The sequence below is a fragment of the Lepisma saccharinum genome, chromosome 18, assembly GCF_977018435.1.
Source record: "Lepisma saccharinum chromosome 18, izLepSacc3.1, whole genome shotgun sequence".
Lineage (NCBI taxonomy): Eukaryota > Metazoa > Arthropoda > Insecta > Zygentoma > Lepismatidae > Lepisma > Lepisma saccharinum.
The window spans coordinates 11,472,932-11,617,110 of NC_139246.1; the positions used below are offsets into that span (position 1 = coordinate 11,472,932).

The 144,179-nt window shown below is 37.2% G+C and overlaps 2 protein-coding genes across 2 annotated transcripts; both read right to left on the reverse strand.

The window, feature by feature from the left end:
• Positions 1-15,480: 15,480 nt before the first annotated feature.
• Positions 15,481-111,584, reverse strand: LOC146002655 (uncharacterized). The gene is made up of 7 exons (XM_083140618.1): positions 111,503-111,584; positions 98,868-99,026; positions 96,205-96,364; positions 94,404-94,562; positions 92,562-92,627; positions 86,271-86,552; positions 15,481-15,712 (listed from the first exon to the last, which is right to left on the reverse strand). Exons 2-7 carry the CDS (start codon positions 99,022-99,024, stop codon positions 15,481-15,483), a joined length of 1,056 nt encoding a protein of 351 aa, XP_082996744.1. The 5' UTR covers positions 99,025-99,026; positions 111,503-111,584.
• A 22,019-nt stretch (positions 111,585-133,603) lies between these two features.
• LOC146002656 (uncharacterized) lies at positions 133,604-134,299 on the reverse strand. The gene has a single exon (XM_083140619.1). The coding sequence runs from the start codon at positions 134,297-134,299 to the stop codon at positions 133,604-133,606; it is 696 nt and encodes a 231-aa protein (XP_082996745.1).
• Positions 134,300-144,179: the final 9,880 nt, after the last annotated feature.

Sequence of the window (144,179 nt, forward strand, 5' to 3'; positions counted from 1 at the left end):
AGCTTATGACGTACATACTTGTTTGTTTTCCCTTTAGCCTCTAAGCCCTGTACCACCACCGCTTGATCAAATTTATCCTTCGGCAGGCACGCATCTAGAAATATACTATGTCGTGGGAGCAAACAAAAAACGACAACAATTATGCAAATGTTTAGAGTAATACATTAATATAATTCAAAGGTCTATTCACTTCAATATGTAAATTAATTAATTCTATTATTATTATTACATGAAATGTTACAAAACTGTACAAGAATAGTAATATAACAGCACGAATATTAGCTAATATCTAGCTTACTTGTAGTAAAGATCGCCAAATTTTGCATAAAAACAGCTGTCTTGGCAAGGAAAATAATGTCAAAAAAAGTGATGAATTAAATATTTGCTGAATAACAAAAAAGGATGTTAAATCCAGTTGACTAAAAGTAAAGTTCCTGATTCATGCTCATTATCATAATTAGTAGTGTACATAAATCTTCATTGATACTCTCATTCAAAGCCGTATGATCCCAATAGAATCCTTGTTTTCTAGTATGTTCGGCAGGAATAAGTGACCCTGGATTATGCTAAACAAATATATTTTATGTTTAGCTAGAGCAAGGCCCCAGGCGGATGCAAGAACCAGGCGGATGCAAGACGTCGTTTCTGCAAAAGTGTATGTTTCACGAATCGAATAAGCGTGACAAAGCCACCACGTATGGAAGGCAAATCTGCATTTATTTTATATCGCACATTTACAGAGCCGTACCTCCTGAAGTTATAAAAATCCCAATTTCAATCATTCTTTTAGACATGCTATAGTTGAAAAAATATGTTTAGATGCACCAAAAGTGCATCATTATCAGATTATGCATATAACGTGTTATTGGAATCAACATATTTGTGTAAATTGGATGCCTCCTCGATGGCGTAGTAATAACGTCGAGGTCTTGTAATCAAGTGTCTCCGCGTTCGATACCCAATGGAGTCACAAAGTGGATCGGATCGCATTTGAAACTATAGGTCGGTTCGCGATTTAGCCTATTTGTGAATCAAGTGGACTTAAAAAAACAAAACAATATCAACCTTAAGAATATTAAAATCCACTAATTCACCCGCAGGGAAGTCAAATTTCACATATCCCTCTTCATCCTCGTTCATAGACTTCCTGCAATACTCTTGTGCATGTGGCCTGCCCGATGGCGCAGTGGTAGCGTCGTTGCCTTGTAATCAAGGGGTCACGGATTCGATACATGGTGGAGGCACATAGTGGTTCGGATCCCACTTTAAACTGTAGGTAAAGTCCCGATTAGCCTTACTGTGCATAAAGTGGACTTAAAACACCAAACCAAACTTTTTCATGTGTGTTGCATCTCACCAGGTGCGAGAAATGTGAAGAGTTATTCTTTCCCTGTACTGCGTTATTTCTTTTCATAACAGTAAGGCTAAATTCTCGATTTATCTGAACTTTTAAAAAAATGTGCAAAATACGTCTCTATCTTTAAACAACCACCCTTTCTCGTGTATGTGTAAAATAATCCCAGTCTGTCTCAGAAAACCTCTTCCTACGATCAAATGACGGAAACAACTCTCAAGTCTCAACAATTAAAAATTTATGCTTAAATTTCCTATAATTTATACAAACAGTAGCACATATCACATCCTTTGGTGTAACACTGTCAACGCTGATGTTACTTTCCTCGTCCTAATAAACTTACTTCCAACCAGTGACGGAGCCAGGAAAATGTGACGGGGGGGGGGGGGGGGGGAGGGGCGGAAGGGGAGCAACAAAATATTGTTGGACGGGGGCAGTCACATTAAAACACCCGAAAACACTACACAAATACATATATAATAATACTTGAAATAGTAATAATAATTATTATTATTATAATTAAATTAAGTTTAAATTGGAATCCAAATCACTATGTGCCTTCATCGGGTATCGATCCCGGAACCCCTTGATTACAAGGCGACGACGCTACCACCGTACCATCGGGGAGTCCTATCATAGGACAAAGTTTCCTCCTACGACGATTATACATAAGTTAGTGCCCTTTCTTCATTTGAAATATATTCTATATCAGCCTTAGTATTTCGTTATTACAATCCAAGGTATCGTATTCTCCTTAAAAAACTAATAAATAAAATAAAAGCATTGGAAATAATCTTCAAACGGATTTTAAAAAAATCGAATCGAACCACCTGTGGAATGCCTGAGGGAAACAACAAGAATTTTTTCAACAAAGACATTTCCGAAATTTCCATAACATTCTAATAATTTCGCAACCCGTGCAAATAATCAAGTGGTAAAATCTTGTCATGGTTCCATGTAAACACTAAAATCACCAAATTAGTATTTTCTCCTTCTCTTTAGCTCGGAGTGGGATAATACAAGATTATTTGTCCCTAATTATCTCCTTCTCTTAGTCTTGCTAATATATTGGACTCCCTAACAACTTTCCCAACAACTCCTTATCAATTTGTACTGCCATGTTTCCTACAATGTTTTTCCTACTTCCTAATAACATTCAATTCTGTACACCCTTTGATGTAAATATTAAATAATAATAATGATATTGAAAATAAGTTTAGGTATTCATTACTCTCTATAGAATAGTTTTCTTTTGACTTAATACACGCTTATCAACGTTTCTAATTGAAATACTTTTTTCCAAGCGAACAAGTATTTGCAAGATTAAATATTTTGCTTTTATTTTTTTCGAGACATTCGAGACGGGACGAGACTTTTCAAAAGCCTTCTCGTCCCGTCCCGTCCCGCCCCGTGGACAAAACTAATAGCAACCGCCCCCTTCTCACACACTGGTTTAAGACCTGGTCGAATATAAATTTTCACTCAAATTTTAACGTAAAAAATAATCTATGCCTTTGGAATTACAAAGTAATACTATTGTAAGGTAAGGTACTAAATTAAGAGTCACTTTTTGTTAACTGCCTATAAATAAGTTTGGAAATGGATATTCTTTTAAAAATCTGAATGGGTGGAATGTATATCTATTTTTAGAATTGGCAACAACATTTTTAGTCAATTATTATTATTGTTAATTAATTTTTTTAAAAGAAAAGTTTGGGAAAGAACGGTGTTTTGGAAAGGAGTTGTAAATAAGAGATACTAGCTTTTTTGCATTTATTTGTAAACACAATTAATTATCATTACAGGGCTGAAATTGTACATTACACTGTTAAATCATTTGCACTTTAATAAACTTAGGGAGATTTTAAAATTGAAGGGGTCAGTTGAATAGTAGTGTAACAACAGCAAATGTATTTTGTTTAATTGACATTTTCCAGGTGAAATTAAAGTGTTTTTCTAATAATTTTAATGTTAAGCTGATTAACTTATATAATTATATTGATGGCCTCTTCATTTGACGTTTGCGCTGTTCGGAGCAAGTTCTGCAAATGATGGGTTTTTGTCAGAGCCTCACTGTTTGTTCACCCAACGACCACTGTAACGCACAACGGGGAGAGTCTAAAGGAATGGCATGAGACTCTTATGAAAGTCTTAAGTCTTAACCCTTTCCAACCTCGCCGCCGTGAGCACTATAATTTGTTCATTAAAAGAAACCGGTACAATACTATGTATACAAATATTGAATTTATTATTTCTGTGTTGTAAAAAAAAAAGAAGATTAAATTATTACGAACATTATTGGTTATATACCTTTTGCTTCTTGTTGTATTTACAGTTCCGTCTTATTTACGTTATTGGACATCTCTATTATTATTTGTTTTACTTATTCCATTCACTCTAATTAAGTCCAGGCGCCTTCCGTTGGGGCCCTTATTCACTGCACTCTCACCTGCATATTCCTTCTAACTTAGTTCAGTCCTCTTCTTTTACTTATACACTTTCCTTCAGCGGCTTCTTTCTTTCGCACTTATATACTCCACTCCTTTTCTGGTCTTTAGTTCAATTTCACACACGAAGAAAAATTCTTATCCGCACTGTTTGCACAATGAACACTCGCACACACTCTACAGGCTGCTTTTCTGTCCTTCTACTCCGCCGTACTATTTCTTTGTTGTGTCATTTTTGTAGCCTCTCTCCTCGGAGAGAAAAAAGAACATAAAAAAACCTCGCCCTTCTCCCTCCTGGGGTGGTTCTTGAACTGGCCGGCAGAGGGGGTGTCCACAAGAGCCCCTTTTGGTCATTCACACGAGGTGCTGCCCTCTTGCGTATTTTGTTACACTACATGTTGAAATTCCATACGTAGCTGCCAGTAATCTGTCATGGACCGTATATGAGTGTACAGTGGTAGTACTTAATCCCTAACTATAAACCAAATACCCCAGGAGAATAGGAATATATTAATATAAACATATATATATATATATATAACTATAAAATACACAATTCCTATCTTCACCTTCTCACCAGAGTCCTCCTTACTTGGATCACTTATACTCCAGAAAAGAGTACAAACTACACACGAAAAACATACAAAAAAATAATATGTATACTATTATTGAAAAAAAATACTAAACATGTGGTTGCCTCACAACCACATTTTGAAAGCTGAGCCCATTTCTTCCTCCTGGTGTAATCTGAAGGAGTCCATATTCCGACTCACTAGAATCAATTAATTCAATTTCAATATCGGATTGTTCATAGCTGGAATAGTTGCTTAAATTACATTTAATATCAGAGGAAATTAACAAATAAGGGGGTTTTCATGAAAGAGAACAATAATCGAAAAAAATCATCGAATTTTATATTTTCAACAATTACTACCTAAGCTTTTTGCCTGAAATATGTACAAGAAATAATGGTTCTAATTAAGATATACTATCTCTTAGTAGGATCCCTTGTTATGGCTTACTGGGGGAACGAAATGAATAAAAATGAAATGGCCGCTGCAGGTAAAATTTGTAATCTTTTGTATTAGTAATCTATACTATTATATGCAATATTTTGAAATAGTAACTTACCTTCTTTGTTGTTCGTTTCGGTTATAAACTACTACAGAAGTTCAAAGTGTGACAAATAACCAGGCGTGCTCTCAGCGTTGCTCACTTTCAACTGCCATCAAACAAAGGCCATGACGCCTTCGAAGCACAAGCATTGAGTCCCCTTAGTTGCTGAAAAACTGCAGACTGCACTGGAGACGATAGCCAAGTGTTTGTTATTAGAGATCTGTCTCTTATTTGAGCACTGTACCTTACCTGCCGTCAGTGGCGCAGGAACGGGGGGGTACAGGGGTACATTGTACACCCGCAAATTTTTGAAGGGGGGTACTGTACCCCCCTAAATCCGTAAATCGAGTTGTACCCCCTGTACCCCCCTTTGGTAATTTGACAGCAGACGGAAGGTGCTACTGTTAAAATTACCAATTATCAATTCGCCCAATAAAAAAAAATGTATTATTGTTTATAAATTTTAAGCATTATAGTCCTTACCACAGAAATTCAAAACATTTAATTGTAAACTTATTATACTACATTGTGCTTGCTAGTAGTTAGTTCATTGACCTACGTATGTTCTTGGAAACCTCTTTAAGGAGATGAAAATTGTTTAAAATGTGTGTGGAACGATGGAATCAGATTCACTCTCAGGCAATTACGCTGCAGACGATTGCTGCTTTGCGTAAGGGGGGGTACACATTTCTAAAGCAGTGGTCGCGTCGATTCGAAGATAAGATACAAATCTTCATCAGAAGAGTATGACTAACCCCATTTTCTTTTGAATATTTATAATGGAATTTTCCGAAACGGAACACTTACACGAACGAGACGAGACGAGACACGACAGACCAACTGGGGGGGGGGTTACAATGCACTCCTGTACCTCACCCATATTTTTCATAAATTTGTAAGAGGGTGTTGGGAAAACTATACTTAAACCTATATATTAAGATATATATATATATATTTAAAAATAGAGTGCCGATTAGCCTATCTGAGAATGAGGTGAATTTGGAATAAGTTTTCATAACTTCAGAGTGGAAACCGAAAGCAAAAAAAAGCACAAACAAGAAAGAGAAGGACCTCACCACACAGGAGACGAGATAAGGCTGTGACAATTCTCAACTCATCGCATCGCGATATCATTCCTAGGTGAAATGAAATCTTTCCTAGACATTTAAACAGGGTGCAATTTGCGATTTTATCAGACGGGGGACTATTTTTTACCTATGTATTAGGTATACTTATAATTGGACATTAATTGCTTAAAATCTAATTGTGATATCGAATGCAACACAAACACAGCGCCATTTTATGTTAAACTCTAAAGTCAAATTGTAAGAAAATTACATTGGTCAGATAAATGCACGAGATAAATGAGACTCACTGCAGGTTCTATTGGTAGATTTTGGATTGGATTTACAAGGTATCTGGGAGTACGATGGGAATATTTGATTGATTGATTTGGTTTATTTTACTTCGCATTTCTGCCACTTTTGGCTAATCGCGAAGATGAGGATGAGTGATGATGATATGATGAAATTGATGGACACTCAAAAATAACACCCATGGGCAGGCCAGGATTCGAACCTGGGACCTCAGGCGTCATAGGGCGCTATGCTAACCCCTCCGCCACGGAGTCCGGCGAGGTGGGAATGTGTTTTGGATTTTCTTTGTAGATGCGAAAATCTTTAACTGTGACGCGCACATGCTTCTGCTTACATTAAAGTTTACCCTTTCACATAAACGAGAAATTGACATGTCATCCTAAAACACACGCATGTATCTGCATTTAATACCACTACATACGAAAATAAACCTTGGCCGGCTCTTCACATTGTCCACCAAAAATTGAAAAGAAAGAATAAACTTTTGAGCGTATGGCTTTCCTTGCTACTTCTGAGAGCTGAAAGATTTCGGTTTTGTAAATGTACCGAATGATATTACTTTCAGTACTTGAAGAGCGGCATTAGGTACAGCTAATTAAGACTTCTTACGAGTTGATTGGGAACCATCTGAACTCATTTTTTTCTTTTTTAATACAACGCCCTATAGAAGTCTGAGAAAATACCAAATACATGGCTTCTAAAAGGCATTGGATGTGGTACACATCTGCCATAAATTGTTTAAAGATATTTTTATGCGTAGCTATGGACTTTTAAAATTAGAATGAACGGAACGGAAGTGGAACTCTATATAATGTAGTTTCTATATCCAGTGGGTGGGAGATGATTATTCCTGGTTGGGGTGGCTCAAGATCCCCCTCGCTCCTGATTTTCCATTCCGTGAAATCCAAATAAGCCCAGAATGAGGTCCAGAGCTTAGCCTTATATGTTTCAGAATTGTTATCTGAATTTAAAATCTGTTTTTTTTTTGTTGTTTTTTTGAAAACTTAAATTCTAACAAAAACAATGTAATATATTTATGCATATTTTGCATTAAATAACAGGACATTCGTGTGTGCCGTTCTAAAAGAGGATATATCTCATGGCTTCACATTATACCTAGGTATCAAGGACGTTTTGTGGGGGTCGAGGGGGTCCGGACCCCTTCCCCCCGAAAGATTTACCAAGAGTAAAAGTAATTTATCAAAATATAATTGTTTAGCATTTGTTATACTCAATTTCCATCAATGCCAATACCATGCTTGAACAGCGTAACAATTACAAGTTAGGGTGCTGCAGAAATATCTCCCGGATTTCATTTGTGAATAACAAAGCAACGATAGATGTTATGCTAAACTTTATTGCACAGTTGGAAAGAACAAGGTTTACCATTTTATTGCACATTTGCAAAGAACAAAATGTTCCAATTATTTTTTGTCAAAATTGCCACAAGTCACCATTTTGTGTGACATAGTTGACTTTGTTTTAAAATGATATCGTCCAAATGCCGATCTGCACAGTGTACGCATTTCTGAAGTCTCGCCCTGAAGTTCTTCATTACCCTCCTAGTCATGTCTGGTCGGTATTGCCGCTCTTTCCTGTCTGGTACCATCTTTCAGATCATTGGCTGTCCTCGGCCTTCCTTGGTAAACTTCAGGTACTCCCACAGAAAGAAGTCGCAGGGTGCGAGCTCGGGGGAACGAGTTGGCCATGGAAGGTCACTTCGAAGTGAGATCAGACGCCCTGGAAACATTTCACGTAGCACGTTCACCGATACGCGTGCTGAGGCACCATCCTGTTGGAACCACACAGCCAATTTGTTCGATTTCGGCTGCAGGAAGTTGCGTAACATCCATACATAACGGTCAGATGTTACATTAACTGTGTGCCGTCTTCCTAAAAAAAGTAGGGGCGTTCGTGGAGTTGTGTCGGTACATATGGGAAACAAAATGGTAATCCTTGTTCTTTCCAACTGTGAAATACAATGTTGCATAACATCTATCGTTGCTTTGTTATTCACGAATTAAATCCGGGAGTTATTTCTGCTGCACCCTCTATACTCGATGGTTTTCTCCGCTGAACTTATTGGAAGGCAAGGAATTTGGCTCATACGGCTTTCAAGGATTCCAAAGATTTATGCACACTACTAATGATAATATCCATAAAATATTAATCAGCAACTTTACTTTTCGTTAATTGGATCTAACTCCTTTTTTTGTTATTCAATAAATATTCAATTCTTTTTCTATCTGACATTAAATTCCTTGCCAGGGCAGTTGTTTTTGTGCAAATCTTGGCGATCTTAACTACACGTACGCTAGATAATGAATACTTGCTGTTATATTTCTATTCTTTTACTATATTTTACCTATTAATGTAATAATAACAATACAATATTAATTAATGTACATATTTAATTAATTAATATATTAATTTAATTAAATATAATTATCCTAATTATTATTATTGCGACACTTGATTGGACATATATATATATATATATATATATGGGAGGCTGAATTTTGTACCCCCCCAAATGAAAAACGTTCCTGCGCCACTGCCTGCCGTTTCGGAAGATAAGAACGAGATGGAATATCTCAGCTTTTAAGTTTCATTGAAAATCTGCTGTGGGAAGGTTCTAAAAGAGAGCTAACAACAACTACTGATGCAAGAAGCTACATGTAGGGTATGTAATATATACAGTATATGTACACACACACACACACACGCACAAGATGACGTAGTCTTGAGTTATTTGCAATGACCTCGTGCAATGTGAAACATTAAGTTGCAGAAGAAAAAAAAATCTAAAAGTGTTGGGCTTTATCTGTAACTAATACAAAACATTATGGACTGATAAACTAATGAAGATATCTGAGGAGACAATGATAAATATGATGCGCGTGACGATAATACATCACATCCACTCTGTATTAAATAAGCAATATAAATAAAATGCAGCTGTTGAATTGCTGTTAGGAGCCTGCTCGATGTGGTCGGTCGACTATCGATCTCGCCACGGAAATCCCCGAAGTTCTGAGAGGGTCGAGGTCGCGGCGGAAAATTGATTGAGTAATTTGGTTTATTTTATTTCGCTTTTCTGCCACTTTTGGCTATTCCCGAAGATGGGAATGAATGAAAAATCGACGCAATGAAGGAAGAAACACAAACAAATATGGGTAGTTCAAGCCCCATAGACGATTATACTGACTATGGAACCAGACGCCAGCGTCTCGTTACCCTACAAGAATGCAATCCAGAGTGTAGTACGTGAAAGAGAGGTTGACATTTTGGTGCCTTGTGGAAAGATCACCCCCTTCCTCCGCAGAAAAATTAACTCCGTGAACAGTGGCGCAGGAACGTTTTTCATTTGGGGGGGTACAAAATTCAGCCTCCCATATATATATATATATATATATATATATATATATATATATATATATATATATATATATATATATGTCCAATCAAGTGTCGCAATAATAATAATTAGGATAATTATATTTAATTAAATTAATATATTAATTAATTAAATATGTACATTAATTAATATTGTATTGTTATTATTACATTAATAGGTAAAATATAGTAAAAGAATAGAAATATAACAGCAAGTATTCATTATCTAGCGTACGTGTAGTTAAGATCGCCAAGATTTGCACAAAAACAACTGCCCTGGCAAGGAATTTAATGTCAGATAGAAAAAGAATTGAATATTTATTGAATAACAAAAAAAGGAGTTAGATCCAATTAACGAAAAGTAAAGTTCCTGATTAATATTTTATGGATATTATCATTAGTAGTGTGCATAAATCTTTGGAATCCTTGAAAGCCGTATGAGCCAAATTCCTTGCCTTCCAATAAGTTCAGCGGAGAAAACCATCGAGTATAGAGGGTGCAGCAGAAATAACTCCCGGATTTAATTCGTGAATAACAAAGCAACGATAGATGTTATGCAACATTGTATTTCACAGTTGGAAAGAACAAGGATTACCATTTTGTTTCCCATATGTACCGACACAACTCCACGAACGCCCCTACTTTTTTTAGGAAGACGGCACACAGTTAATGTAACATCTGACCGTTATGTATGGATGTTACGCAACTTCCTGCAGCCGAAATCGAACAAATTGGCTGTGTGGTTCCAACAGGATGGTGCCTCAGCACGCGTATCGGTGAACGTGCTACGTGAAATGTTTCCAGGGCGTCTGATCTCACTTCGAAGTGACCTTCCATGGCCAACTCGTTCCCCCGAGCTCGCACCCTGCGACTTCTTTCTGTGGGAGTACCTGAAGTTTACCAAGGAAGGCCGAGGACAGCCAATGATCTGAAAGATGGTACCAGACAGGAAAGAGCGGCAATACCGACCAGACATGACTAGGAGGGTAATGCAGAACTTCAGGGCGAGACTTCAGAAATGCGTACACTGTGCAGATCGGCATTTGGACGATATCATTTTAAAACAAAGTCAACTATGTCACACAAAATGGTGACTTGTGGCAATTTTGACAAAAAATAATTGGAACATTTTGTTCTTTGCAAATGTGCAATAAAATGGTAAACCTTGTTCTTTCCAACTGTGCAATAAAGTTTAGCATAACATCTATCGTTGCTTTGTTATTCACAAATGAAATCCGGGAGATATTTCTGCAGCACCCTAACTTGTAATTGTTACGCTGTTCAAGCATGGTATTGGCATTGATGGAAATTGAGTATAACAAATGCTAAACAATTATATTTTGATAAATTACTTTTACTCTTGGTAAATCTTTCGGGGGGAAGGGGTCCGGACCCCCTCGACCCCCACAAAACGTCCTTGATACCTAGGTATAATGTGAAGCCATGAGATATATCCTCTTTTAGAACGGCACACACGAATGTCCTGTTATTTAATGCAAAATATGCATAAATATATTACATTGTTTTTGTTAGAATTTAAGTTTTCAAAAAAACAACAAAAAAAAAACAGATTTTAAATTCAGATAACAATTCTGAAACATATAAGGCTAAGCTCTGGACCTCATTCTGGGCTTATTTGGATTTCACGGAATGGAAAATCAGGAGCGAGGGGGATCTTGAGCCACCCCAACCAGGAATAATCATCTCCCACCCACTGGATATAGAAACTACATTATATAGAGTTCCACTTCCGTTCCGTTCATTCTAATTTTAAAAGTCCATAGCTACGCATAAAAATATCTTTAAACAATTTATGGCAGATGTGTACCACATCCAATGCCTTTTAGAAGCCATGTATTTGGTATTTTCTCAGACTTCTATAGGGCGTTGTATTAAAAAAGAAAAAAATGAGTTCAGATGGTTCCCAATCAACTCGTAAGAAGTCTTAATTAGCTGTACCTAATGCCGCTCTTCAAGTACTGAAAGTAATATCATTCGGTACATTTACAAAACCGAAATCTTTCAGCTCTCAGAAGTAGCAAGGAAAGCCATACGCTCAAAAGTTTATTCTTTCTTTTCAATTTTTGGTGGACAATGTGAAGAGCCGGCCAAGGTTTATTTTCGTATGTAGTGGTATTAAATGCAGATACATGCGTGTGTTTTAGGATGACATGTCAATTTCTCGTTTATGTGAAAGGGTAAACTTTAATGTAAGCAGAAGCATGTGCGCGTCACAGTTAAAGATTTTCGCATCTACAAAGAAAATCCAAAACACATTCCCACCTCGCCGGACTCCGTGGCGGAGGGGTTAGCATAGCGCCCTATGACGCCTGAGGTCCCAGGTTCGAATCCTGGCCTGCCCATGGGTGTTATTTTTGAGTGTCCATCAATTTCATCATATCATCATCACTCATCCTCATCTTCGCGATTAGCCAAAAGTGGCAGAAATGCGAAGTAAAATAAACCAAATCAATCAATCAAATATTCCCATCGTACTCCCAGATACCTTGTAAATCCAATCCAAAATCTACCAATAGAACCTGCAGTGAGTCTCATTTATCTCGTGCATTTATCTGACCAATGTAATTTTCTTACAATTTGACTTTAGAGTTTAACATAAAATGGCGCTGTGTTTGTGTTGCATTCGATATCACAATTAGATTTTAAGCAATTAATGTCCAATTATAAGTATACCTAATACATAGGTAAAAAATAGTCCCCCGTCTGATAAAATCGCAAATTGCACCCTGTTTAAATGTCTAGGAAAGATTTCATTTCACCTAGGAATGATATCGCGATGCGATGAGTTGAGAATTGTCACAGCCTTATCTCGTCTCCTGTGTGGTGAGGTCCTTCTCTTTCTTGTTTGTGCTTTTTTTTGCTTTCGGTTTCCACTCTGAAGTTATGAAAACTTATTCCAAATTCACCTCATTCTCAGATAGGCTAATCGGCACTCTATTTTTAAATATATATATATATATCTTAATATATAGGTTTAAGTATAGTTTTCCCAACACCCTCTTACAAATTTATGAAAAATATGGGTGAGGTACAGGAGTGCATTGTAACCCCCCCCCCCCCCCCCCAGTTGGTCTGTCGTGTCTCGTCTCGTCTCGTTCGTGTAAGTGTTCCGTTTCGGAAAATTCCATTATAAATATTCAAAAGAAAATGGGGTTAGTCATACTCTTCTGATGAAGATTTGTATCTTATCTTCGAATCGACGCGACCACTGCTTTAGAAATGTGTACCCCCCCTTACGCAAAGCAGCAATCGTCTGCAGCGTAATTGCCTGAGAGTGAATCTGATTCCATCGTTCCACACACATTTTAAACAATTTTCATCTCCTTAAAGAGGTTTCCAAGAACATACGTAGGTCAATGAACTAACTACTAGCAAGCACAATGTAGTATAATAAGTTTACAATTAAATGTTTTGAATTTCTGTGGTAAGGACTATAATGCTTAAAATTTATAAACAATAATACATTTTTTTTTATTGGGCGAATTGATAATTGGTAATTTTAACAGTAGCACCTTCCGTCTGCTGTCAAATTACCAAAGGGGGGTACAGGGGGTACAACTCGATTTACGGATTTAGGGGGGTACAGTACCCCCCTTCAAAAATTTGCGGGTGTACAATGTACCCCTGTACCCCCCCGTTCCTGCGCCACTGTCCGTGAATGTCAGTCAAACTTGCCTTCAGGAAACAACGTGCGAGCGAGGCGTGAGAGCGGTGTTTCGTGTAGTCGACTCCACAATAAGGCCAATAAAGCTGTGTGTGGCCTAAATCACTGTTTCACCTGTGAAAACTTTACTACCGTCATTGGAGGTATTCAATGGACATCCGAGAGGTCAGCAAACATGCTACGAAACCAGAGGTCCCAGGTTCGAACGCTAATCGGGCATTGTGTTTGTCCCAAAACTATATCCTTATCATGATTAGTATGAGAGGTAGAACGTGGCATATAATAACCTCAATAAGCTGACCTTTCATAGTATTCAAAGTGTAAGTTGGTCTCAGGTTTAATTTACGGTAGTAGTAACTTATAATTTCGAAACATTATGAAGTCAAATTTTGATAAATACTGACGTATAATATAAGTGTATATATATATATATATATATATATATATATATATATATATATATATATATATATATAATTGGCATGTAAAGGGTTAGAATTGTGTTTAAAATTGTTTCATTTTTGCCACATAAGCAATTTTAGTTAAAATATCTTGGAAAAAAATTAAGCCAGCCTAACCCGCTTGATACTTTAGTGCACACTTGCACATTAAGGTGGAGTGAGAATATAGGGCAATTTTTTTTTTTTCAAAAAATTAAGATGCCTGTAGTGGGAAAAGCTGTGTTATTATACAGTTAATTAACCCTAACTACTTAAGAAAAAGGAATTGATTTTTAGTGGTGCGCCAGGGTCACTGAAGATTTCATATTGAAAATCAGCATTTACTCACCGAAAATTATAACTTTTTATTTATTTTCCTGAACTGAAACACAGAATACCCTGTTTCCTAAGTAAACAAGTGCAAAAAATATATATTTGAATACAACCATAAAGTTGTGCTACCGAAATACATAAAATAAACTACCCAAGTACCCATTAGTACCCAAAATATGTAACAATGTTAAACTTTTACATTTACATATAGCCGAATATCTTAATACTAATTACTTTTACTACTTATATTCTTTCTTAGTGTGAAATGTTTTGATCAATGCTCTTGACTTGATAGTTGAAAAGATAAATCCATATGTTTGCACTGGAGTATATACCATCACCACAAAGGTCACAAGTTGTCAAATTATTTGAGGGTTTATCAGTCGATACATACAACCTTAGCAGTCTTGCAGCTGTTGTTAGCCAGCTAGAATGGTTTAATGGGCCTGGTTTGCGATTCGCTAATTCATCACTGCAGTGTCCATTTGTTACACTAATACATCAATTATAGAAATACCTCTGATCTGTACTTAAATCTTCAAAGTCAACATTCCCAACAAGCTGACAAGAAGAAGGAGCATTTATTGGATCGAATTGCACAAGAGGTTGTTTTTCGCAAGTTTTTAGAGATTTTCCTATTTCCCCAGAAAAATCTTATGAACCAGTTGTGAATCCATCAATTTTCTGAAAGGAATGGCGCAGTGGGAGTTCAATTATATGCAGCAAACAAATAAGCCACTGGAGAGGTCTACCAAGTTCTTTCTTGAGTAAAACAATAACTCCTCCTTTGTTTCCTGTATTCACATTTGTACCATCACATCCAACTGCTAAAAGATCGTCCATACTCATTTCCTTCCTAGCACAGAAGCTTAAGATCTCATTTTTATAGTGATACAGTGACGTGTCCTATATACTTGGAATTTGGCTCCTGAACTAAAGTCACGTGCTCTTTTGTTACGACGCGACCATAATTCTTCACTCCTCTCTTCTCATTAAATCTTCTCTGGTCCTTCCTGCCATCAAAATACAATCCAGTCAGAGAATCCAAACTATCAGCAGCTGTTTTCCTGACTTTACTTCTTTCCCTTCTAACCTTGCTCCCATCTATCACTTTAGAAACATCTGAATCACTAATAACACCTACATCTTGAAGAACTGCACTAGGAATTTTAGCTGCACTTCTGTCAGATATGCGATGTCTGTCACACTCTCTAGCAAAATTCTTAAGAGGCAACCGCATTTGAGTTTCGTTTGAGGTTAATGAGGAATTCGCTGAAGTGGAGGGCATTTATGATTTGGTTTCAAGTACTTTACTCGTGTCGCTGTCAGTATCTCAACCTTCTTCCTCCAGTTCACTTGATGGACTTGATTGAGGACTACTAGTAGCAGCATTGACACTACAGCTTGACAAATGTTTCTGAAATCTTGCTTCTTCCATAGCTTTTCTTGCTTTCTTCTTCTGCAATTCTTTGGATTTTTTGAAATCAGTTTTTCCAATGAAAATTTTTCTCGTTGTTCTTTGATCCAAAAGAAATTCTTTTTCTTGAATAGGTACTTTCTTCTCTCTAGAACAAACACAGGTTGAAAAGTCTCTACACTTGCACCATGATATATCAAATAATGTAGAGTTAGCATGTGAGCAATACAATGCATTTTTTTTGTAGTTTTCTTCATTTTGTCTACGCTTAAAGGCCTTCAAGAGATTTCGATAGTGTTCGTGAAGTTTTTTCACTTTTGCAACGACTTGCTGATGTGACACTGATGGCAATGAAGCTTTCATCAAAATTCCTACCACTTGGTGAGAATCACTTTCACTAATTTCTGAAACATGAGTTTCTTGAGTTTTTCTCATTTTGCTTTTAAAGACGGATATGAAGATATAATTTCATCACATCCAGAATTCTCCATGTATCTTTCAATGTGCTAAAATAAGTGGAAATATGAAAACTCCGGAGGCCTTGGGGCACCAGAAGAAATTGAATTAGAGAGCTGATTTTTTTTTATTTGAATACCTGATACCAAAATTCAACTTTCTTGACTACAGGCATTTCGAAATTTAAAAAAAATTCTCCATGTATCTTTCAATACGCTAGAATAAGTGGAAATATGAAAACTTCAGTGACCTTGGGGCACCAGAAGAAATTGACCTAGAGAGCTGATTTTTTTATTTGACTATCTGATACCAAAATTCAACTATCTTGACTACAGGCATTTCCAAATTAAAAAAAAATCCATATATCTTTCAATACGCGAAAATAAGTGGAAATATGAAAACTTAGGAGGGCTTGGGGCACCAGAAGAAATTGACTTAGAGAGCTGATTTCTTTTATTTGACTATCTGATACCAAAATGCAACTTTTCTGACTACAGGCAATTCGAAATTCAAGAAATTTTTTTTTCACTCCACCCTAATGCACATATCAACCAATGCAAATCAATACAGAAAAGGTATGCACCTATAGAACATAACCCATATATGGAAACACGAAACACAAAATAAACATTACAACTTATCCATGAAGGACAGCATAGAACATGCCGAGAGTGTGGTAAGGACCATTAAGATAGTGAACAATGCTATATTCGACAGATAACAACGTCCGTGTAAACAGAATCAAGAGAGAAATTGTAGTGACGCAGTAGTAGAAAAGGGGGATGCTTCGACCATGATAACTGAGTTCGAACCAGAAAATAATCATGACAACAAGCCAACGTGCATAAGAGTTTAAAAACGAACGAAACAAGACATGTCGAAGTAGACTGCCCAGAGGAAATATTACCACCGGGATAGACATTCATGTCAAAGCAGAGAGAATGACCAGGGCATTCCTAACCGAAGGAGAAGAGGACATTGGAAGAGAACCAGCGGAAGGACAAAGTGAACTCACATGGACTTGCTCCAATACCCACAGGAAATGACAACACAACACGCAAGGTATACTATATGCATGTTAAATGCACAACTGTTGTTCCTGACATCTTGCATAAGGTTACAAAACTTGATTTGCTTTGACTACAAACTCTCCAACATCAACAACAAGAATAGCAAGAGTGCTAATAGATATAATATATACTGAATATTGATGAAGGAATTGGGAGCATAAAAGTCGAAACATTAATTTGCCTCAAACATCGCTCAGAAGCTCGCAAGTTGAACGCTCATTCACCCCACATTCCACCGGATGCAGAGCCGAGCAACAAGAATTTTCCACTCGGCTCTGCACAGTCAGCAAGGCAACGGCCCTCGCCAGCGGTGAGTGCACCTCCACTGTAAATTTCCATCTGCATCCAGGGATACCCCAGGTGCACAGTGGAGGTGCAAAGTCCACCAACCTATGACTCAAATCCAATGTATAAAACCGCTGGAGACAGTAAATCGATCTCTCACTTCGCTCCAATATCACCACCAAACTGATCGACGAGAAGAGGACGACGGCCTGCTGAGAGATCGCGACAGTACGAGGCGGCAACAAGCGAGAAGTCCACAAGCAGTCCGGATTAAGCCAACCGAAGAATCTGCAAGGATAAAACAAGTCGCCGAATTGCCTGCCGTCTCTTATCGTCATCTTCGATCTCTCCAGCGGACACCTGTCACCGTCGCCGACGCCAGAAGCCGAGGGCCAGACCAACAGCAAGGGGTGAGTAGCGTTCAACAACACAGGCTCCCAACAATCCTTCATCAGCCTCCTTAAGGGTAGAGGTGGTTAGCCAAGTCAAACTTAAGACCTATTGTATTTATCTGAGCTACGTCCCGGCGTGACTCGATCCCGTACCTTACCCGACGTCACGCTACATGGTGGAGATAGCCGGCTCCACTCCGTGGAATTGCATAAAATTCTAATTTTTTTTACGTCACTCAAAACCCCATAATCTAAAATCCCCGCCGCACACAGCAGCAACCCTAGAAGTTCTTCTTTTTCGATAATGCACTTCGTATTATAAACTCCCCACTCGTAAATTTTCTCTTCCGCTCACTATCCTTCATTTCTTGTGAATAAGTGCATAAAAATTCCCCCTCCCCATCCAAATTTTATTAGAGACAAAGCAGGAAATTAACCAGCCCATTCATGATTATGTAATTCGCAAGAAAAATCTCGTCCTTCAATTCTTCCCGCAAGCGACGAATCCCCAAATCCTTTCCTATGTTGTGTCGGGACTTCGATCTAAACACATCGCTGCGATAGGAGACAAAGAGTTCACCGACACAAGTTCTCTTATTGCACATCTGCAGAATCAAGAAAGGCAAGACATGCTGATTCAAACTAGACGCAATGAGGAACAAAGTGAAGCAATGAAACTGATAGATGCCGCTAAGTACATGCACTCCATTTACGCAACAGCCTCCCCTCAGTTTCCCAGCTGTACGCAACCTCAGGTCTGCAACACCCATCCTTTCCCCACACCTCAGCCTGCTTCGTCATTTGTGACGTATTCCCCCCTACCCCCTCCCGCAGATCTCTCAAGCTCCATACAACTTTCTTTCGCAGCAACCTTATCAAGCAACAGCAGCTCTCCCGACCAACTCATGGCAGGTACAAACCACGCCCACAGCCCCTCCTTCCCTCCCTCAAGTCAAACTCCAAACACGCAGTCTGCTAGTTCTCCCAGCGCGGCCGTTTCCCAGTCTTGCAACGCAATTTTGCCATCTGGCGGTTCAACAGCGAACCAACTAGATTCAGTCACAAATCAATTGCAAACCTTAACATTAGAAAATAAAGCTGAAGCGTTGTGTCACACTGTCCAGAACCTGGCAGATCAAATACAATCAAATAACAGTAATCAATTTCAGACCCGGCCTACTTTTTACGGCCAGGGGAATGGCAATCGCAGAGGTTCTACTCGCGGCATGCGACGTAATTTCAGATCTCGAGGTGGAAATAATAATTCAGCCGGGGAGCGACAAAATTCACAGTTTTCGCAATGCCAGATTTGTTTCCGTTCAAATCACTCTACCAGGGACTGTTTTTATAATCCAAACAATGAAAACAAGGGCGATTTAAACTGAAAAACCGTGTGAATCGATGGGACGGATCCACACGCAAGACAAAATTTGACACAGTTCCTATCCTTGAAAAAAAAAACAACCTATTCTTCATTAAAGCTCATGTAAATAATCACCCCCTAGAAATTATGATTGACAATGCAAGCCAGATTAGTATTTGTCCTCAGCATTTAATTCCACCCAATGCAAAGAAAATTCAAATGCACAGCATTATTAAAGGCGTCACAGGTAACAGACTTCCTATCTCAGAAATTGTAATACTCCCCCTTCACACCCTTTTAGAGTTGTGCAATCCAAAGAATTACCTCCTCTCCTTGGCAATGACTTCTTGAAGACACAAAATTGTGACATTTCACTTAGTACTAACCTGTTAACTCTTAGACGCTTAGGCCATATTCCGAACTATAACCTTCCCACAAAATCACACACCTACACCATCCCTGATGTAATTTTTTCTAAACTACACCCTACTAGCAACCAACACAGTTTAGTAACAATCCCAGAAAATGTAACCCTAAAACCTAGAACCCGAACATATGTTCCAGTTTCCATCACTCCCCCCCTCCCCCACAATATCCTACTCACACCCTCTCAGGAAACACTCCTTACATACAATATCATCATACCCCCATGCTCTCCTTAACACTTCTTCCCCCCTGTTACTAATTCATAACCCCTTAGAGAAACCAGTCACTCTCAAATCCAACACCCCACTTGGCCAAGCAACCCCCTGTGACATAATAGTAGACATGACAGACGCATCCAACACAGATATGACTACCACCACATACGCATGCACGGAAGACAATACAGACAACACAAGACTGAAGGAAAGTCAGAAAAAAATTGACCCATCTTGCATCAGTATTAACCCTGAATTATCAGAGGCAGACAAACAGAAAATCATACAGTTAGTATTTGATTATGCTGATGTTTTAGCTTGGAAAGGCCATAAACTCACCACAACCCCAATTTATGAGTACGACATTGACATTGGCGACAATCAACCTCCCTATATGAGACAATACCCCATCCCTTTGAATCTTAGAGAGCAAATGAAAATTGAGCTTAACAAGCTCTTACAAGATGGCATCATTCGCAGGTCAGAAGGTAGTCCATTCCGACACCCAGTTCTCTTAGTGCGCAAGCGAGACAATTCGTTCCGCGTGGTGTCTGACCTTCGGGCACTGAATAAAATTATTCATCCCTCTTCTCTCCCAACACCTAACATTGACAACATTTTAGCAGACATGGCAGGCAAGAAATATTACACAACCCTTGACCTTAAATCGGCATTTTTTCAGGTAAAATTAACAGAAAGGTCAAAGAAAATGACCTCATTTGCAATTAGTAATTGTGGAAATTACGAGTATGAAGTACTGCCAATGGGATTGAAGACAAGTAGTCAGGTCATGAACAATGTAATGTCTATGGCTCTATCTGGCATAGATAGTTCCGAGATATCTGCATATACGGATGACATAATTTGCTACACAAACTCAGTTGACGCAATGCTACAAGTTTTACATAAAGTCTTTGCTAAATTTCGTGCAGCCAATTTGAAACTAGGGCCAAGTAAATGTAAATTTTGCTTTGAAGAAATTCCAGTCTTAGGCCATCTTGTGTCGCAAAAGGGATTCCAAATTTCTGATCACATCCTGCGTGCAATCAAAGAATTCCCTCCACCTAAATCTAAGAAGAATTTGAAATCCTTCCTAGGCATATGCAATTTCATCAGACGCTATGTACAAGGGTTTGCGGAACCCGCAGAATGTTTGTTCAAATTACTCAAAAAGAAAGTAAACTTTCATTGGCATGAAGAGCATCAGAAAAGCTTTGAGGCATTAAAAGACAAAATTATTTCCGCACCCATTCTTAGACCTTATGACCCAAAGCAAACTTCATGTGTATACATCGATGCATCCTACCAGGGTATGGGAGGTTGTCTTATGCAGAGGGATACTGATGGAGTACTGCATCCGATAGCCTTCTGCAGCAGACACCTTACAGACACTGAGAAAAAAGCAGATGTCTTTTCTCTTGAAATTGCAGCTGCCTTTTATGTCCTAAAATCATTCAAATTCTTCTTAATCAACACACCTTTTATAGTTTTACAGATAACCATGCAGAACAACAAAACAGTTGTCCGGGGTCCTTGCTCGAAGATCACTCTTCTTCCAAGAGTTCGACTTCCAAATCCACCATATCCCATCATCACAGAATGGTATTGCTGATGCATTATCGAGGAATCCTGTAGACCCAGCCCCTTCCTTGCCCAACGACACAGCACAAGACACTTCCCTTGACACAGACGAGGAGGACATACTAAATCAAGTCTTCATGTTACAATCCGATGACTTTGACATAGGTACGGCACAAAGAGAGGACCCATACTTACAAGCATTAATCAAAATTCATGAAAACCACCCAGATGCCGATCACAAATTAGAGAAAACAGCCTACTCATTTGTTCTTGACAACGGAATCCTTTATAGGAACACTAAATTTTCACCAGGCTATAGAAGACAGTTATGTATTCCCCACAAACTAAGAAAAGAAGTGTTTCAATTAATTCACTGTAACAAAATGATGGCTGCACATCAAGGTGCTGCTAAAACATACTCCCATCTCTCTTTACGCTACTATTGGCCTAATCTAAAGAAATATATGTACGCTGCAGTACGCAAATGCACTGAATGTCAAGTAGCAAAAAGGGCTCACGGAGCCGTACAACATACACTGCAAACGAGCCCACCCGCTAGTCATCCCTTTAGCCAAATACATATTGACGTGTGTGGACCACTGACTTAAACCTCTGACACAGGACACAAATATTTTCTATCCGTTGTTGACAATTGTACCAGATTTGCCATAACTACAACCCTCCCCAACCATGATGCCAACTCAATAGCTAACGCCCTTGTCTCGCATGTTTTTCTCATTTTTGGTCTTCCAGAGACGATTATGCTTGACAGGAGCTCCCCCAACTGTAGCAAATTAATACAGGAATTATCCAAAATTACTGGTGTCACATTAAAATTTGTTGATACTGCTGCCCACTTCAGAAATGGTGTAGTCGAATCATCTTTTCACTACTTGAAATCCATCATGAAAACTTATGTGGTACAAAACAAGGTAAATGGCATGAACTTTTGGCTAGCGTGACCCATGCCCACAATGTAAGTACACATCTTGGCATGAACAACTCCCCCTATTTTTTGCTATTTGGACAACACCCTAGATTAATTGCAGATGCTGTTCTCCCTACTAATCCCAACACCACTATCCACTCTAATGAACAGAGAATAGAACAACTCCAAGCCGCTCGAGAACTAGCACACAAACATTTAGCAAAGCGATTTGAGCAGCAAAAACAATGTGCCGACAAAAAGACACAACAAACAACCTACTCCCCTGGACAATTAGTGTATATTTTGGACACTACCCCTCATCCCTACGTACCCAAGGCATTTTCCTCCTCCTACAAATTTCACGGGAAAATAATTTCACAAAACGACGCCAATTCCTATTTGGTGGAATACACCGATGGTCGTGGCAAACTGAAAACCGATGCTATCACGATTCACCGTTTGAAACCAAGGCACCTTGACTCGGACGAGTCTGTCACTTAAATATTCAATTTTTCCATTTTTCACCGTTGCACAGTCCATTCACACTTTATAAATATTCTTTTCGCACCCACATGTCAATATAATACTTGTATTTTCGCAATTTTTTTTTACCAAGCCTCACACAACAACGAGCACATGTAAAAACGGAAGTTCCGCCATTTTGATTCCCGTAGTACCCTCTTCTTCCTGTTCCCTCCTCCTCAATACTGTACACATAAAAGAGTCGGGAATTAACTTTAAAAGCAAGTTCGAAGACTAAAATAAACTAAATATAAAGTAATAATAATAAAGAAGTAGAAAGTAAAAAACGGCCAATCAGGAACTTAGTCTCTCAACTGACTACTGGTTTAGTACGTGAATTTTCCACTCGCTAGCGACAACGCGATTTTTTTCTGTCTGCAGCAAGCAGATTGTACAAAAAAAAAAACTCGCACAAGTATATGCGCATGCGCGACCTACCTGTAGACGAATCTCGCACAGCTGACGATTTAGTAATCGCCTCGGCTCGAGCAAATACATCGCGGAGCGCAAAACATAAACAAATGGTAATAAAATACAAACAAATAAAAATGCAGAAGTTTATATTATAAACTATTCAGTCTCGAGAATCTCTTGCATTACAATTTGTTATTCCTTCTCTTTTCTAATTTTTTATTAGTGATCTTTTACCACTTTATTTGAGTAGCTTACTCGGAAAACAATTTTTTTTTCATCACAAATCTCATGCTTAATACATGATATTTTTTTTTATGCAAACTCAGTTTTAAAATTGTGTCTTTGTCCCTTTCAGGGTTCACTACCGACAATGGCAGTAATGTTACTACTTTCCTTTTTTTCCCTCATTTTTTTCGGTCACCACGGCGACTGAACATGTGAAAATTATCTCGGGAATTTTTCTGAAAGAACTACCAGGCACCATCCCTTATCATTATACCATCCCCATCTACTATAATGTAAAATTAGAAATGCCTAAACCCCAGCACTTCCCATCAACACTACATAATGCCATGTGCAACAAAGGCGAAGAAGATTCCAACCAATGTAAACTTGCGGTCCAACTCCAAAATTTTCATTCACACCTTTTTTCACACCTTTCCCTCTTCACACGACCCACCCCCAACACTTCCGTAGTTAGACAAAAGCGTGCACTCCTTGGCTTTATCAGTAGCATTGCTAACTATTGCTGTGATTTTGCCACTACTAAGCAACTAGAACCCCTATTCCAAAATGCTCATGAAGTAAAACAAACGATATCTAACATTAAATTACAACTGCAAGCTAATCATATTTTCTATCAAAATTTAACTGGTGAAATTCACTCTTTCCAACATCAGATTGAGGATGTTTTTACTGAATATGCTAACCACTCTGATAGTTTGGCTAGAAATCAGGAAGCATTGATTAATAAACTCAAAAATTTAACAATCAAAGATGCACATCAAGTACAGGCATATCTCATCGAATTTATGACCCTAACCTTCCAGCTTAGCCAAATGTTCACCCTTTTTGAATATGAGAACACCATTAACAATTGTAAACATCATTTTCTCTCTGAACATGTTGTATCTAAAACAACACTGCACCGAGACTTGAAAAAGATTCAAAAAAATATTCTTCCTACTGGATTTGATATAGCGATTCCTCTCACACTTATTGACATGTATTATCAAATACCACTGTCCCAATGCAGAATTTCTGCTGATGCTGTCAATGTTGAGTTGAAAGTGCCTATCACTTCCACTCAGAAGAAATACAAACTTTATTTAGCAATCCCTGTACCCTTCTCGTATCAAAATTTAACGTGCGTAGTGTCGCATAATCCATCGTATATCGCCATTGATGATTCTCATAATGTTGTCACTATTAGTGGTACAGACCTTGAAAATTGTCAGGTCCATACACAGAAATTGTGCCTTCTGCCTTCTCACACAGGAAGACACTCAATTTCTGTTTTTCCAAATTGATTCAAGCAACAACCGTGGCTGATACGATGAATGGGTGGTCAAATTAGATTTAAAATGTATATGCAATAATTAATCCTCCTCCTACCATCACCTTTTTTTACACTAATGGCTCCACTTTACATTACAATCTTACCACTTTTCACGAACCCGGTGCAGTATTGTTACACGTGGCTTGCCGTACAGATGTACTTATCACCCCCGATATCAAAATTCATGCTATCTTTCCTTGTGGTTTCGATCATTCAACAATCCACCGAACAATTCATATCCTTCCTGCTGCCTGGACCAACAATCCCAATTTTCTACTCGACACCCATTATAAAATTTCCCCCCTTGTGAATGCAACGGCTCTTTATCATAAACAATGGACATTTCATATCCCTCACCTTAACCTCTCCCAATATAAAGTTCTTGACATCCCTCCTATAACTCCACTTTACAGACATGCGGATTTTCCTATCATTATAATTTTTGTCTGGCTCACATGTCTCACTCTAGGTGTCATATACCAATTTAAACTTCTCCACATTCCCCTTTTCTTATGTTTTACTTCTAAGGCTCGTGCACTTACCCCTCATGACCTTGTAAAATCTCCTGCACATACAACCTCCTATCTCTTCTTAATTTTCATAGCTCTTCTGCTTCTTTGTATTTGCATTACCTACATGTACTTACGTCTAAAACGTCACACTTCTTGCTGTTCATGTTGTCACCGGCGAACCCCATCTCCTCCTAAGACATGTTCCGTCCCTATTATTAGTCCTCCTATTTCCGTAGCTGCTATATCTCAACGTCCCGCACATTCCCCACCACCCCCTCCCACTCTTCGTCAACTTACAACTCCCACTCGCTTAGCTCCTCCTCTTCCCACACGTATCACCTTCGATGATGGCTACTGTCTACCCACCCCTGTCATTTCACTTATGTCACCTTCGACTCCAACCTTTACTCTTCCGCACTTAGGCGAACACCTTTTATTATAACTTCCCCTTCCCTACGCTTGTTGGCTCCCCCTTGCACAACGTCACCATCTGGCCATACTACACTCACGGCGTTCTCAAGCATCTCTTCGGCAGTTCCGCATACAGCCAGTCACCCAGCAGTCGGTCAGCGAGGAATCATCATGGCGCAGCAGTCATCCTGGAGCAGCTGTACAAGCAGCCAGCCAGCCAGGAGTATTCCTATTGCAGCAGACACCGTGCAGCCAGCCAACCAGCGGCCATCTATTGCAGACATCATGCAGCCAGCAGATATCTTATTTCAGCTCATCATGCAGCCCGCCAGTCGGCCAGTGGACATCATGCAGACACCGTGCAGCCAGCCAACCAGCGGCCATCTTATTGCAGCACACCACGCAGACATCATGCAGCCCGCCAGTCGGCCAGTGGACATCATGCAGACACCATGCAGCCAGCCAACCAGCTGACATCTTATTGCAGACATCATGCAGTCTTCATGCGGCTCATCATGCAGCCAGCCAGCAAGCCCGCAGGCATCCTATTGCAGCCAGACAGACACCATGCAGACATCATGCAGCCAGCCAGCCAGGAGCCTTCCCATTGCAGCAGACATCATACAGCCTGCCAGCCAGCTCATATTCTATTGCAGACGTCCTACAGCCAGCCAGCCAGCACATATTCTATTGCAGACATCCTGATGCAGACATCATGTAGCCAGCCAGCCAGAAGACCTCCTCTTGCAGCAGACATCATGATGCAGCAGACATCATGATGCAGACATCATGCAGCCAGCCAGCCAGGAGCCTTCCTATTGCAGCAGACATCATGCAGCCGACCAGCCAGCAGATATCTTATTGCAGCACACCATGCAGACATCATGCAGCCAGCCAGACACCATGCCGCCATCCTGCAGCAAGCACCTAAACATGTAGCCAGCAGACCACAGGCAGCCTGCAGCTCAGCATACCACCAGCGGTCAGCATTCCAGCTGAACATGCAGCCAGACTCGTGCAGTACCAGCTATACCGACAGCTCCAACTTTTTATTTTTTTTTTATTTTTACACATTATTATATACAGGGTTTTTATTTTTCTTTACTCAATGTACCTTCAATTATTATTTCAAATATACTCTCCATAACCATCTCTACTCTGCTTCGTAACCACTCACAGTGGATACATCTTGGCCAGGGGAATGATGAAGGAATTGGGAGCATAAAAGTCGAAACATTAATTTGCCTCCAACATCGCTCAGAAGCTCGCAAGTTGAACGCTCATTCACCCCACATTCCACCGGATGCAGAGCCGAGCAACAAGAATTTTCCACTCGGCTCTGCACAGTCAGCAAGGCAACGGCCCTCGCCAGCGGTGAGTGCACCTCCACTGTAAATTTCCATCTGCATCCAGGGATACCCCAGGTGCACAGTGGAGGTGCAAAGTCCACCAACCTATGACTCAAATCCAATGTATAAAACCGCTGGAGACAGTAAATCGATCTCTCACTTCGCTCCAATATCACCACCAAACTGATCGACGAGAAGAGGACGACGGCCTGCTGAGAGATCGCGACAGTACGAGGCGGCAACAAGCGAGAAGTCCACAAGCAGTCCGGATTAAGCCAACCGAAGAATCTGCAAGGATAAAACAAGTCGCCGAATTGCCTGCCGTCTCTTATCGTCATCTTCGATCTCTCCAGCGGACACCTGTCACCGTCGCCGACGCCAGAAGCCGAGGGCCAGACCAACAGCAAGGGGTGAGTAGCGTTCAACAACACAGGCTCCCAACAATCCTTCATCAGCCTCCTTAAGGGTAGAGGTGGTTAGCCAAGTCAAACTTAAGACCTATTGTATTTATCTGAGCTACGTCCCGGCGTGACTCGATCCCGTACCTTACCCGACGTCACGCTACAATATATACATTAGAAGACTTGCTGTTGTAATGTACGTGTAGTTAATTTTGAAAATATGATAAAAATTGTGGTTTAATGCCGGTTTGGGCATGGGTGATATTTGTGAGCGTCCCTTCATCCATTTCATTCAAATATATGTATAGCCACGATTAGCCAACAGTAGTAGGCAAGATACGTCAAATACAAAAAATACAAATGCAAGATTGCTTTTGGAGTGACTTAATTTTCATATCATAGTGGAATAATGTAAGTAGCAGATAATGGAAAAAATATTGTGGTCACTAGTTTAATATGTGGTAAATTTCCATCAAGTAGAGTACACCAGGTATTACGCACACTCAAACAATAAAACATTGACGTTAAGAATATCAAGCTACCTAAAGATTAAATTGGCAAGCAATTTCATTTTCTTGATTTATGGTAATAATATTGTCACAGGTGAAATATTATTGTGTCAAGATTCTAGTTCCTAGAAAGAAACAAAGTAACATGTGACTTATGACACCAAACATGTCTGTACATGTGTGTTATACATATAGCCTACACACACAAACAACACGTAAATATAAATCATAAGCAATTCTCATCAAACCGGAATTTCAATCACATTAAGCAGGAAAAACAATTGGTACAATTTTCTGCTATTCTTTTGTGTTCCACGAAAACAACAAATATACGGTGTATACATGATTTTCGTGTATTATAGCTCAGTGCAGCACTACAGGTAGAGTGTGCTTCTATTTTCGGAAGAAGAACATTTGACCATCTGCATTTTTTTATAAAACTTGGAATTCTGTTTTGTTTATTAATGTTGTAAGCAAAATCTTAATAATCTTGATTCCGAAGTGAGTATGAGTAATGAGCAGTAGCGGCAATTGGGTGTGAAACTACGTGTGTGTGTGTGTATGTGTGTATGTGTTGGGAAGGGGGCAAGAACAGTTTACTTTCTTTCGTAGACAATTGATTGATTGAGTTGGTGTTTAAAGTCCACTTCATGCACATTAAGGCTAATTGGGACTGGACCTACAGTTTAAAGTGGGATCCGAACCACTATGTGCCCCCACCGGGTATCAAACTCGGGACCCCTTGATTACAAGGCGACGACGCTACCACTACGCCATCGGGGAGGCTCTCTTGGTAGACAAGGCTTAGCATTAATAGGCTATAGTGAGGAGGCAAAAAGTGGCAAAAAGTTTTCCAACTTAACGTTTGTATGCTAGGTATTGAACTTCTTTCCATTCTCCGTTATCATAGTATCATGACCCCTTGGCTTACGTATCTTGTAGCGCAGCTCATACTACAACCCTGGTTGTGTATTAAATAATTTCTATTATTTCAATATTTAATAATTAACTATTCTCTTGTTTTTAGCATTGACGGAGGCGGCACTGATGAAGAATTCTGATCACAACCATTTGCATTTGCGCACTTAGTTTCAGAATACATAGAAAAATTATAACCATGACATAAACATAATAATGCACGCATAAAATAACAGAGCAATCTTTTGCCATTTTCATAACAATACATAATAAATTTCACACAATATCAATCCTGTGTATGGGATTAAACTGAAAAGCAATTTCATTTTCTTGACTTACAGTAATAACATTGTCACAGGTAACATATTATTCTCTCAGGATTCTTGTGTAACATATAACTTATGATAAAAAAGGTGTGTGTATGATATGTGTAGCCTACACATACAAACAACACATACATGTATATCTCCAACCAATTTTCTCAAGGCAGATGCTATTTTTTTGGTTTGTAGAAGTTCAATTACATTAAGCAGGGAAACATGTGTATTGAAGAATTTAATTTTGTGATATATTGGTGTAATTTTCTGACAATCTTTTGTGTTCTATGAAAGCCAAAAATATATAGCGTGTAAAGGTTTTCTTGCATTATAACTCAGTTCTGTACTAGACATAGAACGTGGATTTGTTTCAGAAGATGAAAATTGTTCCATGTGCGTTATTTCATTAAAACGGTTGCTACTTGCAGGTTTTTAAAGAATGCTTTAATTTTTCGACATGCTGTGAATCGAAATGACTTCATTTTCATTGATATTTGTTCTTAAAACTTCTTCTTCTACTTCTTTTTAACTTGAAATCATACCAAACCTCAACCCACTTTGTTCTATAGTTGGATTTACCAAGAGTTTGAACAATGTGATGTTAAAAAATTTAATGGTTTGATGACAGCGGAAATAGCACGCAGTTTATGAAACAAAGTACGCGTTGAAGGCTACATGACTTTGGAGTTGAATGTATAATAGTTATACAAGTTTCAATGAGTGAATTTTGTAAGCGCATTACAAAATGAGAGTTTGGGTGGGATTTGAAGTGAAATCATGTCTTCTGTGTAAGTAATTTGTAATTCTTATTCAACTTTCTGAGAGCTACAAGAAATTATATTGTGTATTATTTACCAAACTCTACGTAATAGTTATCTATCAAATTTACTCTACCTGTTTAACATTTCTTACTAAGTCTATATTTTTTTACCTTGCAGCATTTAAGCTTTCCAGATGGATCAATGTTAATCTTTCTGTTCTAGATCTTTGACGCTTTTCAAGTCTCATCCTTGTATTTCCACAGATCTCCTCACAGAAACTACTCCTAAAGTAATACTTATAGTTTGGTTTCTTACTCAGTCTCATCTTCCTTTTTCTTCTCTTTTACGTAAAAATGTCAGTTCTATTCTGTAGTGGACTTTGATATTTTGACATCAAGCTCCATGATTCGCACGCAGTTATGTAGAATCGTTTGTATATTGTATAAGTGTATATATAATGATAATTTTGTGGATTTTGTCATTTCTTTTTTTTATTGAAGAAGTCTTCTTCAAGTCATGCAATAACCATACATTGCTTGGATTCTACACTATATTTCATTATCCATTTTATCTTGCAGCGGTGTTCCCTTTAGGTATTTTAAAAGACTGTCCTTTTGTAACTTATGAATTCCAAGAAATATTTTATGTTCTTCTTCTTCTCTTGCTGTCTTCATAGTGTTTATTTTGTTTTACACTCACGTCGTACTTTATAAGTTTTATTGCAGGTCTTCACCTTATGTTGGAGATTTTTCACTGAACTTGTTAAAATGTTGATATCATCTGCATATGCGAGAATGTGAAACATACACTGATTTCATATGTTTGAATCGTAATTGTAAATTGCTAACTTTATTATTACATTGTCATACAACTGGATTTATCAATATGATAGAAGCGAGGGAACTACATATGCATCCTTGTTTCAGACCTCTTGTTATTTCAAACCCATTAGATTTAGTATTTCCAGATACGCCATCTTGTGTATAGGTTTGGTGTGATTTTGGACTAAATCTTCCTCAATACTATTTTGCTTTAGACCTGCCTAGACGCTCTTAAGTAAATGCAGGTCAAGTGAACGGTTTGCATACTCTATAATTATCCCTCTAATTCGAAGTAGATTAGATCCTGTGTGCTTCTCCCAGCTGGAAACGCTTACGGAGCTTCTTGTACAAGGTGTTGGATTTGTATCGCTACACGTACTTCCTACACTGTAAAATACATTTGCTCTGGCGCACAGAATTCTTTGAACTTCATATTTTCTATTGTTTCCTTCCTGTACGTACACTTTGCAACGTCTTATTAGTACGACCCGCAAACGTTCTATCCACAGCAGTTTTTTTTTTTTGGCAGAGACGTATTCTGCTAAAAATACATATTACCTATATTTTAATATATTTTACATTACACTAAAATACACGAAGAACCTAAAACTACAATCTTTTCATTTCAGAATCAGTTCATCATATTCAGTCTAATTTACAATGAGGATTGGGTTACTGAGAAGTAGGTTTGTTGAACTTTCACTCATCTTCATATATCTACTTGCATGTTCAGCAAGTACACATCATTTTCATCATCTTTCTACAGCTACAGTGACTGAAAAAAACTTCAATGCTTTGGATGTTGTGAAGAGAGTTTGTGCAACTCAACTGAACTTTGAGAGAAGTGTTTCGATCATAGAGTGTTCTGAGGATGGACATACCATAATAGGAAGCCTAAATGGAATCTTTCAGCAAGATAATTTGTCTGTCATGATCCAGAGAATGAATTCATCTGATCATTGTAGAGTTTCCTCTACAGCCTCTTACCAGGATGGCAAAAAGTCCTGTTTCTTGTTGCTGGCAGACAACAACAAAATGCTCTCCAATCTTCTACAAAAAACCAAGCAACTACCGTACTGGAACTCAAGAGGAAAGTTCATAATTCTAATCAGGGAGCAGTTTGATAGACAGGAAGGTACCAATGAAACCTTTTCTATCCTGTGGAAAAAATATATCTTGGACGTTGAATTGTTGGTTCAGAAGGGCAAATGTTCAACTGGAGTAAATGACTGTCTCGGCTTTTGGTCTTACAACCCATTTAGGCAGGAGATATTAATACAAGAATATCATCAGATGGTTCGAAGAAATTCAGGGTTTTCCCTCTCTCTGAGAGAGAGGACAAGGCATGTTAATGGATACCCTGTTTATATTAAAAACTCGTTTGGATTATTCACAGAAAGGTGTACCTTAGGAAGATCTGGATATAGGAGACCGCTAGTAGAAGTAATAGAAAGTTTGAATTTTACTCCTATTCCATGGGATACACCCAATGAGCCAATTACGAAGGTCAAGGTTTCAAACGTTACTTCCTGTGACATTACAGCTCCACAACGATATGAAATTTATGGAAAGTTACGTACACTGATTTATCACACATTCCAACATGCTGATTTCCTTACAGTTCTTCTATACTCTCAGTTCGTTTTCCTCGTCCCCAAGTCAGAACGTATTCCTCAGTGGATGTTCTTGATTCTTCCGTTTCGTTTGAGTCTGTGGCTGGCAGTTGTTGGAACGATTTTCTTCATATTAATCTGTGAACAGTTAACTCATCACTTTAATCTAGAAGCATCCGAAAATGCAAGACTCAGTACAAGCTTTTTACAAATTCTGTCTATCTTCTTGAACGGTTCCTTTTTCAGAGAACCCAGAAACAAATATCTGCAAACAATGTATCAATTTGCAATTCTATTCTTTCTGATTGTTCGCACATTGTACCAAGGTTCCTTGTTACACTTCATGATATGTCCTGTATTTTATGATGAGATAGATACAGTGGACGACATCATTCGTTCTGGTTTAACTGTAACAACAATTCCAAACTGGATTGAAGAGATAAAGTTATTTGATGATAACAAGTTGAGGAATTTGTTCGTGAATGCAGAAGCGGTTGAAGATGAACATGAGATATTTGATCGTGTAGGTGTTAAAAGAGACGCTGTTTCCTTTATATACCTTGATGGGGCCATTGCACTAAGTTCAAATTGGAGAACTGACAGTGGCATTCGACTTACACACGTTGCAGAGGAGAGAATTGGTCTTTACATGGCATCTTACGTCGTTGCCAGGAATTTTCCTTACATTGAGAACTTCAGAGCTATTCTTGATACATTGGTGGAGAGTGGCCTTGTTGATAAATGGTTTGAGAAATATGATAGGCTACACGATTTTCTTCGACTGGAAGAAGATGTACCAATAACTTTGTATGATCTAAGAGCTGCCTTTGTATTACTTATTGGATTATGTATGGCTGTCTTAGTTTTGGCGTTGGAATTAGTTTCATTGAAGTGTAAAGGGAAATAAGTAAATGTTAGAACATGTCAACTTATTTGAAACGAAACGATGGAGGATGTGCTAGGTGTTTGGATAAAATGCACATATATTTCAGACATTTTAGTGTCCATTTATCATAGAACCGAAATCCGATATACTTTCGGAGTAATTGTCAGTATTACAAATAATTAGAGGCTTTAGAAATGTATCTTCACATGGTTTTGTACTGTAAAATACATATGTATTCGAAATTGCAGTATTGAAAATGTCAATTTAATTTCATAGTTTTTTTTTTTGTGTGTGTATGTACGGTGTACAAAATCAATGTAGAAATTATTTTCATTTTAATGAATGTAGATTAGTCGATTGAAAGAAAGTTATATTACTTCTGACACCATAACGGCATCGGACATTATGATATTAGGGATTATATTTTTGGGCCTAGGTGGTGTTGCGGCAACTGAATTGGAAACCATGAATGGGGAGTACTGAAGCATGATATAAAGTTATTTCTTCGTGTTACTTTCATGGAGAATCTGCTCAGTATAATTGGATGCTTTAATGAATTGATATTGTCCTGAAAGATTACTCTCCCACGAAGTGACATAAAGTTCACCACTCAGTTTACGGAAATGGCTTGAGGAGAAAGGAAGAGCAGATTTCACACAAAATTTATCGCTCCCAATTTCTGTTCGCCTAAATCTGGTCCTCTTGGTAATCCTACGACTAAATTAATGTAAACAACACGATGTAACATCACTGATGAGTTGAATGAAACGAACAGACTGCCAACATTTCTGAACGAAAACTAGACATAAAATCACATACCTCATGTGCGCTGTTGTTTGCTCTCAAGATGCATTCATAATGTTGTCAGAACTTATTTCACGTAGAGCGAACCTCGGAACATTTTGCTTTTCAAGGAAGATATGTTAATTTTGTTGTTAATTATGTATCTATGTAATGTCATCTCGATGTTTCTGTTTGACTTCTTTACAGTAAAATGTTAGCTGTAATCCTAAAAATAAAAATGTAACGTTATTTTACAAAAATAAGAATAATTCTTGGTAGATTTAATTTTCAGCTTTTAGTTGACAATGCAACAGAAATCCTTCAACAATCTTGTACTTTATGTAGAGTACAAGAGCTGTCTTTGTTTAGTGTAGCAACTAGTGTTTGCCACGAGACGAGACGAGACTTTGGTCTGTCTCGTCCCGTCTCGTGAAAATGCTGTCTCGTCTCGTCTTGTAAAAGTGATCCGGGATATCATGCCAACAAAAGTCAAAAGTAGCAGAAACAAAAAATATTTTTCCGGAAAGTGGGATAAAGCTCCAAATATTTTACCCATTGCGTGGTGAGAATAGATAAGGTTCGTTAATCAGGAGGACATTGCCATTAAAAATGCAGTTTCTCGGCTACTGATTGCTAGGTATCTTATGAAATCTTCCGTGTGGTTTTCTTGCTTCCATACAACTGTCTATCCATCGTACATTTAAGTGAGTGTTCTTTTTTATTACATTCTTTTGGAAGTATTGAAATGTTTTTCCCTGCACCTTCTTTCTTTCTGAATGTCGAACTTCCGTGTAGCCTACTATGAAAAATTACATTTTTTAAAATATTCTAAGCTTGGCGCTGGGGAGCAACAAAAAGTTTTTAAATGTGTAGTACGAACACAAAAGACTATTTAAAATTACAAATAGAAAGAATTTATTGTTCTTAATATTGTTAAAAGTAGTGGTATTGATGCTATTATAAACCCGAGAAAGTATGAACCCCCCTCAAGCAGGTTTACCTACACTTAAAACAAGCTCAACATGAGCATATGAGCTTTTTGCTCAAGTGTGGAACCCTGCCTAATCCAAGATTTTTGTAAAAATGCCCTCGGGAATTTCTCGGGAAAGTATGACCCCCCTCAGATTGATGAGGCTATACTTATAAAAGGCACTTCTGTGAGATTGTTGTCCATAAATTTGTTAAAAATATGCTCTTCTTGATATTGTATGATATAGGCAAGTTATTCAAGAAAAATAGGCAAGTTATTCAAGATCTAGAGAATGGCAAGATATTTTGAAAAATTTATAGAGATCAAAAAGTTGCATCTTGAAATGCCCATGAGAAATCACCAAACCCCATGTCTCTAGCATTCATGGTTCCGAAGATATTAACAACTTTGTTAATATTGCACTTTTCAGAAAATTCTATATAGAACAGACATAAATCAGAGATATGCAGCTTAAATAATGCATATATCAGGAAAATTATAGAGACATAAAATGTAGAGAATTATGCCTAGAATATGCCTACAAAATTTCAAGTCTCCAGTACTGGTAGTTTTTGAAAAATCTCAAATTTAAAAAAATTATCGATTTTTTAACAAAACTTCTAAACAGCCTCTAGATTTCAAATATGCAACCCCTATGCTTCTATCTTGAAAAATAGGCAAGTTATTCAAGATCTAGAGAACAACAAGATATTTTGAAAAATTTATAGAGATCAAAAAGTTGCATCTCTTCATGCCCAGGCCAAAGCAACAAACCCCATGTCTCTAGGGTTCATGGTTCCGAAGATATCAGAGAAACAAAATTATTGATTTTTTCCAAAATTTGAGTATGTTGCTCAGGGGGCCAAGCAGTTGTCATGCATATGGGAAAAACTTAGCTTCGGCTCATATTAATCCAAGCCGGGCAGTTCTCAACCGGCCTGAGAATCAATATATTGATTCTCAACTGACCCAGTTCTCAAGCTTCTGGAAATCAATATATTGATTCTGTTCTATTGCCTTCAGCAATTCTATTAGCAGCTCCTGCAGTCTTATTAGCAGTTTTATTGCCAGATCAATACTTGGAGGAGCAGTTCCTCAGATTCCCGCATGGAGCTATCAGCATCGGTTCAATACATTAGTTCCTCAAATTCCCGCTGGAGCTGTGAGCATCGGGTCAATACATTAATTCCTCAAATTCCCGCATGGAGCTATGAGCATAGGATCGCTGTGAGCATCGGATCAATATATTGACTTCCAGCAATTCTTATTAGCAGCTCCTGCAGTTTTATTGCCTTGATGGATTAGTTCCTGAGAGTCCCGGGGGCATGGCGCTGCGTGTTGATTGCATGTACACCTAGCAGAAAAATGGGAGGTACGCACAGGAGAAAATACTCCAGCCATGCAGAATCACCCCCATAAATATAATTATCCTAGGATCAAAATTAGTGACAGAATAGAGAAACAAAAATTATAATAGGGCTTGGATACAGCTACCAGCCATTATATTTTTATTTTGAACACAGCACTTAAAACTAAGCCAAGATGCACCCCCACCCCCACCCACCCCCACCCACCCCCACCCCCACACACCCACACCCACCCCCACCCATACCCACATCCATACATATTTACTTCCCAGTCCAGTTCTATTGCATTATGTTGTGCAATATTAATTGATTAAATGCTTATGACATAATGTGATGATGTGGTGTTTCCTGATTGGTTTAAATAAGCAGAGTTCCTATTGGCTCTGTAAATCTATATAAGCCAGGGCACAGTGCAGATTCTTCACCATTGCTGGATCGGCAGTGGAACCCACAAGTGGGGGGCAGAACCTGAACAGGCTCCACCAAAGTATAGGAGAATTGAAGCATATAATTTGGCGGAATAACCCAAGTAAGGTCATAGAAACAATATACACTAATACAATAAAAGCCAATTTTTGGCAGGGGGGGGGGGGAGAAAAGCCCAAAGTGGTTCCTAAATACAAAATAATTAATATCTCAAGAACTAATTGACATAGAGCTATGCAGTTTTTTTGTCTGTACTGAACCCAACTGATATTTTTTATTAAGCATAGAATTTTGATCATAGAAACAATATACACTGATACAATAAAAGCCAATTTTTGGCAGGGGGGTCAAAGTGGTTCCTAAATACAAAATAATTAATATCTCAAGAACTAATTGACATAGAGCTATGCAGTTTTTTTTTGTCTGCACTGAACCCAACTGATTAAGCATAGAATTTTGATTTGATTCCCAAGAAATTTTATATAATAAACCAAGAACAAAAATACCAAGGCCAAAAATATTAACACACACACACACACACATATATATACACACACACAAATCACACTGCTGAACCCAACTTATATTTTTTATTCAGTATAAAGTTTTGATTTGAATCCCAGGAAATTGTATATAATAAACAACAACAAAAATGCCAAGTCAAAAATATTGTAATCAATGCAATAAGAATATATCCAGCCCCAATTGGGTCAAGCACCAAAAGATTTGTAACCCGGACAAATACAGAACTCCCACAAAAATTTGCCCCAAATGCAATAGAAAATACAGCATGGAATATTTCACATATACACATAAAGATACTTGTTCTGCACAGTCATCAACATTGCCCCCACAAGCATCTACATCTGGTCTGAAAAGGAAGCATGAAGCACCTCTTAATGCCAGAGCAGCAAAGCAGCCATGCTATGCACCCATCCATAGCAGTTTTAATACCCAACTTAGGGATTATCGGTTTGTATCAGAGCCAAGATGCAGTATTAACAATTTTTTGAACAGTATAAATTCTGATCTGCATGCAATTCTAAATGCACAAAATGGCTCTTATAAGCTCTCCCTCAAATTGTATACTCAATATAAGAAACCAAATGGCACAAAATTTACACAGCCCCACATAACAGAAACTGTACCGGTATATTCAAATGCAAATTCAGACACAATAATAAGCAGGTTGATGGATCAATTGAATATTAAACACTCTGAATTTGCAGCAAAAGAGTCTGGATGGAGCCTTTTCGGCTCTCCACACAGGTTATATGTTAATATTTCTGAATTCAGCCCATTACAAGGATCTACATATCTGCCATTACCTGATAATATTAAAAACAGAAGAGCCGTGGTTAATATTGAAAATACCGACCAGAAATGCTTTTTGTGGTGTATATTAGCTGCTTTGTTTCTAGTTTCAGGGCATCCTGAGAGAATAACTTATTACAAACAACATGAACATATTTTTGACAATGCAATGGAGGGTTTAGAATAGCCAATGTCAGTTCAGAATATTGATAAATTTGAAAAAAGGGCCAGGCATATCAATGGCAAACAATTATCTATTAATGTATTTATTTGTTCCACTGGCAATTGCCCGATAGAACCTCTCAGAATCAGTACAATTGATGATGAATCGGCTATTCCGATTGATTTGCTCTTAATTGAAGGGGATGACAAATATCATTACACTCTGATACATAATCTTGAGGCTTTAGTGAGAACACAACTAGACAAATCTAATAGAATATTCAAGTTGTGCAGAAGATGCTTAACTGTATTTGATGGTCAAAAAATGGTAAATAAGGTTCGGGAAAAAAATGCAGAAATTGCCAAAAACAAGTTAATTGAGCATCTGAAATATTGTGGCAATCATAAACCTGTTCATATGGTGATGCCAATGCCAAGTGAGAATTGCAAATTCAAAAAGTTTGAAGCCTTGTTGGAACACCCAGCATATATTGTCTGTGATTTTGAATCAATCCTCAAATCTCTTGCATCCTGCAATCCAGATCCTGAAGAATCTTCAATTACACCATACCAGCTACATGAACCTTCCAGCTTTTGTTATGTGGTTGTACAGGATGGTGTTGTTACTAAAGAATATTCATACATGGGGCCAGATGCCATCAAAATATTTGCACATAGAATAGAAAATGAGTGCCGTGACATAGCATCTAACATCTTATTAAAATCAAAACCTATGTTGCCTTTAACAGAGAAACAGATTGAAGATTTCAACAATGCAGAAAAATGCCCGGTATGTAATTCTGAATTTTCAGATACAAATATCAAGGTGAAACACCATTCTCATACAGATGGTAAATTCTTAATGGCCCTGTGTAATAGCTGTAATATTAAGATCAAGAGACCAAAATTTGTCCCCATATTTTGCCATGGAGCATCCAATTATGATTTCCATCATTTGATCAGGTACGAGGGGTTTGAGAAGCAGAATTTAAATATTTTAGCTGAAAATGATGAGAAATATATATCTATTAGCAAAATAATTAAAGTTAATGGTGTTCCTATTCACATAAGATTTCTTGATTCTTACAGAATTTTATCTGCTAGCCTGGCTACACTGGCCACTCAATTATCTGATGCTCAATTCAAAATCACAAGTGCCTTGTTTCCAAATCAGGACCTGAAATTAATTAGGCGGAAGGGTGTATATCCATATGATTATGTTACAGATTTTTCTAAATTTGATGAATGTTCCCTGCCACCACAAGAAGAGTTTTACAGCAAAATCAGAGGATCTGGAATCACTGATGAAGATTATCACCATGCCCAATTGATGTGGAACAATTTAAAATGCCGGACATTTGGTGATTATCACATGGCATATTTGAAACTTGATGTGACCCTCTTAGCTGATATATTGCAGGCATTCAGAAAATCTTCGATGCAAAATTATAAACTGGACCCAGTGTATTTTTACAGTGCCCCGGGCCTAGCATGGGCTGCAATGTTTTTAAACACTAAAATGCAATTGGATCTGATCAAGGATCAGAATATGTATCTGTTTATGGAGCAAGGTATAAGAGGAGGGATGGTGCAATGTTCTCAGAGATATGCCAGAGCAAATAACAAATATATTCATGGTTATGATCCAGCACGGCCATCAAATTATATATTGTATGTGGATGCAAATAGCCTCTATGGTCATGCCATGATGCAAAAACTGTCATATGCAGGGCTTGAGTGGGTTGAAGATTTTAATATTGAAGATCTTCAGGACTTTGATGATAGTAATTATGGCTTATTCTTAGACGTTGATTTGACAATTCCAGATGATTTACACAACAAATTTTCTGATCTGCCCCCAATTCCTGAGGTTCAGTGCTCACCTGGCTCTAAACAGAAGAAGCTCATGATGACACTGGATCCAAAACAAGGCTATGTCATATATTACAAGAACCTCCAGTTCCTGATGAAACATGGTGTTCAAGTGACCAAACTTGGCAAAGTCTTAAGGTTCAGGCACTCAGAATGGTTGAAACCATACATTAATACAAATACAGAGCTTCGAACATCTGCAAAGAGCCAATTTGATAAGGCCTTGTTTAAATTGATGGTAAATTCTGTGTATGGCAAAACTATTGAAAATGTCAGAAAACATACCGATGTTAAAATAATTACTGACCCCAGCCTGAGCAAAAAATTGGTTGCAAAGCCTAATTTCAATTATAGAAGAATTTATGATGAAAATATGGCACTTTTCAACATGAAAAAAACAAAAATTAAGTTTGATAAACCTATTTATGTAGGGGCTGCAATATTGGAATTGTCCAAATTACATATGTTAACATTGTATTATGATGTGTTGAAACCTTTTTATGGTGATAATATAAAATTGATGTACATGGACACGGATAGTTTTATTCTTGATATTCAAACAGAAGATGTTTATCAAGATATTTCCCAGCCTGAATTGTTTAAATATTTTGACACCAGTGAATTGCCAGGTTATTTGAATATTCAGCCCCACAACAAAAAGGTGCCCGGCAAGTTAAAAGATGAGACACTTGGTGATGTTATTGTGGAATTTGCTGGGTTAAGTGCCAAGATGTACAGTTTTAAAACATGTGATGCTGTTGTCAAAAAAGCCAAGGGCATTGGCAGAGTGACTGTTGAAAAAGAGCTCCAATTTGAAGATTATAAAAATTGCCTCAAATCCCAGAATTTAATCAAAACATCAGAAAATAGAATTCAGAGTGTGGATCACTTATTGACTTCAAATGTTGTAAGAAAAGTGGCTCTGGACCCACATGATGATAAGAGATGTATTTTATCATGTGGCATACATACTTTACCATGGGGTCATTGTGATTTGAAAAATGGGAATCAATGCACAAGCACAGAGCATGATTTGAAATAAATAAACATGCCTATGAACTTATTTGGGTTCAAAAAACAAGGTATTATGGACCTGCCAGCACCACAACCCTCTTCTGATATGCTGTCTAAACTGAGTGGCTTGTTAATTATTCATCTGAACAGCATATTTACAGATGTTGATGATGAAACAGGCAAAATATTGTACATATTTAACAATAATTTAAATCATTACCAATTACCTGTAGGTGGGCAATTGCAATTTATTACAACCCCTGAGGGTGATGTCAAAATTTCAGTAGGGAGAAATATTTATAGAATTAAGCACTCAAACATGATTTCTGGCACTGTTTATACTGTTTCTGCTGGTGACTGCTTATATATTGAGGTCCCTGGATCTTATGACAAGCTTATACCCTTTTTTATAGAATTAAGAATCAGATACTCTATAATAAATAACTACTAAACAAAATGCCTAATGATATTTTTGGCCATACAAGACATGAAGATCACAGTGATGAGATTCTGATGCTTGATGTCAGAGTCAAGAAATTAAGAAGTGATTTACAAGCTTTACAAACTACACTCAATGCCAGTCTTCAATTAGAAATTACAAATTTGCAATCACAATGCATGGACCCTCTTCTTAAAATTGATTCTGAACTCAAATTGCTGCTTCAGAAATATACTGACCTGGCCACATTGGATAATTTTCAAAGTTTAGAAGAAGCTGTTGCAGCTCTTCAAGCCAAATTTAAGACCCAGGCCACCAATTCTGAGCAATTGAAACAGCAATTAGAAGAGCAAATAAATAATGTCCAGACACAGCTCCAAACAATTGTCAAAAGCATAAAATCACAAGAAGATTTTGATCTAGTGATTTCCACTCTAAAGGAACAGATTCAGTCACTCCAAATACCTAATCTGGACCCTCTGAACAATGCCATAGCCGAGGTTAAAGAAAAAATTGAGACACTTGAAAATTTTATGAACAATTTGCCATCTTCTGATGCTTTGAATGCAATAACTCGGAGTGTAGCAAATATTAAGCTGCAACTTGAAACATATGAAGATTTTGGAAAAATTCAAAGTTCCATAACCCATCTTGAAGGTACAATAGCAGCAGTGCAAAGTGATTTGGCAAATGTACTAGAATCCAGATTGCCTGGGATTGTAGATACCCTTGTCAGTGTCCAGCAACAAATCACAAAGCTTGAAAACCTCAACACTGAATCTGAACTATCTCATTTTCATCACTTGATAGATGATATCCCAACAAAACTTGAAATTTTACAACAATCCACACCCACTCAGGCAGATATAGCCCTGCTCCAAAATGCTATGCAAAATGTGGCCGATGCATCTGAATTAAACACTGTGAAATTGGCACTTGAATCTTTGCAAAATACAGTATCAAATTTGCCTACATCACAGGAACTTAAAAATATTAAGAGAGCAGTGAATAGGATATTGAAATCAGAAGATATCAAGAATATCCAGGCAGAGATCAAACATCTCACACAGACAGTGGCCACTCTTCCAACCAATCAACATATTAATGAATTGCATGCCCTGTTTGAGGATATCAGAAGACAAATCCATGATCTTACAGCTCAAAATTCAAAATTGGCAATTGTTGAAAATTTGCAACAAATTGTTGCTAATATCAAGCAACAGTTAGGAAACATGGAATCCAATCAAGCAAATGCCCTGTCTGTTTTTGCCACCCAGCTTCAAGAAATTGTGCAACAATACAAGAGACTTGCTGTGGACATAAAAATAAAGCCGGGCCATGATGATGTTGTTAGGACCATCAATGAGCACCTTGAATCTGTAACAAGCAGATTGCTCACAGCAGAAAAGGAAATAACAGGCATAATCGAGAATCCAAAACATACAGTAATTCTTGAATTGTACAGCATCCCCAACAAAGAATATGATTCTCCATTTACACCAGGTGGCAAAATATATATGCTGTCCCCTGCACAATTTTATTACCAATTTTTTGTTGGGGGCACATTGAGACCAATCAAGATCAAATATTGGCTACAGCCACAGGCACACCACTACCCCACCTTATCAATAACAAATGCTGATAACAAAGTGAAAATCACCAGTGTAGAATTGGAGGATTTTACAGATCCCAATACATTAGAAACAGCATATGTTGAAGATGATGGCTCTTTGGAATTTAAAATACAAATAGGGGACAAATTATATTTAGAAAATCCTGCAGTTTCAGCTGCTGAACACCCCATAGTTGCAATATTCTTGTTTACATATTATGTCTAGAAAAATTATTGTTGATGAATTACACAGACAGGCCCGACATAATTTTAAGAGACTCCCAGTAGTTACAAAGGGCATAGATGATTTATGGCAGAGCGACTTGATTGAAATGGCAAGTGGACAGTTGAAAAACTTAGACAAAATCAACAAGGGCTACAAGTATCTACTCACTGTAATAGACACATTTTCAAAATTTGCCTGGGCTGTGCCCCTCAAATCCAAGACTGGAAAATGTGTTACAGAAGCCATCAGGACAATCATCAATCAGAGTGGAAGATCCCCGCGCTATTTGCAAACAGATAATGGCAAAGAATTTTATAATTCAGTGTTTCAACAATTTATTAAAAGCCAGGCAATAAAACATTATTCGAGTTACAGTGATCTCAAAGCATCAATTGTAGAGAGATTCAACAGAACCTTAAAAAATCTTATGTATAAACAATTTACACTGCAGGGTAATTATAAATGGATTAATATTCTTCCAGAACTTCTACATAAATATAACAATTCTGTCCATTCCACAATCAACATGAAACCCTCCGAAGTAACTTCATCTGATGAGCAAAAATTGATCAGCACTGTTTATTATCCTAGATATCAGCCAACAGCAAGAAAGGCCAAATACAGGGTGGGTGATCAAGTAAGAATCAGCAAATATAAGCACTTATTCAAAAGAGGCTTTACAAGAAACTGGAGCAGTGAATTATTTACAGTGGTTCAAGTTAAACCTGGGACCCTTAACACATATATAATAAAGGATCACCGAGGAGAAATTCTCAAAGGCAGGTTCTATGAACAAGAGCTCAGCAAAACTAAACAGCCTGACACATATCTCATAGAAAAAATTATCCGCAGAAAAGGCAAGAAATTATTTGTCAAATGGCTAGGACTTCCAGAACACAGCTGGATCGATGCAAACAAAATAATAATATGAGCACCTGGGATGTTATAAAAAGGCTCCCAGAACCTGAACAGCAGAATAAGAGAAATGGCAAGTTGCTACCTGATAATATTAGGTGTCTTATTGTTGGGCCATCTGCTTGTGGTAAAACTACACTAATGGTTGATAATTTTTTATTGGCACCCAACTGGCTAGACTGGAAAAACAGGCACTTGTATATCTTCTCTAAGAGCTTGGAACAATTAAAATATCAGCAGCTGATGAAGCTTTATGATGGATTGGATATTGCCACTTTTGAACCAGATGTTAAGCCACTTGATGAATGTCTCGATAATTCTGTTGTTGTGTTTGATGACATTATACTGGATAATCAAAACAAGGTTAGAAATTTTTTTACACAGGGCCGGCACAAAAACATTGATTGCTTCTACCTGGCACAGACTTTTTCAAAAATACCCAAGCAACTGATCCGGGACAACAGCAATTTTATATGTGTGTTTCATCAAGACCATACCAACCTCAAACACATACATGATGAATATGTAGGTGGGGACCTGAGCTACAATGATTTTTCCAAATTTTGCAGCAAGTGCTGGAACCAGGACAGTTATGGGTTTGTCACAATTGATATGACAAGAACACCCAATAGTGGCAAATACAGAAATAAAATCAACAATTTTCTAGACATTGAAACATATAATAAACATGAAAAGGCCAATCATTGATGATCTTAAGTTAAGAGATTATCTTGTAAAAAGATTTAAGGGATGGAAATCAGAGAACCGTGGAATTTATGAAAAACACAAACAAACAGAACAGCCTGTAATTGATGCTATTAATAATTTAGGTAAGAATATCAAAACTGTTACAGAGCAAAATCAAAATTTGCTCACAGAGCTTGTACCTGTAGCTGCTAGGAACATATTAGATTATCCATTCACCCCACTTTCAAGTATTCATACACCTAGTCCTATTGCTCCTAGAAGAATTGAAGCTAGTCAAGATCCTATTGAATTGGGTCTTCTTGCTCAAAAATATTTAACCACACCTAAAGACAATAAAGATGAGGTGTTTGGCTTATATGCTGACACAGAGCTTGATGGCAGCATCATACATAGAATTGGCAATTTCAGAGTAACATTTATGGGAGATGATATAATTGTATATTCAGAATCTCGACTTGGAGAAAAAGGTGCTTTTGTTAAGTATCTCGGAACACCTGGATTGTGGGAACTCATGACTAGGAAAAGGCCTGGCAGCTATACAGATCAAGATTATGAGGATTACAAAGAAATATTAATAAAATCAGATGCTCTATACCAGAACAATGATCCCACACAAAAAAGAGTCAAGTCTAGCAGTGGGGCAAAATACAATAATTTAATCAAGCCCATATGGTCACAGATCAAGACTGGCAGTGGAATCAAACAATACAACACCCTGCCCAAAGAATTTGTGTGGGTTGATGATGTCAGGAAACTTGTAGATAGGTTATTGGTGATAGCTGGGGAGGAAAATGCTGGGAACCACAATTTTTACAATGAAAAGGTTGGAATTATGGACATGATAAGCACCAAATTGTCTAATTTTATAGTGAATGACACTAAGGGGATTGGATATCTCATAAAAATTATTAATACTCTACCACCTAAATTTTGGAATATTTCTGAGGGTCGGGGCCTTGTTAATGACATTATAAACAAGCTGCCATTTGAACTACATATTCCAGGCTATCAGTATTGTGGTCCAGGCACAAAATTGGATCATAGATTAAACAGAGGGGATCCTGGTGTTAATCCCCTAGATGCTGCTTGTAGAGACCATGATATTGCATACAACACACATTCTGATCTTGACAAGAGACATGTTGCAGACAAGAAATTAGAAGAGGCTGCATTTGGCAGATTTGTAAGCAAAGATGCTTCTTTGAGTGAAAAAAATAGCAGCATTGGGAACCACGATAGCTATGAGCACCAAACAAAAATTGGGGTGGGGGCTGTGAATATGTATATAATAAACCTACAATGAAGGCCAAGGGTGTTATGTATCAAATACCTTATGCAGGTCTCAAATCTCTTAAAACTATTGACAGTCTTTTAACCAAAAAGCAGCGCAAGAAAAAAAAATTATTGTATTGCAAAGGGGCATGGTATGAAATTGTTGCTTAGTACCCCCCAATTAAAAAAATTACAGCAATCAAGAAAAAAATCACATGTGGGGGGATTCATATTTACCATCCCTGCCATCTTAGCTGCTCTCGGGGCTGTGGGGAGCTTGGCTGGGAGATCAGCTGCCATAGCAAAAACAGTAATAGATGCCAAGAAAAATAGGGCAGAATTAGATGAGCAGAGGCGCCATAACCTGGCCATGGAGAAACATGGCAAAGGTGTTAAGAGAGCCATGAATAAGTTTAAAAAAAACAAGAGCCGCTTACAAACCAAGATATTGAAGCTTTAATCAAGCCACTGGGCATCAAACATTTTAGAGGTGTGTACATGTCTGATTCTTTACCAGAACAACCACTCAACAAAGAGTGTGGCATTGTTAATTTGGATGAGTACAAAAATCAGGGCACTCACTGGATCTGTTATCTTAAATATTTAAAAAATGAGGCATTTGTATTTGATTCATTTGGAGGTGTTCCACCTGAAAATTTAATAAAATATCTAAAATCACCTAATCTTTATTACAATAATGCCCGTGTTCAAAACTTCAAAGATGTTAATTGCGGACATTTGTGTTTATCTGTTCTTAGATATATGTCTCAAATAAAGAAACCATCAATTGAAGATTTTCAAAAAGCCTTGTGGTATCTGAAACATCATGGGGGTATTTCATCTCACCAGCCAAAATTCAATATTGAAACTCAAATTGCATGATGACATAGTATATCCCAAAACAATAGCTCTCAGGGCATTTTATGGCATGTACCTAATCCCTAATATTACACACCACAACAACAAAATTGCAGTTGGGGATGAAAAAATTGTCATCACTCCAGGGCAATATAATCTATCCACTCTAAATGCTCAATTACCCAGAGGTATTGTGTTAAGTCAAAATTCTGTCACTCACAGAGTAGAGATTGTATCTGCTACAGAAACAGTGGATCTGGGTACTATAGGAGAGCTGTTAGGATTTGAAAATAACACAAAACTTGAACCAGGCATCAAACACACTGCTATGAATATACCTAAATTCTTGGCCATAGAGACTCTAAATATACACTGTAATGTGGCTGAGGGTATGATCACCAAATCAAATGGCATAGGAACTCACAAACAAACTGGCATCATTGCAACATTCAAGCCTAATTCTGAATTCATGGAGCCCATCATCTACAATCCATCCCCAACATTATATTTTCCTGTGTGCCATAACAGAATAGATTATATTGAATTGATGGTCACTAATGAAAAAGAAGAATTAGTTGATTTTGCTGGAGCCACAACAACTGCAATCATAGAGATTAACATTTAAATAAAAATACATACAAGAAGAAAATGGAAAATATTGAGAGTTATGAGCTACAATCATTCCCCCCAAACAGGAGGACATTTGCAAATTTAAATCAACCCAACACAGAAATTGATGTTGATCTTGATGTAGGGGATGGATTTATACACCCCCACAGAGCAGATCTATACATCAAATTTGATGTTGTAAAGCTCGATGGTACAGATTATCCGGCAAATTCAAATATAAGATTGGTAGATAATTTTGTGCCTCATCTATTCTCTGAAATTGAGATCAGAAAACATGGCGTTGTTATAAACAGAGTGGATTATCCCGGCATTACCTCCACAGCTTTGGCCACATTAAAATTATCCAAAACCGAGGCTTCATACTACAAAATCGGTGGATTTGAGGCTGGTGATAAAATAATATCTAAAAGCCACACAGTATTGTTCCCCATGCGCCTGTTGCCAGGATTCTTCTCAGATTACAAAGATATTATGTGGAAGGGTGGGTTAAGAATCACATTTAGAAGAGCTGCAAATGATAATAATGCTTTGATGAGGTACAGTGCAATAAACCCTGCAGGGGAAGCTCTGCCTAATACCCTACCAGATGCAGGCAAATGCATTATTCAGACTATGGAGTTAAGAATCCCTGTTGTTGAGTATGAGGCCAGTTATGCTCTTAAATACAAAGCAGATATAATAAAAAATCCACAAATTCCTCTACAATTTTATACATATCAATGTGTACAGAAGCCCGCATCTGGTATATATTATGAGTTTGATGCTACAAATTCATTCTCCAGTATTCAATATGACATGCCTGATTTTGTAGTGGTATTGTTTCAGACTGGGAGACACAACAATCAGGAAAAAAATTCAAGTAAATTTGATAACTGCAACATCAAGAACATATATCTTAAAAATGGCAGAAATGAGGTATTTCCTAGAGAGAATTACAATTTAGACATGTCCAAGAATGATTTTCTTAAATTATATGAGGCCTTTTCGGCTTTCAAGAGGGTCACTACTGGCAATACTGACATGTATTACACACCAGATGAATTCAAAGCACAGAGACCCATGTTTGTAATCAATGCTTCAAAAAGAAAACAGGTTGTGGTGAATGACAGAACAAACATTAAAATTATCTGTGAATTCCATGAGGCATTACCTGATGACACCATATGTAGTGTTATTCTCATAGGAGAGAAATCATATGTTTATGATGTAAGAAATGAGAGAGTCACAGAGCAATTCTAGAGGGTCTCTGCATATTACATTGTTTTAATATACAATTTGAACCTGGTATCCAATTGAACTTAAACCGAAAGTAAATATGTGTGTGTGTGGGTGTGGCTATGGGTATGTATATGGGTGTATCTTGGCCTAGTTTTAAGTGTGGCCAAAAAAAATATCAAGAAGAGCATATTTTTAACAAATTTATGGACAACAATCTCACAGAAGTGCCTTTTATAAGTATAGCCTCATCAATCTGAGGGGGGTCATACTTTCCCGAGAAATTCCCGAGGGCATTTTTACAAAAATCTTGGATTAGGCCGGGTTCCACACTTGAGCAAAAAGCTCATATGCTCATGTTGAGCTTGTTTTAAGTGTAGGTAAACCTGCTTGAGGGGGGTTCATACTTTCTCGGGTTTATAATAGCATCAATACCACTACTGTTAAACATCTCTTTCTATGACATAAGTTTCATAAAGTGTTTTTTTGTGATATTGTGCTGTTTCTTATGCTCAGCTTATGACGCACATACTTGTTTGTTTTTCCTTTAGGCTCTAAACCCGGTACCACCACCGCTTGATCAAATTTGTCCTTCGGCAGGCACGCATCTAGAAATATACTATGTCGGGGGAGCCTATTCGAGCCAAGTGTTTCAGAAAACATGATGGTAATAACATTAACGACAACAATTAAGCAAATGTTTAGAGTAATACATTAATATAATTCATAGGTCTATTCACTTGAATATGTAAATTAATTAATTCTATTATTATTATTACATGAAATGTTACAAAGACTGTACAAGAATAGTAATCTAACAGCACGAATATTAGCTAATATATAGCTTACTAGTAGTTAAGATCGCCAAATTTTGCATGAAAACAGCTGTCCTGGCAAGGAAATTATTGTCAAAAAAGGTGATGAACTGAATATTTGCTGAATAACAAAAAATAATGTTAAATACAGTTGACTAAAAGTAAAGTTCCTGATTAATATTTTATGCTGATTATCATAATTAGTAGTGTACATAAATCTTCATTGATACTCTAATTCAAAGTCGTATGATCCCAATAGAATCCTTGTTTTCTAGTAAGTTCGGCAGGAATAAGTAACCCTGGATTATGCTAAACAAATATTTTATGTTTAGCTAGAGCAAGGCCCCAGGCGGATGCAAGAAGCCGTTCCTGCAAAAGTGTATGTTTCACGAATCGAAGAAGCGTGACAAAACCACCACGTATGGAAGGCAAATCTGCATTTATTTTATATCGCACATTTACAGAGCCGTACCTCCTGAAGTTATAAAAATCCCAACTTGAATGATTCTTTTAGACATGCTATAGTTGAAAAAGTATGTTTAGATGCACCAAATTTGCATCATTATCAGATTATGCATAGAATGTGTTATTGGAATCAACATATTTGTGTAAATTGGATGCCTCCCCGATGGCGTAGTAATAACGTCGAGGTCTTGTAATCAAGTGTCTCCGCGTTCGTTACCCAATGGAGTCACAAAGTGGATGGGATCGCATTTTAAACTATAGGTCGGTTCGCGATTTAGCCTATTTGTGAATCAAGTGGACTTAAAAAACAAAACAATATCAACCTTAAGAATATTAAAATCCACTAATTCACCCGCAGGGAAGTCAAATTTCAGATATCCCGGGTTCGATACCCGGTGGAGGCACATAGTGGTTCGGATCCCACTTTAATCTGTAGGTAAAGTCCCGATTAGCCTTACTGTGCATAAAGTTGATTTAAAATATCAAACCAATCTTTTTCATGTGTGTTGCATCCCACCAGGTGCGAGAAATGTGAAGAGTTATTCTTTCCCTGTACTGCGTTATTTCTTTTCATAACAGTAAGGCTAAATTCTCGTTTTATCTGAACTTTTGAAAAATGTGCGAAATACGTATCTATCTGTAAACAACCACCCTTTCTCGTGTATGTGTAAAATAATCCCAGTCTGTCTCAGAAAACCTCTTCCTACGATCAAATGACGGAAACAACTCTCAAGTCTCAACAATTATAAATTTATGCTTAAATTTCCTATCATTTATACAAACAGTAGCACATATCACATCTTTTGGTGTAACACTGTCAACAGCTGATGTTACCCTCCTCGTCCTTTTAAATTTACTTCCAACAAGTGACGGCTTGTGGGGCGGATGGCGGGGCAACAAAATATTGTTCGGGGCAGTCACATTAAAACGCCCGAAAACACTACACAACTACACACACACACACACACACACACACACACACACACACACATACACCGCCACACATATATATACATATATAACAATACTTACAATAACAATAATAATTATTATTGTATCCATGTATGGTGTTTTGTGTTTGTCCTTTATGTAGAGCGGATGGATACTGCCTAAATTTACTTCTTGATTACGAGTCTATGTCCATATGATTCGTTTTAATAAAGGCATTAATTCTTTTTTATTCGTAAGTTGCGTTGTCTCTAGTGGCCTATTTCAGTATTGGAAGACATTCATAATTTTATAATTCATCGTCTTTCTTGAGATGAAACTACTGATATAAATATTTAAGTTATAAGATAATAATATAAGTGACGAAAAAAATGCTTGGAAGAGTTTAATTTTCTTGCAAAATAAACGTGGCGTTGGAGGAAATTAATCTTCTTAAGTATTAGAAACAATGAAAGTCACTCCGTGAAGTGCAATTCTCCTGTAGGAGAATTCTGCTGTATGTGCTTTGAAGAACACATTGCCCACCTTCGGTACGTCCAGGACTTGACATTTCTTCTCAATGGCAAGGACAGCCAAATGGGGCAGTTTGCATCCAGCATCCTGTTTCGAGCAAGCCTTTTCAAAGATTTTAAGGACGAAAAAGGTTCTTTCACATTCACACGCTGCATTGGAAACTGGAATTGTTACAGAGAATCCAACTAGAGTGTGAACCTTGTGAAATGCCAATTTATATTTTCAAATCCATTAAGTGGAGTACTTCCGTGCCATCTTCGTAACGCAGAAGAGTTTTGGGCAAAATTTGTGTTTGGCCTTTCAGGAAAATGTTATCACAGGATATGACAGGATCTGAGAAAGGTTACAGTTATCTCATAATTCATGAAATATTCTGACACTGGCATTACTTACTCTTACTATACCACTCCAACGTATGTCTGTGCTACACAATTACAGGCACCTATGGTGATTGTGGGAAGAAGTTCTTCGATTTTCATATGTACGAGATAGAGCGAACCTGCATCTAATGATTGCAGAGTGGCAAATCCTAATAAGCGTTCTTTTACCTGTCAGCGATATGTTTTGAATTTTAATTGTAATTTGCATTTTAAGGTTCAAGTTTAATACATTTCCAAATAATATCCCCTCATTTTGAAATTAACTTTAAGAGTATCAAAGAAATTCCCTTTGTTAAGGTTTGCCTCAGACTCATCATCTCGAAATTCAAGTCCCTGAATAGTGAGAAACCGCGATGAATCCACAACAACTGACATGTAGTGTCCGTTTTCCTTCGATCATCTTTGGTCCCGGGTTCGATACCCAGTGGAGGCACTTTATAATGTAGGTCCAGTCCCGATTAGCCTTACTGTGAATAAAGTAGACTTAAAACACCAAATCAACCAACCAACCAAATCTTGAATCAACTTTGAATGTCTTTAACTAATTAGCGTTGTCACTGTCGACCACGTTTAGAATAATTTCCCGTACTACAGATGATGTCTTGTGGTCCTCAAAATATCCGTGATGTTTTAAAACCATCCACAATCAACACTTTTTCCCAGTTCTTAAAACTGGTTAAAACTTGGGTTAATCGCGACAATTACAGGACATAAATGAATGAGAAATGGCCTATGTCCATGTCAGCGCTCGAATCTTGAACGAAATTCACACACACACACACACACATACTAAAACAAATTAATATTTGTTAGTCAAGTTGGTATTATAAGCAGGAAAGTGATATCATGCAGAATACACCAACTTGAAAAGGTGAAAATCGTCATACTTCTATAAATGAACTCTCTTATCATTCGATATTTAATTAACTTCAGTTGCGGGGACGGGGGAGTGTCTGACTTGGGGCGCCCCTGCCCCCTCTCTGGCGTCTTCACTGCTTCAACCCTCAAATAACTTCGCTGCTGATAGCCTCAGCTTCGATATGGAAGCTTGTGTGTCGGCGAATAATACAAAGGACTTGTGTTCACTGTCCCTCTTTCGTGCAAAGTTTGCCGTTTTCCTTTTCAACTTTCCCTCGTATTATTATTCCTGCAAAACTTCCTGTCGGCAAGCAAAGGAAATTACAGAATTTTTATTGCCCATCCCTTGCATCAACCTTCATTCCTAGGTCTGGATTTATGGCATTTGTCCGCTACTGTCCATTGTTCAAAGTGTAAACATCTGTCAGTGGGGAGCGGCGAAAAATAGTCTCGGAATACACTCTGGACGTAACAAGGCAACCGCTCCCCTTCTCACACACTGGTTTGAGTCCTGGTCGAATATAAATTTTCACTCAAATTTTGACGTAAATAATCATATATGCCTTTCGAATTACAAAGTAATACTATTGTAAGGTAAGGTACTCAGTTAAGAGTCACTTTTTGCTAACTGCCTATAAATAAGGTTGGAAATGGATATTTTTTAAAAAATCTGAATGGGTGGAATATATATAACATCTCGCCTATTTTTAGAATTGACAATAACATTTTCATGCAATTATTATTATTGTTATTTACATTTTTTAAAAGAAAAGATTGGGAAAGAACGGTGTTTTGGAAAGGAGTTCTAAATAAGAGATACTAGCTTTTTTTTGCATTTATTTGCAAACACAATTAATTATCATTACTGGGCTGAAATTGTTCATGACACTGTTAAATCAATTGCACTTTAATAAACTTAGGGACATTTTAAAAATGAAGGGGTCAGTTGAATAGTAGTGTAACAACAGCAAATTCTTATTGTTTAATTGACATTTTCCAGGTGAAGTTAAAGTGTTTTTCTAATAATTTTAATGTTAAGCTGATTAACTTATATAATTATATTGATGGCCTCTTCATTTGACGTTGTGTCAGCGCCTCACTGTTTGTTCATCCAACGACCACATTTTGAAAACTGAGCCCATTTCTTCCTCCTGGTGTAATCTGAAGGAGTCCATATTCCGACTCACTAGAATCAATTAATTCAATTTCAATATCGGATTGTTCATAGCTGGAATAGTTGCTTAAATTACATTTAATATCAGAGGAAATTAACAAATAAGGGGGTTTTCATGAAAGAGAACAACAATAAAACAAAGGCATTGAATTTTATATTTTCAACAATTACTACCTAAGCTTTTTGTCTGAAATATGTAAAAGAAATAATGGTTCTAATTAAGAGATAATATCTCTTAGTAGGATCCCTTGTCATGGCTCACTGGCGGAGCGAAATGAATAAAAATTAAATGGCTGCTGCAGGTAAAATTTGTAATCTTTTGTATTAGTAATCTATACTATTATATCCAATATTTTGAAATAGTAACTTACCTTCTTTGTTGTTCGTTTCGGTTATAAAACTACTACAGAAGTTCAAAGTGTGACAAATAACCAGGCGTGCTCTCAGCGTTGCTCACTTTCAACTGCCATCAAACAAAGGCCATGACGCCTTCGAAGCACAAGCATTGAGTCCCCTTAGTTGCTGAAAAATTGCAGACTGTAGTGGAGACGATAGCCAAGTGTTTGTTATTAGAGATCTGTCTCTTATTTGAGCACTGTACCTTACCTGCCGTCAACCTCTGTTTCGGAAGATAAGAACGAGATGGAATATCTCAGCTTTTAAGTTTCATTGAAAATCTGCTGTGGGGAGGTTCTAAAAGAGAGCTAACAACAACTACTGATGGAAGAAGCAACATGTAGTGTATATAATATACACAGTATATGTACACACACACAAGATGACGTAGTCTAGAGTTATTTGCAATGACCTCGTGCAATGTGAAACATTAAGTTGCAGAAGAAAAAAAATATTCTAAAAGTGTTGGGCTTTATCTCTAACTAATACAAAACATTATGGACTGATAAACTAATGAAGATATCTGAGGAGACAAATGATAAGTATGATACGCGTGACTATAATACATCACATCCACTCTGTATTAAATAAGCAATATAAATAATATGCAGCTGTTGGATTGCTGTTAGGAGCCTGCTCGATGTGATCGGTCGACTATCGATCTCGCCACGGAAATCCCCGAAGTTCTGAGAGGGGTGAGGTCGCGGCGGAAAATTGATTGAGTAATTTGGTTTATTTTATTTCGCTTTTCTGCCACTTTTGGCTATTCCCGAAGATGGGAATGAATGAAAAATCGACGCAATGAAGGAAGAAACACAAACAAATATGGGTAGTTCAAGCCCCATAGACGATTATACTGACTATGGGTCCAGACGCCAGCGTCTCGGTACCCTAAAATAATGCAATCCAAGGTGTAGTACGTGAAAGGGAGGTTGACATTTTGGTGCTTTGTGGAAAGATCACCCCCCTTACTCCGCAGAAAAATTAACTCCGTGAATGTCAGTCAAACTTGCCTTCAGGAAACAACGTGCGAGAGAGGCGCGAGTGTGGTGTTTCGTGTAGTGGACTCCACAATAAGGCCAATAAAGCTGTGTGTCGCCTAAATCACTGTTCCACCTGTGAAATCTTCCTACCGTCATTGGAGGTATTTACTGGACATCCGAGAGGTCAACAAACATGCTACGAAACCAGAGGTCCCAGGTTCGAACTCTAATCGGCCAATCCAGCCTACACTATGGTGTTTGTTCCAATACTATCTCCTTATCAGGATTAGTATGAGAGGTAGAACGTGGCATATAATAAACGCAATTGGCTGACTTTCCTGGTATTGAAAGTGTAAGTGGGTCTCAGGTTTAATTTACGGTGTTAGTAACATATAATTGATTGATTGATTGATTGATTTAGTTTATTTTACTTCGCGTTTTGTGCATCTTGGATAATTTGCGAAGATAGGGATAAGTGATGAAATTGATGAATGGACATTCACAAACAACCAAGCCCGAGCGGGATTCGAAACCGGGACCCCTAGCGTTGCAGCGCGATGAGCTAACCACTCGGCCACAGGATCCGGCTAGTAACATATCATTTCGAAAAATTATGAAGTCAAATTATGAATACTGACGTATTATACTATACACACACACACACACAAAATTGGCATGTAAAGGCTTAGAATTGTGTTGAAAATTGTATCATTTTTGCCACATAACCAATTTTAGTTAAAATATCTTGAAAAAAATTAAGCCAGCCTCTCCCGCTAGATACTTTAGTGCACACATGCACATATCAACCAATGCAAATCAATACAGAAAAGGTATGCACCTATAGGACATAATCCATATATGAAAACATGAAACACAAAATAAACATTACAACTTATCCATGAAGGACAGCAGAGAACATGCCGAGAGTGTAGTAAGGAAAATTATGATAGTGAACAATGCTATATTCGACAGATAACAACGTCCCGTGTAAACAGAATCAAGAGAGGAATTGCAGTGACGCAGTAGTAGAAAAGGGGGATGCTTCGACCATGATAACTGAGTTCGAACCAGAAAATAATCATGACAACAAGCCAACGAGCATAAGAGTTTAAAAACGAACAAAACAAGACATGTCGAAGTAGACTGCCCAGAGGAAATATTACCACCGGGATACACATTCATGCCAAAGCAGAGAGAATGACCAGGGCATTCCTAACCGAAGGAGAATAGGACATTGGAAGAGAACCAGCGGAAGGACAAAGTGAACTCACATGGACTTGCTCCAATACCCACAGGAAATGGCAACACAACACGCAAGGTATACTAATGCATGTTAAATGCACAACTGTTGTTCATGACATCTTACATAAGGTTACAAAAATTGATTTGCTTTGACTACAAACTCTCCAACATCAACGACAAGAATAGCAAGAGTGCTAATAGGTATACTATACTGTATATGTACATAAGAAGACTTGCTGTTGTAATGTACGGGTAGTTAATTTTGAAAATATGATAAAAATTGTGATTTAATGCCGGTTTGGGCATGGGTGATATTTGTGAGCGTCCCTTCATCCATTTCATTCAAATATATGTATAGCCACGATTAGCCAACAGTAGTAGGCAAGATACGTCAAATACAAAAAATGCAAATGCAAGATTGCTTTTGGAGTGACTTAATTTTCATATCATAGTGAAATAATGTAAGTAGCAGATAATGGAAAAAATATTGTGGTCACTAGTTTAATATGTGGTAAATTTCCATCAAGTAGAGTACACCAGGTATTACGCACACTCAAACAATAAAACATTGACGTTAAGAATATCAAGCTACCTAAAGATTAAATTGGCAAGCAATTTCATTTTCTTGATTTATGGTAATAATATTGTCACAGGTGAAATATTATTGTGTCAAGATTCTAGTTCCTAGAAACAAACAAAGTAACATGTGACTTATGACGACAAACATGTCTGTACATGTGTGTTATACATATAGCCTACACACACAAACAACACGTAAATATAAATCATAAGCAATTCTCATCAAAACGGAATTTCAATCACATTAAGCAGGAAAAACAATTGGTACAATTTTCTGTTATTCTTTTGTGTTCCACGAAAACAACAAATATACGGTGTATACATGATTTTCGTGTATTATAGCTCAGTGCAGCACTACACGTAGAGTGTGCTTCTATTTTCGGAAGAAGAACATTTGACCATCTGCATTTTTTCATGAAACTGGGAATTCTGTTTTGTTTATTAATGTTGTAAGCAAAATCTTAATAATCTTGATTCCGAAGTGAGTATGAGTAATGAGCAGTAGCAGCAATTGTGTGTAAAACTACGTGTATGTGTGTGTGTGTGTGTGTGTGTGTGTGTGTGTGTGTTGGGGAGGGGGCAAGAACAGTTTACTTTTCTTCGTAGACAATTGATTGATTGAGTTGGTGTTTAATGTCCACTTCATGCATATTAAGGCTAATTGGGACTGGACCTACAGTTTAAAGTGAGATCCGAACCACTATGTGCCCCCACCGAGTATCAAACTCGGGACCCCTTGATTACAAGGCGACGACGCTACCACTGCGCCATCTGGGAGCCATACTAGGTATTGAAGTAGTGGGATTGACTGTATTACTGGCTCAGGAAAGTATGAACCCCCCTCAAGCAGATTTGCTTACACTTAAAACTAGCTCAACATGCCCATATGAGTTTTTTGCTCAAGTGTGGAACCCTGTCTAATCCAAGATTTTTGTAAAAATGCCCTCGGGAATTTTTTCAGAAAGTATGACCCCCCTCAGATTGAAGTGCCTATACTTACAAAAGGCACTTCTGTGAGATTGTTGTCCATAAACTTGTCAAAATATGCCCCTCTTGATATTTTTTTACCTACACTTAAAATTACGCAAACGTATTAATACGCACATACACACCTATGCCCACCTATATACACACATATTTACTTCTAGTTTAAGTTTAATTGGACCCCAGCCTCAATCCAATATTAAAACAATGCAATATGCAGAGACCCTCTAGAATTGCTCTGTGACCCTCTCATTTCTTACATCATAAACATATGATTTTTCTCCTATGAGAATAACACTACATATGGTGTCATCAGGTAATGCCTCATGGAATTCACAGATAATTTTAATATTTGTTCTGTCATTCACCACAACCTGTTTTCTTTTTGAAGCATTGATTTCAAACATGGGTCTCTGTGCTTTGAATTCATCTGGAGTGTAATACATGTCAGTATTGCCAGTAGTGACCCTCTTGAAGGATGTAAAAGCTTCATATAATTTAAGAAAATCATCCTTGGACATGTCTAAATTGTAATTTTCTCTAGGAAAGACCTCATTTCTGCCATTTTTAAGATATATGTTCTTGATGTTGCAGCTATCAAATTTACTTGAATTTTTTTCCTGATTGTTGTGTCTCCCAGTCTGAAACAGCACCACTACAAAATCAGGCATGTCAAATTGAATACTGGAGAATGAATTTGTAGCATCAAATTCATAATATGTACCAGATGCGGGCTTCTGTACACATTGATATGTATAAAATTGCAGAGGAATCTGTGGATTTTTTATTATATCAGCTTTGTATTTAAGAGCATAACTGGCTTCATACTCAACAACAGGGATTCTTAGCTCCATAGTCTGAATAATGCATTTGCCCTCATCTGGTAGGGTATCAGGCAGAGCTTCCCCTGTAGGGTTTATTGCACTGTACCTCATCAAGGCATTATTATCATTTGCAGCTCTTCTAAATGTGATTCTTAAACCACCCTTCCACATAATTTCTTTGTAATCTGAGAAGAATCCTGGCAATAGGCGCATGGGGAACAGCACTGTGTGGTTTTTAGATAATATCTTATCACCAGCCTCGAATCCTCCTATTTTGTAGTAAGAAGCCTCGGTTTTGGATAATTTTAATGTGGCCAAAGCTGTGGAGGTAATCCCGGGATAATCCACTCTGTTTATAACAACGCCATGCTTTCTGATCTCAATTTCAGAGAATAGATGAGGCACAAAATTGTCTACAAGTCTTATATTTGAATTTGCAGGATAATCTGTTCCATCGAGCTTTACAACATCAAATTTGATGTATAGATCTGCTCTGTGGGGGTGTATAAATCCATCCCCTACATCAAGATCAACCTCAATCTCTGTGTTGGGTTGATTTAAATTTGCAAATGTCCTCCTGTTTGGAGGGAATGATTGTAGCTCATAACTCTCAATATTTTCCATTTTCTTCTTGTATGTATTTTTATTTAAATGTTAATCTCTATGATTGCAGTTGTTGTGGCTCCAGCAAAATCAACTAATTCTTCTTTTTCATTAGTGACCATCAATTCAATATAATCTATTCTATTATGACACACAGGAAAATATAATGTTGGGGATGGATTGTAGATGATGGGCTCCATAAATTCAGAATTAGGCTTGAATGTTGCAATGATGCCTGTTTGTTTGTGAGAGCCTATACCATTTGATTTGGTGATCATACCCTCTGCCACATTACAGTGAATATTCAGAGTCTCTATGGCTAAGAATTTAGGTATATTCATAGCAGTGTGTTTGATGCCTGGTTCAAGTTTTGTGTTGTTCTCAAATCCCAACAGCTCTCCTATGGTGCCCAGATCCACTGTTTCTGTGGCAGATACAATCTCTACTCTGTGAGTGACAGAATTTTGACTTAAAACTACACCTCTGGGTAATTGAGCATTTAGAGTGGATAGATTATATTGCCCTGGAGTGATAACAATTTTTTCATCCCCAACTGCAATTGTGTTGTTGTGGTGTGTAATATTGGGGATCAGGTACATGCCATAAAATGCTCTGAGAGCTATTGTTTTGGGATATACAATGTCATCATGTAATTTGAGTTTCAATATTGAATTTTGGCTGGTGAGATGGAATACCCCCATGATGTTTCAGATACCACAAGGCTTTTTGAAAATCTTCAATTGATGGTTTATTTATTTGAGACATATATCTAAGAACAGATAAACACAAATGTCCGCAATTAACATCTTTGAAATTTTGAACACGGGCATTATTGTAATAAAGATTAGCTGAATTTAAATATTTTATTAAATTTTCAGGTGGAACACCTCCAAATGAATCAAACACAAATGCCTCATTTTTTAAATATTTAAGATAGCAGATCCAGTGAGTGCCTTGATTTTTGTACTTATCCAAATTAACAATGCCACACTCTTTGTTGAGTGGTTGTTCCGGCAAAGAATCAGACATGTACACACCTCTAAAATGTTTGATGCCCAGTGGCTTGATTAAAGCTTCAATATCTTGGTTTGTAAGCGGCTCTTGTTTTTTTTAAACTTATTCATGGCTCTCTTAACACCTTTGCCTTGTTTCTCCATTGCCAGGTTATGGCGCTTCTGCTCATCTAATTCTGCCCTATTTTTCTTGGCATCTATTACTGTTTTTGCTATTGCGGCTGATCCCCCAGCCAAGCTCCCCACAGCCCCGAGAGCAGCTAAGATGGCAGGGATGGTAAATATAAATCCCCCCACATGTGATTTTTTTCTTGATTGCTGTAATTTTTTTAATTGGGGGGTACTAAGCAACAATTTCATACCATGCCCCTTTGCAATACAATAATTTTTTTTCTTGCGCTGTTTTTTGGTCAAAAGACTGTCAATAGTTTTAAGAGATTTGAGACCTGCATAAGGTATTTGATACATAACACCCTTGGCCTTCATTGTAGGTTTATTATATACATATTCACAACCCCCACCCCAGTTTTTGTTTGGTGCTCATAGCTATGGTGGTTCCCAATGCTGCTATTTTTTCACTCAAAGAAGCATCTTTGCTTACAAATCTACCAAATGCAGCCTCTTCTAATTTCTTGTCTGCAGCATGTCTCTTGTCAAGATCAGTATGTGTGTTGTATGCAATATCATGGTCTCTACAAGCAGCATCTAAAGGATTAACACCAGGATCACCTCTGTTTAATCTATGATCCAGTTTTGTGCCTGGACCACAATACTGATAGCCTGGAATATGCAGTTCAAATGGCAGCTTGTTTATAATGTCATTAACAAGCCCCCGGCCCTCAGAAATATTCCAGAATTTAGGTGGTAAAGTATTAATAATTTTTATAAGATATCCAATCCCCTTAGGATCATTCACTATAAAATTAGACAATTTTGTGCTTATCATGTCCATAATTCCAACCTTTTCATTGTAAAAATTGTGGTTCCCAGCATTTTCCTCCCCAGCTATCACCAATAACCTATCTACAAGTTTCCTGACATCATCAACCCACACAAATTCTTTAGGCAGTGTGTTGTATTGTTTGATTCCACTGCCAGTCTTGATTTGAGACCATATGGGCTTGATTAAATTATTGTATTTTGCTCCACTGCTCGACTTAACCCTTTTTTGTGTGGGATCATTGTTCTGGTATAGAGCATCTGATTTTATTAATATTTCCTTGTAATCCTCATAATCCTGATCTGTATAGCTGCCAGGCCTTTTCCTAGTCATCAGTTCCCACAATCCAGGTGTGCCCGTGTACTTAACAAAAGCACCTTTTTCTCCAAGTCGAGATTCTGAATATACAATTATATCATCTCCCATAAATGTTACTCTGAAATTGCCAATTCTATGTATGATGCTGCCATCAAGCTCTGTGTCAGCATATAAGCCAAACACCTCATCTTTATTGTCTTTAGGTGTGGTTAAATATTTTTGAGCAAGAAGACCCAACTCAATAGGATCCTGACTAGCCTCAATTCTTCTAGGAGGACTAGGTGTATGAATACTTGAAAGTGGAGTGAATGGATAATCTAATATGTTCCTAGCAGCTACAGGTACAAGCTCTGTGAGCAAATTTTGATTTTGCTCTGTAACAGTTTTGATATTCTTACCTAAATTATTAATAGCATCAATTACAGGCTGTTCTGTTTGTTTGTGTTTTTCATAAATTCCACGGTTCTCTGATTTCCATCCCTTAAATCTTTTTACAAGATAATCTCTTAACTTAAGATCATCAATGATTGGCCTTTTCATGTTTATTTATATACGTCTCAACGTCTAAAAAATTGTTTCAACGTCTAGAAAATTGTTGATTTTATTTCTGTATTTGCCACTATTGGGTGTTCTTGTCATATCAATTGTGACAAACCCATAACTGTCCTGGTTCCAGCACCCGCTGCAAAATTTGGAAAAATCATTGTAGCTCAGGTCCCCACCTACATATTCTTCATGTATGTGTTTGAGGTTGGTATGGTCTTGATGAAACACACATATAAAATTGCTATTGTCTCGGATCAGTTGCTTGGGTATTTTTGAAAAAGTCTGTGCCAGGTAGAAGCAATCAATGTTTTTGTGCCGGCCCTGTGTAAAGAAGTTTCTAACCTTGTTTTGATTATCCAATATAATGTCATCAAAAACAACAACAGAATTATCGAGACATTCATCAAGTGGCTTAACATCTGGTTCAAAAGTGGCAATATCCAATCCATCATATAGCTTCATCAGCTGCTGATATTTTAATTGTTCCAAGCTCTTAGAGAAGATATACAAGTGCCTGTTTTTCCAGTCTAACCAGTTGGGTGCCAATAAAAAATTATCAACTAATAGTGTAGTTTTACCACAAGCAGATGGACCAACAATAAGACACCTAATATTATCAGGTAGCAATTTGCCATTTCTCTTATTCTGTTGTTCAGGTTCTGGCAGCCTTTTTATAACATCCCAGGTGTTCATATTATTATTTTGTTTGCATCGATCCAGCTGTGTTCTGGGAGTCCTAGCCATTTGACAAGTAACTTGTTGCCTTTTCTGCGGATGATTTTTTCTATGAGATATGTGTCAGGCTGTTTAGTTTTGCTGAGCTCTTGTTCATAGAACCTGCCTTTGAGAATTTCTCCTCTGTGATCCTTTATTATATATGTGTTAAGGGTCCCGGGTTTAACTTGAACCACTGTAAATAATTCAGTGCTCCAGTTTCTTGTAAAGCCTCTCTTGAATAAGTGCTTATATTTACTGATTCTTACTTGATCCCCTACCTTGTATTTGGCCTTTCTTGTTGTTGGCCGATATTTAGGATAATAAACAGTTCTGATCAATTTTTGCTCATCAGATGAAGTTACTTCAGAGGGTTTCATGTTGATTGTGGAATGGACCGAGTTGTTATATTTATGTAGAAGTTCTGGAAGAATATTAATCCATTTATAATTACCTTGAAGTGTAAATTGTTTATACATAAGATTTTTTAAGGTTCTGTTGAATCTCTCTACAATTGAGGCCTTGAGATCACTGTAACTCGAATAATGTTTTATTGCCCGGCTTTTAATAAATTGTTGAAACACTGAATTATAAAATTCTTTGCCATTATCTGTTTGCAAATAGCGCGGGGATCTTCCACTCTGATTGATGATTGTTCTGATGGCTTCTGTGACACATGCCCCAGTCTTGGATTTGAGTGGCACAGCCCAGGCAAATTTTGAAAATGTGTCTATTACAGTGAGTAGATACTTGTGGCCCTTGTTGATTTTGTCTAAGTTTTTCAACTGCCCACTCGACATTTCAATCAAGTCGCTCTGCCATAAATCATCTATGCCCTTTGTGACTACTGGGAGCCTCTTAAAATTATGTCGGGCCTGTCTGTGTAATTCATCAACAATAATTTGTCTAGACATGATATGTAAACAAGAATATTGCAACTATGGGGTGTTCAGCAGCTGATACTGCAGGATTTTCTAAATATAATTTGTCCCCTATATGTATTTTAAATTCCAAAGTGCCATCATCTTCAGTATAGGCTGTTTCTAATGTATTGGGGTCTGTAAAATCCTCTAATTCTACACTGGTGATTTTCACTTTGTTATCAGCATTTGTTATTGATAATGTAGGGTAGTGGTGTGCCTGTGGCTGAAGCCAATATTTGATCTTGATAGGTCTCAATGTGCCCCCAACAAAAAACTGGTAATAAAATTGTGCAGGGGACAGCATATATATTTTGCCACCTGGTGTAAATGGAGAATCATATTCTTTGTTGGGGATGCTGTACAATTCAAGAATTACTGAATGTTTTGGATTCTCGATTATACCTGTTATTTCCTTTTCTGCTGTTAGCAATCTGCTTGTTACAGATTCAAGGTGCTCATTGATGGTCCTAACAACATCATCATGGCCTGGCTTGATTTTTATGTCCACAGCAAGTCTCTTGTATTGTTGAACAATATCTTGTAGCTGGGTGGCAAAAACAGACAGAGCATTTGCTTGATTGGATTCCATGGTCCCTAGCTGTTGCTTGATATTAGCTACAATTTGTTGCAAATTTTCAACAACTGCCAATTTTGAATTTTGAGCTGTAAGATCATGGACTTGTCTTCTGATATCCTCAAACAGGGCATGCAGTTCATTAATATGTTGATTGGTTGGAAGAGTGGCCACTGTCTGAGTGAGTTGTTTGATCTCTGCCTGGATATTCTTGATATCTTCTGATTTCAATATGCGATTCACTGACCTCTTTATATTTTTAAGTTCCTGTGATGTAGGCAGATTTGACACAGTATTTTGTAAAAATTCAAGTGCCAATTTTACATTGTTTAATTCAGAAGCATCAGCCACATTTTGCATAGCATTTTGGAGCAGGGCTATATCTGCCTGAGTGGGTGTGGATTGTTGTAAAATTTCAAGTTTTGTTTGGATATCATCGATCAAGTGATGAAAATGAGACAGTTCAGATTCAGTGTTGAGGTTTTCAAGCTTTGTGATTTGTTGCTGGACACTGACAAGGGTATCTACAATACCGGGCAATCTGGATTCTAGTACATTTGCCAAATCACTTTGCACTGCTGCTATTGTACCTTCAAGATGGGTTATGGAACTTTGAATTTTTCCAAAATCTTCATATGTTTCAAGTTGCAGCTTAATATTTGCTACACTCCGAGTTATTGCATTTAAAGCATCAGAAGATGGCAAATTGTTCATAAAATTTTCAAGTGTCTCAATTTTTTCTTTAACCTCGGCTATGGCATTGTTCAGAGGGTCCAGATTAGGTATTTGGAGTGACTGAATCTGTTCTTTTAGAGTGGAAATCACGAGATCAAAATCTTCTTGCGATTTTATGCTTTTGACAATTGTTTGGAGTTGTGTCTGGACATTATTTATTTGCTCTTCCAATTGTTGTTTCAATTGCTCAGAGTTGGTGGCCTGGGTCTTAAATTTGGCTTGAAGAGCTGCAACAGCTTCTTCTAAACTTTGAAAATTATCTAATGTGGCCAGGTCAGTATATTTCTGAAGCAGCAATTTGAGTTCAGAATCAATTTTAAGAAGAGGGTCCATGCATTGTGATTGCAAATTTGTAATTTCTAATTGAAGACTGGCATTGAGTGTGGTTTGTAAAGCTTGTAAATCACTTCTTAATTTCTTGACTCTGACATCAAGCATCAAAATCTCATCACTGTGATCTTCATGTCTTGTATGGCCAAAAATATCATTAGGCATTTTGTTTAGTAGTTATTTATTATTGAATACCTGATTCTTAATTCTATAAAAAAGGGTATAAGCTTATCATAAGATCCAGGGACCTCAATATATAAGCAGTCACCAGCAGAAACAGTATAAACAGTGCCAGAAACCATGTTTGAGTGCTTAATTCTGTAAATATTTCTCCCTACTGAAATTTTAACATCACCCTCAGGGGTTGTAATAAATTGCAATTGCCCACCTACAGGTAATTGGTAATAATTTAAATTATTGTTAAATATGTACAATATTTTGCCTGTTTCATCATCAACATCTGTAAGTATGCTGTTCAGATGAATAATTAAGAAGCCACTCAGTTTAGACATCATATCAGGAGAGGGTGCTGGTGTCGGCAGATCCATAATACCTTGTTTTTTGAACCCAAATAAGTTCATAGGCATGTTTATTTATTTCAAATCATGCTCTGTGCTTGTGCATTGGTTGCCATTTTTCAAATCACAATGCCCCCATGGTAGAGTATGTATGCCACATGACAAAATGCATCTCTTATCATCATGTGGGTCCAGAGCCACTTTTCTTACAACATTTGAAGTCAATAAGTGATCCACACTCTGAATTCTGGATTCTGATGTTCTGGTGGTGCTACATGATTTGAGGCAATTTTTATAATCTTCAAATTGGAGCTCTTTTTCCACAGCTACTTTGCCAATACCCTTGGCTTTTTTGACAACAGCACTACATGTTTTAAAACTGTACATCTTGGCACTTAACCCAGCAAATTCCACAATAACATCACCAAGTGTCTCATCTTTTAACTTGCCAGGCACTTTTTTGTTGTGGTGGTGTTGAATCTCTTTATGTTCACTGGTATCAAAGTATTGAAGCAATTCAGGCTGTGACATATCTTGATAAACATCTTCTGTTTTAATATCAAGAATAAAACTATCCGTGTCCATGTACATCAATTTTACATTATCACCATAAAAAGGTTTCAGCACATCATAATACAATGTTAACATATGTAATTTGGACAATTCCAATATTGCAGCCCCTACATAAATAGGTTTATCAAACTTAATTTTTGTTTTTTTCATGTTGAAAAGTGCCATATGCTCATCATAAATTCTTCTGTAATTGAAATTAGGCTTTGCAACCAATTTTTTGCTCAGGCTGGGGTCAGTAATTATTTTAACATCGGTATGTTTTCTGACATTTTCAATTGTTTTGCCATATACAGAATTTACCATCAATTTAAACAAGGTCTTATCAAATTCGCTCTTTGCAGATGTTCGAAGCTCCGTGTTTGTATCAATGTATGGTTTCAACCATTCCGAGTGCCTGAACCTCAAAACTTTTCCAACTTTGGTTACTTGAACACCATGTTTCATCAGGAACTGGAGGTTTTTGTAATATATGACACAACCCTGTTTTGGCTCCAGAGTCATCATGAGCTTCTTCTGTTTAGAGCCAGGTGAGCACTGAACCTCGGGAATTGGGGGCAGATCAGAAAATTTGTTATGTAAATGATCTGGAAATATCAGATCAACCTCTAAGATTAGGCCATGTTCTCTGTCATCATAGTTCTGAAGATCCTCAATATTGAAACCTTCGACCCATTCAAGCCCTGCATATGGCAATTTTTGCATCATTGCGTGACCATAGAGGCTGTTGGCATCTACATACACTATATAATTTGATGGCCGTGCTGGATCATGATCAGGCATATATTTGTTATTTGCTCTGGCGTATCTCTGAGAACATTGCACCATACCTCCTCTTATACCTTGCTCCATAAACAGATACATATCTGGATCTTGGATCAAATCCAATGGCATTTTGGTGTTTAAAAACATTGCAGACCATGCTAGGCCCGGGGCACTGTAAAAATACACTGGGTCCAGTCCATAATTTTGCATAGAAGATTTTCTGAATGCCTGCAATATATCAGCTAAGAGGGTCACATCAAGTTTCAAATATGCCATGTGATAATCACGAAATGTCTGGCATTTTAAATTGTTCCACATCAATTGGGCATGGTGATAATCATCATCAGTGATTCCAGATCCTCTGATTTTGCTGTAAAACTCTTCTTGTGGTGGCAGGGAGCACTCATCAAATTTAGAAAAATTTGTAACATAATCATAAGGATATACACCTTTTCGCCTAATTAATTTCAGGTCCAGATTTGGAAACATGGCACATGTGATTTTGAATTGATCATCAGATAATTGAGTGGCCAGTGTAGCCAGGCTAGCAGATAAAAATCTGTAAGAATCAAGAAATCTCATGTGAATAGGAACACCATTAACTTTAATTGTTTTGCTAATAGCAATATATTTTTCATCATTTTCAGCTAAAATATTTAAATTCTGCTTCTCAAACCCCTCGTACCTGATTAGATGATGGAAATCATAATTGGATGCTCCATGGCAAAATATGGGGACAAATCTTGGTCTCTTGATCTGAATATTACAGCTATTACACAGGGCCTGTCTATATCGACCATCTGTATGAGAATGGTGATGCACCTTGATATTTGCATCTGAAAATTCAGAATCACATAGTGGGCATTTTTCTGCATTGTTGAAATCTTCAATCTGTTTCTCTGTTAAAGGCAACATGGGTTTTGATTTTAATAAGATGTTAGATGCTATGTCACGGCACTCATTTTCTATTCTATGTGCAAATATTTTGATGGCATCTGGTCCCATGTATGAATATTCTTTAGTAACAACACCATCCTGTACAACCACATAACAAAAGCTGGAAGGTTCATGTAGCTGGTATGGTGTAATTGAAGATTCTTCAGGATCTGGGCTACAAAATGCAAGAGATTTGAGGTTTGATTCAAAATCACAGACAATATATGCTGGGTGTTCCAACAAGGCTTCAAACTTTTTGAATTTGCAATTTTCACTTGGATTAGGCATCACCATATGAACAGGTTTATGCTTCCCACAATATTTCAGATGCTCAATTAACCTGTTTTTGGCAATTTCTGCACTCTCTTCACGAACCCCCCTCACCATTTTTTGACCATAAAATACAGTTAAGCATCTTCTGCACAACTTAAATATTATATTAGATTTGTTTAGTTGTGTTCTCACTAAAGCTTCAAGATTATGTATCAGAGTATAATGACATGTGCCATCCTCTTCAATTAAGAGCAAATTAATTGGAACAGCAAAATCATCATCAATTGTACTGATTCTGAGAGGTTCTATCAAGCAATTGCCACGGCCAGTAGAACAAATATATACATTAATAGATAATTGTTCACCATTGTTATCCCTGGCCTTTTTTTCAAATTTATCAATATTCTGAAGAGACATTGGATATTCCAAACCCTCCATTGCATCGTCAAAATCATGTTCATGTTGTTTGTAATAACTTATTCTCTGAGAATTTCTTGAAACTGGATACAAAGCAGCTAAAATACACCACAAAAAGCATTTCTCATCATTATTTTCAATATTAACCACGGCGTGTTTGTTTTTAATATTGGCAGGTAATGGCAGATATGTAGATCCTTGTAATGGGCTGAATTCAGAAATATTAACATATAACCTGTGTGGAGAGCCACATAGGCTCCATCCAGACTCTTTTGCTGCAAATTCAGAGTGTTTAATATTTAATTGTTCTATTAAACTGCTTATTATTGTGTCTGAATTTGCATTTGAATATACCGGTACAGTTTCTGTTATGTGGGGCTGTGTAAATTTTGTGCCATTTGGTTTCTTATATTGAGTATACAATTTGAGGGAGAGCTTATAAGAGCCATTTTGTGCATTTAGAATTGCCTGGACATCAGGATTTATATTGTTCAAAAAATTCTCAATACCACATCTTGGCTCTGATACAAACCGATAATCCCTAAGTTGGGCATTAAAACTGCTATGGATAGGTGCAAAGCATGGCTGTTTTGCTGCTCTGGCATTAAGAGGTACTTCATGCTTCCTTTTCAGACCAGATGTGGATGGTTGTGGGGGCAATGTTGATGACTGTGCGGAACAAGTATCTTTATGTGTATATGTGAAGTATTGCATGCTGTATTTTCTATGGCATTTGGGGCATATTTTTGTGGGGGTTCTGTATTTGTCTGGGTCACAAATCTTTTGGTGCTTGGCCCAATTGGGGCTGGATATATTCTTATTACACTGATTGCAATATTTTTGATTCGGCATTTTTTCTGTTGTTTATTATATACAACTTCCCGGGTTTCAATTCAAAACTTTATACTGGATCAGTTGGGTTCAACACTGTGCTTTGTATACCTAGTGTGTATACCTAGTGCATGTGTATGTATGTTTGGCTATGGAATTTATGTTGTTGTTTATTATATACAATTTCTTGGGAATCAAATCAAAACTCTATACTGGATCAGTTGGGTTCAGTGCAGACAAAAAAAACTGCATAGCTCTATGTCAATTAGTTCTTGAGATTTGTATTTAGGAACTATTTTGACCCCCCTGCCAAAAATTGGCTTTTACTGCATCAGTGTATATTGTTTCTATGATCAAAATTCTATGCTTAATAAAAAATATCAGTTGGGTTCAGTGCAGACAAAAAAACTGCATAGCTCTATGTCAATTAGTTCTTGAGATATTAATTATTTTGTATTTAGGAACCACTTTGGGCTTTCCCCCCCCCCCTGCCAAAAAATTGGCTTTTATTGTAACAGTGTATATTGTTTCTATGACCTTACTTGGGTTATTCCGCCAAATTATATGCTTCAAGTCTCCTATACTTTGGTGGAGCCTGTTCAGGTTCTGCCCCCCACTTGTGGGTTCCATTGCCGATCCAGCAATGGTGAAGAATCTGCTCTGTGCCCTGGCTTATATAGATTTACAGAGCCAATAGAAACACTGCTTATTTAAATCAATCAGAAAACGCCACATCATCACATTATGTCATAAGCATTTAATCAATTAATATTGCACTAAAGCAATTAATTACATAGAAAGCATTGCATGCCTTCCAGAAGCAATTAATTAAATAGAAAGCATTGCATGCCTTTCCAGAAGCAATTAATTACATAGTAAATATGTATGGATGTGGGTGGGTGGGGGTGAGTGTGGGTGTGTGGGGGTGAGTAGGTGTGGGTGGGGGTGGGTGTGGGTGTGTGGGGGTGGGGTGGGGGTGGGTGGGGGTGCATCTTGACTTAGTTTTAAGTGCTGTGTTCAAAATAAAAATATAGTGGCTGGTAGCTATATCCAAGCCCTATTATAATTTTTGTTTCTCTATTCTGTCACTAATTTTGATCCTAGGATAATTATATTTATGGGGGTGACTCTGCATGGCCCCCAGAGCAACATACTGAAATTTTGAAAAAATCGATTATTTTTTTTTTTCAATTTTCACTAGTTTTGATCCTAGGCCAATTATATTTATGGGGGTGACTCTGCATGGCCCCCAGAGCAACATACTCAAATTTTGAAAAAATCGATAATTTTTTGAATTTTGATTATCTCTGGAACCATGAATCCTAGAGACATGGGGTTTGTTGCTTTGGCCTCAGCACGGCAAGATGCAACTTTTTGATCTCTATAAATTTTTCAAAATATCTTGTTGTTCTCTAGATCTTGAATAACTTGCCTATTTTTCAAGATATCAGCATGGGGGTTGCATATTTGAAATCTAGAGGCTGTTTAGAAGTTTTGTTAAAAAATCGATAATTTTTTTGAATTTGAGATTTTTCAGAAACTATCAATACTGGAGACTTGAAATTTTGTAGGCATATTCTAGGCATAATTCTCTATATTTTATGTCTCTATAATTTTCCTGATATAAGCAATATTTAAGCTGCAAATCTCTGATTTATGTCTGTTCTATAAATAGAATTTTCTGAAAAGTGCAATATTAACAAAGTTGTTAATATCTTCGGAACCATGAATGCTAGAGACATGGGGTTTGTTGCATTGGCCTCGGCATGGCAAGATGCAACTTTTTGATCTCTATAATTTTTCAAAAATCTCTTGCCATTCTCTAGATCTTGAATAACTTGCCTATTTTTCTTGAATAACTTGCCTATATCATACAATATCAAGAGGGGCATATTTTTAACAAGTTTATGGACAACAATCTCACAGAAGTGCCTTTTGTAAGTATAGGCACTTCAATCTGAGGGGGGTCATACTTTCTGAAAAAATTCCCGAGGGCATTTTTACAAAAATCTTGGATTAGACAGGGTTCCACACTTGAGCAAAAAACTCATATGGGCATGTTGAGCTAGTTTTAAGTGTAAGCAAATCTGCTTGAGGTGGGTTCATACTTTCCTGAGCCAGTAATACAGTCAATCCCACTACTTATTGAACTTCTTTCCATTCTCCGTTATCATAGTATCGAGAGTATTGACCCCTTGGCTTACGTATCTTGTAGCGCCGCTCATACTATCACCCTGGTTGGTTATTAAATAATTTGCATTATTTCAATATTTAGTAATTAATTATTCTCTTGTTTTTATGCGTTGACGGAGGCGGCACTGATGAAGTATTCTGATCACAACCATTTGCATTTGTGCACTTAGTTTCAGAATACATAGAAAAATTATAACCATGACCTAAACATAATAATGCACGCATACAATAACAGAGCAATCTTTTGCCATTTTCATAACAATACCTTGAACTTAACAATGAATAGGAAGTAAATATCACAAATAACAAAAGAAGATCAAGAACATTTTCATGAGTTCAGTTAAGATCGAAATTTCGGAGCATAAAAAGGGTCATCTGAGCCGCTGGTCGAGCCCCAATGCTCCGAATCACTGGATTTGGATGCTGTTGTATCATATTTGAACCCAGATGTTACAACACAAGGCATATATTGTAGGTCGAACAATATCCAGTTGAAGTTATTTGCGCCAGCCGAGTGTTATATCTACTATGCAATTAGCATATTAGATTTATAAATTGGCACGTTGATTTGAATAATGTAAGCGTCCCTACCAGGTGGAATATTCCATATTGTAGACAAGTTATAAGTTAAATTTCGTTTATTAATGCACAAAATTCAAGAAAATATTTATATTATGGATTAAATATCAAGGTAATGCTAAACTCAACGGGAGGAATATTAGATATTCCGTTTTCACGGAAACTTCTCCTTAAAAAGTACAGAATAGATTTTATTTTATTTTTCAGTCACAGTGTTTTTCTTAATTAACTTCCAATTAAAAAAACTTTAAGAAATCTGCTTTCTTTTAATTTCAGAATCAGTTCATCAGTGTCATTCTAATTTACAATGGCGTTTGGATTACTCAGATGGAGGATTATAGAACTGTCACCTATTTTCATATGCCTACTTGCATGCTCAGTGAGTACCCATCTGCTTCTCCATGTTCCTACTTCTACAGCGATTAAACGAAGCTTCAATGCTTTGGATGTTGTGAAGAGAGTTTGTGAAACTCAACTCAACGTACAGCATAGCGTTTCGATCATAGAATGTTCTGAGGATCGACATACCATAATAGGAAGCCTCAAAGGAATCTTTCAGCAAGATAATTTGTCTGTCATGATCCAGAGAATGAATTATTCTGCCGATTGTAACGTTTCTTCTCCATATTCTTACCAAGATGGCAAGAAAAACTGTTTCTTATTGCTGGCAGACAACAACGAGATGCTCTCCAATCTTTTGGAAGGAGCCAAGCATCTCGACTACTGGAACTCAAGAGCAAAATTCATAATTCTAATCAGGGAGCAATTTGGTAGCCAGGAAAGTGTCAATCAAACCTTTTCTATCCTATGGAAAGAATATATCCTCAATGTTGAATTGTTGGTTGAGAAAGGTAAATGTTCAACTGCAGTGAATGACTGTCTCAGCTTCTGGTCGTACAATCCATTTACACAGGAGATTTTAATAAATGAATATCGTCAGATTCTTACAAGAAATTCCGGTTTTTCCCTCTCTCTGAAGGAAAGGACAAGACACGGTAACGGATACCCCATCTATATTGTCAAGACGCCGAACCTATTCACGAATAACTGCACTTTAAGAAGATCTAATTTTAGGAAACTGCTTGCAACAGTAATAGAAAGTTTGAATTTTACTCCTATTCCATGGAAGCTACCCAGTGATCGAAATAAGGAGACGGGACTATCCAACGTTACATCATGTGGCGGTGCTGCTCCATCGCTCGCTGACATGTATGGTAATTTCGGGATAATGAATTATAGAAAGTTCACAGAGGGTGATTTCCTTACAGTTGTTCTGTACTCTCATATCGTTTTCCTGGTCCCCAAGTCGGAACGTATTCCCCAGTGGATGTTCTTGTTTCTTCCGTTTCATTTGAGTCTGTGGGCAGCGGTTGTTGGAACGATTATCTTCATATTAATCTGTGAACAGTTTACTCATCATTTTCATTTGGAAACATTCCAAAATACAAGACTCAACACAAGTTTGTTACAAATTCTATCTATATTCTTGAACGGTTCATTTTTGAGAGAACCGAGAAACAAATATCTGCAAACTGTATATCAATTTTCAATTCTTCTCTTTTTGATTGTTCGCACTTTGTACCAAGGTTCTTTGCTACGGTTCATGATATCCCCTGTATTTTATGATGAGATCGATACCGTAGACGACATTGTTCGTTCTGGTTTGCCTGTAGCCACATTTCCACGTTGGATTGAAGAATTGAAGCTCTTTGACGATAAGAATTTAAGGCATTTGTCCATCAGTGCAGAAGTCGTTGAAAGTGAAGAGGAAATAATCGATCGGGTAGGTGTTAAGAGAGATGCTGTTTCCCTTATATACCTTCGTGAGGCCAGTACACTAAGCTCAGATTTCAGAACTGAGAGTGGCATTCCACTTACACACGTTGCAGAGGAGAGAATTGGGCTTCTCATGGCAAGTTACATTGTTGCCAAGAATTTCCCTTACATTGAGAATTTCATAGCTATTCTTGATGGTCTGATGGAAAGTGGTCTAGTTCATAGATGGATTGATGAATTTCACGGACAGCCAAATGTTCCTGTTCTCGACCAATCAGATGTTCCAATAACTTTGTATGATCTAAGAGCTGCTTTTGGCGCATTACTTATAGGATTAGGTTTGGCTCTCATAGTTCTTGGGGTGGAATTAGTTTCCTTCAAGTGCAAAGATTAGAGGTATGTCAACTTGTACGTAAAAATGAATGGTGTAGAGTTTTACGGGCATTTTGAAAAATGCATATTTCTGAAACTTTCAGGTCTTCTATGATACTGATTCTGTCTTTTTGCAGCTGCATATATCTTATTTCTTGAATATGATTTGAATTTTTATTAGTCCATTTACACGGATACTTGGAGGGTTCAGTAGTACAGTTTCACTTTTTCTTTACAACCTTAAATAATCACTTGTGGTACAATACTCGTATTAATGATGTAATAATAGTTTTTTTTTCGATTTGTTATTGAATCTTGTTATTTACTTTTCTGCTTTTTCATCATTTGCGGTGGCAGTGGCGAGGCGAACCAGTAGAGTGATATTACTTTCGTAACATCTCTGGGTGTTCTGCATTTGCAGCTTGGGAGCGAGTCAAAAGGTTCGAAGCCTCCAATCAAGAAGCGAGCCGCTGACGTCATCTCAATCCAGCACCTTTCGCTAACTCTCCCGCTCACGCTCTACTCTGTTGATAGGCTCGCTTGCTGGACTCACGCAGGAAGCTGGAGATGCTTTGAAAGTAATCGGACTATAACAGCATTGCATCTAATAGGAAACTTAGCGAGAGGGCTGAGCACGACGAGCAGTTGTGGTCTCTCGTTTCGATGCGCTAAGGGTAGCGAATCTCTTCGTATTTGTAGTCGTTTAATGCTGTCATTTGAATATTTTCGCACAAATATGCGAATATTCTCTTTTTCAACTTCATCTCTAAAATATTTAAAATACAAGCTTTCTATTATTTTGCTTTGTCACCACCGCATCACCCTATGACCGGACACCTCGCCTCTGATTCATTTGGCATATGGTTGAATATTGTGATTGTCATCTGTTCCGGCCCTGCTTGACATAACTAGAGTCTAGCGAATATTGGTTTCGGAAGTTGTTTATGTGACCGAGTTATTTTGATCTTCACGTGGTAATATATTTTTCGTTTCATGAATGTATAATGAATGCCTAGTTAATATTTTGTATTTTCTAAGAGTTATGAACGGCTCTGCTTTTTATACCTGTTAAAGCACTAATGGCTTGCTTTAGTTTCCTACGCATTTTTTAAAGGCACATATGAAATATATATTGTACATCGTAACGTGAAGGTAAAATGCAACATTAGCACGAATACATGTGTTTGTTTTGGAATGTTAATTATAATGATTCATTTGATGATATATTGGTAGGAATTTTTGATAGCAGTGTATGAAATCATTACAATCTCTGAATTGTTTGTGTGTTTTGTGATTTTATGATGGTGTCCTGCCACTTTTTGCTAATCGCGACGATGAGGATGAATAATGATTAGATGAAACTCTTGCACACCGATCTGTGAACCTCTGTAATACACAATAATAATGATCATGGAGAATTTAATTGTTACAGTAGGAAAAGTGTTATAATGCCATAACTGTGATTTTTTTAAAATTTCACAATGATTTGTGTTCTGTTGTTACTAATGTATTGTACAACACTGTAGGTATAGTATAATACCACCGAGTTGTGAAACTTTGCACTGCATAACAATTGTACATTCATGGTTAATTTAATTGTTTTATTTCCACTCATGTTTTTCATTGGGCTACATTTGCATTTTGCGTGCACGTATCAATGAGAATTAATTAAAGAATAAGATGAACGTTTTAACGGCATTGTAGTAGTGATCCAAGTTCTAAACAAGATGAATATAACTTATAAACGCAATTTACAACAAATATCTTCAAAATATAATAAGAAACTAATTATATAATTTTATAAATTGAAAAGGAAAATTTGATTTGGCTAGAATGGCAGTCGTTAGTCTCTGTAACAATTTTGAATGGGTAAGAATAGAGCTAATTGAAAATGCATTTTGCATTGTTTTAAATTACTTGTTCCGTTAGAATCTATTTTGCGCGGTAATAGAGGAAGATAATTTTATTCTTTATTGGAAGCTACATTGAGAGAATCTTCAGTATTGAATCAAATTTGTCAGCATTTGATTTACGCTTAAGATAAATTATGTTAACCTTAACTTAAATTATTGTTTATTGTAAGCAAAATAAATCATTTTTGACATGAAAGTAGTTTTTTTCCCTTTATGTCATAAACTGTGTGACGTTCGCTTCACATGACCACCTTTTCATTTAAGAAAATGAAGTTTTCTCCAAGATGGCGGCCATCTTGGTAGCATGACATACTTTTCCCCTTCACCCACATTATGTTTCGGAGCATTGGATTGGACTGTGTCAGTCGGTTTGTCTTTTATCCCTTTCGTTGACAGGAACTTTTTTTTGTTGCTAAAATATATTTTTTTTACGTTTCGTAAGTATATTAATCACCTAAGTGATATTACAATTTTTTTATGTACCTTGTGAGTTAACAATGAAGACCTGGATGTTGGCAAGGGGCATTACTGTGAGTCAAAGGAGCGAAACGTCGTGTAATTCTTATACTTATGAAAATCATTAATACACATTTCTTGTGCAATTAACGTATCCGTTATATTGCTGATTTGTAATATCGCATGATATGTTGCGAGCTGCAATAGTTGCAATTTTGTTTGATTTATTAATTGGTGCATTGATGTGAATATAACTAATAGGTTCAACTAGAAGTTGAACTGCTGTGAGTAACGATGGATTTACACATCACGGGGTATAAAAATAATTTTGTTCTGGTAATTCATCTTTGATTCAACACTTATTCGAATCACGTCTCCAGTAAAGCTACAATTAATTGTAAGTCGTTTTTCAAATTTCCACGTTTGCTTTTAAATACGTGGTGGAAGTGGTCCGGGATGCCAGGAATTAAACGTGCCATGGTCACAATTCTGTTAAACATAACTATCACATCGAGATTGTTTCAATATGTCTATATTACCAGTGAAAATGTATTTACTGTGATATGAATAAAAAGTGACTACAAGGGTATAGTGTTGTAAAGAAACAACATACTTATATACATATTGGCAGATTATTTTAGTGCAACTTTATCAACCACATACATATGTATTATCTGAATTTTTTAAGATATGCAAGTTGTTTTTATATAAACTATACCTATTCGTAGTGTAAGATCTGATGTTGACTTCTTTTATATAATTTGTACAATGCCAAGTTTGGATTGAATTACTTATGTTGATATTGACCGGACACTTGGGAAATAGTTTTCGTACGTGTTTTATTGAATGTAGCTTACTTTACAATACTAGTCCCGTCTTTTTGACACTCGGTGCAATGCAGGTGTATCTAGTGTCAGGGTGGTGCAAGGAAATGACCTTCAACCAACTAGACGGAAAGCGGTGTTCATATTTAGAAGATTCAACAAATGCCTGTTTGCTGCTTTAAACAGTCATGTGATTAGTTAGCACGCACCACGTGACCATACACCGGTCCGGAAGGTAGTGCAGACGGTGCAGACACCAAGTACACTACTTGACTCCAAATCAACGAACTAGACGACTCGGTGTTGCACCGTGCAACGAAAGAAGCAACGCTTCGGTGCAAAGAGAGTCAAAGCGAGTCAAAAAGTGCAGCCAACTAGACGGGGCTATTTACACAAATCACTTTCCTACAACAAATAAAAGACAAGGTTTTGCCGAGTTTGAATTGATCTATAAGAAGCTTTTATTAACCTGTAACTTGTATTTTTTATACATTTTTGACTCTGGTATGATACATTGTCTTTTAATCATTATGTATACCCTTCTAGGAAGGTCAATCTTGTTGAACGTATTACTATATGTAGGTACATAATAATAATAAGAGAGCTATGTTTGCAAACAGATAGAAGGCTAACCAACATTAACTATTGGATTCTATACTAATGTAATAACACAAGAGTATTCATATTTCTGTTGACGACATACTGTTTGACCAGCGATCCGAGAGCTCTCGAGTTTTCTGCGCATGCCCGAAGTAGAAGAGTCCAGTCGTAAATTGGGGGAGTTTGCGGAACCGCTTCTCTGAAACGCGAGCAGCGCGAGTGTCACGTGGGGAAAGAGAGCAATGTTGCCAACCGGAGAATATTGTCACAAGATATTGGAAGTGCTCTGGCCGTGGAGAGGCGTCTTTGCAAAAGCTGAAGTCTTGAACGTAGCGCAAATTCGGCATCTTTGACCCAACCCCAGAGGAAGCCGACTGGACCCGTATCTGGTTTCGAGCCACCACTATGGGCGTCCGGAAGGGGGGCAAGGGGGGACGCCCCCCTGAAAAATGAAAGTCATCCAAAAATTATGTATTTCGCACATATAATTTCATTTTAGCCACAATAATATGTGTTAATTATTGCATGATCACCATAAATTCAAATTTAAGCAATGCGTTTTTAGGGAACAACACTATTTTTGGAGAAAATGTGCCTTGTTTGCCCCCCCCCTGGGGAAAAAAACCTTCCTTGCCCCTCCCCGGAAAAAATCCTGCGGACCTCCATGGCCACCACCTGTTTTTCCGTAAAGCGATGTTGTTACTTTTGCGTGCAGTGTTTAGACATCCATTCATTCACTGCGACGTTTTACTCCCATGGTCTTTATATTATATATATAAAAAATAGCACAGCACAATAACACTAATCGAGATTCAACTCTTCAATCGGTTATGCATGTCCCTCAGTTTTCGTTACTTATGTTCTGGTGGATAAGCATCCTCGCAGATTGGTAACACTGTTCAACGTGCAACCGCGAGCGGCGTTCTCGCGCCTGCCTTCCTATCGTCAACTTCCCCTTTTTCTTGTCACTTTGCCAACTGGAGCTCTCGGATCGCTGGTCAAACAGTATTCTTAACATCTCACATTCTTTGAAGAGTTGCCAGTTCTCAATACAATTCTTAAATACACATAAGCCAAAGTGACTTAATATTTTTGAACTATAAGATCGTTGTTTTTCATCTGTCCAACAGTGACATATTGCATTTTTGTAATTTCACTGTCTTGCTGAATTACGACGGTCTCTAATAGTAATCTTGTTTGATGAAGTAGAGGAAAAAGATAGATTCTCATGAGTATATAATATGATGTGGTGCAGGGAAGTCTAGGTTAGTGATAGACACAGATTTTGTTGGAATTTTCGTACTTGATATCGAGAATACTATTGGGTTCGAGGCAGAATTGGCAAATCAAATGAAAAGTTAAAATTTGTGGGCTAGTGTCTTTCTCAAAATTCTTTATTTATCGACACTTATCCGTTTTCGAACCAACATATTAGATATGCCACTTCTAACAACGTTTATATGTCTCATCATCGAAGAACATAATGCCCGTTTGATCATACTCTTGTAGAAAAGAGTCAATTCTGTGGCGAAAACAACAACAGGAAGAATATCGCTCTTACGTCTTGAAGAGATATGGGTACACGTTTATCCTTTAGAGTTAATGCTTAATGCCTGTTTAGTTGGGTAAAATATATCAAGCCAGTTTCTCATGAGACCAGACTCTTTCATACTGTCGAGAATGGCATTAAAATTCTCAATGTAAGGGAAGTTTTTAAAAACAGTGAAAGAATTTCATTAAGAGACATACTTTCTCTCTGGCAATATGCGTAAGAGGAGGACCATCCTTTGACTTGTAACCTGAGATTATACGTGTTGCCATTCCGTAATGCAAGAAAGACACTGCACTTCTTGTGCACCCTACGCGGATATATATATGCCATTCATGGTTTAATATCTCAGCCTTGTTACATAAAGAGTTTATCTTCTGATCTTGAAACAATTTCAATTGATTATACCAAATTCTCGGTGTCACTACTGGCAAACCAGAATTTAATATTTCATTTACTGAATCCTGATCTTCAAAATATGGTGGGTTCATCACATATCGTAGCAAGGAACCTTTGTACAAAGTGCTCATAATCATAGAAAATACTACGACAAGTTGAAATATAGTTTATGAACCATTCAATGCTATATAGAGCACCTGGAAAACGGTTGTAGTAAGACTGGAATCACTTTCTCTTTCAGAATCAAAGTTTTTAGTAACATGTGTACAAATCCAGACTAAGACGAAAAGGAAGGAGTAAAGACATCCATTGTGGAAGGAGATCAGCTTTCGGAACCAGGAAACAGAACTGACTGTACTGAGTAATTGAAAGGAAGTCAACTATTTGAAATGTCCTATAGTTCAAAACAGCAACTTTTGAATGAAAATCTGGGCGAGATGGTACAATTCTCTTCCCATCACCAGCTAATGTTTCATTGTGGAGTTTGTAGTCTGGATTTCCTCTTTTAGACGTTGGCCATTTTGCAGGGGTAAAATTCAGGTGCTCCACTAAGGTAGGTAACAGAATTAGAAATCCTGTAGTCTCCCCGTCTCTCTTGAATACCCCTGGATCGTTTATTATGTACAACGGATAACCATTAATATGCCTTGTCCTGTCTTTCAGTGAAGGCGAGAAACTATTACTTCGCCTCACAATCTTCTCAAAGAATAACCGATTTTCTTCCACTGACTTTTCATATCTAAACGGGTTGTACGACAAGAAGTTAAGAACCTCCTGACTTTGTTTCATTGCAACTCTTCTCCTTAACAATTATCTCAATATCAAGTATCTTATCACGCCATAGTGCACTGAAGGTGCGTATGATGTTTGCTTGTGGAAGAGCTCTCTGATGAAAGTTCATCCTGTTGTGTTCCAATAGGGAAGGTAGTTCGCTTGCCTTAGTAGATTGTAAAGTAACTTATCGTCGTCTGCCAGAAGAAGAAAGCAAGGTTTCGTTTCTTTTCTCTCTGGTGAAATAGCCTTTACAATATGCTGATGAGTTCATAGTCTGTACCATGAAAGATAAAACATCTTGTTGAAAGAATTTCTTAAGGATTTCGATGTTGATATCTGTATCCCTTGAACACAAGATGACTGATATGGTCTTCTCGGTGTTCAGTTGTGTTGATCAAACTCTGTTCACTACATCCAAAGCATTGAAGTTTTCTTCAACCGTAGGAAGCGAAGGCACAGAATGATAAAAATGCATAATCACTGAAGGTGGAAGGGTACCAAGACATAAAATCAACAACTCCACAGAATTCGATGTAACCGATAAGAAAACCAGCTTGAAATTTGATGAATTGGTGCTGAAACGAAATGAAGAAGTACTTCAAGTAATTGCAAATTTTCTTAAACATTCTTGATTTAGTAGAACAATATGTTTAACTGGGCATAACTACCTCAGCGTCACGTTGACATTCACACGCTATTTTTATTCTTACATTTATAATCGGTCAAGGGTTGGCTGTTACCCTCACGTGGAAAATAATGTGACTTGAATTATTTGTGTTTTCTGATGTAGTCTAGTATGTATGCCAGTTGCGTACCAATTGGAAATGTTTGCAATCGCGTCTTCGCGTACCTGACCAAGATCATAGCATGCAATTTCTACTTTAAATCACACCTTTTCCTTTCAAGTTAACCAGACTTAGTACCAGCTACCAAGCAATAGTCTGGGTGTCAAAGTGTAAATCTTGTTTTGAGGTATTTTGAGTGTTTTTTGATATGTTATGCACATTTCAGATTCGTCGGATGCCACTCTGTATAACTTGAGCAATTTGCATAATTCAAGATGGCGTCCAATATGCCCCCTCTCTTAATTTTGTTATGAAGCAATATTGGCGTGTGACATATTTTTAAGTGAAGAGGAAAATAGTAATACTGTACTTTGTTAAGAAGATAAGCCATAAGCCTTTTATAAGTAGTTATGTAAGTTATTAAAGTTAATTCTCATCTTAAAATGAGAGAGTAAAAATCTTCAAAAACACTTGAAATATAAAAGATAATTTAAAGACTGGGAGAATTGTTTTACTCCCATGTTACCACGATGTAACTGATTGCATTCGGAAAGACGGTACAACCGACGTTCGTGGCGAGTGGTCTACATAACGTGCCACGAACCCAGAGGCCCCAAGGTCGAACACTGACTAAGGCATGTTTGTCCCCTCATTCATTTCACCACTTCATCATGCATCCTCATCAATACAATCATTCCAAGATGTAGAGAGGCAAAGTATCTCTCTCTGTCAGGAAATACAAGGTGGGATAAAAGTAACATTCCTCACAAATTCGTTTTCAGTTCTCAACATACTTCTTCACACATAAACACATGTACAGATGTAACAAACAAGTTCTTATGGGTTGGCAACCGTGGCAAGTTCCAGCTTTGTTGTTATTTGTTTTTTACAATAGAGGATAAGGAAACTCTTGTTCTTTGTTAATTTTTTTGGAAAAAGTGACTTTTGCCCAACCCTGTATAGCATGTGCGTAACTAGATAAAAATTTCGAACTGTTACAAGTTAGAAATTTTTGGAAAAGGCAATTTTTAGCTTTAGTCCTTGGACAGCTCCAAAGGAAAAACTTGGATATTCTCTTTGTAATGTATTGAGATCGAACACGAATAACCACTCGGCTTTTCTAGCAATTCTATATTCACACACACACACACACACACACACACACACACACACACACACAAATGTATATGTAAGAACTTTATCTAAAATCCAGTTTGTATCATGCTATATTCATGATTTTAATATATCACACAACCCAATTGCTGATTTATACACCTGTTCTTGATTGGAAAGTGAACAAAAGCAATCATGAACCAAAGTTCATATCATTTCGTGTAGTTCGTTTGCTGGTAAGAAAATATGGCACATGCCAAGAATATTACTATTATGCCAAGAAGGTCGACCAATTTAATATTTCTGGAGAATCGTAAGAAATTGGACATTGTAATAAATGGACTTCACGCAAACCTATTACATTAGCGCGAACTACTTGCGACACTTACCGGTAGTTGATTTCCTTTTAACAAAATTACTTTTAAACTTTAATCGACACATAAAATATATTTTGTAATAGGATACATCACATTGTCATGACACTTATTTTACAGCGGAATATATTACTTCACGAACTTTATCATCTATAAGTATACCTAGTCATTGATTTTTCAATATTTCTCGGAAAAGCAATTTTCATGAGGGCATGATTTCAGTAACGCACTTCAAAACTATTTTATGTACTCAGCCTACGTAACCGAACTAGTCTAACCTACTAATTCCCGGTTTTATATATTTGCTGACCTGGTATTGTCAACAGAATCTTCCCATTACGTGTTACAGGTTATACGTAATTATTACTTTCATGTGCCCATAACTTCCTTATTAATAAAGTTTTCATAGATCTGACTTCACCACTGAATTACTGGTGAAATTCTAGCCCAAAACCATACCCCACATGCCCCCCTCCCCATTTAAAGAAATGAAGTTGGATCCAAGTTGGCGGTCATCAAGATGGCGGACCTTGTCTTGACTTGCACCAAAAAGTTTTCCCCTAGGCCTAACATATTACTACCATAACCAATTGCTGCAATCTACACTCCCTTTCATTTTATAAGGGGTGGTCAGGGACTTTTGGCTCACCCTGTAATTTTTACAGGTTAACATTTGTTCATGTTAATTATAAAATGACTTAAACTTTGTTGTTAGCTGTGGTAATCAGTTTGTTTAGATAATTAAAAGAGGGGTGTAAGGGTCTGGTCTGGTAGGGCACCCACAAATAACCTCACTTCCAAGTAGTACACCCCTGTGACTTGCTAATGAGGCTCTGGCGTCTGGAAATACGGCCATTACAATCCTTGGTAGGGCTGTGCTCTCCTGTGTTTGTCCTTCTGTGTGTTGAGGGCCCCTTTACAGCCTCAGCTTTTAATAGGAAAGGATGTTTTAGTCCTCAGAGACATTATCGTTTTAGATCGTGTTGAGCAATGAATGAATGACTTAATTTTAAAAATTAATAATGAAGTTTTTAATAACTATATTTAATTTCTTGTTAGATGTCTGTCCTCGATTTTGTTTTAGCTAAGCGGAACATCTCCATATTGCGTCACGGGGAAATATGGCCTTTGTGCTGAAGTGATCCCCAATGTCAAATTCAATCAACCACCGATCTCAATCCACCAACCCTGTACCGAATAGTCTTCCCAGAAACTCGGACTTTGGCCCGCCCTGCTCTTCACAGAATAAAATGAAGATATTCGTTCCCAACATTGCCACCACTCGACTGAGTCTAGAACGAAAAAGGAAGCGTATCCATTGGAAATTACGTTCCGTACTTGCGGACAAATATACATAATCCAATGCCACCACTAGACCAAAGCTCATTGCCCCTAACAGGAGCAGTTAGATCAATAATATTAAACACAAGGATGGCTAGATGGTTAATTAATTTCACCAATAATGTAACTGAGATTATGGAAGGAAAAGAGCATATTGGAATTATGGATAATTCAGTGTCCTGAACTTTTCATACATATCAGTTAGAGGTGGAACAGTAGCGCCACAGGAAGTAACGTTGGGTAGTTTGAACTTTTTAATTCGCTACCTCGGTTTCTTACGTGAAATAGGAGGGAAAAAATTGTATTTTCTATTACTTTTGCTAGCGGTCTGACATACGCAGATCTTATCAAAGTGCAGCTTTTCCGGGAGTTGATAATATTAACAGGGTATCCGTTACGATGTCAAGGACACAGAGCGTAAAAAACCTGACTTTCCTCTAATAATCTGCTGATATCTCCCGCCTAAATGGGTTGCGTGACCAGAAGCTGAGATTGTCATTTACTCCAGTTGCGATTTTGGAACAAAAATTCGACGTCCAGGATAGAATACAAAAGGTTTCATTGACATCTTTCTGGCTACCAAATTGCTCCCTGATTAGAATTATGCACTTTCCTCTTGTGTTCCAGTTGGGGAGTTGCTTGGCTTCTTCCAAAAAATGGAAAATATCTTGTTGTCTGCCAGCACATTCCCCCACATTCCATCACTTCGAGCACTGGCGATCAGTGTAAAAAGTTCGAAAAACAAAACAACTAAGTTCAAACAGGACAGGAGATGACAGGCCCACCAAAGATATTTGATAATTATTTTTCAAGAAATAAGTCAAACATTTATGAAAATAAATTTTAAAAATTGTCATCTATATTAGCATAACAGTTTAATTAACACAGAATACCCAAATTATAATGTAGAATAAACTTAATAGCAATAATTTTTATGTAATTAATGAACAAAAAGTGTTTACCTGTATAACATGCTGTTAAATTCCTGATTTTTCCTTACTTGTGAACATTCAGTTCGCCCTGACCCAAGATTTTAGTTCCTCCTCTGCAGAGAGTATTCCAGAGATATGCAAACCACGCAGATCTCACTCTTCCGCAGTAGAAAGGCACCGATTCGGCGACGAAGAAAAGAAAAGCAACTCCTAGTCCAATCAGCAACATGAAGAATATTGCTCTGGCATCAACCAATGTGATGGGTGCAAGTTCATCGTTGACAGTCTGTGCCTCTTCATGTGGATAAAAATCATCAAGCCACCTTCGTATGAGGCCGGACTCGTTCAGACTGTCAAGAATAGCATTAAAATTCTCAGAGTAAGGGAAGTTTTTGGAGACAGTGAAGGATGCCATTAACAGTCCTATTCTCTCGCTGGCAATATGCGTAAGAGGGGAACCATCGCTAGACTTGTATGAGGAGCTTAAATGTGTTGCCAATCCGCAATGTAAGAATGACACTGCGTTCCTTTCATTCGCGACACGACTGTATTTGCCTTAAACTTCCTATTACTTTAGCATTGGTAGCCAAGGACTTCAACTTGGAATCTTGAAAAACTTTCAACTGATTGAACCAAATTCCCCTTGTCACTACAGGCAAACCAGACTTTAATATGTCGTCTACTGAACCTAGATCCTCAAAATAGGCTGCAGAGATTATATACTTGAGCAAAGAACTTTCGTACAAGGTAAGAATGATCAGAGAGTAAAATACGACAAGTTGGAATATAGTTTTCAAGTGCGCGCTCCTTGTTACTCTGTAAATGGAACCCACCACCATAAGAGATAGGACATGGAAAAAGGATGTGGTCAGACTGGCAATATCTTTCTTCTGAATATCAAAGTTTCTAGACAAATGTGCACATATCCAGATAAACATCATAGTCATTGACACTGCGATCCACAGGCTAAACCGAAATGGAAGGAACAAGCACATCCATTTGGGAATGAGGGTAGCTTTCGGAACCAAGAAGCACAAATGACTATATTGAACTATCGAGAGGAAATCAGTTTCGAAATAATTTAGAGTTCAAAATAGCAACCCCTGAGTCAAAATCTGGAAGTGAAACTACAATATTCCCAACGGCACCAGCTGATGTTCCATTACGGACTTTGAAGTACGGAATTCTTCCATCAGACATTGGCCATTTCGAGGGTGTGAAATTCATGTGTTCCACTAAAGTTGCTAATAAAATTCGAAAGTCTGACTTGTTCAATGTGCCGTCTATATTGAATACCTCAGGCAAATTCAGGATATACAAAGGGTAACCAATAACATGCCTTGTCCTTTGTCTCAACGAAGGTGAGAAATCTGTACATCTTCTTACAATCTTTTCAAAAGGTAACCCATTTTCTTCCACCGAATTTTCGTGTATAAATGGATTGTACGACAAGAAGTTGATAAAATTAAAGGAATATCCTGATTTTGCTTTGTCGCCACTTTTATGCATTACTACTATCTCAATATCAAGAATATTTTCTTTCCATAGTGTACTGAATGTTGGAATGAAGTTTTTCTGGCTTGAAAACAGTTATCTGATTAAAAGTATGAACTTGCCTCTTGCATTCCAGTAGGAGAGACTGTGTGCTTGTTCTAGTAGATCTGATAGTAAGCTTGCGTCGTCTGCCACAAGTAGAAAGCAGGATTTCTTTCCCTCCTTATAAGAGCCTGTAGAGACAACACTACAACGTGCAGAAGAATTCATACTCTGTATCATGACAGACAAAACGTCTTGCTGAAAGAATTCCTTGAGATTTGCAATGATGTTATCTCCTTCCTTCGAACACTCTACGATGGATGGACTTCTTTCTGTGTTCAGTTGCGTTGAACACACTCTCTTCACAACATCCAAAGCATTGAAGTTTTCCTCAGCAATGGGAAAAGAAGATGTGTACTGGTGAAGACATATACTCACTGAACACTGAAGGAGGAATACAAACATAAGTAACAAGTACATGCTGTTTGTTCTTTGTGATAGTGAAATCATTTAAACCTGAATCCATTCGAGATTGATGAAGCTGTAAGAGAAAGATAACTTGATTCTATTAATTGTATATTTTCTTATTACCAGCAATACTTCAAAAAACATTTTCAGCTTTTCTCCAGAAGACTTCTTTATTCATTACAATTAGAGAAGGTGACCTCTTAAATTTAACGTTAATAGCACTTATTGTTTTAACTGTTATTTACGCAGTTTGTAACTGGAAAATAATTTTATTTGTTGTTGTTTTAAGTCCACTTTATGCACATAGGCTAATCGGGACTAGACCTAAAGTTAAAGGTGTGATCCGAACCACTGTGCCATAGGTTATCGAACCCAGAACCCCTTTGTAACTGGACAAGAATCAATTTTATATTAACTTAGAAATAAGAGAGAGGTGTATTCAATTAGTGATTTTCCTGTTTTGTCACCTGAAAATTTTAACAAAAATTAATCTTATATATTATACTAGTTTAATAATGCACTACTTTAGGTAGGTGTTTCTAGGCTCTCGACTCTAGAAGTAAACTGGAATTACAAAACCCAAAATGTTCCGAAATAAGGAGAGGGGAGGTTGGGGGTGTTCAACCCTTCTTCCAGAAATACTATTGAAATACTAACAATAAATCTTGAAAAATGACTTTCTTTGTTCATTTCATTTAATGCATCAATATTTTAATCACAAAGCTTTCCATTCCTGATTTATAGAAGACGTAGAAGCGTTGTGTAAACATCTAATCACATTGCGTTGTTGAATTTGAATTTGGAATTTGAAATTTTGGGTGTGTCTGTACTTAAAGGCTATTTTACTTGGTCCAGCCCTTTACCTTACCTAAATTAACTGTCACGTCGTTAACAAAAATATTAAAACATTCTGACTTCGGTTAAAAGCTGAGGCTGCAAAGGGCACTCAGCACACATAAGGACAAACACAGACACCAGAACCTCGTTTGTCTGCAAAATGCAGTCCAGGGTGTACTACGTGGAAGTGAGGTTGACAATTGGGTGTCCTACACTCCACACTGTGTTGTGTAAGAAATTACTGATTTTTTCCTGGACACATCCATGGCAAAATCTAATACAGATTAAATGAAATCTTAAAGAAAGCACCTGAAAAATAGCTTGCGCCAGTAGAGTTCATTGCATCATGTACTGGGGGTTCATGCTGTCGAATCCTGAGTACATGTATATGTATTTGGACCATCCCTATTATTTCACCCATCATCGTCCTCATGACCACGATAAATCAAGAGAAGTAGAGAAGGAGTGTAAATTATTAAAACAGAAATGGGAAAAAGAGACAAAACAGTTAAAATTAAAGTTTTAACGTATTTACACGTTAATTGTTTTTTGGAAAATGAAGTTTTTACCTCGACTTGTCCGAAATTCACTACTTGTCATCTTGTTATCTTAGTACCAATGTTGAGGAGAACGAATCCATGAAAATTCTTTTAACAACACACATTTATAAATAGCCACTCTGCGTTTCAAGAAAGAAAAAATATCAAATGCTTTTTTTTTTTACTGAAATGTATATTACAATAATATACTATGAATACAATTTTCAAAATTGGGTTTCAATCTAATTTAACTTGACTTGACGCACTATTCTTGATTGGAAGGGAAATACCAGAATGATATTTTATGTTGCATATGCAATTTTAGGATCAATTCCAAATAAATTTATGTAAAAAGCTATCACAAATTGTGTTTCGCACCATTTGTTTACACCTTCATTCTGGAAAAGTGATATGGCGTTTACAATATATTGTCCCCATTATAGCAAAAAAATTGATGCATTTAATATTTTCAGTCAGAGAATGATAAGAAATTGGAAATAGTAAGAAATGTATTGTAAAGAACTGCGCTATAATGTTAGGTATTGACATCCTTTTATCTAAATGAGTTTTCGAAACACTTTAGTCTACTACATCAGTACATGTCATGCGTACTATTTTCTTACAGCAGGCGTATTACGTATTACACGCAACATTGTAAAAGTTTGTTATAATATTTGGAATTTTATAGTTGTACAGGGTTATTACAAATGATCTTCCCGATTTCCCACACATGTAAATCATGTTTAATGAAACTCAGTTACAGAAATAAGTTTATATCAATGTAAAGAGTAACTCATAAAGTTTTATTCCATTCGAGTGTTCAATGTGAGCCCTTTTGGTAACTCGATATATATCTAGCCTGTAGTCGAGTTCCTGAACACGCTGTAGCATATCACGATCGATATCTTCCTGTGGGGGTTTGTTAAAAATAGATTCTACCAGCCACCATTTCCAAAGACCATGCTTGACCTGCAAGCACACATCAAGATCCATTGCAGAAATCGATGAGGTAATGATGTATTGAAATAATACTTTATGAGTTACTCTTTACGTTGATAAAACCTATTTGTATCTGATTTTCAATGAACGTGATTTACATGTGTCTGAAATCGGGAAGATCATTTGTAATAAACCCTGTACAAAATATTGCATCCCTGTACACACAGATGAAGGTAAAGGGTAAATTTGAAGCTTCCCTCTACTTCATTGCAACCATGAAGGTACACAAGGATTAGAAGTTAATAAAATGGGTTTCGACGTTTCCTCGTCCCCTTCTCGTGCAGGTGAGATGATCGGCACCGCGCTCCGGCTTCCTTTAACGCTCCGGTTTGTTCCCAGGCACCCAAATATTATAGGCTTACCGAACCCCAAACATACTTTATGCAGGTACATTATCGGAAAAATTACCATTAAGATAATCTAACACGAATCAAACCAATATAATGAACTAAGTACCGTGCGTCCATTTCGATCTGCAGCCGAGAGATCGGGAGAAGCGTGGCGGGCGGCGCTGACGGAGATGCCGACATTTGCGGCCTGTAATGCCCGCTTATTTTTATAGACATATGCAGACATTTATATAAATATTACAAAACGAGCACTAACCTGTGTTATAACACGCAAAAGTTCTTCTGTAATTCATCCAAGTTCTGCTCTTATTTACACAAATAAATACGCTATAGAAACGATGTTAAGAGCCACAGATAATAAAGCATTTTAATCATAGTTTTGACCAGTAACGTCCTGTTTAAGTTTATATCCTTGAAAGAGTTTTGTGGCCATGGGAATCGTTTGGAGGTTTCGAATGTGCAACACTGTATCAGGATTACACTGCAGTCGAAACCGATAAAAGTGAATGGTTTTCGTGAGCTTCCTTGCAATCCGAAATCTCCGAGCTCGAGTTTTTTGTTCCTTCGCGACTAGATGAAGACAGAGTTGTAAATATAGTGGCGAGCAATGTAAACCAAGAGCGTGTTAATTTCGTACTGTGCGCAAGAGTGTTATTCTTGGTTACTTGCAGTTACTTGTTTGTGTTATTGTAGTGTGTATGTGTGACGTGTCAGTGAGACGATTGGAATGCCAGCCGCAAGATTCACGTTAGAACAAAGATTTTTTATGTATGACACGTACGTGAAAACAAACTCGTGTCGAGACGTGTGTAGGTAATTTGTACAGAAATTCCCATGCGTTTCAACTCCACACAGAGATACGGTTAGACATCTTGTCCTTAAATTACGAGAAACTGTATCGTTAAATTTTAAAACACCTAAGCAAAAACGACGGATTCTAACCGAAGCAAAACTCGATGATATTGGTGCAGCGTTAGAACGTTCTCCAAACAAACCTCTACGCCGTGTTTCACAAGAGGTGGGCGTGTCAAAATCATCGGCACATACAGTCACTAAGCTATTAAAATTAAAACCATACTCTTATAACACAGATTAGTGCTCGTTTTGCAATATTTATATAAATGTCTGCATATGTCCATAAAAATAAGCGGGCATTTCAGGCCGCAAATGTCGGCATCTCCGTCAGCGCCGCCCGCCACGCTTCTCCCGATCTCTCGGCTGCAGATCGAAATGGACGCACGGTATAATTGTACTTAGTTCGCTTCAGAACGGCTCTCGTGGCAAAATTACGCGTTATATTAATTTAATAAGTATGTACATTAATACGTAGACCTCTTGTCCTTCAAATGATATAGACTTTAAGCTGATAATATCACGATAACAATATCAACACCAGAAAACAAAAATAACCCTTTACAGAAACTTCCATTCAAAACAATATATTTTCCGTTATATAGCGCGTCGTGGAGACTTTTTTTCTCAAATAACCTTATTACTTTCATAAGTAAAAAATAGTTTATTTTATTACCGATATGTTCTCTGTGAATTACAAGTGCTTATGTACATTAATATACCTATGTTTTGAGATCCAAATTGTTTTGAACGTTAATCGAAGTATGGGTTATCAAACCATTGATACTCCATGGGTTTTGTCTTGTCATATTTGTACTTGGTACATCTCTTCCCATATATACTCCTGTTGGGAAAAAAGATAAATTCTGTGAGCTTAAAATGTATCTTTTCTAGTGCTTTGATCCGAAACCTACGTAAACTGTCAATGGGGTTCCAGGAGAGCCCACGCAAAACTATAATAATCATAATCATTTTGTGTGAGATTTATTGACTCTTTTAATATCACTGACTAACTAACTAACTCTCTAGCTTTCTTAAAGCCGAAGGTTTATGGTTGCACCAACACATGCCTTCCATCTGTCCCTATCCAGGGCAAGATCAATCCAATCTTTTCCATCTTTACCGATTTCCATTAGGTCCAATATCTGGACGTGAATACAAATTATGTAGTTCTAAATACCACCTCATCTTTTTCATCTGCTTCTTCTAACAACTGAGTCAGATAGTATCACTGATCATGGAAAACAACAATAAGGATACTGTAGACGTCTGCTACCATTAATATTAAGGTCCACAAACTAATAGTGTGAGACTCTTGTATTAACATCCTTGTTTAAGTACACTGGGCACTGCGTAAATGGCGTTTATGTCAGGACAGAATCTGCTATTTTCGGAAAGTATTGGTGTGCTGTGTGCACCTGCTGAAGCACTTTGGCTATGTACAGTCGCGACATGGAATCGTTGAAACATGCCCAGCAAGTAGTTATTCAATTTTTGGTGGCAGAAGGTATTGGAGGAGCCAAAACTTATCGTCGTATGAAGGATGTGTATGGTAATTAGGTTATGCTGTTGCACGACAACGCATGTCCCCATACGGTGGGAATGTTCCAAGGTTTGTTGGTCCTAGAGCATCCACACCCCCATAGCCATAACTTGTTGCCTTGCGACTACCATAGCTTTATACCACTAAAGAAAATCTCTAAAGAGTCGCCTGTACGTTAACGAGGCTGAGGTCCTTGACGCCGTTCAATTGTTTCTCAGTCAACGATTGAAGTTCTTCACTCAGGATATCCACAGTCTAGCGACAAACTGGGGCACTTGCTTGAACCGAAAAGGCGACTATTTGTAGCGGACATGTAGCCCGTGTATCACTATTACTACCTGTATGTTTATATATTGCAAGCAATAAACCATCTGGAAAAAATGTCTCATTTTCATTTGGTTGAATATTCTATTTAGGCAACCCTTTTTGATAAGAACTTTTTTAGTCGATTAAATAAAATATGCAGGGCCTCCCCGATGGAGCAGTGGCATCGTCGTCGCCTTGTAATCAAGGTGTCCCGGGTTCGATACCCGGTGGAGGCAAATAGTGGCTCGGATCCCACTTTAAACTGTAGGTCCAGTCCCGATTAGCCTTACTGTGCATAAGGGGATGCGGGAACTAATTCCTTTTGGAAAGGGGATGCGCGAACTAGTTTTAGAAAGAGGATGCGGGAAACAGTTTCTTTAAGCGATGGGATGCGGAAACCAGTTTATTTTAGAAAGGAGATGCGGTAACTAGTTGCTTTTAGAAAGGGTGTGATGGAACTAGTTGCTTTTAGAAATGGGACGCGGGAACTAGTAGTTGCTTTTAGAAAGGGAATGCGGTACTTAGTTTCATTTAGAAATGGGCTGCTGGAACTAGTTCCTTTTGGAAAGAGGGTTCTGGAACTGGTTTCTCTTAGAAAGGGAATATCGTAACTAGTTCCTTTTAGAAAGAGGATACGGGAACTTGTTGGTTTTAGAAGGGAAAGACCCACCCAACGCAGAGAATATTTCAACCACGAGAAACCTTGCTTCTTGTGAAAAGAAATATCCCAATCAACAGAACAAACATTGAAATAAAGAATGTCTTACTTACAGCCAGTCTTCGACACACTCTGCTGGATAATATTTACTGAAGCATCTCGAAGGCATGATGTCGAAGTATATTATACCAATGGCATTTGAAGTGTACGCTGAGTTGGAATGGTCTGCTTTTAGACACTTATAGAACTCATTGTCGCACGGACAGCTTAGCCTGTAAATGAAATGTTGCATAATGAGGAAGGGTACTATTATAGTACGGGGGTGACACCTATAAATCATATATTTCGCACTTTTTTACATTGCTAACGTACTATTTTGGAATGCGGAACATTTCCTAAGGTGAAATAATGCATTACTAAGATAATGTCTATTTCTTACATTTACGAGTACTTACTGTTACTTGTTATTTCGATTCTGTAACACATTATGACGGGCGATAGGGTACTGGTTCAGGGCACGTTGTGCGAGTGTTTTGTCGATTTATGCAGTGTTGCAACCTAGTTCACCGGAAAATACCTACTTTCATGCCCGGATTTGACATTATGCTAATACCTCGCAAACCATTGACGTTAGCCTCACAAACCATTGACGTTAGCTCCACAAACCATTGACGTTAGCTCCACAAACCATTGACGTTAGCTCCACAAACCATTGACGTTAGCTCCACAAACCATTGACGTTAGTCCCAAAAACCATTAACGTTAGCCCCAAAAATCCATTCACGTTAGCCCCAAAAACCAATTTCCGTAAGGTTAGGTTAAGTTAGGTTAGGCAAGCGTAGTTAAAAAAAGGAAAAATACTCGACACGTCATGTTCTATTGAAAACACGCGAGTTTGAAACACTGACTGCGGGGTTTACGTCATCTAACACACGGAACATTGTGCTCTCGTGCAGAAAGCAAATGGCGGCAGCAGAAACAGCGTGTCGGACAGAGATTTTCGCAGAAAACAACATGTATTCGCATTAAAATGGATCAAAACTACATTCACGAACTTCCACAACGCTACAGAAAATGATTTCCGTAAATTTCTCCTGTAAATTTGAAGAAATCCGTCACCCCTTTACTATAGTGTTACCTAAGGAAGTAAGTTATGTACAGAATCGTTGAATGAGTCCAAAGAAAATTGCAAGACATGGCAATTACACGCGAATTGGATTTTGATTTGATTTGCTTTATTTTACTTCTCCTTTTGTGCCTCTTTTGGCTAATTTGCAAAGATGGGGATGAGTGATGATATGATGAAATTGATGAATAGACACTCACAAATATCCATGCCCAGGCCAGGATTCCAACCCGGGATCCGTGGCGTCGTAGCGCGATGTGTTAACCACTCTGCCTCAGGGGCCGGCACGCGAATTTGAGGATGGCTCTTTTTTTTAGGGCTCAGGTGATACCACTTTGAACCGATACTCTTACTGATGTCCACGGATACCGATACCTGAGTTTTTTTTTCTTCAAAATATTGATCAGTATTGGTGAGTAAATGTTCTGCAATTATATGATTCGATTTGCAAATAAATTTGCTTTAGAACATACAAGAATTACTTCAGAATATTAAAATAGATTTTATGTATTCACAAAATATAGTTTCTCGTGCAAATTGGTGCAGAATAAAAAAGGTTGAATTTTGCATAATTTCCAGGATAATTAGATTCCGCGAAAGTGTTGCACGGCATTTTTGAGAAGTATCGGCTGGTATCGGTAGATGAATTCCAACCGATACATAGGCATCGGTATAGACTCCTTTTACTTTGTAACTCAATAATGACAAAATTGCCACTTACCCACGAGCCCTTCAAATAGGAAAGGAGCCATCTGCCAGAAATCGCTTGGTTTTGCTTGTGACCTTACCTTGTAAAATGATAAGTGTTTTCCAGGCCGTGCTTTGTTTCCCCGCCACTTATATAGTTCGGGCACTTGTCGTGCGCTTTGCAGCATTTATCCGTTTCCAGAGCGCTGCCATAATCGAACTCACTGGAGGAGTCGTTCCCAGGACCACACCACTTTGTACCTGCGGAGGTGAAAGCCACTCAGAAACAATCAGTGTAGTCTCATACATGTTGTTATGTAGCTTTGTGCTTACCGTGATGTTAGTCGAAACTTTAGGTCCAGTCCCGGTTTGCTTCTCTGAAATAGAACCATTGCTCTTTAACTACCGTTCTAACGAGTCTCTGGTGTCTGGAATTAAAAGCCAGCATGTATTGTCCCGTTTGTGATTGTCCTTACAACCGTTTCACCTTATCACTGTTCATCTTCACTTTCGCGATTAGCCAAAAGTGGAAGAAAAATGAAGTAAAATAAAACAAATCAATCAGTCAATTTAATTACCATTCAGAAACGAATTATTTTTAAAAAGTTAGTAGTTAATTCATATGAATTATTTCAGAAATTTCTTAATGATCCTTATCTGTTTCCATATTTGGTTATTTCATATAGGTACTTCGTTTTTTTAGAATATAATGTATCACATAAAGTAACGTAGAACTAATTTATATTTGCAGGAGTAAAACTACAATGTATTCGTCATAACAGATGCAAAAACAAACCTGTATGCTTAGCTCTGTCTAACCTTACTGCAAACCATAAATGATTTTACAACTCCAAAAGAGATTTGTTGCTTTTCATTATAATAATAATAATAATAGAATTAATAATAATAATAGGTGTGAGCCACTCTGCAAATATTTAAGGATATGAAACACACATAGCACCCCTCAAAGTAAGCCCTGTACCCCATCAGCAACCATAAATTGCAGATGCTGGCACCACCTGCATAAAAGCACCACCCAATTAAAAGAGAAAGGAAATTGCTGAAGATAGTTGAGAAAGCAAACAAATGAAATTCATAAGTAAAGTTAATAAAGATCTTCAAGAAGCAAAAAATGAAGAAATTATGAGAACTGTTCATAAAGAAATAAAATTTAGATAACTCATCGAGAATTTAAGAAATTCCAGGAAGAAAATTGTGGAAATCGTTAAGAAAGCAATAAGAAATTTGAAAGAAAAAAAAGTGAAGATACGTGATGCAGAATTTTAAAAGAAAACTGATGAAGAACGTTCAAAAAGATAAAGATAATTGAGAGAGAAATTTGATAAGAAAAGTTTGTTGAGAAATCTATTAAATCGAGCTGAGAATTCATGATGATAAGGATTTTTTTAAATGGGCAAATTTGTTTCTCCAGCCTGTAAATTATTAAATTCAGTATTGGAACACTTCTAATGGATTATCCACCTTTAAAATTTCAACTATGTCACATTTATCGAATGTGCAAAAACAAACCTGTATGCTTAGGTCTGTCTAACCTTACTGCAAATCATAAATGATTTTACAACTCCAAAAGAGATTTGTTGCTTTTCATTATAATAATAATAATAATAGAACTAATAATAATAATAGGTGTGAGCCACTCTGCAAATATTTAAGGATATGAAACACACATAGCACCCCTAAAGTAAGCTCTGTACCCCATCAGCAACCTTAAATTGCAGATGCTGGCACCACCTGCATAAAAGCACCACCCAATTATAAGAGAAAGGAAATTGCTGAAGATAGTTGAGAAAGCAAACAAATGAAATTCTGCTGAGAATTCATGATGATAAGGATTTTTTTAAATGGGCAAATTTGTTTCTCCAGCCTGCAAATTATTAAATTCAGTATTGGAACACTTCTAATGGATTATCCATATTTAAAATTTCAACTATGTCACATTTATCGAAGATTAATTAATATTATGTATAACCATATGCAAGGTGTACGAGTGTTAAAAAAAAGATAAATATTTAGATAGTTTGCCACCAGATGGCTTTAATTTGGAATAAGAGGCGTGGCTATAAAATACCGGAGTTCGGAGGAAAGCAAGCCTTGTGTGGGAACTTCACTTCCCACTGATTAGCTGAGGTTAAAGCACGTTAAGTTGAGTTCTCTTTGAGTGTTGAAAGGGGTCATCTCGGAATGGAACAAAGTACAGGGAGTAGTTGTTTTGTAGTGGTTTAGTATTTTAAGTTTTTATGTAGTATATTTAGTTGGGATTTTTAGTTAAAGCACAGCACTCTTTGTTCTATTCAAAGATAGGTCTTTTGGGGGGAAAATTAATATTAAAATGAAATTACTATAATCCCCTTTTGGTTAAATAAAGTGTAAGGAAGTCTTAGTTATGTAAAGATTTAATTGTATAATTTAATTGTTTCATTATTATTTATTGTATTTAGATTTGGGGTTTATATTGTTATAATCATCATTTATGTAGCCTCAAGCCCTTCAGGCATTATGTTGTTAAATAAACCTCTATACTATCAAGCCTTTTATGTATAATTCCTCTAAACCTACAATTTTACGGCTTAAGCCTTCCACTGCCATATCTTTATATTTCTACTAGGTTAATGTACCGACTTCAGTTGCAAGCCTTGTGTCCTAATGGACAATATTTCTTAGTGAATAATTGTAAAAGACGTGCAATAAGCTGGTCCTATATGGCCAAAAAACATGATGAAAATGCATAAGATTTATGACTTACCAGGGAAAATTATGCACCTTGAATTGCGATTTGCATTCATATTTTTTGGTATAAAGGGCGGTTGTTTCCTTGCATAATTCGATCGCTGTGACAATGGACGAAACGCTCCACAGCAAATAAAATACAGCAATCCTGGTAGTAAAAATGCCAGCTGCATTACTGGAAGAAGAGTACACAAGTTTTGAGAGATACCAATCATTTTAGATATATTGTTAATTTGTATTACATATTTAGTATTTAACCACACACTGTACATCACGAAAGGCTTATTACTTTAATTGTTCTTAAATCAAATGTAGGATAATTATAAAGATGGAAAATCATTGTCCATTTTGTGCTTATGTAGGCTAATAGTTTTCATTTGGATATCAACAGATAATATCTAAGATACTGTGAAGACCTAAGTCATTGGGACAAGAGGATATTTGCTACCTGAGGCCCATTAACATTTTTGGACCCTTTGAATTTGATATCAGTCTTAAGAGGAGAAAATTGTTTTTTTTTTTGTTTTTTTTCAAAATATAGTTACAAAATGCACCACAAATTACATCAGTAACAGTTGTTTTTGATTCGAAGAAGTACAATGTCTATGATAGAGAGAGGTGTTTCATTCTATTTTCTTGTTTGTAATGGGAAAAATTTTAAATTTTATGCTAACGATTCAAGAACAGTAATATGGGTAGGCCTATGTATTAGATAAATATTTACCACTAGAAATTTTAATTAGATTGTGTGGATTCTTCTGGCTGAGCCAATACGCCCCTGCCAAAGCTCACCATTTATTCAAGGTTGGTGTATGATGAATTCTTGATTTTTTACGAGTTCAGTCTTTACATAACAATGGTTTCATAATAATATTATCATCAATGTGGTCCCAAAAGTAATGTAGCAAATATTTTACAATAATAGTAATATATATATATACACAGAGTGTTATCTTAACGGTGCCCACGGACCACAGAGACGTATAGAGGACATCAAGCCAAACAACCTTTCTCAGTAACATTTTTCTCGTTGGTGCCTCGTTTCGGCGCTACAGTCGTTAAAAAAAAGCCCGTTTTGCCGCCCAACACAACATTTGATCTATACATATACCCCCTGTATATCTCTAGATGAGTATTATTAGGAAGTATCGAGTAAAGAAACTAATGTTCATACATTTTACGATAACATTCTTTGAAAAATATTGAAAACTACCTAGATTTTTTTGGTATGGTCTGACCCACCCATTAGAAACACTACTGAATACCATTATTTTGCAGTTCCAGTTATTTGTCTAGCTTTAATGTTGTTTTAGTAAGAGTACAAATCAAGCACTACAAAGTTCATAATTATAAACAAATCACAATAATGTAATAATCCGTTGCGCAACAGCCCATGATGGGCCTAGGCATACCTACCGACTGCCGATCTCCCTCCCACGCTTTCCCTCGTCACCTCTAAGCGTGGAGATCTTCAACAAGTATTGGAATAGTCGGGGGGTCAGCCCGACGTATCCCCAGCCGTTATAGTAGGTCTTCTCGACCGGATTACGCTCACTCACTCGGAGCTCCCCAATTTCCTCACGATGGTGGGTTGCCACCGGCCCTATACGTAGGCCGAATAAATGGACATTTCCACTCAATTTTTTTTACAACAATTTTAAAAACTACACCCTGGAAAAATGACCCCTGCAAGTTCTCGCATTTCTCTGCGTCCAGTTTAAGGCAGAAACGAGACTTCCAAAGTTGGGAGGCTAGCGTTGCGCTGAAAACACGCCGCCGCCATGTTACTACGTCACTCCTTAGGGAGAGATCGTTTGTCGTCTGCTTCGAGCGTCCAGTTCCGGATGGGTAGCCCACGGTGAGCGAACACGTGCAGCAGTTTTACAAATCTGTACCGATTTAAATAATGGAAGAAGGAGCGATAGGAGAAAGGAAAGCTATGCTTTGTAATGATCATTCTTCTATGAAATATCCGTGCTGCTCACGCGCAAGATGAATGAAAGGGTTCAGTTCCGTGAGTGTTTTCAGGCCATGCGAAAAATATTTCTTATAAAATTGGTTGCTGACCAGACACTCAAAAATATTTTTTAAACTTATATTTATCGATATTTACCGTAACCTATGTAGTGCAAAATAGGAATTTTCACATTCTTAACTTTATTTATAAAGCCTATTTAACTTTCTTTTCCATAAAGCAATTTCAGTTTGTGTTCCATTTCAGTTGCGCAAATTATGATCAAACATTTTTGTGCAGATAAGAGAAAATACACTGAGAAGATTACATTAGTTGCACAGATACATATCTATACTTAGTTTATGTATAATCATTACAAGGAAATAATGTGTATAACCATGGACGTATTTAAGGGGGATTCAACGGGTCCAACCCCTCTCTTTTTTTGGTTCACTAAAATTACCAGTTTCCTTGTTCTATCCGCTTGTTCATAAAAAATGCGTTCGGACTTATTTCATTCTCTTAAATTAGACATATAGGACGGGATACGGATGGGAAGGAAATTTCGTAATTCCACTCACCAGATGGGACTGCAGACTAATATCTGCAATTTCCTGATAGTTTCAGAATTTCTGCGATGAGAAACTGCATTGAGACTATCAACTCAGTTATTTTCCCCCCTCGAATTATATTAAAGAAATTTGGTTCTTAAAAACGTAGTGACACAAGATGAACAGAAAAGTATCAATACTTCGTGACTACAAACACACAACTTTGTCGGGTCCAACATCCCCTCCCCCCATGCTACCTAACAAGCTTCCGGCCAGCAGTGTCCTGGATTTTCACTTAAGAAATAAAGCAACCCTAATCATACCAAAAGTTGATCCATCCCTCCCCCCCCCCCCCGTGAACTATATATACGCCCATGTGTATAACAATATCCCATACTGAAATGGTACGATATAATTATTTTGAATTTTGTACTGCGAAAAAAGCCGCCTCATCTCGTTACCCCGAACGCATTAATTGGTTGGTTCACAACTTCACCACTAAGGATCCTATCGAGACGAGACATGGCAGCCTTGGTTTCGTTCTCGTTGAGAGTTGTAAATGTCTGTCTCGTGTTTGTTTGTAAATGTCTCATTGACAGCCTCGTCTCAATTTATAAACATTATAAATACAAGGAAAACCTTTCTTAATATTTTTTATTATTATCATTATTTTTTTTTGACTCCTCGTTTCGACGGTACAACCTTCGAAAACTAAATATTATCCTGCTTATATATGCAAACCAAACTGCTGATTCAGAATTACCAGGAATGAACTGGCGTTGTAATTATTATACACAAAATTCATGATTTATTTGAGGGAGTCGCATGTTCCAGGTTTGACTCTCGACCTGGGCATGACTGTCGCCTTGTGAGTGACATTTCATTGAACTGGAATTGTTACATGGGAGGATGTTTGCTCGAGACTTTGGGGACAGCTAGGAGGATATTTCTATTGTTAATGTTAGTGTTGCTCACGAGACGAGGCATGTTCCGTCTCGTCTCATAAAAGGAGATGGGACAAGTGAATGTTTTCGAAATGAGATGGGACAGAAGAAAAAGTTCGTCTCTTATCATGGCAGGTTGGGTGATACTTAGATTGTGCAGTTGGTGGTAGTGTGTGTGTGTGTGGGGGGGGGGGGGTGTACTCCTGCACCCCGACTTCGAATACAGCTTGTAGTTATTCATCTTCATTGTAGCGATTAGCCAAAAGTGGGAAGAAATGTGATGTTAGAGATGATAATTAACCCTTAGTACGCCGCGCGGTCTGACGAAAGTAAGCCCAGTGTCGCCGAGGCTTTGAGCGGGAAATTTGAATTCGTATACATAATGGAGAAAAATCGTAATAACTCTGGCACTATGGGACCAATCTACTTCGGATAACTTTTGTTTTGCAGGCAATACATCGGTGCATGCAACCATGTAAAATTTGGATGCCCCAACCGTAGGGGGGTTACGGGCGGGGGCTGCATCCCCCGAATTTCAATGAAAAAACATAAAAATGTGGAGTTTGCCCCTTCTTCTCCAGCTACTTTGGGGAGAAAACCGGAACTTTTGTTGTTTTTTTTTCCAAAGAATAGACCTTCCGCAACAGAATGAAACTTGATTCATGTTCGTGGGTGCAATACAATTTGAATAATAAAGGCAAAACTTAAAACTCGATCGAATTTTAGCCAATTTGCATATTATTCATAAAATTGTTATAACTGACACTATGGGACCAATCTACTTCGGATAACTTTTGTTTTGCAGGCAGAAGATCAGTGCATGCAACCATGTAAAATTTGGATGCCCCAACCATGGGGGGGGGGGGGGGGTTTACGGGCGGGGGCTGCATCCCCCGAATTTCAATGAAAAAATCATAAAAATGTGGACTTTGCCCCCTCTTCTCCAGCTACTTTGGGGAGAAAACCCGAACTTTTGCTTTTTTTCGTTCGTACTTGCATCTTGTGTAGCTACTGTGAATCTTTCTTCCCTGTTGACTCGGTTCTTTGTGGAAATATGTCCGGAAGGAAAGGATTGTGCGTTAGTGAAATCGATGAGCTGTTATATGATACGAACTGTTTTATGGTGAGGCCTTTCCTAACAGAGGAGGGAAGGGAGCCTTTGCAATCGTTTGTTTTGTCTATACTTCTGGATAGACGCACGCTTTAGACTCATGCTTCTGGCCTCTGGCTATCGTCAAGCCATTGCATTTCTAACAGAGAGGCGACAGAAAGCTGACACCTGCCAAACCTCATCCAATCCCCTCTCTCCTTGCCCCCCCCCCCCCCCGCCACTACTTCAGCTGGATCACCAGAAAGAAGAATGTGTGCCTTATCAGTACTAAATCACAGCGTTGGAAGCTTGGAGGAAAACAGCATCGTAAATACCAAGCATTTATTGTGTCTGTCAACTGAAGAGCGAACACGTGTTTGGGTGAGCCCAAACACGTGACATATTCCGAGAAAGGAGGGGGGGGGGAATTTGAAATTTTCGAAACAAGATTGCAAAACAAGTTCCCGAACGAACTGTCAGTGTTTCAACCTCAATATACAAATATAAGTGTGGCAAACCCTCGATAATTGTATCTAAAGCTGTTTGTAACATATGTGTTACAGCGGCTACAAGGGATATACTTTTTTTGTAACATATGTGTTACGGCGGCGAACTAAGGGTTAATAAATAAATTATAATAAATTAACCATGCGTTCTCATCGTTGCGGTTAAACAAAGTGAACGCATCGTTGTGGGAAAGATGCATATCGCATGCCCATTCTCCCGTCCCTGATCTTACAAACTAATTACATTAAATCTCCGCCAAAATGACCAACGAGTGCAATTTACATACGTAAAAGCTCATAGCAATCTTAATATATATATATATATATCAGGATTTAGTGGACCAATATGCAAAAAAGGCGAAGAACACTCTTTTTCCTACTCCCCTTCGTTTATCCAATACCATAGAAACTGATCTTCTACACCGAGTTAAAATGAAACTTAATTCCCAATGGGAAGCTCGGGCACTTAATCAAATTGCAAATTTAACCACTTATAAATGGTACGCAGAAAAAGTAGTCAGTCGACCCTGGTTTCATAAACTGAAACTTCCTCGTTAAGTGATAACTTTCACACTTCGCCTACGAACGGGACACGTTTGCACAAACGAACACCTAGCAAGACTGCATCAAAATCCCTCCCCTGCTACAACAATTTAATCTCTTCCTCCATTGCCCGTTAAGGAGCAAGCACAGACACGCTCTTTTTAACAGATTACACAGAGCCAAGATACCATTTCCTGTATTCATACCCTCCCTATTATCGTCTCCTTCCCCTCGTATGATGCGGATATTATCAGTGGCGTAGCGTTATAGTACGCCCGTACACCCGGCGTTCCCAGATTTAAAATTTCAAAAATGCTTAAATGCTGTGATTATAAAGTAAAACGTGACTAATTTCATATATGTTTGACCTTCATGGCATTATAATAGCTATTTTTCGCGATCCGCTTGCAACGCTCCACTCTCAACACTCGTTCTAGCATCTCTTTTCAATGCCTTTCCCGGCCGGACGCCGAGCAGGTTCGGCGTACAGGACTCCTATATTCCTTGCTGCCTTTCTGGAGGGAAAGCTTCGATTTCTACAGCACGTGCGTAAATGGTCTCTCTTACGCAGCGTTGGCAAAATTTGTGTTTTTTTTTAAAAAAAGAACAAAACAAACTGTTTTTTTTTTGTTTAAAACATGTTTTTTTGTTTTAAACATGAGTTTAAAAAACATGTTTTAAACATGTGTTTTAAACAAAAGAAAGTCAACCTTTTCCCAGTAAATTATAGTTAAAGTCGTTAAAGAAAAAAATAGGGGTGTGCGGGATCCCGAAGAGTCGGGACCAGGATCTGGAAAAAATTTCCCGATCTTTCGGATTCCCGAGCAGTTAGTTTTTGTACCAGAAGTGCAAAAACAAGCACTTAAGATGAAAATTGCGTGTAGAATTCGAGATTTTCAGAGCTTCGGGAAATTTCGATCATTTCTCGTCCCGAAAATTTCCCGACTTTGTCGGGAAATGGCAACTATTTCCCGTCCCGAATGTCAGGATTAAAAAAAAATTCCCGTCCAGACCAAAACAATTCTGTCTCGCACACCCCCTAGAAAAAAAAACAACTCATTTTTATGAAACTATATTACTGAAGTACAGTGGCTGCAAGAACAGTTTATCAGTGGCGTAGCATGGGCATTTCGGGTGGGAACGCCAAGTCCGAAGGAAGGGTCGGCCCTTTTTTGCTTAATAATTTACTTATGGAATTAGTCGCCACAGGCATTGTTTATTTCCCTGAAGTCAGCTGGGTTTTCAATAAAGCATCATCATCCATGCATGCTTTAGCTAGAAAATGAGATGCCTCACCATGCAACAAATGTTTTGAACTCTGGTGTTTTATACTTTTCGGCAAATGACGCAAATCATTATAAAACCTACCTGAATCACAAGCGCCTCTGCACATCAGTAGACGTCATTGTTGTGGATGATCCAACTACTGATTGATTTGGTTTATTTTACTTCGTTTTTCTACCACTTTTGGTTAATCGCGAATATGAATATGAGTGATGATATTGATGAAGGGACACTGACAAAGAACACCCATGCTCACGCCGGGATTCGAATCAGGGGCCTGTCCCCTTGGCGCGCTGTGCAAAACACTCTGACACGGTGGTGTGTACTATCGTACACTCTACTAACGTAACAGTGCCGAGTAGTAATTCAGACCACTGTTTATTACGTCTTGAGAATGCTGATAAACATTTTAAAATAATTTTGTCCAGAGACCATTCGATGTTAAGAGTTTTCAAATCAATGCTAAACATTTCCATTCACACAATATTAAGCAGTTACATAATAACGAAAAAATAATAACCCGCAAAACTATTATTATTACTCTTTTTTATTAAGTGGTAGAGCAGCCACAGGCTGAACTTCTACCACAAGGACTTCACCAACTTATTTGACAAAAACTGTGTTGATCTTTTAGTTTTTAATGCACATCGCTGTTCGTGCGATAAATTATACAATGCAGTGGCCATTAAGAAGTGCTATATTTCAGTTTGGTAAAGTTACGTCAGTCAATATTGCGTATTGTAGCAACACATAGCACGAGAGCCACGAGCGCGAAGAACCGGGAAGAAATTCTACCGCTATCGTCTGCTTCAGAAGGCAGAAAGGGTCACGTGAAACAATCACGTAGCCCTCGGCTCCATACGCGGGCGTACGAGAGGGCATTTGGTCGCGTGCTTTAGAGATCCAAGCTTTCCCTCCAGAAAGGCAGCAAGGAATATAGGGTTCTGTACGCCGAACCTGCTCGGCGTCCGGCCAGGAAAAAAATGCTAGAACGAGTGTTGTTAGTGGAGCGTTGCAAGCGGATCGCGAAAAATAGCTATTATAATGCCATGAAGGTCAGACATATATGAAATTAGTCAAGATTTACTTTATATTGACAGTATTTACGCATTTTTGAAATTTATAATCGGGGAACGCCGGGCGTACGGGCGTACTATAACGCTACGCCACTGCAGTTTATATCCCTTTGGAGATAATGTTTACCATACTTCAGGGAAGGGTTGTGCGGGACAGAATTTTTTGGGTCGGGACGGGAAATTCTTTAAATCCCGACATTCGAGACGGGAAAAATTCTCAATTTCACGACAAAGTCGGAAAATTTTAGGGACGGGATATGTTCGAAATTTCCCGAGGCTCTTAAAATCTCGAATTCTACACGTAATGTTCATCTTAAGTGTTTGATTTTGCACTTCTGGTACAAAAACTAACAATTTCGATACGTTCCAGACATACATTTACAGAAGAAAATGTCGAGAATTGACGAATTTTTGAAATGACCATTCTGTATTTCCCTACTGCTTGGGACCCCGAAAAGTTGGGATCGAGACGGGATTCCCCCCCCCCCCCGATCCCGGTACCGACTTTTCGGGATCCCGCACACCTCTACTGCAGGGACAAAAGTAGGAGGTGATAGCCCCCTTTTTCCGCCACTACTGAAGTAGGTTAGGATTCATATTCATCTAAATTTCAAGAAACTAAATATTATAGAATTACTATCTTCGTCGTGGAAAAATAAGGGTGAAATATTTCCTGCTGCCTGAACAGTTTATATAGGAGAAAACAACCTGCAGTGTATTAATAGATTCACCAGATCAATTAATCTATCCAAGGTACAAAATTATGTTGCCAAAAGTAAGCGTCTGCGCTTCATTCAGTTATACAAAACAATGAATCATATCGCAAGAGAAAAAAAAATTCACGTCATGATCAAAATCACGCATTGTGTATTCAGATACTTCCACCAGTCTCCAACTTACAGGACGGTACGAAACAAAGAACTGAGAAGTTTCGATTTCTACAGTAAAGCACGGACCCTTCTTGTCGCACAACAGTGTTGCTACCTTGTGCATACATAGCTAGCCTGCCTAACTTAATAACGTAGGCATTTAGCCAAAATTGAAGGTAGTGTCTGCTGCCACGTTCTTTTTCTGCTGTAACCCAAAAGAGACATGCGCGTGGCAACAGACTGTTTTATCGTGATTTCATCATGCTATGTATGCAATTACGTCCGTAACACATACTGTGAAGTTTTAGCGATTAATTACACAAAAATGTTTTAAGATTAGGTCCCTTAGCATTCTTCTAATAATAAACCTAAATGCTCTCGTAGTTAGGTTAGGTTCTGTTAGCATTAAAATAATATAACTAAATGCTTTCTAAGAAAAAGGTTCTAAATTACCTGTACATTGATTCCCACTAGTCATATACTTGCATTTTTATCGTTTTCATCTGTTCTTAAGATTTGTAACATCCTCTTAGGGCCGGTTGCACCATCGCCACTTAATCTGCCACTTTACAAAGTGCTGGATAACGACAGGCGGGAGATTTAGGCGGCGGTGGGTTGCACCAAGCATTTTTATCCTCGGCCTTGTAAGGTGGAACTTTCTCCTGCTTGCCGTACGACCTGGCAACAGAAACTGGAGAAAGTTGTGTTTTCGATTGTGTTTTGTTTGTTTATTACGTGCTAATATCTGCTTGTCAATGGACATTTCCACTCAATTTTTTTTACAACAATTTTAAAAACTACACCCTGGAAAAATGACCCCTGCAAGTTCTCGCATTTCTCTGCGTCCAGTTTAAGGCAGAAACGAGACTTCCAAAGTTGGGAGGCTAGCGTTGCGCTGAAAACACGCCGTCGCCATGTTACTACGTCACTCCTTAGGGAGAGATCGTTTGTCGTCTGCTTCGAGCGTCCAGTTCCGGATGGGTAGCCCACGGTGAGCGAACACGTGCAGCAGTTTTACAAATCTGTACCGATTTAAATAATGGAAGAAGGAGCGATAGGAGAAAGGAAAGCTATGCTTTGTAACGATCATTCTTCTATGAAATATCCGTGCTGCTCACGCGCAAGATGAATGAAAGGGTTCAGTTCCGTGAGTGTTTTCAGGCCATGCGAAAAATATTTCTTATAAAATTGGTTGCTGACCAGACACTCAAAAATATTTTTTAAACTTATATTTATCGATATTTACCGTAACCTATGTAGTGCAAAATAGGAATTTTCACATTCTTAACTTTATTTATAAAGCCTATTTAACTTTCTTTTCCATAAAGCAATTTCAGTTTGTGTTCCATTTCAGTTGCGCAAATTATGATCAAACATTTTTGTGCAGATAAGAGAAAATACACTGAGAAGATTACATTAGTTGCACAGATACATATCTATACTTAGTTTATGTATAATCATTACAAGGAAATAATGTGTATAACCATGGACGTATTTAAGGGGGATTCAACGGGTCCAACCCCTCTCTTTTTTTGGCTCACTAAAATTACCAGTTTCCTTGTTCTATCCGCTTGTTCATAAAAAATGCGTTCGGACTTATTTCATTCTCTTAAATTAGACATATAGGACGGGATACGGATGGGAAGGAAATTTCGTAATTCCACTCACCAGATGGGACTGCAGACTAATATCTGCAATTTCCTGATAGTTTCAGAATTTCTGCGATGAGAAACTGCATTGAGACTATCAACTCAGTTATTTTCCCCCCTCGAATTATATTAAAGAAATTTGGTTCTTAAAAACGTAGTGACACAAGATGAACAGAAAAGTATCAATACTTCGTGACTACAAACACACAACTTTGTCGGGTCCAACATCCCCTCCCCCCATGCTACCTAACAAGCTTCCGGCCAGCAGTGTCCTGGATTTTCACTTAAGAAATAAAGCAACCCTAATCATACCAAAAGTTGATCCATCCCTCCCCCCCCCCCGTGAACTATATATACGCCCATGTGTATAACAATATCCCATACTGAAATGGTACGATATAATTATTTTGAATTTTGTACTGCGAAAAAAGCCGCCTCATCTCGTTACCCCGAACGCATTAATTGGTTGGTTCACAACTTCACCACTAAGGATCCTATCGAGACGAGACATGGCAGCCTTGGTTTCGTTCTCGTTGAGAGTTGTAAATGTCTGTCTCGTGTTTGTTTGTAAATGTCTCATTGACAGCCTCGTCTCAATTTATAAACATTATAAATACAAGGAAAACCTTTCTTAATATTTTTTATTATTATCATTATTTCTTTTGACTCCTCGTTTCGACGGTACAACCTTCGAAAACTAAATATTATCCTGCTTATATATGCAAACCAAACTGCTGATTCAGAATTACCAGGAATGAACTGGCGTTGTAATTATTATACACAAAATTCATGATTTATTTGAGGGAGTCGCATGTTCCAGGTTTGACTCTCGACCTGGGCATGACTGTCGCCTTGTGAGTGACATTTCATTGAACTGGAATTGTTACATGGGAGGATGTTTGCTCGAGACTTTGGGGACAGCTAGGAGGATATTTCTATTGTTAATGTTAGTGTTGCTCACGAGACGAGGCATGTTCCGTCTCGTCTCATAAAAGGAGATGGGACAAGTGAATGTTTTCGAAATGAGATGGGACAGAAGAAAAAGTTCGTCTCTTATCATGGCAGGTTGGGTGATACTTAGATTGTGCAGTTGGTGGTAGTGTGTGTGTGTGTGTGGGGGGGGGGGGTGTACTCCTGCACCCCGACTTCGAATACAGCTTGTAGTTATTCATCTTCATTGTAGCGATTAGCCAAAAGTGGGAAGAAATGTGATGTTAGAGATGATAATTAATAAATAAATTATAATAAATTAACCATGCGTTCTCATCGTTGCGGTTAAACAAAGTGAACGGAAAAGCGACGTAAAAGTAGGCTAAATACAAAAATTTGCAATATATATATATATATTAACTGAAGAAAACTGTCATTTACTGCAGGAAATTTAAAAACTCACCGTACCTTTTTATACCGTATCACCTCTTATATTGCAGAAATTGGCGTGTAAACTAGTGTGTTCTAAAAGTATTATCTTAAAATTTGTGAAGAAAATATTATGGCGAAAATAACTGTAATTCCAGAAAAGGCATTCCTATAATATTAAGTTCTTGCCAGTCAGAACTAACCTTTGTATTCGCAATGAGCAAGGCTGTTCACGTGTTCAGCCATTGACTGTTACAAGGTTTGCTTTGTCACCCTAATGGGAAAACCCTCTACCGAGTGGCTGAATTATAGTAAATACTACTTACTGCTAGGGCATAATTCATCTCCAAGAAATGGAGCACAGATTTTTGCACTGGAAGTTGCAAGATACTTGTTTTATGCAGTAACAAGTGAATTTGCTGTCGTTTCCGCGGCTCATGCTAAGTTGACGGGACGAGCAGAAGCCCCGCCTCCACGCATTTCTAAGTGATGACGTCAGAGGACCTCCTGTCTGTGGAGAGAACGTTTTCAAATCTGTGACGTAGTAGGTGAATTTCAGCGGTGTTTGAAGGCGTGTTTCTCGAGAACCGAAACAAATATCGCCGAGATATTTTGCACATCTCATGTTTGTGTCATTATCTCTAAAATGAATGGATTTAAAACGTTTTTCATGTCAAAGTGGAAATGTCCATTCCGACCAGACTAAGCCGGATTCGAACCTACGCCGTCCCGCAGCGAACGATCTCAAGACGAGTGAACGCCTTAACCCGCTCGACTACGGAGGAGGACAATAATGTACAAATGTACAAATGGGAAAACGTTTTACCTTACTATATTCTCCTGCCTGATAATATCTCCATAAGAAACCCGCCTGTTGCTTCTAATACAGCTGTTTCCTGGGAATAAAGTTGTAACAATAGTTTCTTTGTTTTCAGTCAAGGAATTATTCTCTAATACATTATTATTTTCTTCAGAGTTGGAAGTATTTAAAAACGCGAAAGATTTATTTATCGGACCGAATCGAGCAATTTTGTATTTCAATGAAAATGTTATCAACGTATTGTTTACGTAAATGTTCTCTAGACAATGAAATATTCTTTGTTTAATGGGAATACCGCAATTCAAAAAAATGTATATAAATTTTTATTTGTTAACATGTATTTGCACATTTGTTTTTCACTAAGGAGCTTATCGTTGAATATTATAAGAGTACTAGGAATGCAAAATGCATTTTGAAGAAAAATAATATTGAGAATACTAGAAAGTTTGTTTCTCGCAAAAGCACTATGATGTTACATACATTACATGTTACATGTCCTCGTACATTCAGTGCCAAAAATAATATCAGCTGGTTGATGATTCTATATTAATGATTTGGTTGGTTGATTTGGCGTTTTAAGTCCACTTTATGCACAGTAAGGCTAATCGGAACTGGACCTACAGTTTAAAGTGGGATCCGAATCACTATGTGCTTTCTGTATGAATGAAAAATACACATTTAAGTAACAATAATTTACAAGAAACAAGGCAATACGAAACAGCATTGAAATATGGGGAATAATAATGAAAATAATAATAAAAACTTGATATAGTAAGAAAAATCACTTACTTCTCTCCAAAAAATGAAATAACTTCCATTATAATCTTTCCTAGAAAATTGTAGATTCATTTTTACGGTAAGGTAAATAAGTATTCTGTTCCAATTTCAAGTTGTGCTTGGTAATTTTTCACAAGTTGGCTTAGATGGTATTTTGCTATCAACTTTTCATAGAAAAATTGGAACCTGCTATTGCTTATCTGGCTTTCCACTTGAGAAAACATGTAATTTCGAAAGTAAGGGTTCATCCACGTTATCGCACATTTCACTCTAACAACGATATATTGCATTGATAGTTTGGGAATGAACACAATTTTTTATTATTACTTGTAGTATACAATAAAGACACAACAAAACATTTCATTTTGGTTGATTTTCTTTGTTAGTTGGTTCTTCACAAGTTCTCTTACTTTTGAAATGGGAATGACAAAACACATAACTATATTCTATTATTTGAGGAACAACAATTTCCTGCTGAGAGTGATTTTGCAGCTGTACATTACACTGAATAAATCGTCCATACAGTACGCGAAGGATGAGCAGAAGATTACGCAATTCGAAAATTAAATTTCAAGTCCTCAGCGCTCAGCTGGGTTTCCATAATATAGAACTTACGTTGCAAGAATTAAAAGAGCACAATTTAACTTTTTTAAGGTATTATTTAACTTTAAATAATCCGATACAAATTCATTTGCAACTTCTTAACACAAGACATTTTCATTCAATCTTCCTACATAACAAAAACGAATCGAAATCAACAACTTCAAAAATATTGACATTGATACCAGCCCTGGCCCATATCCATGGTAACGGTTGAAGTTTTTGCGAGCGATGACGTGTAACCGGCCAAGTGAATGCCTCACTTCAATGTGAAGTCACGTGAAATGACAGAACGACAGTGCTGCAGTAAGCAGATATTAAACACCAGAACAAGAACAATGTCTTTGTAGTTCGGAATCAATGTAAAAAAAAAAAAAATGTAAGCTTAATTGTAACCCTACTTTAATAATAATAATAAAAAAAAAAGATGTGTACTACAGGCTGTGGAAAAAGGAGATACGATAGCCACTAACGCCGTCAAACGGTTGGGCGGGAACTTTACGTCACATACCATGAAGAAGTAATAGGATCTGAGCTGATTATGTCATTTGCGATTAGTCCACTCAGAATTAGTTCACTTCATCAAATGATTTACTAAATCTCATCAATTTACATTGTCGAGTTCATTATTTGTGTTATTTCTGGTTTAGGTCCAACATCTTCTCCGAAGAGAAAATTATGCTCATTTCTTTGTTTTCCTTGTCCTTGTACATCCAGGGTCAAGGAAGTCAGTAATAAGGTGTGTTATATACAGTGTACACCTGTAGATTGAATTTGTATCTTCTCCAAATATGATGTATAAACAAACAAACTGCCGGATAACTAAGTGAGGTGAGTGTACATTTTTATATTACTATTATAGCGGAACCACAAGCAAAGAAACCTGCGCAGACTCGCGACTCCTGTGCACCGTACTCTAGTGTGGAGGGGAGCGGGAGAGTGGAGCAGCTCTCTTATAGCCCGAGTTGAACAGAAGAGGAGGAAGGTGCGCGGGGACTTTTCGACGAAGGTTCTTTTTCTTGTGCTCGCTCTTATAAGTAAGGGGAACTGTGATTGGTCATTCATCAATTTTATCACTTCTTCATCATCTCAATTGACTTAAATGGCCGGAAGAGCAAAGTAAATTTATCAAATATAAATGCAAAAACGTACAGTTTAATAAATAACCAAAATAGAATGAAAAATTAGCAGTTTGTATTTTTATTGCTTTATGTGAATATGTAGAGAAAAACGAGAGAGAATTGTACACCAATGGCAAAAGAAATGGTAGGCGAATTGCCCATCAACATTTTCCTCCAGTCTGTTATCCCCAATCTGGTGATCACAAATTGAAATAAGCAGAGGACAACATCTGCTTTCCATTAAAACAACACAGGATGTAGAAAAAAATGAAAATAACGATGGACAATTTGCCTACTATTATCTATCTGTTCAAGAATAAAAATGCATCTAAATTTAACACACTAAGGAGCTTGCTAATGTAACATTTGTTATATAGAAGATTATTTGTGTCACATTTTCTATTAATGGACATTAACTTTAAAACTTTTTCTTATAACAAAATACACTTCATCACTTCTTGACTTTCTTAAAGTATTATTGTTTTACTAATTTAATAGATATAACTAGACTATATGTTAATTTCCTTGTATTCAAAATTAGACATTAATATTATTGACATATCCCATATCATAGTGAAACTTATACTTGTATGATCAAGTGAATGGAAATCAATGAATTAATCTTTGTAGTTGGCTGTACGCCTTTAATTTTGTTTTAAATTAATATTTCAAGAAAACTATATTTCTGCCCTGAAAGAAAAAGTATTGACGGATTGAAAGCATTCCAATCAAAATTTATGTGTCTTTACTCTTTACAATTCGTTTAACTCCATTATATGCCCGCCATGAGTAATTATCCTTAGGAGCGCACAATTTATCCACCTTTCTCCACGCTATCTATTGTCACGATTAATACTACTGTTCATTTTCATTAATTTCTACATAATTCCCACATAGGTATGAGGTTTAAATAAATATACCTTGTATCATCTTAAACTTAACTTCTGACATGCAAATGAATGATATTACTATCATTGCTTCAAATGTTCAAGTTATGTGTTCAAGTTATGAAATATCAAATTTATTGCTTATTTGCACGGCATAAATATATGATTAGAGGATAAAAATGTGAATATATTTTACATTTTATAACAATTAACAGTTTGTCAGAAACGTAAGTGGAATGCAAGTATCATCATTTGTTAAAATATAAACATGCACAAACATGTTGTGCACTGAGGAAAAAATACAAGTGCATAGCCTAGTGTAAATATAGCGTACATAAATGCTCATTTGAACTTTTCTTTTCTGGTATGCACAGCATATTATGTTCAACGTACTTGTAAGATGTATCTTGTGCTGAACTAAAATAAATAATAATAACAAGTGGTGTGCGGTATCTCGAAAAGTCGGGACCGGGATCGGAAAGAAAAATTCCGTCCCGATCCCGACTTCAGCAAATGACTTCCCTACTTTTCTGGATCCCGAGCAGTCGGGAAATACCGAATGGTCATTTTAAAACGATATTAATTCTTGACGTTTTCTACATTGCAAGTGTCTGGAACTTATGGGAAATTGTTAGTTTTCATTCCAGATATGCAAAGACAATCACTTAAGGTGAAAATGACGTGTAGAATTTGAGATTTCCAGAGCCTCGGAAATTTCCCGTCCCGAATGTCGGAATTTTTTTAAAAAAATACCGTTCCGATCAATAATATTCTGTCCCGCATAACATTAAGTAGCCATCGATATTTATTTTCAATTTGTCTGAAGCCACAAAATGTAAATGGGTGGAAATGCTCATTTGTGTACTCGATTTCGTGTGTTCAGTTTCTGGCATGGTTTCCTATCTGCATAGTGCAACACTAGCGCATAGATTTGGAATTCATTTCATGGATAAATTCACCTCTTACCGTCGTTTCGTCATCACGAGTAAACAAAGGATTGGCCCAACCTATACTTCTAATAACCTTGATTCATACAGCTTTCGTAATCTCAATAGCTCCGTGTTAATTTATAAACATGTGTACAATAGAAATAAAGTAAATACTGGTTATACGTGAATGTAGAAGACAGTTACAATTTATCACAAACTGCAAGATCGTATATTTTAAAATAATATTTTAAATAAATCTTATTTTTGTTATTTTATTTTCATTTATTTATTAATAATCTAAGAAAGAAGACAGCTGACAATTCAGATGTTTTGAAGTTATTATTGGTATATAAGCTAAGACATTTTCCTGAGCCTGTGGTGGAATTTGTCTTTGTTTGTCTTTTATAACGATTTGCTCATTACAAAATTCCTTCCATTCTACGCCACTATCGTCGTAAAATAAACTATATTTAAATAATTCTATTATTTGCTCAAAAGAATAGGTGTCCAACAATTATTGTTTCATTTGATACGATGCTTAACCAACCGTTCCTCGGTAAGTACCTGGAGCATATTGCTTATCATATTGTTAAAACTAGATCTGATCAGGAGAACGTGTTTGGCAATACCAACAACCACCTTATGTGCACCGCCACTGAATGTTCAAGAGAGGAGGACTTCTCTTACTTAATTGAAAATACGTGTATGTTGACGTATACGTAAATGCAATTTCTGGTAGAAAATATGAAGATAGAAACCCGTAATACAATTGCTTGTTTAGCCCTTCTGTGCATAAAGTGGACTAAAAAGACCAACTCAATCAATCAATAAATACAATTGCTTGTTCTGTAGTGTACATTGTGAATAAATTGCACTCCAACATCGTAATGAAGTCGTACCTTCTAATCATCGATGTTCGCACAATTCCTTATTTATCAACGCACATCCGTTTCCAAACAAAAATATTTCTTATCCCTCTGCTAACAATGTTTCTGAGTTTCGTCATCAAATTATAAAATGCCCGTTTGATCAAACTCTTGTAGAATATAGTCAATTCTGTAACGAGAACAACAAGAGCCACACCCTTTCCTATCAAGAACAGAACGAATATTGCTCGCACGTCCTGAAGAGATATGGGTACACGTTCATCCTTGAGAGTTGTTGCCTGTTTAGCTGGGTAAAATGCATCAAGCCACTTTCTCATGAGACCAGACTCTTTCATACTGTCGAGAATAGCATTAAAATTCTCAATGTAAGGGAAGTTTTTAAAGACAGTGAAGGATGTCATTAAGAGACCTACATTCTCTCTGGCAATATGCGAAAGAGGAGGACCATTCTTTGATTTGAAATGTGAGATTATACGTGTTGCAATCCCGTAATGCAAGAGAGCCACTGCGTTTCTTCTATGCCCTACCCGGGTATATATTTGCCATTCACTATCTAGGACCTTAGAGTTGTTAAACAAAACCTTCAACTTTGGATCTTGATACTTTTTCACGTAATGAAGCCAAACACTGGGTGCCACTACTGGCAAACCAGAATTTAGTATTTCATCTACTGAATCCAGATCTTCAAAATATGGTGGGTTCAACATATAGCGTAGCAACGAACCTTTGTACAAACTACTTATAATCATGAAATATACTACTAGTAATTGGAATATAGTCCTTAAGTATGTGCTTCTGGGTATTCTGTAAAATGAACCATTCCATGCAATGTACAGAACCTCGAAAACGGTTGTAGTGAGACTGGAATCAGTTCCTCTTTCAGAATCAAAGTTTCTAATAAAATGTGTACAAATCCAGATAAGGACAAGGGTGCAAGTCATTGCAATCCACAGGCTACATCGAAAGGGAAGGAACAAAGACATCCATTGTGGAATAAGAGCAGCTTTCGGAACCACGAAGCAGAAATGGCTGTACTGAGTAATTGAAAGAAAGTCAACATATTGCAAAAGCTCATAGTTCAAGACAGCAACACCTATAGCAAAATCTTGGCGTAACGGCACTTCTCTCCTAACATCACCAGCTAATGTCCCATTACGGAGTTGGTAGGTTAATGTTCGTCCTTCAGACAGAGGCCATTTGACGGGGGTGAAATTCAGGTACTCCACTAAGGTAGGTAAAATTATTATATAACCCTCCCTCTCCAATGTGCCGTCTCTCTTGAATACCCCTGGGTCGTTCCTGATGTATAAAATATAACCATTAATATGTCTTGTCCTATCTTTTAATGAAGGCGAGAAATCTGTACTTCGCCTTAAAATTTTCTCAAAGGATAACCCATTTTCCTCCACCGAATTTTCGTATATAAATGGGTTGTACGACAGAAAGTTGATACAGTGATAGGAACCTCCTGACTTTGTTTCATTACAACTCCTCTCTCTTACTATTATCTCAATATCAAGGATCTTGTAATACCATAGTACATTGAAAGTGCGGATGATGTTTGCTTGGTTGTGGATGATCTCTATAATGAAAAGTACAAATTTTCCTCTTGTATTCCAATAAGGAAGGTAGTTCGCTTGTCTTAGTAGATTGACAAGCAACTTGTTGTCGTCTGCCAGCAGAAGAAAGCAAGATTTCTTTCCGTTCTTGTAAGAGTGATCATTTTGAACTTCACAACCTGCAGAATAATTCATAGTCTGTATCATGAAAGATAAAACATCTTGTTCAAAGAATCCCTTAAGAACTTCGATGATGGTATCTCCGTCTCTTGAACACACGATGATTGCTACACTCTTCTCGATGTTCAGTTGTGTTGAACAAACTCTGTTTATTACATCCAGAGCATTGAAGTTCACTTCAGCCATAGGAAACGAAGATAGGGGATTATGTAAATGCATAATTACTGAATATGGAAGGCTACAGATCAAAATCAATAAATCCATCGAATTCGATGTCCGTGATAAGAAAGCCATTTCAAACCAGAACCAGCTTGGAATTTGATAAACCAGTGCTGAAACGAAAACAAGTAATTGTAAATTATATCGCAATAATCATGTTAAAAACATGTCTTAAAAGGTAATTTTCAATTATCGTTGTTAAGTGTAGGGTCAAATTGGTACTTGACAGGTTATTTTCATATCCAGAACCGGTAGACGTGAAAAATAATTTGACTTGAATCAGTTTGTAGTTTCTAATAATATACGTTAGTGGCCTGTAACAAGAACAGACACTGTTGTATCAATAAGGTATTTTGTTATATCGTTTTAATTATACATTTTTGCCTTCTTAAGACATGGTGTTTCAGAACTTCTGCCTAAACGCAAACGTGCTTATTAAATTGAGCATGGAAGAATGCAATCCCTAAGAAACCACCATGGAAATAAGAAAAAAGACTTGCTAGAGTGTTATGTTATTCCGGTGCAACTGGAGGTCTAACAGTGATGCAAGAATTCCTATTCTCCAGGAAGTAATTTCATTTAAGTTTCGAACTAATTCCAGTTTAAAATTTTGAAGGAGGTAGTTACCTTGACTCCGTCCACAAGCCTGTGATCCTTTTGTAATGACAACTGATTCACTTTTCACTTTGTAATGTAGAAACGAAGAAGAGTACAGCAGAATTGCGCTCTCGTCACACCATACAAATGCCCATTCTGTGTTTCTTGCAATATACGAGACATTTTAATATGAAAACTGCCTTTTACCATGGAATTGAATGTTACAAAACCAATTCCTTTTCGATATATGTTTGGAACTAATGCAGTTGGACGATCGGATTTACTCACATTACGCTTGATCAGAAGGGTACTACATTTATGTACAGAATCCATCATAAACTACATTTCGCATCATTTGTTTTCAGTAATGTTCTGGAAAGATAATATGGCGCCTGCAAAAGTTTTATTAGTATCATGCAGTGATATATGACTACCTTTTTCAGAGATTGCTAATGGATTGGAAATTGTAAGAAATGTCTTCTGCTTACTGTTTGATAGTGTGATTTACTTACTATCGAGTTCTAAACTTTAATAAACACGGCACACATATTTCTTTTAGAAATAAATATATATCATGTTGTCATGTAACATGCCCTCATGCCACTTCATTATAAGTATGTGGACCTAATCATTGAACTTGTAATGTACTTGGAAAAGCAATCTGCATCACATAACATAGTTTCGCTAAATGCTTTTGATGTGATGAGCAAAAAATTACTATGCATCTAATCTGACAAAATATATATAAAACGTTAGTCTGTTCATTATGCAGTAATTATTTCCTGATTCGAATCCCGACTGGACATATGTTTCCTTGTGAGTTTCCATTCATCATATCATTATTTATTTCCATCTTCGCGATTAGTCATAAGTGACCAAAAAGTGAAGTAAAAAAAGCCAAATCAATCAATTAGTTACATAGTATTCACATTCATACCTGTAAGAGTAAATGTTGGAAGTGTCTTCCAGGGTGACAGTTCTTTATTCTGTATTGTTTCAAAATAGAATAACATTTATTTTACTTTCCGACGTGTACAGCACAATGAACCAAATGGATTTTATACCACGCATTTTCCAGGGGAAAGGAGATATTGCCTCTCTTAGCCCCTCCCTCTATACGCTCAATCTAATATATCACTTTCTGCCTCCCATAAACAAGTGTCTTGACACCACTACTTTATCGGAGTGCCTTCTCCTGTTAGATTTATGTCATTTTATTTTTGCAAAATGAAAGTTCAAAATAGCTAATTTAGCTAGACGCACTGGCGTGCGCAGGATTTGTTTTCGCAAGGGGCTGGAATGTAAAAGTGGATATTACGTATCTACGTTCTATGGGGGGGGGGGGGGGGAAGGGGCTTTCTTTCTTATTGTACTGCTTAGCTTCGTATATAATACTGAAGTTTTATTCAAGAGGTAATGCGTGTTTATATATCTTCACAGATAGAGCGTTTTATTTAGAACCATATTCATTACACTTGTTATGGGACTTAAGATATACTACGTTGCACAATGTTCTGCATGAGTGGGAGAAATATCTACAAGTGTGCATAAAGGAACAATGACAAAATATTGAGCAAATTTAAGAAGTGGAGCATATGCGTATAACTTTTTATCGATTAAAGATACTGCATTTCTCCTGAAATTCTAGCCTGATTTTATCCATATAACCCCCTTTCCATCTACAATTTTGGAGTTGAATTCAATATGTCGGTCAACAAGACTGCGTATCCCAGCTTGACAAACACAATTAATTATGTATTGTTCCCCCTGGGCCTAACCTGTTTTCTATCATGACCAATTGTATCCAGCATAACTCCTTTACATTTTGTAGTGGATGTTAAGGAACTCTTGACTCACCTCGAATAAAATACAAACTGTTTCAGATGGACATTTAGTCGCCAATTCATACTGCACTTAACATGTTTCCTTGTTGTTGAAAAATGTCGGAAATGAAGTATATCTTTTAGTTCATGCACGAGCATATCATTTACGTCACAAGGGCGAGTGATGTTCAGTTTACGGTGACTTTTCTACGTCTCAACTTTCCATTTGAATGGATATGATTAATGAATATACTTACAGAGATTGTGGTAAAAGTTGCGAACATTACAAGTATATCTGCAGTGAGTACTTAATTAAAAGCGGATTTTTCTTGTTTATTTTAGCAGATGCAATTATATTATTGCAGAGTTGTTATCACAGAGCGCTACGACGCCATGGGTCCCGGGTTCGAATCCTGGCCTGGACATGGGTGTTTTTTGTGACTGTCCCTGCATCAAATTCTTCTTATCATCACTCATCCACAGTTTCGCGATTAGCCAAAAGTAGCAGAAAAACGAAGTAAAATAAACCAAATCAATCAATCAAGCAATTATAGTTTCATTGCCATTTTAGAACTCGGCACGTCGAATTGATTTTGAAATTTCTTTTGTTTTTGAGGCTTCAGGCAGATAAAAAAAATAACTGATTTCCAAATTTGAATGCATTATACCTATCACTAATGTTTCAATATTGACCACTGTTATTTTTATTTGGCTGTATGAAAGTAATACACCATACTCTCTCTCCTATGTTTATTCTGCAATAATCTAGCGGTCAAAATGTTAAAACAGTTCACATAACCGAATTATCAGCATTGTTGTTAAATAAGACCAAAGGGCTCCCCTGTGCTTAGAACAACGCCATGAAGGCGTATAGGGGTGTGGGGGTAACGCCCCACACTTTCTTGATCCGGTCATGAGTGGGGTGATGTGATCAGCATCACGCCCTTGACCGCCTTTACTCCTCAGAGTATCCCCCAGGTACCCATGTTATTCGACGCTGGGTGGGCGCCGGGGCCGCTTCTAACGTTAGAAAAGTTCCCGGATTTGAACCTGGGATCTTTAGCATGGTAGTCAGACGCGTTACCGACTAAGCCACCGCGGCCATTAAATATTAATTAATTAATATTCAATTAAAACAATTAACTTACCCTTTACAGTGAGAATATGCCATACGTTTGGTTTGAGTGTTGCCTGTGCGATTTTCACAAATTCTTTCGTGTATGTAGATTTTTATATGTGCAAGAATGTCGTTTGACATTCTATATATACTTTACTCTACTTGAATCACGTCTTTGCGCACGACGTAGTAAATGTAAGATAAAAATTTCATCTTCAGCTCCTTAATGACGGAACGGGGTTAACGTTACTTGTATGTTCTTCAGACAAGTTGAAATTCTACCCTAAACTTTCGTATTTTCATTTATACCTAGGTACAGAAGGTTGATCCGTCTATATGTGTCCGATTTTGACGTCTCACCTACTTTAGTAAAAACCACGGGACCACCAGCGGTTGCCCTCGATGTGAGCACCATGGGTCCTGGCAATAGCCCTGCACCGTAACTTCCATTGTAGGAGGCTCCGTTGAAGTACAGGAACCTGAATCTTGAGCCACTCCTCCTGGCAGGCTTTCCAGATGCCACGGACAGTGGTGACATGACGAGATGCAAGTGCCCTTTTCATTGGGCCAAACCCGCAAAAATCCATGGAACTGGCATCAGGTGACTTCACTGGTATGTCCTGGAAGGGAATAGTCTGGATGCCGGTGTCTGCTGCCATTTGTTGCAGAAATCTCTGTGTAGAAGGAGATGTACCTGATGAGGCCTTATCCATATGCAGACAGACCTGATTTATTGCATTTCCATACAAACGGGGCAGACCGTGTGTATAAATTGGTGTGAGGATATGTTGCTGATAAAATGCGGAGTTGATTTTACAGTTTTTAGGCACCAGCCGAATCGTTAACTTGCCGTCATAGCAGTATCCCGCGACAACCAGAAATCCCTTCGCGAAACTTGCTTTGCACCGACGGATGAAGTCAGGACGGGTTTTTGAGACTCGTGGGGTGTACGTTACGGCTCGAATTTTGCCACAATCGAACGATAAGTCCATGCTTCATCAAGTGTGGCAACAAACTTCCACTTTCCCAGGATAGATGGCATTCGTAGAGGCGCCTGCAGTGAGTCTCTCTCTCCCTCCGATGGGCCGCAGTGAGGAAGTGCCCACGATTTTTAAACACCATCCGGAGCTTTAATTTGTCACATAGGTTGCAGTTCACAGTTGACTATGCCAAGTGCACTCGTCTTGCCATCATACGTTGCGTAGGAGTGTTTTCCTGTAGGGACATTCGGCGCAACTTCCGAGCTAAAGGTGGAGTCACCGTAGTACACGGTCGCTTTCTACTCCCCTTTGTGGGTGAACGAAGTGCTGGAACGTCGTGGTGTTTATGTCGATTAATTATGTTCTTGATGGTCGTTAACCCCAATGCACATCCATTTTCCCCGCACTGCTTTTGAATCTGTGTCACGGAAAACTTGGGGTGGAAAATTACTACGACGTAGCATTCCCAAAATCGGTTCACCTTGGGAGCCATGGTGCACACACCACACACACACCAACTTGGCACGATACTAGAGGCCTTTGGCTTTCTTCTGCTGTTTGAATCATTCAGATCGGTCGATTCTGTGATCAGGGGTGAAGGTTTAAATTCGGACACATATAGACGGATCAACCTTCTGTATATATCCCAATTGCTGTTACAAATCTTGACCATAATACGCAACGAACAGCCTTTATTCGTTTATTAATAATCTACAAGGAATACAATTGAAATTTCATATATTATGAAAGTATTGTAATATTATAGTTCCTTCAATTTTACGCCTCCATCAGTGTAAAATAAATTATATTTAATTGATACTATTATTTGCTCAAACAGGGTGGATAAAAATTATGAATTTTATTTGAAAAATCATTTTTGATGGTTTTTTTAATCGATTTTTTAGATTTTTTAAAACACACGCTTAAAATTGATTGTGTGATTTCTGGCACCATACACATAGATATATATTTTTTATAGAAAGACTTTTTCAAGTAAACGGCCCTGTAAAATATTTGAAGAGTTTGATTAAAGCAAATAAGAAATACATGTAAATATACATTTCTGTTTCTGATACTGTGTACATGAACCTACTGTCGAAATGTTTCTCGAGTGTGTTAATGAAACTATAATATTTTCAGTTACCTTTCTTTTACTGAAAATAAAACATTCTGGATGTACTCTATAATTATAACTTGAAATGTTTTTATAATCTTTGTTGCTGAATTTGTGCAATTTTTTAAGTGATAGTTTGCAAAATATCAGCCCCAATGATTATTTACAGTATAATGATAATGGCACTATTTACGGTTTAATAGGATTAGTATTTTTCATATTTTTCAGCACAAAATGTTTGCTATTTTTGCCTATAAAAATTATTGAATTTTAAATCAAGATAAAGTTATGTATGATTCATTGATTGATTGGGTGTTTTAAGTCCACTTTATGCACAGTAAGGCTAATCGGGACTGGACCTACAGTTTAAAGTGGGATCCGAACCACTTGTGCCTCCACCGGGTATCGAACCCGGGAGCCCTTGATTACAAGGCGACGACGCTATCACTGCGCCATCGGGAAGCCCAAAGTTAAGTATGTTTACATTTCCTGTTGTGTGAGCTTCACCACATCAATACAATCATTTTGTTTTCTTTAATTTCCTTTCTTAGAATCTAATACACACCATTAATTGATTAGGAGATTAAATTCACCAAAAGTAATTCTGATATTTACAAAATCGTCATGTACATTATTCTATAAATTGTTTGTTGAAAGTGATTTAAATAAGTAACCTTTTTTAAAAAAATAACCCTGATATAAATCTCGATTTAAATCATCCTGATTCAAATCAATCCAGCTTGGTTCAATGTCCAACAACTATTCTGTAATTTTATTAAGAAATCGTTCAGTCCTATTTCAGTTAGTACCTGGAGCATATTTCTGATGATATTGCCACCATTAGATCTCCTTTTAAAATGTGCTTACCCTACCAACAAATAAGTTGTATGCATTCATGACACGGTGTGATTTACAGAGGAGAGCATATATTCAAGGGACTATCGTGGATGCTAAGGTATACCTAAATGAGAGTGATGTTAGAAAATATTAAAATTGAAGCACGAAATAACATTATTTGTATAGAATATACGGTGAATAAATTGGTAATTTGACACTCCAGCATCATAATAATCGAACCTTCTTGGCACAGATGTTGGAAAATTCCTTATTTCTTAAAACTAATCCGAATCCGAACAAAAACTTTAGTTATGCCTCGGCTAACAACGTTTCTGACTTTCGTCATCGAAGAATAAAATGCCCGCTTGATCACGCTCTTGTAGAAAAGAGTTTGTTCTGTGACGAAAACAACAAAAGCCGCACCAAGTCCCACCAACAACAGGAAGAATATCACACTTAGGTTTTGCAGAGAGATTAGTATATGTTCATCCTTGAGAGATGTTGCCTGTTTAGCTGGGTAAAATGCATCAAGCCACTTTCTCATGAGACCAGACTCTTTCATACTGTCGAGAATAGCATTAAAATTCTCAATGTAAGGGAAGTTTTTGAAGACAGTGTAAGATACCATGAACATACCTACATTTTCTCTGGCAATATGCGTAAGAGGAGGACCGTTCCTTGATTTGAAATGTGAGATTAGACGTGTTGCAATCCCGTAATGCATGAAAGACACTGCGTTTCTTCTACGCCCTACCCGGGTATATATTTGCAACTCATTATCTAATACCTGAGATTTGTTAAACAAAGCCTTTAACTTGGGATCTTGAAACATTTTCATGAAATGATGCCAAACTCTGGGTGCCACTACTGGCAAACCAGAATTTAGTATTTCATCTACTGAATCCAGATCTTCAAAGTATGGTGGGTTCAACATATAGCGTAGCAACGAACCTTTGTACAACGTACTCATAATCATGGAAAATACTACGACAAGTTGAAATATAGTTTTTAGGTATGAGCTCCTAGGTATTATGTAAAATGAACCATTCCATGCTATATACAGCACCTCGAAAACGGTTGTAGTGAGACTGAAATCAGTTCCTCTTTCAGAATCAAAGTTTCTAATAAAATGTGTACAAATCCAGATAAAGACAAGGGTGCAAGTCATTGCAATCCATAGGCTACAACGAAAGGGAAGGAACAAAGACATCCATTGTGGAATGGGAGCAGCTTTCGGAACCACGAAGCAGTAATGACTATACTGGATGATTGACAGGAAATCAAAAACCTGTGAAAGCTCATAGCTCAAAACAGAAACACCGTAAGCAAAATCTGGGAGTGACGGCACTTCTCTCCTAACATCACCAGCTAATGTCCCATTACGGAGTTGGTAGGTTAATGTTCGTCTTTCAGACAGAGGCCATTTGACGGGGGTGAAATTCAGGTACTCCACTAAGGTAGGTAAAATAATTATATAACCCTCCCTCTCCAATGTGCCGTCTCTCTTGAATACCCCTGGATCGTTCCTGATGTACAAAAGATAACCATTAATATGTCTTGTCCTATCTTTTAATGAAGGCGAGAAATCTGTACTTCGCCTTAATATCTTCTCAAAGGATAACCCATTTTCCTCCACCGAATTTTCGTATGTAAATGGGTTGTACGACAGAAAGTTGATACAGTTATAGGAACCTCCTGACTTTGTTTCATTGCAACTCCTCTCTCTTACTATTATCTCAATATCAAGTATCTTGTAATACCATAGTACATTGAAGGTGTGGATGATGTTTACTTGGTTGTGAAGGATCTCTATAATGAAAAGTACAAATTTTCCTCTTGTGTTCCAATAGGGAAGGTAGTTCGCTTGTCTTAGTAGATTGACAAGCAACTTGTTGTCGTCTGCCAGCAGCAGAAAGCAAGATTTCTTTCCGTTCTTGTAAGAGTGATCATTTTGAACTTCACAACCTGCAGAATAATTCATAGTCTGTATCATGAAAGATAAAAGATCTTGTTCAAAGAATCCCTTAAGAACTTCGATGATGGTATCTCCGTCTCTTGAACACACGATGATTGCTACACTCTTCTCGATGTTCAGTTGTGTTGAACAAACTCTGTTTATTACATTCAGAGTATTGAATTTTTCCTCAGCCATAGGAAACGAAGATAGGGGATTAGGTAAATGCATAATTACTGAACATGGAAGGCTACAGAAGATCAAAATCAATAAATCCATCGAATTCGATGTCCGTGATAAGAAAGCCATTTCAAACCAGAACCAGCTTGGAATTTGATAAACCAGTGCTGAAACGAAAACCAGTAATTGTAAATTATATCGCAATAATCATGTTAAAAACATGTCTTACAAGGTAATTTTCAATTATTGTTCTTAAGTGTAGGGTCAAATTGGTACTTCACAGGTTATTTTCATATCCAGAACCGGTAGACGTGAAAAATAATTTGACTTGAATCAGTTTGTAGTTTCTGATAATATACGTTAGTGGCCTGTAACAAGAACAGCCACTGTTGTATCAATAAGGCATTTGTTATACCGTTTTAATTATACATTTTTGCCTTCTTTAGACATGGTGTTTCAGACCTTCTGCCTAAACGCAGACGTGCTTATTAAATTGAGCATGGAAGAATGCAATCCCTAAGAAACCACCATGTGAATAAGAAAAAAGACTTGCTAGAGTGTTATGTTATTCCGGTGCAACTGGAGGTCTAACAGTGATGCAAGAATTCCTATTCTCCAGGAAGTAATTTCATTTAAGTTTCGAACTAATTCCAGTTTAAAATTTTGAAGGAGGTAGTTACCTTGACTCCGTCCACAAGCCTGTGATCCTTTTGTAAATGACAACTGATTAACTTTTCACTTTGTATTGTAGAAACGAAGAAGAGTACAGTACAATTGCGCTCTTGTCACTCCTTACAAATGCCCATTCTGTGTTTCTTGCAATATACGAGACATTTCAATATTAAAACTGCCTTGTACCATGGAATTGAATGTTACAGAACCTATTCGTTTTCGATATGTGTTTGGAACTAATGCAGTTGGACGATCGGATTTACTCACATTACGCTTGATCAGAAGGGTACTACATTTATGTATAGAAGCCATCATAAACTACATTTCGCATCATTTGTTTTCAGTAATGTTCTGGAAAGATAATATGACGCCTGCAAAAGTTTTATTAGTATCATGCAGTGATATATGACTACCTTTTTCAGAAATTGCTAAGGGATTGGAAATTGTAAGAAATGTATTTTACTTACTGTTTGATAGTGTGATTCACTTACTATCGAGTTCTAAACTTTAATAAACACGGGACACATATTTCTTTTAGAAATAAATATATATCATGTTGTCATGTAACATGCCCTCATGCCACTTCATTATAAGTATGTGGACCTAATCATTGAACTTGTAATGTACTTGGAAAAGCAATCTGCATCACATAACATAGTTTCGCTAAATGCTTTTGATGTGATGAGCAAAAAATTACTATGCATCTAATCTGACAAAATATATATAGAACATTAGTCTGTTCATTATGCAGTAATTATTTCCTGATTCGAATCCCGGCTGGGCATATGTTTCCTTGTGAGTTTCCATTCATCATATCATTATTCATTTCCATCTTTGCGATTAGTCATAAGTGACCAAAAAGTGAAGTAAAATATGCCAAATCAATCAGTTAATTACATAGTATTCACACATTCATACCTGTAAGAGTAAATGTTGGAAGTGTCTACTAGGGCAAAACATATTTTACAATTGTGACAGTTCTTTATTCTGTATTGTTTGAAAATAGAATAACATTTATTTTACTTTCCGACATGTACATCACAATGAACTAAATGGATTTTATACCACTCATTTTCCAGGAGGGAAGGGGATATTGCCTCTCCTTGCCCTTCGCTCTATACGCTCAATCTAATATATCACTTTCTGCCTCCCATAAACAAGTGTCTTGACAACACTACTTTATCGGAGTGCCTTCTTCTGTTAGATTTAAGTAATTTTATTTTTATATTTGTGTAAAATGAAAGTTAAAAAAAAAAGTAGCTAATTTAGCTAGACGCACTGGCGTGCGCAGGGTTTGTTTTCGCAGGGGGCTGGAATGTAAAGGTGGATATTACATATCTACGTTCTAGGGTGGGGGAGGGGCTTTCTTTCTTATTGTACTGCTTAGCTTCGTATATAATACTGAAGTTTTATTCAAGAAGTAAGGCGTGTTTATATATCTTCACAGATAGAGCGTTATATTTAGAACCATATTCATTATGGTTCTAAATATATTTGTTATGGGACTTAAGATATACGAGTTGCAGAATGTTCTGCATGAGTGGGAAAAACATCTACAAGTGTGCATAAAGGAGAAATGACAACATATTGAGCAGATTTAATAAGTGGAACATATGCGTATAACTTTTTACCGATTAAAGATACTGCATTTCTTCTGAAATTCTTGCCTGATATCATTCATATAACCCCCTTTCCATTTTCAATTTTGGAGTTGAATTCAAAATGTCGGTCAACAAGACATCGGATCCCGGTTTGTCACACACAATTAATTATATATTGTTCCCCCTGGGCCTAACCTGTTCCCAGTGGTCGGTAGTAGCGCGCTACTTGTAGCGTCGTTACTGTAGTTAGCTACAAAATGTGTAGCGGTAGTTGTAGTGGCGCTACATTTTGAAAATTCTAGCTGCAGCTGTAGCAAAGCTACAAAATTCCTGTAGTTTTAGCGAAAATTTTTCTACAGCTACATTTCTTCTCAGAATTTGAAGGAAAATTTGGAAGTGACCACAGCGTCAAAGAAAAGTTCGACAATAACACTTACTTTTGCAGGAGGTTTATAAAGACAAAGTCTATTAGATAGAAATACGAATAATCTAGAATATAAATATCTTGATATCGCACATTATAGACATCTGCATAATTTATTTCATTAGTATAGAATAAATATCCAGATAACTAAACTGAACTGGCATATGAATATATTATGGCTAACAGCTACGTTTTTAGAGCTACATCGCTATTTTGGGGAGAAACATGCCTCTCTTGCTGCACCCCCGGGGGAAAATGCCTCGTTTGCGGCAGCCCAGGAACAAATCCTGTCGATATCCCTGGTGTAAGAGACAGGTAAATGTTATTAATTATTGTGTAAAACACATCTTGCAGTGCAAAAACGAGCGATCAATGGATGGACAATGACAAAGCAATAGTGCCAGCATTCAATGGCTCAGTACGTTAACAGCATTGATCATTGTTAGTACATAGGATGTCACCAGAAATAAATTATTGTTACAAAAATGATAGAAATACACTTTCTCTAATTACAATTATTTTCGTTATAATATTTGTTCACAAATGTAAAAATTGTAATTGCAATATGTCTAGAACACTCGGTTTACACATCAGTTTCCTCAATATATTTTATGATATTGTAAAAAGTATGTATGAGTTATTGACTTTTCTGCAGAAATGATAATTTTCTTTACTTAATATACAGCATTTATTCTACTTTTATGTCGCCTTTCTGTAAATTTTACTAATCATGACAATGAGGATGAATGGTATATTTTGTTATTCTGTTATCTAGCCATTTTCTGCCACTCTTGGCTAATTGTGAGAATGAGGATGAATGATGATAAGCAGTGTGGGGGATGGAGGAGCAGGAGGATCCATCCTCCCAATTAGGCGTCTTTCGCAGTTTTTGTTTTGAGTCCACTTTATGCACAGATAAGCTAATCGAGACTGGATCCGAATCACTAGTGCGCTGCCAGGTATCGAACCTGGGGCCCTTTTATTACAAGGTGACAACATTTCCACTGTGTCTTGAGGGAAGCATTCCCAACAGGAAACTTACGTAAAGCATCACTGCACCTGCTGCTCATTTAGCTATATCAAAGAAGCATTCGCCAGCTATCCGCAATGTTAGAGCAAACATCTAATGGATTACGGGAATTATGATAATAATTAACGATCTATTTTCCAGTAAGTACAACTATCATGCTAAGGGTTTCTTTTGAATATTCATATGGTGTTTTCAAGTATTTTTCTTATTCAGAAGTACCGAGCTACTTTTCGGTAACTGTAGCTGTAGCGAAGCTACATTTTTGAACGAGTAGCGGTAGCTGTAGCGAAGCTACTTTAAAAATGTAGCGGTCTGATCACTGCCTGTTTCTATCATGAGCAATTGTATCCAGCACAACTCCTTTACATTTTGTAGGGGATGTTAAGGGACTTTTGACTCCTCTCGAAAAAAATACAAACTGTTTCAGAAGGACATTTAGTCCCGAATTCACATTGCTCTTAATATAATTCCTTGTTGTTGAAAAATGTCGCAAATGAAGTATATCTGGTAGTTCATGCACGGGCATATCATTTACGTCACAGGCACGAGTGGTGTTCAGTTTACTGTGTCTTTTTTATATCTCAACTTTTTATTTCAATTGATATCATTAAATAATATAGTTACATAGATTGTGGTAAAAGTTGCCTACTTTACGAATATACCTGTAGTGGGTACTTAATTAAAAGCGTAATTTTCTTGGTTATTTGACAGCTGCAATTATATTATTGCGGAGTGGTTATCACATCGCGCTACGACGCCACGGGTTCCGAGTTCTAATCCTGTTTTGGACATGGGTGTTTTTTGTGAGTGTCCCTGCATCAAATACCTCTTATCATCACTCATCCTCATCTTTGAGATTAGTCAAAAGTAGCACCAAAGCGAAGTAAAATAAACCAAATCAATCAATCAAGCAATGCTAGGTTTATTGCCATTTTAGAACTCGGCTCGTCGAATTAATTTTGAAATTTCTTCTTTTGATTTTGAGGCTTCAGGCAGATTAAAAAAAAAGAATTCCAATTTGAATGCCTTGTACCTATCACAGTATAGGAGAACTAATATTTCAATAATAACAACCTTTTATTATTATTTGGGTGTATGAAAGTAATATTTTCTCATGCATTGTGCATGTCTCCTATGTTTATTCTGCAATATTTAAGCGGTCCGAATGTTACATCAGTTCACATAGTTGAATTATTAGTATAGTCGTTAAATATTAATCAAATAACATACTTTTTACAGTGAGAATATATGCAATACGTTTGGTTTGAGTGTTATGTGTGCGATTTTCAAAGATGCGTTTCATGTATGCAGATTTTTATATGTGCAACATTGTCGTTTGGCATTCTATAAATACATTACTCTACTGGAAGTACATCTTTGCGGACAACGTAGTAAATGCAAGATAAAGTTTCATCTTCAGCTCCTTAGTGACGGAACGGGATTAGTGTTACTTGTATGCTCTTCAGAAAAGTTGAAATTCTACCATAGACTTTCGCATTTCACCTGAGTCTCATTACTGTTACAAACCTTGATCATAATACACAACGAAGAACCTTCACTTGTTTATTAAGAATCTACAAAGAAATAAAATTGAAATTGCAGAAATCATGAGAATATTATAATGTTGCAGTTCCTTCCTTTCTGCGCCTCCATCAGTGTAAGATAAATTAACTTTCATTAATCCTATTATTTACTCAAAAGAATAAATGTTCAACAACTGTTGTGTAATTTTATTAGCAGAACATTCAATCCTATCTCAACATATTGCTGATGATGTTGCCACCATTAGATATCGTTTTAAAATGTGTTTACTCTACCAACAAATAACTTACGTATATGCATTCATGGCACGGTGTGATTTACAGAGGAGAGCTTTTATTCAAGTGAATATGCTAAAGGGCATTCCATGCCAAATTACCCCTGAACCTCAATTTTTCAAATTAAATGCAATGCTGTAACTTTATCCTATCTTGTGAGTGAACAATCTAAAATTGTATTTTGGATAAAAATTCAAGTATTTTCATAATTAAGTTAGAAAGTAGAAGGCATTTTACATATTAATCGTTTATTTTAACTTTTTCATTTACCTGTGTTTTCTATTGTGTCCCACCCGTGACACCAAAAATATTTAATTTCTCCTTTAAGAATATTCATAGGTCAATTACAAATAATTTATTTTTTATCATTTGATAATCCACAGAAATTATAATAAATTTGATAGTATGTGAAGAGGCGGTGTTTCTTCTGTCCCACCCGTGACACAAAATTATTCACTTATATCTACAAATCTGGGAAAGTAATTTAAGAGTAATTATGATTAATAAACAGTGTTGAGTTTCTTATTTCATTGCACAGAAACTGTGAGAAATTGTTGCTTAACTATCAGTAGAAGAGTCACTTGAATATAAAAAATGCAGTCCGCGTGTCCCACCAGTGACAATGGAATACCCCTAAAGTATACCTAAATGAAAGTGATGCCAGACAATATTAAAATAGAAACACGGAATAATGTTATTTGTTCTGTAGAGTAGCTATACGGTGAATAAATTGGTAACTTGACACTCCAGCATCATAATAATCGAACCTTCTAAGCACAGATGTTGGACAATTCCTTATTTCTTAAAATTGATCCAAATCCGAACAAAAAACTTTAGTTATGCCTCGGCTAACAACGTTCCTGAGTTTCGTCATCGAAAAATAAAATGCCCGCTTGATCAATCTCTTGTAGAATATAGTCAATTCTGTGACGAAGACAACCAAAGCCGCACCAAGTCCCACCGTCAACAGGAAGAATATTGCTCTTAGGTTTTGCAGAGAGATTGGTACACGTTCATCCTTGAGAGTTGTTGCCTGTTTAGATGGGTACAATCCATCAAACCACTTTCTCATGAGACCAGACTCTATCATACTGTCGAGAATAGCATTAAAATTCTCAGTGTAAGGGAAGTTTTTATATACAGTGAAGGATGTCATTAAGAGACCTACTTTCTCTCTTGCAAAATGCGTAAGAGGAGGACCATCCTTTGACTTGTAACGTGAGATTAGACGTGTTGCAATCCCGTAATGCATGAAAGACACTGCGTTTCTTCTACGCCCTACACGGGTATATAATTGCAACCAATTGTCTAGTATCTCAGATGTGTTAAACAAAGCCTTTAACTTGAGATCTTGAGACATTTCCATGTAATGAAGCCAAACTCTGTATGCCACTACTGGCAAACCAGAATTTAGTATTTCCTCTACTGAATCCAGATCTTCAAAGTATGGTGGGTTCAACATATAGCGTAGCAACGAGCCTTTGTACAACGTACTCATAATCATGGAAAATACTACGAAAAGTTGAAATACAGTTTTTAGGTATGTGCTCCTAGGTATTCTGTAAAATGAACCATTCCATGCTATGTATAGAACCTCTAAAACGGTTGTAGTGAGACTGAAATCAGTTCCTCTTTCAGAATCAAAGATTCTAATAAAATGTGTACAAATCCATATATAGACAAGGGTGCAAGTCATTGCAATCCACAGGCTACAACGAAAGGGAAGGAACAAAGACATCCATTGTGGAATGGGAGCAGCTTTCGGAACCACGAAGCAGAAATTACTATACTCGATGATTGACAAGAAATCAACAACCTGTAAAAACTTATAGCTCAAGACCTTAATACTGTAATCAAAATCTGGGAGTGACGGCACTACTTTCCTAACGTCACCACGAATTCTTCCACTCCGGAGTTTATAAGTTAATGTTCGTCTTTCAGACAGTGGCCATTTGACGGGGGTGAAATTCAGGTGCTTCACTATCGTAGGTATAATAATGTAAAAATGTTTCGTCTCCAAAGTGCCGTCTCTCTTGAATACCCCTGGATCGTTCTTGATGTATAAAGGATAACCGTTAATATGCCTTGTCCTTTCTTTTAGTGAAGGCGAGAAATCTGTTCTTCGCCTTACAATCTTCTCAAAGGATAACCCATTTTTTTCCACCGAATTTTCGTATGTAAATGGGTTGTACGATAGAAAGTTGATACAGTTATATAAACCTCCTGAGTGTGTTTCATTGCAACTCCTTTCTCTTACTATTATCTCAATATCAAGGATCTTATCACGCCATAGTGCATTGAAAGTGCTGATGATGTTTGTTTGGTTGTGGAAGAGATTTCTGATGAAAATTATGAACTTTCCTCTTGTGTTCCAGTAGGGGAGGTATTTTGCTTGCCTTAGTAAATTGTAAAGTAACGTATTGTCGTCTGCCAGCAGAAAGAAACAAGATCTATTTTCTTTCTGGTACGATATCCCAGGGTGAACTTTACAATATGCTGATGAGTTCATAGTCTGTACCATAAACGATAAAACATCTTGTTGAAAGAATCCCTTAAGGATTTCGATGATGATATCTCTATCCCTTGAACACACTATAATTGCTACACTCTTCTTGGTGTTCAGTTGTGTAGAACAAACTCTGTTCGCTACATCCAAAGCATTGAAGTTCTCCTCAGTCGTTGGGATGGAATGTAAGGGATGATATAAATGCATTATCACTGAAGGTGGAAGGCTACATAAGAACAAAATCAAGAAATGCATGGAATTCGATGTCAGCGATAAGAATTTCATTGCAAATCACAACCAGCTTGAAATTTGATTAACCGTTGCTGAAAGAAAAGAGAAAGACATTTAAGTAATTATAAATTATCTTGGAATAATCATTAGAAATATTCATATCTTGGAAGACTAATGTACGTTTACTCTTGCCTATCTAAGATGGTTAATGTTAATTATCTTTCTTAAGTGTAACGTCAAAGTTGTACGTAACAGGTTATTTGCATATTTGGAACCGGTAAAGAATCAGCCGCGACATAAACGTGGAAAGTAACATGAAATAAAGTAATTTGTATGTTCTGATTTTACATAGTGATCAGTAATAAGGAGAAGTTTTTTGTTGGATCAATAAGGTAAATTGTTTTTTTCCTTTTAAATATACATTTCTACATTCATTACACAAGGTGTATTCTGATTAAATACAGACATGCTTTTAAAAATTGAGAATGAATTTTTAAGAAATCGCTGAGTGATTTTTTTTTTAAGTATAATATCATACATGCTATACATGTATGATATTATTGTGCAACTGGAGGCCTAAAGGTTATACAGGAATTAACATATTACAGAAAATAATTCTTTTATTCATTTAGTTTATTTTACTTCCGTTTTCTGCCACTTTTGGCTAATCTCGAAGATGAGAATGAGTGATGATATTATAATATTAATGGACACTCTCAAAGAATACTCATGTACCGAACTAATTGCAGTTCAAATATCGAATAGGTAGGTTTTACCTTTGCTCCGCCCACAAGACACCTGTCCCTTGGAAATGACAATTGATTCACGTTTCACTTTTAATGTAGAGCGGCACAAGAGCCAAATACACGTGCGTTCGTCACACCTTGCAAATACAAGTGCCAACTCTGTGTTTCATGCTACATATATATAAAAACTCTTTTGTGTCATAGAGTTGCGCATATATCACAAAGCTCATTCGTTTTCAAAGTGTATTCGGAACTAATTCAATTGAACGTACGAATTTACACTCATTACTCTTGATCCGATGGGTAATAGATTTACGTACAAAAGCCATCGTAAACTACATTTCACATCATATGTTTGCAGTAACGTGCTGGAAAAATAATATGGCGCCTATAAAATAGTATTCCTATTATGCTATGGTATACGATTAGCTTTCCAGAAATGGGTAAGGAAATGGGATTTGTAAGTAATGGCTTCTACTTACTATTCTGTAATGTGAATTACTTACTGCACTTAATATATTTCCTTTTAACTAATTGAGTTCTCTTAAAGTTCAGTGCACACGAGAAACATATTGTTTTTAGAATATATCATGTCATGTAATACTCATGTCACTTCATCATAACGTATGTGAACCTAGTCATTGAATTTTCAATTTTCTTTAAAAAGCAATCTGTATCAAAGAGCACAATTTCGCTAAAATCTTTTCTTTTATTATACCCTCCCCCCACATCCCCCAAAATGTGGCTTCATGGTACGGTGTTATATGCACAAGAAACTTTACCGTACCTTTTATACTTGGTGAGCAAAATGTCGCTGTGCACCTACTCTGCCCAATAAATTAGCCAATTCATTAACACACATTCATATCTCTACAGTAAATGTTGGACGTTTCCTGCAGGCAAGAGATATTTTGAAATTAGAGCAGTGCTCAATTTTGAATTATTTGGAAAGGGAATACGTAAGCAACCTGTCAAATCCTATGAATGGTATGATGATGAATGTAAAAGATTGATTATATATCGTAATTCAGCAAGAATGATCATGATTCAGAGGAAAACAAGAGCCAGTATAACTGAGTATAAGAATAAGAGAAGAGAGGCACAAAGAGAAATAAGAAAAAGAAGAGATAATATGAAAAGAAGAAGATGGAAGAAATTGAAGAAATGTCAGAAAATAGAGAGAGAGAGAGAGGAGGAAAATAAACAAAAGAAGAGAGAAACGGATATCAACCAAGAACAATGTATTGTAAGAATAAGAATGGAGAGATAATTGAATAAGAGGAAGGCATAATGGAAAGATGGACTGAATACTTCAGTGAACTGCTGAATAGACCACAAGCAGAAGTGGAAAACATATAGCGCAGAAGTACTTGTTTCAGAACAAAATAGAATGGAAGTGGAATAAATCATTATAGCCTTAAAAATAATAAAGCGCCAGGGGAAGACCGTATTCAATCGAAATTAATAATACAAGGTGGACATACATTAATTGAACAAATATACAACCTCATAGTGCAACCACATTATGTACTATAATGAAAATGTATTCCGAAAATAAGTTGCGCTAGGAATTTCTTATTTCTGAAAATATGCTTCTCTTTTCTACAGCATGATTACAAGATAGACGTGCAAAAATAAAACATTATAATAAAAATAATTCATTGCTTATATTCGTAGTCGCCTTGTAATCAAGGGGGCCCGGGTTCGATACCCGGTGGAGGCACATAGGGTTCGGATCCCACTTTAAACTGTAGGTCCAGTCCCGATTAGCCTTACTGTGCATAAAGTGAACTTAAAACAACAAGTCAATCAGTAGCTCAGTCACCTCCGTGGCGGAGTGGTTAGCACAGCGCGCTGCAACGCCAGGGGTTCCGGGTTCGAGTCCCGGGTAAGGCATGGGTATTTGTGTTTGTCCTAACGTGAAAAACTGAGAATACTGTAAAAATTGAAAAGTGTAAAAGTTGAAAAAGTGTGAATGACGGGGGATACCACCGGGCAGGGGCATTCCTTTATTTTAAAAAAAGTCGTTATGTCGTCTGACTACCATGCGAGAGACCCGGTTTCGATCCCCGGAGGGGAGAACCGGAACTTTTTAAACCTGTTCAAGTGGCTCCGGAGTCCACCCAGCGTCGTATAAAGTGGGTACCTGGAGGAAACTCTGGGGGTAAAGTTTCACATCTGATCACATCGTCCCCAACTCGACCGAGATTAAGAAAGTGTGGAGCCCTAAACCCACACCCCCTATACGACTTCATAGAGTGGAAAGCAAAGCACGGGGGAGCACTTTACTTTTACTTTCTTAATATTGTTAATGTATTATATTGAAGTAGAACTCTAAAAATATTCTATTAGATAATAATGGGAGATTATGTTGAGTCAAGTATATTTTCAAATTAGTACCAACTGTGAATTCTTTAAACTTAAGGGTTACTTGTTAAACTGTGGTTTAATTTAATTTCAAATAAAACAAATTTTGTGGAGTTAATTTTATCAGGACTCAAATTAGCGACGATAAGAGAAGGGGCTAAGTAGGACCATAGTGGCAGCTGGTTGGCTGGGGAATACGCAAGGTCCTAAGAAGTTCGCAAATTAATACACAATATTGTTTGTGGTAATATTGATAGCTGTGGCCACCCTAGACCCTCCTTTAGCGTCGCCACTGCTGCAGTTGAATATCTGTAATTTTTGGTTTGATGGAAGTTACAGTTTTCCCAAAAAGAACTTTGGATATGCAGGGAAGACCAAAGATTCGTTAAACGGATACATCTTCTCTGGGCACTCGATCGATTGAAAAGCAAATCCCAAGATGATTTTGGAAGCATTTCATTCAATCGTTTGCTAATGAAAGAAAACAAAAGCAAGGAGCCTTCGAAATATTGAATCTAAGTTATTCCATGTCAAATCAACCAACAAAATTATATTTTTGAACTTTCAGGTTTCAAATTTTTAATATTTTTGTTCATTCATTGTACCTATCAAGAGGACAAAAACTACCAAATTTCATATTTTTGGTCACCCAAAAATTTTAACTCATTCATTCATTCAGATTTTTGGGGCTCTTAGTTTTTGAGTTATTGTCTTTAAAAAAACCTCAAAATTTGATAACATTCGATAACATTTTGAAATTTTTAAACAACTGTAAATCAAAAACTATTTGACTTAGATAGTTCAAATTGGTGTCATTCTGTTCTGAGTGTAATGAGCTTTAATGAGCCATTATGAAATTTTGCACACAAATTGTCACTTGATGTGTTTAAAACATATATTTTTTCAAAAAATTAAAGGGGTTGTTTTTGAGATTTTCAAGGAACTTTTCGATTTTTTGAAAAATTACAAAATTCAAAAGCACAGTTATTTTGCATTTCAAATTAAAGCTCATTAAAAGCAGAAGAGAATGACACCAATATGAGCTCTCTAAGTCAAATAGTTTTTGATCTACAGCTATTTAAAGATTTCAAAATGTCTTCAAATTTTGGGATTTTGGCTTTTTTGAAAGTCAATAATTCAAAACCTAAGAGCCCAGGATATCTGAAATTTGGCAGTTTTCGTCAACTTTACTGGTACTACCACTGTACCAAAAATTACCAATTTCTGATACGGCAAGGATCAGACCATCGGATAATTTGACATGGAATGACCCACCTGCAAAAGAGAATAACACAGACTATTTCAATTGTAGCAGATATTAGGGTTTTGTGTTGAATAATTACCCTTTGCAACCAACTATGACGAAGTGAAGTGAAGTGAAACAAATGGCTTAAAATATGAGCCTATCTATATCATGGGATATTGTTGCTAATCCTATATCTGCTACCATTAAAGGGAATGTAAATATTTTCGACGTGGTTGTTAGTGAATGTCATGGTACAGATATTAATGTAAGCGATAGAAAATGACTCATCTTGGATAATAATAGTACTCTTACACTCCTTCCATTCCACTGGCTTGCCTCGCTGTTGAGTAGAAATATATAGATATCCCACATGGTTTTTCATTTTATATGCCGATTGTATAACAATTAGATATGTGTGGGTACAATACCGTTGCAAGATGTGAGGAAATTACTGCAGAATTACTTAAATGTGAAGGAATCGAAATAACATTAACTTGGCGAGAGTTAAGTGAATCTACTTCTTCATACATATACGGAGACTTAGCAGGATACTTTATTATCCGTTGAAACTCAATTATTAGAATATAAATATACAAACCTGTTTGTAATATGAACCAAATCGTGTCCTTAATACATAAAATGAGCTGGATTGTTTAGAAATCTGGCCGACTTCTCCTCGTAATGTCGCATTGTAATCAAGGAGGCACACTGCAAAGTGGGTTGGATTCTACTTTAAACTGTAGGTCCATTCCCGATTAGCTTATCTGAGCATGAAGTGAACTTTATAAAGACTCTGGTCTATAACTCTATGGCAGCTATATCATCACGGCGAGTTCTGAGGGATGAAGAATAAGGACACGTACAGTCAACGGCAAAGATAATGGTAGCAAAATTGTCCACCGCTATTTTCATTACTTTTTTATTCTACACCTTTTGTTGTTTTAAGGAATGAAACTATGTTGGTTTGAAGCATGCATTGTTCTCTGCTTATTTACGTCTTTATTTCAATTCATTGTCATCACATTGTGTAATAGAGCCTCCCCGATGGCGTGTGGTAAGTTCGTCGCCTTGTAATAAAGGGGTCCCGGGTTCGATACCCGTAAGAGGCACATGGCACAGTGGATCGGAACCAACTTTAAACTGTAGGTCCAGTCCCGATTTGCCTATCTGTTTATAAAGTGGACTTAAAGCAACAATTCAATCAATGAATGAAAATGGTGGTGGACAATTCGCCTTCTGTTTTTTCTGTGTTGGGTGTACAAGCTACTCTGAAACTATTTTTAGCGTATTTGCATTAGTTGAAATCTTGCTGGTATCCTATTTTGTCACACTCTTAATCAAGCCAGGAGATTCACCACAAGAGAATATACAGTTAAACATGGAATTATACTAAAAAGTATTCAAGATTAATTTGCTTTGGCTAACATTCCTCGTAAGAAAATTTATTTTAGTTAGGGAGTTAAGGAATGATATAACGCATCTTTTTGTGACAATAGTTGTAATTTCAATTACACCAAAAAATATGGTTTTATTTTTCAACGTGGGAATAAAAATTATCAAAGCACACGAATAATCAACAATGATCTTGGGTTAGAATTCGTGTAAAATCATTTGTTGGGTTGGTGTTTTTTAAGTCCACTTTATGCACGGTAAGGCTAATTAGGACTGGACCTACAGTTTAAAGTGGGATCGGAACACACTGTGATTCCACAGGGTATCGAAACCAAGACCCCTTGATTACAAGGCGACGACGCTACCACTGCGCTATCGGGGAGGCCCTGTAAAATCATTTGTGTACGAGGTTTTAGAAACTCTTTTAGCTTACTTTGTCTTTCACTATCGCTAACAAAAGAAAAACCCCTCCGCTTTAGAGGAAGCCTCCACAAGGAAGAAGGCACCAAAATGAAAAAGAAAGGAAATATAGTAAAGTAACCAAGCACATAACAGTAAAAATTGTTTCCCGTAGTAAATTGAAAAATCAATGTCTGTACCCATATAGGTGCTGATAAAGTGCACATCGTTTCGTACTCTGCTGTAGAACAAATGTCATACGACAACATCATGTATTTCTGTAACAAATGTATCTTTCGTGTCCATTGAAGTTTATGACAAGTAATTTTGATAAAAGGAAAGTTAATATATAGCAATTGTTGTAAGTACATTATAGAATAGGTTACCTACAAAACCTTTGTCGCAGTTTCTTAGCTTTCTGTGAAAAACATTAGATTCGTCTATCTTTATGGCATAATATTAATAATATCTTCGAAAATCAAAAGCAGTGTATGATGTTTTTGGCGCGCAAATGTATTACCTTGCAGATCACGGATTGTGTATGGAAATTTTCCAAGTTCAATTACATTATGTCCAAACACAAATTGACGATTGCTTTTTGTATATTATGCTAATATACTTTGCTATGGTACTACGAAGATTTAATGCTAAATTTGTTTCTTCCCCCTATTACTGATTCAAACACAGAGTGGTTATTTCGAAGTTGTCGTGGCAAGAAGTGTGTATGACGTTCCTCTCCTTCACATTTTAAAGGAATTCGTCATCAAAGTTCTTTATTTATAAAAGGACCCGTGGTAACTTCCCCTTTTTATAACTTTTAGCATGTAAACAACTTTTAACTATACTATTAATTAAGCTTCGTCCAGCTAGAAAGCGCAAGATATTTCTTCGAAGTAAATTGATTCTCAAATAATATCTTGAAGGTTTCATGTGTGCCTTATTTTATGACTTTATTATCAGTTTGCCTTGAGTCTGATGACTTGAGAAACACTCTTCATTATCATGTTATTACTTTTATAATATTGTGTATTATTAATACGATTTGTACTGGGTGTCACACGCCTGTTCTGCATGGAAACGCGGTCTGTGGTAATTGTACGTACATTACAAGTAGTCGTCTATAGTAGAGATGGTCACTTTTTTTCTTCCGAAAACGTAAAATGGAAAATGCAAAACACGAAAAATCGGAAAACAATCTCTTCGAAAAATGGCCATCGCTAGCCTATAGTACTATGGTGAACAACTAACAAACACCTTGCCCTTATTTCTGCAATGGCTTGAAACATGATTAAGTGAAAATAAGATGACGCAATTAACACTATGTGCCTTCACCGAGTATCAAAACCGGGACCCCTTGATTACAAGGCGACGACGTAGTTTGCGACAGCAGCAACAACTGGAGAAATCAGATAAAAAGTATATTTCGGTTGTGCCGTGGGATACCCAGTATAAAATCAAATTAAACACATGGGTTAGAACATTTATTTATTGTAACTTTAACAATAATATGTAACATTCATGAGAACAACAATTGTACATTAATAGAATAATATCTTCCATTGATATCATAATAAGTTTTCTTGCCACTAGAGCATATCGGGAACTTCAAATAATTCGTTTATTCTTTCCCACACATGTAAAGCATTTGATTCTTGTCCGATCACAAATTTGCAAATAGCAGCTGTTATTGTTGAGTCGGACCGGAGTTAAGGAAGATGATTGAAACTATAGATAACATACATGCACACACAACCCTCCCATATATTATATATAATTTTGTCAGCCTTGATTATTTTTAAGTACAATTTTTAGTGACAATTACGTAAAACACATTTTGTTTCTATTTCAGGATCAGTTCTCGCCGGTTCCCTACAATTAACAATGAACCACATGTACATATACATGTTATTTTTGTTCTTCTGTCCGCTTACATTTTCAGCAAGTCTGCAACTCGAGCAGTACTTATCTTCGTTTCCTATTATTGAGAACAACTTCAACGTTTTGGAAGTGGTGAAGAGAATTTGTTCAACACAACTCGACACAGAAAGAAGTCTATCTATCGTGGTGTGTTCGAAGGAAGAAGATATCATCACTGGAAACCTTAAGGAATTTTTCCAACAGGATGTTTTGTCTGTCATGATACAGAATATGAATTCTTCTGCAAGTTGTAGCGTTCACTCTACAGGTTCCTACCAGGATGGGAAGAAATCTTGCTATCTGTTGCTTTGTGACAACAATGCATTACTTTCTAATCTACTAGCGCAGGCAGATAACCTTCCCTATTGGAATACAAGAGGAAAGTTCATAATTTTAATCAAAGAGCTGTTTTTCAACCAGACAAACATCATCCCTACCTTCAATGCTTTATGGAATGAGAAGATCCTTGATGTTGAAATACTGGCAAAGAAGGACGGCTGCGTTGAGACAGATAAATGTATCAACTTTTTGTCCTACAATCCATTTAAACAAGGAAATTTAGTGAAAGAAAATG

Excerpts from the sequence above, each read along its gene's own strand:
- LOC146002655 (XM_083140618.1), bottom strand. The coding sequence starts at position 99,024 with ATGCAGCTGGCATTTTTACTACCAGGATTGCTGTATTTTATTTGCTGT. Across the intron at positions 92,628-94,403 it reads GAGTGTGTCGAAGACTGGCT|GAGTATATATGGGAAGAGAT; the intron begins GTAAGTAAGACA and ends TTTTCCCAACAG. Across the intron at positions 86,553-92,561 it reads AAACCCATGGAGTATCAATG|TCTGAACGAGTCCGGCCTCA; the intron begins GTTTGATAACCC and ends TATTCTTGACAG.
- LOC146002656 (XM_083140619.1), bottom strand. The coding sequence starts at position 134,299 with ATGAGTACGTTGTACAAAGGCTCGTTGCTACGCTATATGTTGAACCCA.